Raw genomic sequence first — 107,369 nt, 5'->3', positions numbered from 1 at the left:
ACAATTCATCCATAAATCTTACAGCATTTTATAGAGGAGAGCAAGTACTGAACAACCCAACTCCCCCCTTTATGGAACTCTTTGTGAGCTCATATCTTTGAGTTCCCCATTACCTAAACAGCTTGATTTGCAGACACATTCTATTGAGGGCAATTCCAGGCAGATTGGTTTAGTTTTGACAGAGTTGGGGTGGGTTAGAAGTTTGGTAGGTGAAGGGTGTCAAAATCGGTTACAATGCAAGGGTAGTTTTTCAGCCTAAGTCGAGACGCGAAGCTTTTCTCCAGCATTACTAGGAACAAGAAGAAAGGGAGCAAAGGAACAGTCCGTCTTGGAGTCTCAGGAATGATGTCCTGACAGCAAAACGTATTAGTGAGTGGAACAGTTTCCCTAAGGGAAGCAGTGGAAATCCACAGCATGCATCACTTCAAGACTCCACTGGAGAACAGATGGAATAACTAACCCTTAAGAAGGGTTTCAGAGTAACAGCCGTGTTAGTCTGTATTCGCAAAAAGAAAAGGAGTACTTGTGGCACCTTAGAGACTAACCAATTTATTTGAGCATAAGCTTTCGTGAGCTACAGCTCACTTCATCGGATGCATACTGTGGAAAGTATAGAAGATCTTTTTATACACACAAAGCATGAAAAAATGGGTGTTTACCACCACAAAAGGTTCTCTCTCCCCCCACCCCACTCTCCTGCCGGGGAGAGTGGGGTGGGGGGAGAGAAAACCTTTTGTGGTGGTAAACACCCATTTTTTCATGCTTTGTGTGTATAAAAAGATCTTCTATACTTTCCACAGTATGCATCCGATGAAGTGAGCTGTAGCTCACGAAAGCTTATGCTCAAATAAATTGGTTAGTCTCTAAGGTGCCACAAGTACTCCTTTCCTTAAGAAGGGTGAAGATGATGTTTGGGTTGGAGCTGACTAGCTCCATTTTCTTTCATTTGTTCCTTTCCACAAATCTGAGCTGTTCGTTTGGGATATCAACATCATTGTCTTGTTCTTAAATCAAGGATGTTGAAGGATGGGAGGGATTTTTGATACAAAAAGTTAATCTAGGGCCATTGGAATGGCTGGTTCTCCTACCCCAATCAGCCTTAGTTGCTATCAAATGCTCAATCCTGCAAGCTGCTGAGGTCAGTGCTCATTATGTTTATTTTGTGATAGTGCCTAGGGGCTAATCAAGATTGGGGATCCATTGTGCTAGGCGCCATATAAACAGAGTAGCAGACAATCCCAGCCCCCGAAAGCCTGACATTCTAAAGAGACAAGGGTAACAACTCCCAGCCCAATCTCCGGACATAGCTCTCTCGTCCTTCGGCCTATTATAAAAGGAGAGAAAAGCTTTGTTGTGAGGAAAGTAAATATCCGACAAGTTCCACTTCTCCCACGAGCAACAGACATGGCAACATCCAATGGACTACATTCCCCAGAGTTCCTTGGTCCTATAAGAAGCAGCAGTGGAGAAAGGCAGTGGGAGCAAAGGATTAGTTTGTAAGTAGTGATTTTTTTTTTAATTAAGCCAAGCTATTTATATATGTACAACCCTACCGCCTCCCAAATATTGCACTATTAAAAAGGGAGATCTGACATCTAATCATTTTTTCAACACACCTTCCCTTGTCCGCACTGTAATTTACATAGATTCACAGCAGCTGTCAGACAATTCTTCAGCTAATCCAGATAAAAGAGGTACAACCAAGGCTCCGAGAGAGCAAAGAAATCTGCCATCCATGTATGTCCCAGAGAGGCCTTCCCTTCATGCGCTCCACACCCACCCGCATTCTGGAAACACATCCATGGTAGTTGGATGCTGGTAGCATCCAGTACTGACCCTCTTCAGAGTTGCCCAAAAGGGAGGTCAAAGATTCAAGGCCCTTGGAAACTTTAAAGCAACATGATCTCTTTAGGACTTGGTCAACACAGTTTTTTGGGGGAGTTTCTTCTGCTTCTGGGCTCCGTTTCTTGGGCTCACCCTTGGAAATCATGGAGCGATCCACCTGTGTCCCTATCAAGGCAGAGACATTCCAGTGTCAGCCAACCAGTTTTAGTCAGAACAGTTGTAATCCAAGAGCTGGGGTTTCTGAACCCACGGGAAGCACTCAATAAGCCACGGCCCCAGCATCCCCAGGGCTACTGAAAAGCACGTGCGCTTTGGCATTGATGAAGTAGGTTGCGAGGAGAGAGAGGATCAGAATGGCGATGCCCACGACCAGTGTGATTATCTAGGTGGGGACAAGAAAGGAAACATGTAATGGTGTGGTTACAAATACAGAATGACGGACTCACTTTGTAAAGGCTCCTGGATGCCGAAGCATCTCAGCAGAGACTCAGTATTGTATTGTGGTGACTCCTAGGGGCCTCAAATCAAGGATCCAGACTCCACTGTTCTAGGTGCTAAAGAGTGGGTCTCTGCCCAAGGAGTTTAGAATCTAAAACCAGAGGAACAAAGGAATTGCCAGACTGGACCAGATCCCATGTTCCACCCAGCTTTTTGTACCCTGAGTCTGACAGTGGCCAGCATTATGCTTCAGAGAAAGAGAGAACAGACCTTGCATTAGGTAGACGTGGGATAAACTTCTCCCCACATTAGCTTTTCTTCTAATTCCTAATTGTTAGAGATTGGGTTAAGCTCCGAGCATGAGGTTTAATAGCTCTTCCAAAATGTGTATTTGATTCACTATTTTATCCTCAGACACGTCCAATCCCGCTTTGAACCTTGGCCTCAACTACATCCAGTGGCAGAGAGTTACACAGGCTAAGTGTTGTGTGGGGAAAAAAATTCCTTTTATTGATTCTGAATCTGGTGTATTTTCATTTCATTGAATGTCCCCTTATTCTTGTACCATCAGACAGGAAAAGCAGAAGCTCCCTGTCCACCTTATCTTTACTATTCGTTATTTATACACTTATCTCCTTTCTTATTTGATGCCTTTTTAAGAAAGCAGAGAAATTAACTGGTCAGTTTATTAGTTCTTTATTTCAACGGATAAATACATATAACTGGGCATCAATCCTTTGCCCTTGCAGAGCTTATTATCCATTCCTAAGGTCCTATAATGGGCTGCTCTTCCTGTATAAACACCTACCAGTGGCAAAGCCAGAGTCACTGTGCCTGGTTCTCATTTAAACCAAGGCACCTTTATACTGTCACAGGGTCATAAAGGAACCTTCGTGTAACTGAGCACCCAGCTCGTTAGCTCCTATGTCGCTAGCTAGCTCCCTCGCTAGCTTTGCATTTCTTGTGCTGGATATTTAAGGGTTGAGACATGGCAGGCAGGGAGTTACACTTGCCTGGGGTGGAGTTAAGAGGCACAACACAGACTGACAGGTTTCAGAGTAACAGCCGTGTTAGTCTGTGTTCGCAAAAAGAACAGGAGTACTTGTGGCACCTTAGAGACTAACCAATTTATTTGAGCATAAGCTTTCGTGAGCTACAGCTCACTTCATCGGATGCGATGAAGTGAGCTGTAGCTCACGAAAGCTTATGCTCAAATAAATTGGTTAGTCTCTAAGGTGCCACAAGTCCTCCTTTTCTTTTTGCGAACACAGACTGAGTAACCACCCGCTGAGTAACAACCCAAGAAGCGCAGCAACTGCCCCGACATGCATGCCCAGCCCCTGGGTGACTTATTGCTGTAACACACATGACGATGAGAGTCAGGTCTGTACATTCACAGGGTTTAGAGACGGGGTATGACATCACTAACAGCCTACCAGAGAGCTCCAAAGTAGGCCCACAGTTCAAAAGCCATCTCAAAATTAACCCTTATTTGGCTGGTAGCTAAACATCAATGTAGCCACTGGAAGGTTGCTGAAAGAATTTTGTTGACTGATTCTCTGCTTTTAATTGAAACATCGGATAATGTATTGATTTGTATTTGATCCCTGGATTTTCTTATAAAGGCACCTGAGCCATGGCTGGCTTTCGTACTGGGCAAAATCAAAATAAATTCCATTTCAGAAATACACCAAACACATTAGGATTGCAAAATCAAGCACTCGAAAGACAGGTTGAATTCTGGCTTTTCCTTCTTTTTGCACACACATGATACAGCCTTTATTTATATGATTACATTTAATTAAGGTGGAGTTAATGGTGACATTTAAATTGTAACTATCAGGATTCAAAGTTAACATCCCACTAGGATGTTTCAGCTCCCCCCTCCCCCGGCTATCTACAGATCCAAGAGACGGCACTTCATTCACACTTGCATCATGTCTGGATGGCTTTCCTTCATCATAAGGGCTAGAATTTTTGTTTTTAAAAGGAAGAAGAGCTCATGCAGCACAATTCCACACAGGCAAAATCACTGAGCAATCAGAGCTCTGATTATACATGTTTTAGCAAGACAAATGGTTAATGTACAGAATATTCTTAAATTTATACAGGGCCCTGTCAGCTCAGAGCATCCCAAAGCATTTTACATGCATAATCCAACACACAATATACAGGATGCACCTTCATTTTAAGTTGGGAGGGAGCTCAGAGCAGTTTAAGAGCATGAAGCATCATTATGCAGCTGTTTAGGGGAGAACTGAAGACTAACATGGCCTCTAGTTAAACTACGTTGGGGAACTGAATGGAATTATCCTTGTTGGAATTTCACCAGAAGACTACAGTTAAAGCCTTCAGTCTTGCAAAGTGTCCCAAGTTCTTTAGTCACCAAAAATGGTCAGAACCCCTCTCACCATATTAGGCTGTTGGTTCAGAAATTACTTTGGGGAAAAGCATCCATTTCATCACTGCTGCCACTTTTTGCCACACCCTGGATTTCTGTAGAGGGTCTCCTAAGGGTTGACCAAGCCCAACCCTGCTTAGCTGTTGAGATCTGATAGGAGGATAGCACAAGGTGTCATAAAACCTGGTCACAGCATGTGTTTCAAAGCTTGCCAGGAGACATTAAAATCTATACTCAACATCATCTTCGAGTGTTTGGAGAGACACCAACTCACCTCTAGCTCCTTGCTGGCTACGAGAAATATGCGGGCGCGGATATCCTTCCAGCGGCTCTCTGTCCATGTGGAGTATTCTGTGGATCCCCACTGCTTCAGCTCGAAGGCAGGAGAGGCGGCCTTGGTTAGACGGACAGTTGACTGGACACAGAAGGGAACTCGCGACGTTGAGTTTGCGTCCCTGGAACCCTGCACCCACGTATAAACGTACATCTGCAAAGAGAACGCTGGGGAGTGAGACCCAACAGGGCACTAGCAAAAAACCATCAGGACCCATTTTCCTGGAACCTCACTTGCTCTCTGGGATCATAACAGGCTTTACTGATTGTACTGACTGTATGAGGTTCGCTTCACCCACTGCTGAAAAGTGGCTCTCTCTGAGGTGGAGTGTGGGTTCTGTTTAACTACACACAACAGTGTACAACAGCTGAGGACTGGGAGTGACAGTCCTGTGTCCAGCTGAAACTGCAGGGGAATTTATGTTGGCAGAACGTAATTCACAAGCTAGAGTTTATCCAGGACCTCAGGGCTAACGCCCCATCTCTTGTCGAAGGCATCATGAGATCTTTGATGCCCGGGAGTAGCCAAGGTCTCAGTTTTATGAGTCTCTGTAGAAGTTAGAGAGACTGACTGGCCAAAGAACGAAAGACCCTGACACCAGGACTGGGTAGAGGCCCACTGGTGGTGGATGCTTGCACTGCCAATGCCTGTGTTGACATGAGACTCAATTCCATGGCATAATGGCATAATTCACAGGCAGTATATTGGACATTCAAAGCGCCCTCAGACTTATGCATCTGTGACCCATGCTGCCATCCCAGCTGTACTCACTTTAAAGGAGCACTCCCTCTGAAGCTTCTCCTGCCTCGGGCACTAGGATGCAGCTGGGACCTCTATGAAGGAGGAGGACTTTCCTCATCTCTCCCATGTCTTGTTCAGGACAGAAGGAAATTTTTCCATCCAACTTTCTTCAGAGAGGCGAAAGTGAGACCAATTCATCGCAGGGACGTCAGTGGAGTTCACTAGCCCAGTGTTTCTGTTCCTATCCCCCACCCTCATTCTACTCAGATGGCAACTTACTTCCTTCTCGGGGTTGGGTGTTTTTTCAGGGTTCAGGCACTCCTCCTTGGTGAAATTGACAACCGTGCCCGTGAGATTGGCCAGAACATACTGCACTAGCTGGGTGGTGTTCACCAGTGTGGTAACTGCAATGTAGTGCTGGGGAAGTTCATCACCTGGGAGAGTCAGAGAAAACAGGATTGGCAGGGAGAAAGCCAGATGCCAAAGAGGTTACCACAGAACTTTAGAAAGTTCCCAGGTGACATATCAAGGTTTAAGCTGGCTCTGAATTCTTCCCCAGACCATGCTTACCCAAGAGTCCTTTCAGGTCCTGTTTAATGATGGACTGGAACCAGGAGTTGTTAGTTTTAATCAGAAACCCATAGAGCATTCTGGAGACCTGAAAGTGAGATGGAAATGGGTTCATCCACATTCAACTTTACAAGACAAATCAGGAAGTACACCAGCATAAGGCTTCAGCTGGAGTACTTTGTCCCATTCTGGGCACCACAATTGGAAAAGATGTGGACAAATTAGAGAAAGTCCAGAGGAAAATAACAAAAATGATAAAAGGGCTAGAAAACATCACCTATGAGGAAAGGCTGAAAACACTGGGTCTGTTTAGTTGGGAGAAGAGAAGACTGAGGGGGGACATAACAGTGTTCAAGTACATAAAAGGTTGTTATAAAAAGGAGAGCAACAAATTGTTCTCCTTAACCACTGAGGACAGGACAAGAAGCAATGAGCTTAAATTGCAGCAAGGTAGATTTAGCTTCGACATTAGGAAAACTTCTTAACTGTCAGGGTAGTTAAGCATTGGAACAAAATTACCTAGGGAGGTTGTGGAATCTCTGTCGCTGGGGTATTTTAAGAACAGGTTAGACAAACACTTGTCAGGGATGGTCTAAAGCAGTGCTTCTCGAGCTATCTGATGTGGGGGACCGGCAATTTTTTTTCCCCAATGTGTGCGCAGACCGGCAGCTGATGGCTCGCAGACCGGACCACCACTTTGAGTAGCACTGGTCTAGATAATACTTAGTCCTGCCTCAGCACAGGGGACTGGACAAGATGACCTGTCAAGGTCCCTTCCAGTCCTTCATTTCTACGATCTAGCGGCTAAAAGCACAGGGCTGGGAGCCAGGACTTCTGTGTTCCATTCTCAGTTGTGGGAATGTGATCTAATGGCAGAAGCACAAGGCTGGGGGCCAGGATACCCGGGTTCCATTTGCAGTTCTGGGAGGGCGGATGATCTAGTACCTAAAGTGAAGGGCTGGGAGTTGAGAGTTCTGGGTTTCATCCCCAGCTTTGCCACCAACTGCTTGCATGACCCATCTGTGCATCAGTTCCCCCCACTCCACCCCCAACTCTGCATAACAAGGATAAATATTGTTCTGTTTTGCTGGGGGCTTGTGTAAGACACTGGGATCTGATGGGAGGCACTAGAGAAGGGTAAAGTGCTAGTCATTCAGCTATGGTGGAGAAAGGGAGAGGGAGGCAGGCACATAGGGAGACAGACAGGCCAGCATGCCGTGTAAACACACATAAACAGAGACAGAAGGGAAATACGTGAGAGATCAGCATGGATGCCAGGGACTGGCTCCCATCTGCTCGTACCGTTCTTGGATCTGCCTGAATAGCAGAGGTGTTGCCGGTTCCCCCCGCAAGCTGGTAGAGAGCACGGGCGACTACTGTGGCTACTTCTGCCAGGGACTGCAAGGAAAGAGGGCTCTGTGTTAATCAAGACAGGCAGGCCCAGTAAAACAGGGAAGGAGAGCCAGCCAGTCCCCACACATCCATCAAAGCATTTATAGCACATTCATATCTAAGTGCCTAATGCCACCAGCCCAGTAGAAAGCACCCCAGCAATGGGCAGAGAACCCATCACCCAGATCCCAGCCACCTCCAAGTCTCCACCCCCCTGCAAGCAATGGGCAGAGATAGCGTTTTACAGAAACCTTAGCTGTGTCAGTGACATAGTCCAGGGTCTCCTCAGGGCTAAGCCCCTCAGGATATTTCATCAGGATGTTCTCTGCTGTGTCATACATGCTCTGGTAATATCTGAAAGAGGAAGGGAAACAGGATTGGGGAAGGGGGCGGAAAGAAATCACAGGACACGGAATTCAATTCGGTCCATGCCTGAAGCAGACATTGGGAGGGGTCCCCAGGGAGTGGAGTCGCAGCTTTGCCAGAGCGCTGGCCTCCCACGCACTCCTTAAACCATTTAATGAGGCTTTATAATTATCTTTGGGCCTTGCACCACTTCTCCCATCTGAGGATCTCAACGCAACTGACGAGCAGTGATTAAACCTCAGTTGGGTAGGCGTTACCGCACCCGTTACGTGGATGGAGAAACTGAGGCACAGAGCAGGGAAACTATACACAAGGCCACAAGTTAGCGGTGAAAGTGGGAACAGAACCCAGAAGTGCCGATTCCTAGTTCCTTTCTCCAACCGGACCTATTGACTTCCCTGCACTGAAAGGTCCGAGAGATTCCAAGTTAACTTTGTGACAGTCTAGCATCAAGACATCTGCAGCAGCAGTGCACAGCTGAATCGAGGACTGGGCGAAAAGCCCAGCACAATGGTCTGTGCTTCCAGGTTGGATGGGAACACTGAAAGCAATTTCCCAAGAGTGAAGAAGAGTTGGAAGGACGAGATGCACTACCCTTCTCTCCAAAATTCTTCAGCACTCCCAGAGCTGTGCTGCTCCGGAGTTTGGAAGGTGGCTGCTTCCCCTGGCTGTCTGCAGAGACGGCGTGACAGATCAGAGAAAGGGGTAGGCATGAGGGGAGAGAGGCAACCTGGAATGATGGGCTGGGTACGAGTCACAAGCAATTCCCTCCCCACTTCCATCCCTCCACTCTCCAATGCCCCCCGGGAGAGGATGCTCATGGAACATGCCACGAGGGGGTCAGGTGGGGTAAATGGAAGAGCCTCTTCCACTGCCTGGGGCCCCTGCCACCACAAATAGAAAGATATATTAAAAAAAACAGCAGCTTCTGGAAGAGCAGATGAGGCTCAGACACGCTCAGCTGCCATTTGCTCACCTCTGGCTCCCAGCCAGCTGCGGGGAACGTTTTCTGTACAAAACTGGATTTTTTTCGCTTGTCAGGATAATTATGTTGCGCCTGTTCAATTACATGGCACATGGTTGCTCCCCCCACTCCCCTCTGTCCTCCATCCACCACACTGCTTGTATGGTAGGCAGCGTACCCCCAAGGTGGGATGTTCTGGGAGGCTGAGCTGCCCTCTGCTGGCTACCACTGGAAATGGAGTCTATGTAGCCTTCCGAGCTGGGCACCTCCCTGGAAACGGTTTTGCATCCGTGTTTGCTAAGCTTTGATAGTGCCCCCAACCCCACACAGTGTTGGAGACAGGAGGCTCCAGCCTCATGGGGGCAGATGCTGGCTGCGGTCAGAGTGGACACACCTGAGTTTCTTTACCATGGACTGCAGAGGGAGTCAGGTGTTTGGGTTTCTACTAGAAAATGCAATGCATCCCGGGAATCCTTACGCTACAAAGCGGCATGCCAGGCTGCAGCCACTGGACTGGAGCTAGGAATCCTGGCTCTGCCATTCTCGGTAAGTCACTTTGGCTACCATCATGAGACCTGGTGCTCCAAGTCAAACCACGTCATCTACAATTCTCTGGGTTTCTAGACCCTGGAGAATTTCTGCCCTAATCTGTGTCTCAAACTGCCCCTCCTCTAGTTCACCATGTCAAATTCAGCACGGTCTTGGGATCCGAAGTCTCAGCTGTTTGGGGCCACTTTGACATGAGTTGTGAGGAAGGGAGAGGAAGACACTGAGTCCAGCTCCTAGCAAACAGGTGTCCTCATCACAACGACCCCCTTCTTATCAGTTTCAGCACAGAGGCTAAAGAGCAAAGGAGCCTGAACTTCCCCCTTGTACCTGGTCCAGGTTTTGGCACATGGGTGGTGTGATGTGGGGGAAGCTTTCGTGACTAGCAGCCTTCAGTCTGCAGGGCTGTTAAGCAACACTAAGATTTTATTTTGCTATTAGAGTTTCAACACCAGACAGGAAGACAGTCACATCCCATGTGAAACCACCTGCTCTCCACACACCCCTCATAGACACAACGGAGATAGCATTGCTCCCCATACCTGTTCTGGAAGGAAGTGCGATGATCAGCCAGGACCACCCCAGGGATGCCCCTGGCCTTCAGAAAGCGCTGGAAGGAAGAAGGCGGGAGAGGCTGAGACTGCCTAACCTCCTGTAGAGTCACATTGGCACTCATGCTGCTGTTGATCAGAGCTTCCAGCAGGGTTTTAACCTGAAAAAGGTGAGAGAGGAGTTAGGAATGCTCTATGCTCAGTGTTTGGTCACAGCTAACGCAAATGGCCTGGAGCTGAACCGCTTTGGGCTGGGATCATGTCAGATCTCATCCTAAGCAGGGTCAGGGCAGGGTAGTACTTGGAGGGGAGACTGTCACGAACCCAAGTGCTGCAGAAGCAGCAGTAATTCAGCAGAGGATTCTTTTTGCTGAGTCAATGATGCTAGGGAGCGCAGCAGTACATGAGGTGCAGTCTAAGTAGAAAGATGGAGCAAGGTCCTGACCTCTCGTGATTGTTCAAGGTCTCACGGCACTTTCTGCTAGTCAAGGCAGTGGCCCTATGATTTTACCACATTGTGAAATTTCATTCTGTTTCCTTAAATTCCCTCATGGTATCAGCTGAATATAGAATTTTTCACTATGCCATGAGCTATGTTGTGCTGCTCATTTCATTCCATTCCAGAGATGGTTGCATATCAGGGGTCAGAGAAGTTAAAAAGGCCCAGTGGGCTCCTCTGGGATGAAAGCGGCTGTTAAATATCTAGGAAACTAAAGAGGCTATGGAGAGCGACTCAGAACTAAGAGACCTCCCGCCTCCCTCCCACCACCTCTGACGCTATCAACAGGTCATCGGGGGGGTCAGCAAAATCAATGGAAGGAGTCAGACATGCCTATGCCAATGCCATGCCCTCTTCAAAAAACAGTGGGGCGAGGATCTGGCCCTTTGCCCAGCAATGGGGCCCGGTGTCAGTGGAGAGATGCAACTGCAGAGAAGCCTCTCTGTTCTGATGAAGCTGTGCTCTGGGGATTTTTCCCCTGCAGTGTATAAGTGGCTTTTCCTTTCCATTGCGTGTCTAGGCATCTCCGTGCAGCTGGAAACACAGAGCAAGCACAGGGACTCAGATTGTCCTCTGTGCAGAAGGGAGAGTTTCATTACCTGTGTTTGAATAGATTCATTCCTCTGAGAGACAGGGTCTGTGTGCACCCAAAGAACAGAAGAGTTCCGTAAAGCCACCTGCAAGAGAACAAGCCGCTTGTCAACACACACTGCTGACCCATCTGGATTTTACAATGCTTGCCTTTTTTAGAGCTTGGTGCAGAGGGAAATCACCAAAAACTCCCCCGGAGAGACAAAACAGACTATGGGAGCTAGAGCGACCACCACATGGGTAATCACAAAGAGACCAAAGGGGAGGAACAAGGGCAAGGGCTGGCTGGGAAAAGCCCAACTGAACTGTCACCAAGAGACAGGCAGAAAACTTGTCTCGCACCTGACTCAGCTCCAGGAAGGAATGAATGTTGTCCAGCCGGACGGGAAACTTGTCATTTTCCATGTCATATACCATTCGCGAGCTGCCAATGTAATCAAAGGTCTCCTGTGATGGAACAAGTTCATGCATGAACCATAGGCATTTGGATGGTTAATGAGCTCAATCCTAACCAGCGTTGGAGAGGAGGACGTGGAGAAGAAGAGAGAATCTGGAATTAACTCCTCCCCTTGTGTGTTTCTGAAAATTCTGCCATTTGGTGAAGACTGGGGCATTCCAACCCCTCTTCCTCCAAATTAAAAGGCTCTTTGTTGTCTCCTTATGAGTCAGGGATACAGGCCCTGATGGCAGGAATGGGCCTATAACAACATCCAGAGTGGTTAATGAATTCCACCAAATCCAAGGAAATCTCCACCCCGCATCTCTGTTTCTATGTGAGGACTGAAGGACACTGATCCAGCAGCGGCAGAAAGCAGCATAAACTCTGCCTCTCTGTAACATGCGTGAACAGGCTCTATGGGCCAGACTGACAAGGGTATTTAGGCACCTCAAGATGCAGATAGGTGCCTTGAGCCCACAGAGAGCCATGGGAGCTGGGTGCCTAATCAGCTTAGCCACTTATGCAAATCCCACCAGTCTCCTTTCTGCACCTTTTGGTGCCTAAAAGCCTTTGAAAAGGCTTCTCTACCCATGGAGTTACTGCTGATGATCTAGCCTGGATTCACTCCACACGCAGGTGCTCTTATTCCAAAACCAGGGAGAACGCTATGTGTCGAGAAGCCCTAACTCTGGCCCCACGTGCCTCATGCTCCATTACAGTTAATGGGAGATGCATGGGCGCAAAGCCCCAACAGCCTCTGCACATCATTGTGGTATCTAAATGCCACCTCCCGTATGGATCCGACAGGCCTGCAATGGCTCGCGACAAACCAATGAGTTAGATGTCCTTATTTTCCACTGTTTTGCTCCTCTGAATCACAATGTTAACACTAGTTATTAACCCCAACTACTAGATCATACCATCTCCCGTGAGACTCTGAATACTAGAGCGTGGGCACAAATCAGGGTAGGGCATTCCAACTTCTTTCCACCCCTCTGGGATGGCGGGGGGGGGGGAGGGGGGCCTGCAACAGGAAATCAGGGGATCCTGCCATCTCATAAGGGGAGTGTGCAAGACAGAGATGAACACCCATTTTGAGAGGCAGAAGGTATCCTGGGGGTGTCTATAGGTAAGGGCATTCCTACCATCTCCCCAGGGAACGGCAGGCAGAAATCAGGCTGCCATTAGACAACCCTTTCCCAAAGCTCCTGTACAGTGGAACCTGACAACTCTCCCTACCTCCTCTACATGGTACACAGAGACTGTCCAATCCACCGCTCCAAGCACAACTCTTAGGGAAGGACTGACTATAGATTCCCAAGCTGGGGGTGTCACATGGTCACTCCACAGGACCGTGGGCGCTAGCTTCACAGAGCTACCCAAAGGAGGCCATCCATCGCTGCACATGCCTGGAGGGGAACATCAGCTGCTAACCATTACTCTCCTTCCTGCTCCCAAGAGTTAACCCTGGCTTAACACAGCTGCCAGAGCCACTGCTCCGTGCTCGCACTGCACTGCAGACAGCACATATATTTTTAATCTGGTCTCACCTGATTTCATTTGAAGATTTACACTGGCAAAGTTGTAACTTATCCTGATGGCAGGGTACAGGTCTAAAGAAGCCTGGAAGGTGCGGGTGAGAAATTAGAGATACAAGAGACCCGTTCATTCATTGGGTCCATCACCACGTCAGGATAGGCTACAAATGCCTCGGGGAGAGGTTGCATCGGCTTAAGGGAATATGAATATGAAGAACCAAGGCACCCAGGCTCTAGGTTTGCAAAGAAACTATTTTGCACCAGGATGAAGAGAGAGACTCTCTTTTGCTCCCTCAGCTGCAACAGTTTAGCGGGGACGCCCCTAGAAAGTGCAGGCCCCATTCGTTAGTAGCTTTTGTGCAGTTCCCTCAGAAGGAACTCCATATTCTCTGAACCTCTCCCCTTTGCGGGATAGGGCTTGGGTTGGAGGAGGGATCTCTTGGCTTGGCACAAGGCAGGTGCAGACGCATAGAGGTCTACCAGCATCTGTGGAGCTGCTACTGAAAGGGCAGAGTGGATGGGGAGCAGATTGCTTGCCCAAGACAAGTGAGGAGGAGATGAAGATCTTACCCCTTGGAAGAAGGTGAACATGATGTTCCTTGGTAGCGTCTGAACACCTGGCACTTTATGGAGGGCTTCAGCAGCCGCCAAGTGGGTCACGAAGGAGGCAACAGCACTCTCTGCCCCTGGGGCTACATTCCAGAAGAACGAGTGGCTGTCAATCTGTGAGCACAAGTGGGAGGAATGAGGAACACATGTACACAGACAGAAACTAATACAGGGTGACTGGTAGACGGAAGAACTCGATAAGACACAGCCAGAACCTTCACCCGCAAACTGAATCCACCCTTGAAGCACAAAAGCAACTTGCTCTGCCAGAGAATCTTAACATGCTCCCATAGCTCTACCAGTCCTGGAGCCTCATGTGCAGCTGTGCCAATGCATCTCACTCCTAGCCCGCAGCACATACTCGTATTCCAGGCCTGGATCTCTTGTAAGAGGCACATGCCCACTGTGATGTGCTATTAATGGTTCAACTGATGTTCACTATAGGCTAGACTGTGGCCATTAAACCTGATGACCCAGCGAGTTCTACTCTCTCATCTGCAGGGGTGGAAAAACAGGGTATTCACCAACTGCAGGGCGGTCCAGCGGATAAGGCAGCAGACTGGGAACAAGGAGACCTAGGTTCTATTCCCAGCTCTGTCACTGACTCACTGCAAAACCCTGGACCTATCACCTATATGACTCAGCCCCCCTCCCCACAACACCTGTCAAAATGGGCTAATCGTACTCATCCTATCTTAGTAAAGTGCTTTGAGATCAATGGAAGAAAACCATCATAAGAGTGCCAGGTATTCACTAATCTGGCCTCCCCCATCATTCAGTTATGAAGATCCATAGAACAATATCCATTCTTTAAAGAATAGAGAGTTGATTGGTTTTTTGGACATTACAGTATAACTTGATGATGATTAGATTCGAGTGTATAAATAAATGCCTTCATGGGGAGAAAATCCTGGGTACTAAAGGGCTCTTTAATCTAGCAGCAAAAGGCAGAACAAGAACCAACAGCTGGATGCTAAAGCCAGACAAATTACAATTAGAAATAAGGCTCAGATTTTTAACAGCAAGGGTGATTAACCACTGTAACAAACTACCAAGGGAAGTGGTGGGTTCTTCATCTTCAAATCCAGACTGGATGCCTTTTTGGAAGATATTCTTTAGCCAAGCAAGGTATTGGCCTCAAGCCAGGAGAAATGGGTGAAATTTAATGGCCTGTCTTATACAGGAGGCCAGAGTAGATGATCTGGTGGTTCCTTCTGGCCTTAGACTCTATGAATCAATGAGTAAGAAGGCCTGGAGTACACTAGACCCTTGCATCACAAAGCATTTTGGAAACAATTCAACCTTTGCAATATCTTTGTGAGGTAGGTACATTTATCATCATTTTACGAGAGGAAAACAGAGTGAGTAGCTTGCCCAGAATCATGCAGCAAGTCAGAGGCAGATCCAGAAATAAAACCCAGGAGTTCCAACGTTCTCAGCCCCTACATTAACCAGTAGACACCGCTGGCACCTGAATAATGGCTCCTACCTGCAGAATGATACCAACCACAGCTAGTCAGCAAGATTTAAGGTAGGAGATCTGGATTACAGGAAGGAAGACTTGATGCATATAAGATGGGCAGTCCATAAAGGCACAACTCCCCTAGAAAACCTTCCCTTGCACTGCAGCCCAGAAAAATTAGGCATCACCACCTACTCGAGTAGCAACGATGATGACTTCATCCATAAGGTCTATTTTGCTGGAGGTATTGATGGGTTTCAGCGTGCTCCACACATTATAATCAGACAGAGCGTCGCAGACTTCTTCTAGGAAGCAGAAACAATACGGTTTAAGAGCAGGAACTCTGACAGCAGAAAGAACAAGGAACTGAAGCTGTTCTTTGGCCAGTTTGGGAGGTTCATAGCTTACCAACTGATCCAACACTACCAGGCCCCTTTCTAGTGATCGGGGTGAAATCCTGACCCCACTGAAATCAATGACAAAATTCCCATGGATTTCGTTTTGACCCCAATGTCACCCTGTGTGTTCACTGCTCCTCTACCATTTTGTCTATTCACCCCACCATCCCCAAACAAGTCAATCCCAGTAATATACTTAGCAGGCATTAGGTCCCTTCTCATCCCTTATCTCCCTTTCTCATGGATGTCCTGTGCTGTAGACTATGGACTTCGGGACCCCAGGGTGTCTCATTGCTTTAACTGAAAACTATTTACATTACAGGGAGGAAACTGTAAAAATATGTAATGAAATGCCTTTTGGGTACCACTGCTATTATTAATTGTGCTATAGCGGTGTTATAATAAAAAATAGTTCACAAGAACATAAGAAATATTGCTTCCATATTAGCTCAGCAAAATGAACAATATATACCCTACATCAGTGGTTCTCAAAGCTGGTCCGCTGCTTTGAGGTCACAAAAGCATTTGATTAAGGAAATTAACTGCACATTGTTCTTGTGTTTTGCATATTTAAGTCTCAATAGCCTGGCAGGTTCTTGGGCTATGCACTGGGATGGAGGCTAGTGCCATCACTCCAAACCCATAGCCAAGAAGGAATTCGAGAGACCTTAATTCAACAGAACCACTTTCCTCAACCAAGGGCCAAACGGGCTATTTGCTAGGACCACATGTCCTCTAAATAAATACTCAGACTGCAGCAACAGTCCCCTTTAGCACAGAGGCATGGTCTGTGGTGACTACAGGTCCCAGCAGGCAGTAGTTTGGCTTGGATGCTGCCTTCCTTACAGAACGTGTTGTGACCACAGACCACTCCTCGGACGTTAAAGATCAGAGTGGTTCTGGGCTGTATTGTATAAAGCTATGGGTTGAGTTTCCTCTTTCTAATGCACACACCACGTCCCACTCGAATTCCCACCACCAGTCCCCACCCCATCCTGCTAGGAGTGCACTCACCTGGGTTGAGACTGAAGGCGGTCTGGAGGGAGCTCCGTCTCATGCAGGTAACCGTGTTGGTGACAGCATGCATGTGGGCGAAAAGCTGCATCGCGCACAAAGGGTACTCCGGGACAGAGCCATTCTGCGGGAGGTTATGGTCTTGGTAGCACTGAGACAGAAATATAAATAAATACCTCACTCTTATACGGCAGAGTGGTCTAGCGGATAGGACGCAGCACTGGGACTCAGGAGGCCTGGGTTTTAGTCCCCGTTCTGTAACTGACTAGCTGTGAGACCTTGGGCAAATCATTTCACTTCCCCTCCCTGTGCCTGCTTCCCCTCCCACCCTTTGTCTATCTTGTCTATTTAGATTGTAAGCTCCTTGGGGCAGGGACTGCCACTTACCGTATGTACAATGCCTAGCACAGGTAGGGCGCACTACCACAATATAAATAATAAAATCAGAGAAATAAGTCTTTCCACGTAATACTTTCCCCTTACACAGCATCTTTTACTTGAAGATCTCAAAGCACTTTACACAGTTGGGTAAGTATCAGACCCCTACTCTCCTTTTTACAGATGGGTACACAAGCACAGAATAGATTTTAAACCAAGATTCCCCTATCAAATGAAGACTCTTAACTGGTTCCAAATTTTAACCTTACATACAAATGGCCTGTTTCCCCGAACCCACCTGCAAAATTTTACTAATTTGGGAAGTTGGCAGCTCAGATGAGCATAAGTTAGTGTGGAAGAAACTATTTCCCTACCGAAGTGGCACAGCTAGACTCCCCTCTGCAGGTGTTAAGGCAGGGGTGGGCAAACTACGGCCCGGGGGCCACATCCGGCCCTTCAGACGTATTAATCCGGCCCTTAGGTCCCACCAAGGAGTGGGGTCCAGGGCTTGCCCCACTCCGCACGTGCCGTGGCTCCCGTGGCTCTGCGCGACTCCCGGAAGCAGTAGCATGTCCCCCCTCTGGCTCCTACGCAGCCCCTACCCCATACACTGCCCCTACAGCCCAGCCAATGGGCTGCAGGGGCGGCGCCTGTGGACAGAGCAGTGCACAGAGCTGCCTGGCCACACAGGAGCCAGAGCGGGGACATGCCGTTGCTTCCAGGAGCTGCTTGAGGTAATCACTGCCCAGAGTCTGCACCCCTAGCCCTGATCCCCCTCCTGCCCTCTGAGCCCCTTGGTCCCAGTCCAGAGCACCCTCCTGCACCCCCAATCCCTCATCCCCAGACCCACCTCAGAGCCCTCACCCCCTCCCGCACCCCAACCCCCAATTTGGAGAGCATTCAGGGCCCGCCATACAATTTTCATACCCAGATGTGGCCCTCGGGCCAAAAATTTTGCCCACCCCTGTGTTAAGATATAGTACCTGCTTAATAACTTGAGTCTCGTTGGCATCGTCAAGTAGAAAGATGGGGAAATTGAAATCCTCATAAGCAAGCCCATTCCCGAGAGGATTCCACATAGTCCAGTTGCAATGAGCATACTGAGGGCCGTAATCATTGGAATAGACACCTGCGGGCATGGAGAAACAGGCGGGTCAAATCATTGAGGGAACGGCGCAAAGCGTTGGAAAGGCAGGGACCGCTGAGCAAACTGCAGCAGGAACAGAGAGACCACCACCACAGGCTAAGAAACCAGCCGGAAAAAAAAAAGAGAGAGATGGATTCAGTTGCCACATGCGGGGAAAACAGAAGAGACAGAGCACTGCCATGTGAAGAGAACGATAGATAGGCACATGCAAAGCCATCACATGCCAAGAGGTTGGCAGAAGCACATAATGAGCATTTATCACATGCTGAGAGAGTGGGAGATGCACACAGAGAAATACTGTACTTTGAAAGAGAGACACTCACACCATTTTCCGCGCTCCATCATGTGCTGGAAGCGCCTCGAAGCGTTTATAAAGCGCCAGTCATCGTAACACCTACGTGCTGTGCGAACAGCATGAAGGTGATGGTATGAGAAATGCCAACAGACCAAACTCACCTTGTGTGTTTCTACAGCACCTTTCATTGCAAGGCATCGCAAAGTGCTGTACAATCTATACATAGTATAGCATCACTTCACCCACCACCAACCTGCAGCCACCTCTGAGGTGGAGCACAGCAGTGGGTTAGCAGCACACAGTGGTGTGTTAGGGCAGACAGTGAATACCCAAATGAGCCTGCAGGGGGAACATAGGGAGGTAGAATGGAATTAAGAGGGCTGGAATTTGGCCAGGACACTGGGATTAAAAGTGCAATACTATAAAGAGAGCCACAAGACCTTTTAATGACCACAGGTGGTCAGAATGAGTTTTATCCCTCATCTGAAAGAGGAACTTGCAGAGAGACCAGGTCAGTCTGCATGATGCAAGGAAGAAAACCCTTAGTGAATCACTAACATCACTTTCTAGAGCACCTCAGGTGTTCCTTTGAAGGTCTCCCATTTGCATACTGACCCCAACCCAACCCTTGTGAAATCTGACAAGATTCCAGCACAAACTGGTTACACCTGCAGAATGTTAATGAGCCTAAATTGTAAAGCAATAATTCACACACAATCCCAGAGCAAGCGTAAAGCTCCAGGTTGTCAGTCTTTTGCAAAACACTTCCTACTCTGATCACCCCCTCCTGAGCCAAACTAAGGGCTTAATGTTTCCTTACCAAACCCATCATTTGGGCATTTTAAGCCAGGGGAGAATCCTTGTGCAGGGATGGGTTTGGAGATGGCCACAGCCAACCCAGAAACTCGTGAAGATCCCTTCAGCTGCAGCATCAGCTCCCTGGAACAAAGAGAGAATATGGATGAAACAGCCCCCCAGATTCCCTGGCAATCTTACCACAGGGAAAGATTTAGGCCAGGGGTTCTCAAACTTTATTGCACTGAGACCCCCTTCTGATGAAAAAAAAAATTACTACATGACCCCAGGAGGGGGGACCGAAACCTGAGCCCCACCACCCCAAGGGCTTCAGCCCCAGGAGGGGGGCCTGTAACCTGAGCTTCGCTACCCAGGGCTGATGCCCTCAGGCTTCAGCTTTGGCCCTGGGCAGTGGGGCCTGGGTTTTGACTTCAACCCTGGACTCCAGCAAGTCTAATGACAGCCCTGGTGACCCCATTAAAAAGGGGTCACGACCCACTTTGGGGTCCCAACTCACAGTTTGAGAACCACTGGTTTAGGCCAAGCACCAGTAAAAGTATCACAAACCAAAAACCATTCCATAAGCTGTACCAAACCGCTGTGAGATAGTTATTTGCATTTTATAGATGGGGAAACAGACACAGTCATTAGCAGAGCCAGGAGAGAACCCAGGAATCGTGCTCCAACTACTAAGCTGTCTGTTGAGGCACTGACAGGTACAGGTACCAGTATACATGAAGAACACTCAATCTAGTTTTCCAATTTACTTTTCTAAAAGTAGGCACAAGGGTCTGGTTTTCAGTGGTGTTCTGCAGCCTACAAAGGGTGCTTCAGAGGTACAGCACTGCCAAAAAACCAGGCCTTTCAGAACCAATTCCCAAGCACCCATCTCAAGTGAATTCAGAATTCCAGATTTGGCTGCTCAAACACACACAGGAGCTTGTTCCGAGTGCCCAAATGGCAAATGTGGCCACTGAATTTAGGGCCCCTGTGTTTGCAATTTGGGCTCACGTTGCCTCGGCAGAGAAGAGGCGATTAACCGTAGCTCCTTACCTGGTGAAAAGCCCTCCCTCTAGCAGTACCATGTACGGGGGATGAGGTCCATCAGTAAGCACCCATTTCAGGTCCTGGTCCTTCTCCACCACATGGATTACTCCTGTGTCTCCATTCATGGAAGCTGCAGAGAGAAAGACAGAATGGTCCATGGTTCACCAAAATCCATTTCCCTCACAGCTGTACACTTTCTGTGCACTTCAGAGAAAGAAAGACCAACATATGGGATTAGAGGGAAGGAGCGACTGACTTGTACAGTTCAGCTAAGAGATGACCAACAACTAAAAAACACAGTTGTCTTTTAGATGAATCAGGCTGAAAGAGTTGTTTAAGAGATAATCATAATAATCATTTGCCTTTTTAAAGCAGATTTTATCTAAAGATTTTGAAGTACTTTAGGTATATCAATGAATTAAACATCACCTGCCTCTTGGGGGATGAAGGAGGATGTTGAGTATGAACCTCACTGTATACAGGGGAAATGAGGCACTGAGATGGAAGTACGAGGAGGAAACAGGAGATGCCAGCCACCAGCAAGTGGGGAAGGTCCAGAAGAGAAGGAAAGAAGGGAACATATCAGCTGAGAGTACATCTGGAGAAGCACAGGGAGAAGGGAAGCATGTGCAGTGAGACAGGAGGGGTCCAGCAGCAGAGAAGCCATATGCAGGGGGAGAGCGGAGCAGGACAGATCGGGGCAGGAATCAAATGAGAAGCAAAAGAAAACAGCGTGCTTAACATTTTCCAAAGCACTTATTGCATCAGAGACAGCTAAAAATACACAGAGGTGATCACATTTCCTGGTCAGCAATTGCAGTAGTTGTCACAGGAGTATTATGGGATTGGGAAGGGAGGTGCCCGTAAAACAATCTGTATTAAGAGGTGGCTCACATTGTTATATGAGAAAGTTGGAGCACCTGCTACACTAGAGTAGAAGGCCATGTGCAGTTGTTCTGGCCTTTAACTGCTGCTGACAGGGTCCATGTTGGAACGTGGTTCACTCTGAGGACACACAATGAGACCCAACTACAAATTAACAAAATGCTGACTCACAGGAAACCCTTTCTGCACAGTATCTATAGCAGCGAAGGAATTTTATTAGATCAGTGCTCCTTCTCTGTCATCCCAACAACCCGCAAACCTCAGTAGTACAACAAACCAACAAAATTAAAAACAAACTAAAACCACAGCCCATGGAGAGTTTTAAAACAATACTCTAGACAGAGGAAAGCACGTGAAAGGGAGGATGCTTAATTGATTACACGCACCCTGGAACCAAAGACACGTGACTGGCCAGCCGCATGTTAGGCATGTCGCCTTACCGAAGTAACTAAACATGCTGTGGTTTATTAGTAACTGTATAAAAGTCAAGAAAACTGACACAAAAACGACATTACAGAAAACAATATAAAGAAATTTCACAATGAGAGGCCTACATTATAGAGGGACAGGTCAGTGCACATGGCTCCTTGGTTTTGGGAGGATATTAAGGAAACTTTTGAGCCCTGGTGAAATCTAACTATTTAAATAACAGGAAATCTCCTACTATCCTCTCATGGATATTAAGCTAATTACATATGAATGCGATAGGACTTGGCACCAAGAAAGATCAAAGCAATTTTGGGCAGTGTTGCCAACTCTCACCATTTTATTGCAAGCCTTAATTTCATGATTTTAAAGCAACCTCAGGATTTCTGAAGTGCGTGGGGTTGGGAATACCAGGGAGCAGTGAAGTGATAGCGCATCTCATATGGCTCTGGTGCAGGGGTGGGCAAACTTTTTGGCCCAAGGGCCATATCGCGGCTGCAAAACTGGATGGAGGGCCAGGTAGGGAAGTCTGTGTCTCCCCAAACAGCCTGGCCCCAGCCCCAATCCGCCCCTTCCCCCTCAGAACCTCCAAGCCCCCCTGCTCCTTGTCCCCTGACCACCCTCTCCCGGGGTATCCTCGCCCCTAAATGCCCCCTGGGACCCCACTCTCTATCCAACACCCCCTAGTCCCTGTCCCCTATCCAAACACCCTGACAGCCCCCCACCCCCGGGACTCCCACACCTATCCAACGCCCCCATTCCCCGTCCCCTGATCGCCCCCCCATAACCTCCACCCCATCCAACCGCCCCCCCCGAGAGCCTCTTATCCAATCCCCCCACTCCCTGCCCTCTTATCATGACGCTCAGAGCGGCAGGAGCTTGCAGCCCCGCAGCCATGCTGCCAGGCAGAAGTGGCGGGCCAGAGCACTAGCAGCGTGGCGAGGTGAGGCTTCGGGGTGGGGGGGACAGCAGGGGAGGGGCCGCAGACTAGCCTCCCTGGCCGTGAGCTCAAGGGCTGGGCAGGACGGTCCCACGGGCCAGATGTGGCTCGCGCGCCATAGTTTGCCCACCTCTGCTCTAGTGCGATCACACCTGGAATATACAGCTTTCATTTTTTGGCACTACATTATCAGAAAGACATTGACAAACTAAAAGTAGTTCAGGAAGAAGCCACAAAAATGATGCATGTTCTCTCAGTTAGTGAAAGAGAGGGGATTGTCTCTTCAACTTAAAGTAAAATAAGCGTTCACAACACTTACACTGACAGCCTATTTGATGAGTGGCATTCAAAAGACGAACACACGGGGCAGTCTTGTTTAAGGGGATATAGATTTTCCTCTCTATAGAATTGCCCCAACAGAAACCTGAAGAAAAAGAAACAAAATTCAGGATAAATAAGAGGTCACATTGGGTTCTGTAACAGGAACAAATTCAATTTCATCTAGGTCTCGTTGCCTTCTGGGTGAAAATTAAAGGCACCTGACTAAAGTAATTCCTAGACTCTCTGCTAAATACCAACTGAATAATTCACTTCCCTGTAAATTCCCTTGCAGTTTTAACTGAAGTATTCTTCATTTCCTATCACCCACCGAGGCATACTGTTGATACGCGCTGTTTAAAAAGCTATCACATACCTAACGTGAAGATGCTGCTTTTCAGCTGTGGGTGGAGCTCTGTAAAGTTTGGATGAAAGATGCTATATGCAACATGAACCAATTTAGAAACGCAGCAGAATAAAGAAGTCAATTCTCAGTTCTGTGGTCCGACAATCATCTCTGACCCAACAGTTAAAATGAGGGTAGATTGATCTTCGTGGTCCATACACAGGATCAGGAACGTGTGGGTTCTAATCCCAGCTCTGACACACACTCAATAAGAGACCTCATGCAAGGCCACATCACTTCTGTGTGCCTCGGTCTCCCTGTCTGAAAAACATGTGTAATAGTAACTTTTCTGACAGGGGGGCTGTGAGGAACAATGTTTGCATAATATTTTCGAAGATACTAAGCGCTAAGTATGGACTGTGATTTTTATTATAGCAACAACAATCCTTAGCGTTTACATAGCACTTTCCAAAGGTCAGTATCATTATCCCCATTTTCCTGATGGGGAAACTGAGGTGAGAGGGGCAAAGTGACCTGCTCCAGGCCACCTGCAGGCAAGGGCAGACCCGGGAATAGAATCCCAGTCCAGTAGTCTATCCAGTAAGCATCTCAACACATCTCTGTGGCTTTGCTATTTACTCAATCTTTTATCTGGGTATTCCTAATTCTGAGTAAGTGACAGAACTGATGATCAGCATCACTTTTAGCGGATACATAAATGGTGTATTGTCTTTGCAAATTGCACAAATATTAGAGATTTGGTAATAATGCCACACATAAGCATAGGATACCCTATTTCATTATTTTCTATATACTGCCATATTTCAGAGTGAAATTTAATACGAAACACGCTATTAAAAAAAAACCCCAACATCTCCCCAATTAAATGATATGCAAATTAGGATTATTTCCACAACACTGGAATCTAGCATCTCAAAATAAAATTGATTGACTTTAACGTGCACACTAAGCGAATGCAGCACGTGGAAGGAAGGATGATATGGGATAGAAGCTCCCACAGTCGCTGTTCGTTTTACCCAAACAAAAAGCCAGCCACAAAACACTAGTGCGGGTTCAGCATCGTCGTAGCAGCAAACCGGCAGACAGCTCAGTAATGCCCGTCACCGCACACAGGGTGCCCACCCCGCACCTTTTAGCACCAGGCCTGGGGGAGCTCTCGGCCAGTGGGAAGAAATGCCAGCGCAACTAAGCTGTGCAGCAACACATTCCCAGCCTGCCAGGACAGGAGCATCACCAGCCTGCTGCTGACTTTACCTTCCCCCATCAAGAGAGAAACTTGTTTAGCCGCAGTCCTTCTACAGACGCTATCTGCACCCCCCCCCCCGGCCCCCCAACAGGCCAGCCCTGGGCAGACCCGACTCCGGGCTTGAGCGTCCCACGCCTCGACAGAGACGCCACCATCCCCTGCAAGGGCTGTATCAACCCTCCGCTCCTCTGCCCGCCTGCCGCCGCCCCCCACCTAGCCCATGGGGGAGGGGCCCCGCCGCCCCCCACCTAGCCCATGGGGGAGGGGCCCCGCCCCCCAGGGGGAGGGGCCCCGCCCCCCAGAGCTCCCGGGGAGGGACCCCACCGCCCCGCCTGCCACCCCCCAGGGTGCCCCACCATCCAGCCGCCCCCCCGAGAAGGGGTCCCGCCCCCCCAGCTTCCAGGGAGGGACCCCGCTGTCCAGCCGCCCCCCCAGGAGAAGGGGGTCCAGCCGCCCCCCCAGCTCCCGGGGGAGGGGCCCCACCACCCCGCCTACCATCCCAGGGGGAGGGGGCCCGCCGTCCAGCCACCCCCCCCAGGAGAAGGGGCCCCAGCGCCGCCCCCCCACAGTCCCCCAGGGGGAGGGGCCCCAGCGCCGCCCCCCCACAGTCCCCCAGGAGAAGGGGCCCCAGCGCCGCCCCCCCACAGTCCCCCAGGGGGAGGGGCCCCAGCGCCGCCCCCCCACAGCCCCCCAGGGGGAGGGGCCCCGCCGCCCCCCCACAGCCCCCCAGGGGGAGCGAGTCTCACCGCAGCCCAGCACGCAGAAGAGGAGCCCACGGAACAGGGTCTCCGCCCCCCGGCCCCCTCGCTCCGCGGCTCCCATTCTCCAGCCGGCCCCGGCCGCCATCTTCCCCGCGGCTTCCGCTTCCCGCTCGGGGTGGGCCGGGCCGGGCCGGGCCGGGGCCCTCTGCGCGTGCGCGCGCACACGCCGGGAGCGCCTCTCTGGCCTGCGGAGGCCTCCCGCTCTATGGTTCCCGGGCGGAAGCGGAAGCGGAAGCGGCCGGCGGCAGCGGGGCGGTTCCGGGGCCGACGTGGAGGCTCGCGGCTGAGGGGCGAGTCCGGGCGGCGGGTCGGGGCCGGAGCCGGAGCCGGAGCCGGGGGGCGCGATGCTGACTAAGTTCGAGACCAAGTCGGCCCGGGTGAAAGGTACCGAGGCCCTCCAGCCCCTCCCCCCCCCGATCCGCGTTCACCGCCCCTCCCCCACCTGCCCCCCCCCCGCGGCCCCCACTTCCTGTCCTGCCCCGTGCTCTGCCCCCCCAAACCCTTCACCTGCCCTCCCGCCCTGTGCCCCAGTCTCCCCCTTGGCACCTCCCCTCCCCCCCCCGACCCAGTGTCTAACCCGGGGTTATGGGGCTGTCGACACTGGGACCCCCCCCCAAGTAAATAATCCCCCCCCCCCGTTTTGGGTTGGGAAGAGCCCTCCTCTGAATGCTGGCCTGGGTTATTCTTCTGGCTTGCTGGAGACGCTCCTATTGTCGTCTCTGGCTTTGCGGCTGTTGTCAAAAAGTGCTAATTGCAACCCCCCCCCCACCCCACCCCCCGCAGCTGATGGTCAAATACAAAAGATGCCATGCCGCTGTCAGTTTATTAATACAGGTTTAGACACTTACCGCACCGTTTTTAAAAAAAAAAAAAAAAAAGCCGTGAATTGCGTATGAGTGGAAAGCCGCGTGCTCTGCGCTGGGGGACTGGGGCTAAGGTTTCTGAAAGTGGCCGGTAGTTTTGTGCCTTGCCTGGTGCCAAGTATCAGAGGGGCAGCCGTGTTAGTCTGTATCCACAAAAACAACGAGGAGTCCGGTGGCGCCTTAAAAGACTTCAGGCGCAACTGAAGAAGCGGGTTTGTTTTTTGTTTTCCCGCGAAAGCATATGCCCAAATAAATCTGTTAGTCTTTAAGGTGCTAGTAGTTTTGGGTATCCAACTTCTGGCACCTTAAAAAGCCCTTCTTTTTGGAAAATGCTGACCTCTTTCACTTCCTCGGTGTCTTCAGAGATTGAATTTAACTGAAAACTTGACCACTGTGCTTCTCTGCGTCTCTCTCTTTAGGGCTCAGCTTTCACCCGAAGCGGCCCTGGATCCTAACGAGTTTGCACAATGGAGTGATCCAGCTGTGGGATTACCGGATGTGCACCCTTATTGACAAATTTGATGAGCATGATGGTGAGTAAGTTTGGAGTCTGAAAGAGTCGAAAGCAGAGGGCTCGTTGCAGAAAATGGAGTGTCCTTGAGAGGAGGAAGGATGGATTTTTGGTTGAAGCACTAGATTGAGCCGCAAGAGGTCTGGCTTCAGGTCCTAACAGTGCCACAGACTCCATGTGTGATCATGGGCAAACCGCTTACTTCTTGAACATGCTTTTCCAGCTGTAAAATAGGGGAAATACTTCACAGAGCTGTTACGATAATAACTTCATTATTGTAAAAGAGGTGTCAGATGTTATGGTGCCATAGCTGTCAAGCCTCACAGAAGAGAACTTTTTGTACATTGGCCTGGGGGAAATTTTGTCTCAGAAAGTTGTATTTAACCTCTAAGTGTCACGTTGAGACAATTTATCCGATTAAAATGGAGTATGACGTGATAGAATTGTTCTGCTGTGAATGGAACGGTCTGTTCTGGCTGTCAGTTTGGCTTCATATACAGCTATTAGCTGTCTCCCTGTGTTTCACTTGCCTCTTCCCCCTGCAGGACCAGTCCGAGGTATTGATTTCCACAAACAGCAGCCACTCTTTGTCTCTGGAGGTGATGACTACAAAATAAAGGTAGATCAACTCTTCCTTCCACCTTGCATCCCCCCAAAAAGCGTTGGTGGGCAAAGGAAGATGGGGAATTTGACACAGATGTGTAAGGAATCTGTGTTAATTTAGTTTTTTGTGGTGGGTGCAGAAACAGTGAGTGGATAGAGATGAAAAAGGGAAATGTAGAATTCAGGATTTTGCTCTTTCTGAGGGCGGTAGGAGTAATTAAATGCGGCCTGACAATTTCTGATGAGATCTATGGCTGGCCTCACCCAGAACTGTAATGTACATGGGAGAGACCAGCTTGGGGATGAGTAAAAACCTCATGTGCTAAATGAGATGGCAGAAGAGAGCTGGGCAGAGTTTGGCAGCTCCCTCTCACTGGCCTTCTGTCTCATTCAGGTCTGGAATTACAAGCTGCGCCGCTGTCTCTTCACGCTGCTCGGGCACCTGGATTACATTCGCACCACCTTCTTCCACCATGTGAGTCTCCCTGCTGTGAAACTTCACTGATATGCACCTCATCGCATTGCTTTATAGGAATCTCTGTGGCTTCCCTAAGTAGGACTCTTTCCTGCAGACATACAGTGCACAAAATGGGCTGGGTGCTATACAAACCTAGGAACCCCTGATTTCTTCCCCAAAGATCTTATAATATGAAATCATTCATGGAGACAGTTGGTACCTCCAGTTGCAGAGCTCACTGGAAGCTTTTTTTTCTCCCTCCATTGGCATTTGGAGCACAGATGGGGCTATGCGTCTCCTTCTTTGTGCTGGCTAACTTCTCGCTCTTGCTGTCTGAAATAGTAGAAGTGATACTTTCCCAGAACAATTAGAATAAGTTTTTCAGTGGAAGAGCAGCAGCAACATGCACAAGCACACATCAGTCCTCTGGTGAGGAAGATGCTAGTACACATCTTGACACCCTCAGGAAAACAGCCTTTGAAGGCGGTTTAGTCCATCAACTTTCTTCTCTGTGAGTGATGGGTTACAGTCTTTTCCCTGGTAATCCCCTCTGTTGCCCATCTATGCTGCAGCTCTGTATGTGTGCAAAGCAAGGTGTGGCGGAGCCCTGCAGGACACTTGCAGAAATAATCAGTGCTGTATCGAGTGCACTACATAGGACCAAACATACCATCACTTTCTGTACCCTCTTTTTTCTTATGTGGGAAATGATTCTACAGTAGAGCTGTAATTCTAGCTTGGGACATCTGACCCAATGAACTAGAAATCCTATGGTTATCTCTGGCTGCGTGCAAACCATTTGGAGGGAAACATGAGGGTTGAGACACTTGTTTCAGATATTAATTATTAAATGTTTTTTTAGGAATACCCCTGGATCCTGAGTGCTTCTGATGATCAGACAATCCGGGTTTGGAACTGGCAGTCCAGAACCTGTGTTTGGTAAAAACTACTGGTGCTATAGAAATAATAACTAGGGAAACATGAGTTTTCTTGAACCTTAGACATGAACAGAGGGTTAAAATAGTCTGAACTCTGTGTCTTTCAATAAAACGTTGTTAAAATGTCAAAGAAAAATTTAAAAATTCTTTTTCCAACAATTTTAGAAAAAAATTATTCTTTTTTATTAAACCGACTCTAGAAATGAGGTAGAAATAACTTCTGAAGTCCCATCTAGTTCATTCTTCTTGCCAGTGCAGGGTTATGTCCTCCTCTGTAGTTTCCAATTATGAAATAACCCTAGCAATAGTTTTTCTCCATTCCTTCCTTAGAGAGAGCTCTAGGTAATCTCCAGCAAATGGTGGTTAAAGTGCTGTTTTTAAAAAGCTTAAGTTTCTCTCTTCCCTCTTTATCGGCTTCATTTCAGGAGCTGGGCTATTTTTAAGTAGCATTCCCAAGTAAACAAAAGTTATTTTAGGGTTAAATGTGCTAGAGTGTGGAGCCATGCATGCAAAATCTGAGATAAACAGTTAAGTCCTTCAGTATCCCATGAAAACTCCACTCAAGAGTTTCTCTTAACAGACTCCTCCTCCATATTGAAGGAGGACTTCGAACTTTGGTTGTGTTTACTGCTTGTGTGTTCCAAGAATTAATGTAGGGTTGGTGTGGCTTTCATAAATTGCATTGTACCTGGTTTTGTGTCAGAGGTATGTGGACTGTGTGCAGTGGAAGGGATGAGTTTGACAAGAAGAATTTTAGGAGGGTTTTGGAGGGTTTTTGAAATGGCTTCTCTGCTCGTTTTCTTCCTTTTGTTGGTTCACTTTGGTGGGCTATGCAATCTGGCAAACTAAGCTATCTTCAAAAGATTTAGTGCGGGAATTTCCCTGGTTTTTTTAGTAACTGTGTATCGATGTTGATAGTTATTCATGTGGATAGCTATAGATATCAATATATATTATCCCTTGTATGCTCCCCTACAAAGTGATGTTTCCTATTTATTCCTCCCTCTCTGCCCTGCTGAGTTGCCTTCCTTCTCCATACTCCCCAATATTCTCCTCTCATGGCTTTGCTCCTTACCAACCTCCCCAACTTCCCTACGAGATTCAGCTTTGAAATGTTGGTACAGATCAGATTGTGCATTGCTGCCTCCTTGATTGAAATGGTGTCTTCTGTCCTCTTTCTTGCAGCGTGCTGACAGGACACAACCACTATGTGATGTGCTCCCAGTTCCATCCCTCTGAGGACCTGGTGGTGTCCGCCAGCTTGGATCAGACTGTGCGCGTTTGGGATATTTCTGGTGAGCTGCCCAAGTCGAGGGGGTATCCAGCAACAAGGCCCAGTTCAAAACTGCAATTGTTGAAAGCCAAGTGGGGAAAGAACTAGCCAGTTCAGCTCGGGGGAGGAAAAAAGGCAGCTGTTGGGTCTGAGCCACCCACAAAGAAAAGCCATCCGAGCATAACAGCTGTGTCCACTGATGGTGATTTACACCCCGCAGTCTCACTTGGACGTCCTGTTTGGATTCTCTAGGCTGTGGGAGAGAGGAGTACTGCTTCTGAGGAAGGAACACACTACTGTCACCAGGTCGGCTTTGCCTTTGTCATCAGGAAAGAGAAGCGGCAGGCTCAGTTTTGGGTTCTATGGGACACCTTCATCCCTTGGGAAACATTGTTCCCAGAGTCAGCAATGTTCCGGAGATGAATTGTTCTCTCTCGGACAGCCCTGAAATGGCTTCTGTGTTGACTAAGGAGCAGAGCTGATTTTTTGCTGGCCCAGCTGTTCTTAAGCAGCAAATGGAAGAAGAGATCATTAAGTACAGTGGCTGCTACTCCATCGATATCCCTTTCACAAAGATGGAGTGTGGCCTAGAGGCAAGAGTAGGGAACTGGAAGTCAAGACTCCTGGTTACTATCCTTGGCTCCACTGCTGACTCACCGTGGTCTGCACATACAGTTATATCTGTTCTGCAGGGTGTATTGGGAGGGTTAATTAAGGGCTGTTGGTAAAACACTTGAAGGCCCCCTAGGAAAGGCTACGCTACGTACAGAAGTTGAAGCGAGTGCTAGAGATACAGATAAGTGGCGAACGAAGGGAAGGGAGGGTAGCAGTGTTACTGCATTGTAAGGTGTTCTAGAACTTGAGCTGTGGCCCTTTACCCCATCTGTCACTTCCACCATTGCAGTTTTGACTGGGTGGGTTGCTCTGTTTGTAGTACACGCTCAGACTTGACCAGCTGTGTCAGCAATAGGAGCTGGGGACAGGCTCTCTGAATATTTAAAACCTGTCCCTCCTCTCTATTGCCAGCATGGGGAGCTTAACATCCATTCTCCCTGTAACCTCACTGCTGCATTCAACCCACACACGCTCTCAGCAGAGTTCCTATAGCCAAATGGATTTGGAGAGGGTACAGTTTTTTCCAGCTGATCTGTGATGAGGGGGTTTTAGAGACTCTGCTATGGATGCTGAATTATTGATTTAGTTGCAACTACATTAAATCATCACCTGGCTAAAATGCTAGTGGGAGAACAAACTCAGGGTGGGTGGGATTTTTGCAAGGTCACCCCAAATCTGAGTTCTGACCTTGGTAGCTTGGCTCTAGCACAAAAGGTCTGTTGGGAACAGCCTTGGTTGCATTCAGGCTGCTGTCAGTTGTGGAGATGCACGTTCACCTTGCAAATTAAGGGTCCAGCCTGGATTGAAAGTGACCTAAAAACCAATCCTGAGTGGTGCTGAGTACCTGCAACCCCAATTGACTTTGGTGGGAGTTATGGATTCTCAGCATCTCTAGGGATTAGGGATGTTAGTAGTTTGATTTAAGTGAAATGAATTGGTGGGTCTTGTTCCCTCTCCTAGTGGCAAATTGTCCAGAGACCTAATCATCGCACAGTTTTCACCCTTCTTAGCAGTCTCAGCAAAGAGGCCAAGGAATGTGTGGGCCAAGGAGACTGAACTCTCTCACTCCAGGGCAGTGTGGGGGATGCATTGCTTCTTGTTACCCATGATGTATTTATTCTGTAGATAGAGGCCTTCTGTCTCCATGGCTGTCAATTTAGCATCTTTCTCCAACACAGATTCACAAGTTAAAAATTGAGGGGTCCTTGTTCTGCTGGTCTCCTGAGAGCGAGTGTCAGTGTAACCAGCGTGAGCTGGCTTCTAGTTGCTGTATCAAAATGCATGAAAAGCTGTGACATGACATAATGCCATTGCCATGTACTGTGGAGTGAAGTCTCTTGCTTGTGACACTAACGTTATTACAAAATAACCTCCTGTCTGTTCTGCCTCCCTGTTACCATTAATCCTGATGGAAGATTCTTCTCATTAACCTGCATGGGAAGATGCTTTTTTTTTTTTTTTTTTTTTTGTCCTGTAAAATAAAACAGCTTCCCTTTAACTCTCTTTCCCATCTCAAGAGCTAATGTCTGTTGCTTTCCTGGAATCTTCTTGTGCTTTCAGGGCTTTGTTCAGTAGAGCTGGGTGATTAGTTTCCAAACAGGGAGAGTCAGCCTGAGGGGTTTGGCTGGTAATCCAGCATCCTGCTATTGAGGAGATCTGGAACACAGGTTGTTGGGGGCTGGGAACATCAGAGGTGATGCTAAGAGTCCCAGAAGGGGGCACTGTGGGGCAGACTACATTACTGCAAGGCCCCCTAGTGAGTGTGTAGTGACAGCTGACAGACACTGTCCCATCACCTCCAGTACTGCACTATTTCAACCACAGAGCTAATGCTGTGAGTGCTGATGGATTATAAGGGGAGGAAGGCTCATGAGACCAGAATGAAGAGGTTGGTCAAAACCCAAGAACCTTTTCTTGGTTTCTCCCTTGGGTAGGTGGCAGCCCCTTGATGTGCAGCCTTGATTGGAAGAGTGGAGGAGATCGCAGCCTAGATGCCCTGGGCCCTTGCAGCTAACACGGTCCATTGTTTGAGCTTCCAGTTGGCTACAATGCCTCTGTGTGGCTCTGGCCATTGCATTCTGGAAAAGTGATCCTAGAAACCTCCTGATGCTGCAGGAACTTCCTCTTCCTTCCCCCTTCTCCCACAAGCTGTCAGGTTGTAGTCAGGATCCGGTCCTTTTCACTAGATCTCTTTCCTGAACTGTCAGTGACCCCTCTTAATATCTGCTCTTTTATTTGAATGCTCTTGGGCATGCTGAGTGCAGGCTCCTTTCCCACGCTCTTTCGTAACAGCTATCCTCAGAACGTCTAATATCTATCACGCTGCTCCCAGCCCCTCTTCTCTCCTTCGCCCCCTCCCCAGAGCCGCATAGGAAGCTGGTACATTCTGCAAGTGTCCTGCCTTCCCTCTGGATTTGTGCAGTCAACCCAGAAATTTTTCACCTGTCGTTTCAGTCCATTCCACTGGCCTGTCGAAGGCTCAAGTATCTGTTCTTCGAAATTTCCTCTGTTTCCACTTTCCATAGTTTCTCTGAATTATGCGTCTATCACCCCCCTTCTCTGGGTCTGGCTCCCCGTTGTCATTTGGACCCTCTGTGTGTGCATCTGAGATTCAATATGTGTAATGTTCGCACCTACTCGTGATTCACTGTTTAACAGGCCACTCTCGTTAGACAAATCTTACAGATCTTGTCAAAGGGGCACTGTTAAGATCCCCTTGTCTTAAATCTCCCCTGTGTTACTAACACCTGAGAAGGTCAAAAGTGAGAATTTAAAAAAAAAAAAAAAAGACTTGTCAAACCCAATGTTGTCTGATCCTCTCTTGCTCTTCACCCACCTTGGCCAATGACCCTGCCAACTCAGTCAGTTTCACTTTGTTCCTAGTCAGTTTCAAGTCTGGGTCCCACATTCAAGTATTTTTTGTTTAAAAGTCTGGTATAAAGTTTTGTTTGTAACTCCTTTGTTTAAAAGTCTCAAGCCTTTTTTCTCCTAAGCTTAGGCTTTCATCTGGCAATGCACAATCCAATTTCTCCCTGGTGCAGGTATTTTAGTTTCTGGTGAGGGAGCAGTTAATGTTCCATTTTGTTTGGCATACTGTATAAATGGAAAGTGGTAATGTTCCCTGTGATGGTCACTGTGCCCCTGGAAGGAAAGGTTATACCACTGCACAACACAAAGTACTGTGAGTTTTATATATACTGGTGGTTGTTTCTAAGGTGCCAGTCCCTATAATTGTCACCGCAGAGATTTAGAAATACACTGGTTCTCTTAAGGAACTGGAAAAAGTTATACACCCCATTCACAACCTGCAGGAATCAGTTTAAATTCCACTCTGTTTCCTAGAGTACACTGCTGGGGCCATGTCTGTTTGGTTCTTCAACAAAAACTTACCAGAAGAGTTCCACTTTGAGTCATAACCTTAAAGTGTCTCAGCCTGGTCTCTGGCAGAAACAAATTCCACAGCATAGCCCCTTCCCGGACAGTATCCTACCTGCAACCCCCAACAAGTTGAAAGTTCTGTCAGCCTGGGTTTAGCATGTCGTGGTGGACTATTTTAAAGCTATCTAGAATCTAGGGGCTATTCCCTCATCACATTGTAACCATTTTAAGGTGGGGTTGATCGAATGTTGGGACTGAATTTACTGGAGTGAGTTCAGTAACAACAATCGGAGAAGTTGCCAAAGAATTCTGGCCTGACATTTGGAGATACCACTGAAGACTTGTTAGAGTTGTGGGTTGTCACCACTTCCTAAAAAATTCAAGCGATTCCTCTTTACCTGTGTCCTCCAGATGAGCTGTATTTCTCCCCAATTCCTGGTGCCTTGGAGAATTTGCAGATCCCTGGTCACCTTAAAGACTACTCAAGAGGCCGTATATCAGTTGCAACTGACTCAGATGTCCACACAAATGGCCCAAGTCAACAAGCAAAAGCTGACAGCGAGAGCACCTATCAAACTGGCATAGATGAAAGCCCCCTAAAGGTGCAAGCTGAAACTGGGAATTAAATATTGAGAGAAAGGAATCTGCGTGACAGTGTCCCTCCAATGCAGCAGCTTTGCTTATCAATCCCAGGGAGCTGAGAAATGGCTGCTTGTTGGGAGCATTTTATTGCCAAGTTTGATCTTTGTGCATCTTGTCTGAGCTTGTGCTTTTGGGGAAAGAGGAAGGGAATCCTTGATATTTCTTTCACTTCTCTTCTTTTTCAAAATTCCTTCTTCTCTCCACTTGTGAACAGCACAGGAGGGCACTGACTTACATGTCTCTGAGTTAGTACACTGTCTGGTAACCTTGTGTTTGCTTCCTCCACTCCTGCTTCTCCTTCCCTCTTGAAGGCCTAAGGAAGAAGAATCTGTCTCCTGGAGCTGTGGAGTCGGATGTCAGGGGAATTACTGGAGTGGATTTGTTCGGGACGACAGATGCGGTGGTGAAACATGTTCTTGAGGTACTGTGTGTGTGGCATAGCTCATTCAGCTCTATTTAAGATAGCCCCTGTTGTACAAATTATCCTAAAACAGGTTTGAGAAACAAAGGGAGAAGGAAGCTAGGAGACTTGATATGGCTCTATGAATTCATATGTTCCTTTGGGGATAAGGAATGCCTTATTCTAAAGAGCTTAAAACCTAAAAGGTAGAGTCAATGGTGATCCGTGACTGGGGACCCAGACTCTTCTGCGGTACAAATGGCAATGTTATCAGATCCATTGTGGGTTTTTACCAAGGAGAGCAATTCGGAACAGAATGGAAAGCCAGTCAAGTTGTGTGAAGATGGGATAATGAGATTCCATTGTTGCTACTGGGCCACATTTGTCCTAGCAGATGTTGCCGTAATTGATCACAGTTGCAGCCCCACTGGGGGAAGCGATAAGAGGAGGGGTGGTGTGCTTGGAGCTTGTGCGTCACTTCCTCTTTGTCATCTCACTACCCCTCAAGGGTAGGTAACACACTTGTAAAGCCACCTGAGTCCTATCTTCCGCTTCCACCATTACCGGCATGAGTGGGGAAGTCTATCTGCAGAGTTTACTAGTACAGGGGCAGCCTTGGTCTGTGAGCATCTAGTATGAGCATCATGGCACATCCATGAAGTTCAGTCCACCAGAATGAAAACAACAGGAGCTAGCTGCAGACCCTCATGAGTCATTCTGAAGTCTGCAGGTTGTATCTTATTTGCTGGAGCAATTTTTCTGGCTGCTCCATCTCTGTGTGCTGACCCCATGGAGCCCCAGGCTTGGTGTGAGACCCCTTTCTCCCATCCCACAGGGACACGATCGTGGGGTGAACTGGGCTGCCTTCCACCCCACAATGCCTCTCATCGTGTCTGGTGCTGATGATCGGCAGGTGAAGATCTGGAGGATGAATGGTAAGAAGCAGCCCCCAAAGGAACCTCTTTGGGAGAGAAGAGAGGGAACAGGCTGGGGAGAGTGTGGTGGGAGCCAAGTTTATTTATAAACGTGCCTGTGACGTGAACCTGTGTGTGAATGTGTACACTTGGAAAGTGCTTGAAACAGGCAACATGGAAGTATAAATCCTCTGCCCCCAGGCCCAAAGATTGCACTGGAGGAACAACCTGGGGAAAGCCCAACTCTCCAGCCAACCCTTATAAGGCTTCCCTTGTAGCTCATCTACCCTCAAGCAAAGGCTAGAGTAAAGAGATGAGCCTAGCTTTGTGCCCTGAGGTCTGTCAAACTCAGGCTGAGCGACCAACGAAGGAATTTCATTCCGTAGCCAAAGGTCCTTCTTCAAGAACGAAGCGCCTGCATGCTCAAATCTGGGGACTGTCATCAGAGTTGCCTCAGCTGATCTTTCTTATCCGAGAGATTCAGATGTAACTAAAGTTTAGCAACTTTTGGGTGTTCTAGTCTATGTATCAGTTAGTTGTGCTGCTTCAGTTGCAGTACAGGTCAGAAGCTACAGTAGAGAGATTGGGCTGGAGAAAAGGCGTAAGTCAGAGAAGGATATGGAACATTTGATATCACTACTCATAGCTCAGGAACAGCAAGAGCTTTTAAATGTGACCCTGTCTCATTTTCTTCCACTCTGGTTAGAATCAAAGGCCTGGGAGGTTGACACCTGCCGTGGACACTACAACAATGTCTCCTGTGCTGTCTTTCACCCACGGCAGGAGCTGATCCTCAGCAATTCAGAAGATAAGAGCATCCGTGTCTGGGATATGTCTAAACGGTGAGTGCTCTGCCACTGGCTAGGCTTCTCACGGGCCTGTTATTCCTGTTAAATGTCCTCATTTTATAGGAAAACCCAAAAAAAACCCCAAACCAAATGCAGTCTTTAAACGTCAGTTGCTGTGTTTGCAAAAATAGTCTCAAACACGCATGAACCCACCTTTTCCCTGTGAGACAGCTATTAAGTATAAGGAGGAAAACTAGGTCTGTAAATGATTGGAAACAGTCGTGAGAGGAGCCAGCTTGTTTAGTGACCTCTCTGATGGAAATGATTTGAATGTATGCAATGTATTTATTGGTTTTATATTTGGATGAGTGTCGCTCTCTTGAGAGAGCTACTGAGTAGGCCAAAGCAGTGGTTTATATGTACAATGGGCACACTTAAAAAGTTAATTCTGGTTTTAGAGCTGTTACCAATGAAGCAATATTCCCTGTGTTTAAAATAGGGAATGTTGTTGGAAGCAGAAATACCTCTAAAACTGGAGTGGACTTATTGGGGTGCTACATCTGTAGTCAGTGAATCTTGATGATCACTTGGACAAAAGTCAGTCCTTGACTCTGCTCGTTTACCCTGAAACCTTGACTCCGCTCTGACAGTCTAAAGAGGCTTTAGTGTAAATGAGAATCAGGCCCCATGTCTGCTGTGTCTGAGTCAGTGGTAGAGGTGAGAATGGTACCTGTGCGTCCTGATTCCTCACTCCCCAGAGTAATTCCTAGAACGTCCTTCCTTCCTGAGCAAGGCGGAGAACTCAGAAGTCCCAGCACTCAGTCCCCTGTTCTAACTACTGGACACTACTGCCTCCCTGTAACACTGCTGGGGGCACCCAGAGCTGAGCGCCATTGTTCCCTCTTGCTGAGGCAGACAGGGAGCTTTGCTAGAGATTAGACTGTGTCAGGTCCCTGCCACACTAGTCTGTCTTCCTCACCAGCAAACTCAAGGCTCTCCCAGCCCAAACCTTGCCTAGCAGGTAACAATCAGTGAATTCCAGCCTCCGAGCTCTTCAGAGATGTTTCTCTGCAATTCACTGCGCCTATCACTAATAATTACAGAAGATTTTAAGTTTGCTGATCTGTTAAAGAGTGAGTACGTTACAGCTTATTACTTGAACTGGATGAAATACACCTTTCCCTTCAAACACTGCACTGAGTTGGCTTATAGTGAAAATAAAACAAGTTCATTAACAGAAGAACACTGATTAAGTGATGCCAAGTGAAAGGGATAAAGGCAGAGATACTTACAAGCAAGTAAAAGTGAAAACATTAATCAAAAAGACTAAAACTTTAGCATAGCAAGATACAGTCTTTGTACAAGATGGTTTCTCTCACCTCCAGTTGTCTTTTCAGCTTTTTACTGGCCGACCTGACCAGGACCCATCACAGAGATCCAATCGCTTAGTTTGTTTGTCTCTTAGGGTGGAGGCTAAAGATGGAGTTTTTTTTTCTGTTACTTTACCCCCAAGAGATGTCTTTGTCTTGCAAGTCAGGAAGGCATCCTGGGGATTGTCCCCTGTGTCTGTCTGGGATTCAGGAGCAATGTTAATTCTTTGTCTCTCAAGTTCAGGATCAGGATAAGCACAGCTGGTTTAGCTCCATGGTTTTGTTTAATGCTAATATGTAAAGTGAGGTAAACCCATATTCCTTTGTCCAGGACAGACTGGTTTACCACTTTTCCCTAGGCTAGCCTCTTGGTCTTAAACATATTCTAGTAATATCATCCAGAGGGAATTCATAACTTCACATGTACTGTTAACACATGCATTTTGCAATGATACTAATGACCAGCATGTTATTAGGGTTCAGATACCACCTCACCAGGCATAGTCTGTACAGATATTCCTGCTGTAGTGTGTAGGGTGTGAATACAGGGCTGCCTAGGGTCACGCTCCCCCAGGGAGTGCCACGTACATTCTGGACCTTTAGGCTCCAAGTCTTCTTTTGCAAACTGGTATTTACTGCAAGGCTTCTGCTTCATTTTGCTTCTTGTTCCCCTACCCAGCACGGGCGTCCAGACCTTCCGCCGAGATCACGATCGCTTTTGGGTGTTGGCTGCTCACCCCAACCTCAATCTCTTTGCTGCAGGTAAAAGTAATCCTTCCAGGTTCTGGCAGGTTGTGATGAGGGGAAGGGGTTATGGGGTCCGTTGGCCCATATCAGAGCCCTGTTCGTGGGTTAGATGCTCTTTTATATGGTCTGGTTTACCCTAGAGAAAAAGTACAGGAGGAGCTAAAATGCTTCTGATTGATATTCCCATAGTGCAGTGGTTCTCAACCTGTGGCCCAATCAGCACACAGCTGCAGCCCATGTGACATTCTCAGGGCCATATAGGTAGTATAAATAGTGTGTGGATCCAGCTCACACAACACGGAGAGAGCTGCCTATGCGGCCCACAATGGTAAATAGGTTGAGAACCACGGCCATAGTGTCTAGGTGTCCCAGTCATGGAGCAGGACCCCAGGGTGCTAGGTGGTGTGCACAGAGCAAAGATAGTCCCTGCCCCAGAGAGCTTACAGTGTAAGAGAGACGACAGGAGACGACAAGTGGGTACAGACAGATGGTGGAGTACATGGAAATAATATTGGTTGGCTTGCCAGGCAGTGGTCTCAAAAACCAGCGGACTAACCAACGTTTTTTATAGGTGTCAGGTAAAGGAGAGTTTTAAGGAGGGATGTGAAGGTGTGTCATGAGGGAGTTTTGCATGTGTTTACAGCAAGCTCCTCTCAAGGACAAGGGCAGGCACGTGAGGGAGCACAAAGGTTCTTGTTTGAAAACTTAACAAGTGGGTGATGGAGGTGGGCAGCATGAGCTGATCGGAGGCAGGAGTCAACATTTCAATAGCATATGAGGGATGATAGTCGGATTGGGGATAAGCCATGAAGGGCCTCAAAAGCAAAGTCATGTAGCTTATGTTCCCAGTAGAGAAGGGGGAGCCAGCAGAGGGCTGTGGAGAGAGGGGTGATGTGGTCAAAGCAAGGGGATGGGGAAATGAGCTTTGCACTGACATTCTGAATGGATGTAACTGGGGATATGATTCTAGGCAGAACCGAAGGTTATAAGCTCCTTGGTGTGGAGCTTGTCTCGTACTCTGTGAATGTGATTAGCCCTTAGAACAATGGGGCCCTGATCCCTTACTGAGCCCTCTGGGGACTACTGTAATACAAATAAAATCCACCAGTCTTACCATGCCCCGACCCTTATAGCCACAGGAGATGGAGTCACCTAAACCCCTGTGTCTGGGATCCTATTATGGAGACGTGCCCTGTGCTGAATAGTCCCCAGGGAGGAGGCCAGGGGCCTGGCTTGACTGGTTAATGTAAAGGAAGGAAGATGGGGCCAACCATCTCTTCAAATAGGCACAGCTAGTCCCTGCCCCATCTGGATTGAATTGTGGTGGCCAGCAGTGATTCCTGTCTTTCCTTTCCCAGGCCACGATGGCGGCATGATCGTGTTCAAGCTGGAGCGTGAGCGGCCTGCCTATGCGGTGCATGGGAACATGCTGTATTACGTGAAGGACCGTTTCCTGCGCCAACTCGACTTCAACAGCTCCAAAGACGTTGCTGTCATGCAGCTGAGAAGGTGAGGGGGCCTGGGTGCCGGGGCAGTTCTGGCGCTCAGATAAACGCCGCTGCCCTGAGCTCCCGGTTAATCCATTGCAGATACGCAAGCTGCGCTGTCTTCCTCCTTCCTCTCAGGTTGATTTCAAATTGATTGTTCAGTCAAATGCAAACGTAACCTTTGATACTGGGCTTGGGGAGTAGATAACAGACTATAGAGCCTCGAACTTCTAGGCTGTTCCGAAATTGGTAATGGCCGTTCGGTGACCTCTGTGACGAGAGTGATGGATCTCAGTCCAGTTCCTTGTGGGGTGAGGTGTCCTTCATGTAAATCACTGTCACCATTAATGCTAATTGTCTCTGTCAGCAGAGGCCAATGACTGAGAACTGTGCCATGAGTGTTGTGGGGCTGGGAAACAGGCAGGAATTGACTTGTCTTGGGCCCTTCAGGCATCTGTGCTATCCCAGGAAGATGCAGTCTGGGACATCAGCAACAAACCAAGCACCATCCCACAGGGGCGTGAACCATTGTTCGCTTTCTCTTATCTTTGTGTCTCTTCTTCAGTGGTTCCAAGTTCCCAGTGTTCAACATGTCGTACAACCCAGCTGAGAATGCTGTCCTGCTCTGCACGGTAAGCCAGCCCCGAAAGGGAAGCTGGACCGGCAGGGGTGTGAATGATGTCTTCAGGGTTTGTTAGAACTAACACTAGTTAGCCTCCATCTTACAGAACAGTCCCATCACTGGGAACCTGGGCAGGAGACTGGAGACTGGTTTGTGTGGAGTTTTCCAGCTAAGGATCTCACTGTCTCCCATAAACACAAAAGGGTGCCCATCACCTTGGTATCCTGGACAACATTCAAGGGAGATGACTTCTTCCCACTATTCTTTGCAACTAAATTCTCTCTGTAGAGGGAAGAATGAGTAGACAGTGCATGCGCGCCGTGTGTGTGTGTGTGTATATATATATATATGTGTGTGTGTGTATATATATATCTTTTTCCCTCTATAGAGAGCCAGTAACCTGGAGAACAGCACCTATGACCTGTACAGCATCCCAAAGGACGCAGACTCCCAGAACCCTGATGGTAGGCGTTTAATGTGTTGCATTTTTTTGTTAGTCTCCCTTTCTTCAGTCCTGCTCCCACCTTCTCTATCCCATTGTAAAAAAGCTTCTGTTCTCCAAGTCTTTGTTGCACTCTCTCCCTACGTTTCCTGTAGCTCGTGTAGTGTGCGTCATTTGGCAGGCCTTCCTGCTTACTATATCACGTGGTACATTGACTTGAAAAATTCATGTTCATCCCAAACTTTACAGCTGCAAATATATATTTTATAATTCAATTATTAGGACATTTCCATTTTCTCTTTCGACACAGCAGGCAGCTTCCCTGCCTTGTCAGTGGAGATGGATTTCACCCAGATACGTTGTATTCAAAGTGGGTTTATAGTCTGAAAAGCGGCTGTAAAAGTGACACTGCTGGGGCCCAGTATTCATATTCTCGCTCTGCAAATTCCAGATCAGATTTGCTCAGTTTACAAGTCAAAACATAATTCATTTTTTTTCTTCCACTTGGGATCTGAAACTCCAGCTGGATTCTTCCTGCCTCTGTCGTCATGGCAGTAAAGATTCTAGGATGAGTACTTAGCTGGCAATGTTGGGGGTGATGTATGAGGCAGACTAGAATCCAGCTCACTCATTAGTAACTTTACTGGTTTATGCAGGTCTAATGGAGAGAACTGTCTCTGGCACGAAAGTCAGCTGGTATATCTCAGAGATGGGAAGCAAAGAGGGGTCTTTTTTAGTCCCTTAATATATGTTAACTATATTGAACAGTACAGATTGTACTTCACATATTTCGGTTGAAAGTTTCAAAATTGACTAGTGGGTTTGGGCATGTGACGTTGAGACCCCTTTAAAGAGCTTAATTTTTCAGAGGGCAAATACTCAGTGCTTTCTGAAAACGAAGCCCTTTTAAAGGTGTCTCTAATTGGGCACCCAAAATCCAGAGAAAAGCCAAGTCAATAAATCTGGACTTTTGGGCCAAGGAAGAAAATGAACAGCCACAGAGGAGATCATTACACAACCTTCTATCGTAAAGAAAATATGTAGGGTAATAGGAATGTTTCAAGCACCTTCTATCTGAGCATCTCTATATGATGAACATTAATGAGGGAAGTTCCTCGGACATGAACCAATTAGAGAGGCCAGTAATAATCTGGCTTTAAAGATGTGTAAACTCAGGGAAAGCCATATGACCATCGTTCACACAGAAAAGACCCTGTCTGAGCTGGACATAGTATCCGGGTCTCCAGCCTTGTGTTTTTAACTACAAGAACTTACAGTGTGGAGTACAAGAGACTTGATCCCCTTTTCCCCTCATTGGGGCACTGATCTGTCACAAGCATGATTGGTAAGGTCTCATTGACTCTTGTGACTGTCTGGATCTCCGATATCCTTAGCGCATCTCCCTTAACGCGCAACTGTCATGAGTAGTGGGGTGGTGACGAGGAAAGAGTCTGGGAGCCCAAGAGTAGGACAATCACTTTGTTTTACTGTAACTGCAGCAGGTCTCTCCCGGGCTTATCTATTCCCCCACCCCTTAGCACACATCCACCCGTATTACTGCTGCGGAAGCCTTCGCTACATCTGCAACGGGTCCTGTGGTACAGTTCTCTCCATTCCCGTGTGATACGTGCAGCACTGTGTTCATATTAGCATTTTAAAACCGAGGGAGCAGCTGCACGCTAGGGAAAGTGCATTCATTCTCCTCCAGCTTGTTATGCCGGGTAGCCCCGGCAGGGGGGCTTACGTTGAAGCCGGGACCCTCGCTGCTCTCAGTTTGTTTGGCCAGTGAGGCTCTGCTCGTTAGTTTGATCGAATGTGCTGTCACCCAGGATGGCCCGCTTCTCCGCCAGGCAGTGGTGTTGGCTGTGAAGGCACCCACTTATCTTGGCCCTTGGCTAGAGAGAAGGGCTGGCGCTGGCCATGCTGAGATCTGAAAGGGTGGTGGGGGAGGAAATGAATCTTGTGAATAGCCTCAGGTTAAATTTGAGTTAGTAGGAAGCAGCTGATCCAACTCAGCCAAGATGGAATCAAACAAGACTGACTAATGTGTTGCCGTACGAGCCTGCCAGAGGTTTTATTCGCTGCCTGTGTTTTGCTCTTCCCAGCCCCGGAAGGGAAGCGTTCCTCTGGGCTGACAGCTGTGTGGGTAGCTCGCAACCGCTTTGCAGTCCTGGATCGCATGCATTCGGTAAGGGCCACGCTCATCAGGGTCTGTTTAACTGTGTTTTGTCATTTGAAAGTGTGTGTGCATGGAGTGGGAGAGACAGAAACGGCTAATCAAATTGTTGTCAGTTCAAATGTATTGGGGGGGTGCTGTCAGGAAGATCTGGCTCTGCAGTTTGGTAAAAAAGGAAGCTTAATATAGAAATGAAATTTAAATTAATGAAAATAGTTTTTGTCCTTTCTTTTTTTTTTATGTTCACCAACACCAGCTAGCCACGGTGAAAAATACTTACACTGTCATGCACACCTCTTGCAATTTAAATAAAATAGTTGTATACTATTTAGTTTCTGTTGTGTTTAGTTGTATTATCAAGCTACTTTTGGTGAGTAGACATTGAAAGCTTGCTACATCTCTTAGTTTTGTTCTTCCTTCCTTCCTGGCTTCATTCTCTGATTTCTTTCCTTGGATTGACCTCTTCACTGTCTACTACTTCCTCTCTTCCTCCAACCCTTTATTTCTGTTTCTTTCCCTACACTGAGCTCTCTACTTTTTCTCCACTGTATCTTCTGTACCCATACACCCTCTCACGGACAGTGCTTGGAAATCTTACCAGAAGGTTGAACTTCACTTGCCAAAGAGATATGGAGGGTGTGATGTTTTCTCCCTTCCCCTGGTACGGCACCATGAGAACAGAAAAAACAGCTCCTCTCCACCCTGTCAAAGTGGAGGTTGGGTAGGATCCCTACCAGCATATGGACCATTGTTCATGGTTTGTAGGCTCCGTTTTTCATTGGGCCTCTAGATACTAAGTGTCGATACATTTGAACACTTCCTTTCCCCATTCAACAAACAAACCACTTTGCTGTTGTAACGAAGAAGGATCTCCATTTTTTCCCCCCTGCTCCCACTCCAGACCCTCCTGGCTTCTACTAGGGGAAGAGAAATCTCCTCTGGCCCTCTTCCAGACTTCTTCTGCAAGTGCTAGACAACTCTTCCCCAAATATTCTCTTTTAATATAGTGAAGAGAGAAATTTGGTGTTTAGACTTGATTTTCATTCTGGCAGGGAAATCTTTTGGTTCTTCCTATCTAACTCTCTCTCTTGATTTTTCCCCCTCCCTGCACGACAGATCCTAATCAAGAACCTGAAGAATGAGATTACCAAGAAAGTGCAGGTCCCGAACTGTGATGAGATTTTCTACGCTGGCACTGGGAACCTGTTACTGAGGGATGCAGACTCGATCACCCTCTTTGATGTGCAACAGAAACGGTAAGGTCCCAGCTGCTGGGAGAGATGTCATGTTGTTCCTGCCAGTGTGTGCCTTTTGGGGACAGGCCATGGCTATTAATACGCTCCAAAACCTAGTGTCAGCTGCCAGCTGTGTCAGATTGATCCAAATCACAGCTAACAGCTGTTATAAGGAGCGAAATATAAACGTAGCAATGGTGCAATTTGTTCTGCAGGCATTGTCACCTTTCACAGGAGAAAATGGGCATGTCTCCCCGTCCATCGCTACAACTACAAAATCATAGAGACTGGCAAAGGGAAAGACTCATTGGTGTAGGTCAGGGCCCTGACTCTCTGTTGCCTTGCACCTTGTGACATCATTTACACTAGTTCACCGTGAGCGTGAAATGTTGCCACCTCAGAATGTGGTAGCACTTTGCACTGATCATGCGAGGTAGAGGATAATAGAGACCGAGGCCCTGCATCTGGCCAAATCCCTAATCCAGTGCAGGATTGATCACTACAGTATATTTGTCAGTGCTGCTGCGTCTGGTTCAGTTTTTAAAGGACCCTGCTGATATACAAACTATGCCTTTTAAACATCCTTGCATGCTACCAGTGACTTTAGAATCCCAGATTAATAATACTGAAGCATTTACAAATAGATTTACTTTGCATTTCACTCAGTGTTGTGCTTTAAAACTAGCTTGGTTCGTTTCACTTCCTCGTTCTCGTACACTGTCCCAGGACTGGTGCTTCTGGGTTTGTAGCACCACGAGATGGCTTGTGTCAAGTTGTACTGAAACAAAAGTTGCATGGGAAACTCTTTCCTTGTTCTGTAAAATCTGCCTCTGAAAATAAAACCTGAATTTTGGACTTAAAGTAAGTTGTCACTTTACATATCTCAGCCTGTGTTGCTTTCGGAGGCCTTCTCCTGGCTAGGATAAACTCCAGAGGACCCAATTCTCCGATACGCTATGGCTCCTTCACACTAGTCTGGCAGTGTAAATTTCATTTAGGCTCACTTTAATGCCACTTTACAGTGCCAGAATGGTGTAAAGGGGCCTTCGGGTATCTGACAATCAAGCCCCAGAGTTCTTGGGAGTGGGAGTCAATAGAGATAACATAGCTCTTTTAGTTGGTGAGGAATATGGTGACAGTCTCCCTGCAAGAGGCCCTTACGGTAATCCCGTCTCCCCCCTACAGAACCCAGGCTTCCGTGAAGATCTCCAAGGTGAAGTATGTCATCTGGTCAGCTGACATGTCCCATGTGGCTCTGCTGGCTAAGCATGGTAAGGTACCTTTTTCCTACTTACGCCCATGTAGGGTTCTCAGCAGCTCTGCCTGTCTCCGCTGTGTGCTCTTTAGTACACCAAGCTGCACTCCGGGGCCTAGTGTGCTGTAGCAGTGTCCATGCGGGAGGTTATGGCATCGCCAGCTGGTGCGCGGTAGATTCACACCCTGCTTTGCTGTGCAGTGATTTGCTGTCTAGACAGGCCCTCTGAGGCAGACACAATGAGCAGGAATTTTGTAACCCTTACGGTTTTCTGGACTTCCTCCTCCTCCTCTCCAGCCATCATGATCTGCAACCGGAAGCTAGAGTCCCTGTGTAACATCCATGAGAATATCCGTGTCAAGAGCGGTGCCTGGGATGAGAGTGGTGTCTTCATCTACACCACCAGCAACCACATCAAATACGCTGTCACCACAGGGTGAGTCTACTGCCTGCAGGGCTCAGGAGTCCAGGGGGAGTGTCTTGAATCCGCTCTCTGAAGGACCTGTCCTTGGCGCTACCCCCTCGCCAAATGTGGCTGGGCTTGATTCGAGATTGGGCTGCACCTCAGCTGCTGAACTTCTGAGCCTTGGCAATTTCTGCTCACTCTGGGTATGCGAGCCTTCTCCTCTGCACCTCCTGCTGTCAGGAACAACCACCGGGGGACTCTCCCTCTGTTCTTCCATGCAGCTCCGCAGGGTGGATGCAAGAGCCTGCTCTGCAACCCCCACCATCGAGAACAAGCTACTGGAACCTGGCTCTGCTCACTTTGGGCACCAACAGCTTTCTGTTGGGAACAGCCTCTCCCTCCCACTGCATCAGCTCTCCCTCTCAAAACTGCTGCTAAAAATCTCTCCTCAGTCTCCCCTCTTGTGCTTTTATGGAGGTGGAGTTTATTGAAGCCACCGTGCAAAAGTCAGTTGCCTCGATCATATCCGCTCACGCCCTAGCAGTCGGAACTATCAAATAAGGGCTAGCTCACTACTTCGTTAGCTTGCAGGAGCCCAAATAGCTTTTCAGGCAGAACAGGAATTTGCTCGGTATTTCCTCTCCCCAACACCGGATTCAAAGTCAGTTCTGCGATCTGTAGAGTGAGGCAGTCCTGCAGCGAGGCCTGTGGGTGCTCAGCTGCACCTTTTGATTCTTTCTTGTTGACGCCGGCCTTGTGGTGGCCTGTTCCCTAGACTGGGGCTTGCTGTTATATAACCCACACTAGTGGCAAGGCCATATACAGAGGTATGTGAGTCTGTAGCTTCTCCCAATCTAATGGACCTGGTCAGAGAGGCGCATGATGTTAGAATGAGTCACACTGGGTAACGTACAAATATGTTGTCTCCTGGTGTAGGGATCACGGAATCATCCGCACTCTGGACCTGCCTATCTATGTCACCCGCGTGAAGGGGAACAACGTGTACTGTCTAGACAGGGAATGCCGACCCAGGGTCCTCACCATCGACCCCACGGAGTTCAAGTTCAAGCTGGCGCTGATCAATAGGAAGTATGATGAGGTGAGGGGCCAGGGCATGGCATCTTTCCACGACCTGGTGCCATAGGATAATGCCTTCCATGTGCTATTCTCAATTCCTCTGCCTGGCTGCCTCCCTTCCAGGTGTTGCACATGGTGAGGAACGCCAAGCTGGTGGGCCAGTCCATCATCGCCTACCTGCAGAAGAAAGGCTACCCCGAGGTGGCGCTGCATTTCGTAAAGGATGAGAAGACCCGCTTCAGCCTGGCACTGGAGTGTGGCAATATCGAGGTAAGAGGCCAGTGTGCACTGGGGCAGGGAAGGAGGATATCTGCATGGGTACCTCTCTCTCAAATGCTGCCGGTGCAGATGGCAGGTTGTGTGGTGTGGTCTTGGGGAAAGGCTCATCTGCATTCTGGATAACTTGTGGTGGTGCAGTAAAGGTCCTGCGGTCCAGGCACAGCCTCTGAAATTGTACCCTGAGGCCTCTGCTGGCCCTCATCATTAACACTTAGATGCCAGCCCCAGGGTCTAAAGCTCCCTGCGGGCGATGGCGCATCTTAATCTGAATAGAAGGTTGCTTGGAGCAGTGCGTGATGGGCCCTGTCATTTCCCCAAGCTGCACCTCTATACTAAAGAAGAGTGTTAGAAATCCATTTAATGTGACATAACTGGAGGGCCCCACTCTTGGGCACAAGGTTTGGTGGGCCTGTGGATCCGCAGTGGACTTAGCTAGACGAGGATGTGATTGGAGGCACAGACCATATGGAGTTCCTGAAGAGGAACCAAGATCAGATTGCAACTCAGTTTGGAGCTGTGGTTGAGAGTGATGGTAAAGTCCACGTGTGGGGAGTGGGCCAGGACAGAGATGTGTCTGCTTTATTTCCTTATAATGCAGCTGGATCAGAGCTGTAGGGAAAAGCTGTCACAGGTATCTGAGAGTCTCAGAGTTTGTCCTTAATGTATCCTCATAACACCTTTTGTGAGGTATGGCAGTGCTGTTATTCCTATTGTACAGATGGGAACTGAGGCACAGAGAGACTTGCCCAAGGTCACACACAACATCTTAGGTGGAGCTGGGAGCTGAGCCCAGGTCTCCAGAGTCCCAGGCCAGCATCTGCTGGACCCTCCTTCCATCTGTGCCCATGTCTGCTGCGTTCTCTTAGATCGCTCTGGAGGCAGCCAAGGCTCTGGATGACAAGAATTGTTGGGAGAAGCTGGGGGAGGTGGCCTTGCTGCAGGGAAACCATCAGATCGTGGAGATGTGCTACCAGCGCACCAAGAACTTTGACAGGCTCTCCTTCCTGTACCTCATCACGGGCAACCTGGAGAAGCTCCGCAAGATGATGAAGATAGGTGAGTCCCGGGAGGGGTGTTAGAACGTTAGCCCCTCGAGGCAGTGGCGGTCTTTTTGTTGTGTTCGTACAGCGCCTAGCACAGTGGGATCCTGGTTCATGAGGGGGGGTTCCTAGATGTTGTTGCAATACAAATAAAGAATAATAATTAATAATGGAGCCAAGTTACACCTGAGAGAGGGGAGCAGGGACAGCTTGTAGAGGAGGCTGAGAACTACAGAGGAGTGGTGACTGTTTCTGTCTTGTCCTCTGGTTTAGCTGAGATCCGTAAAGACATGAGTGGCCACTATCAGAATGCCCTGTACCTCGGAGATGTAGCAGAGAGGGTGAGGATCCTGAAGAACTGCGGGCAGAGTGAGTATCGCAGCACCAGCATCTTATGCTGCTGCCCTGTGGGTTGCGGGACAGCAGGAAAGATCCAATAAATGTCAACTCCTGCATCTCTGCTTTGCCTCCCACTTAATTGTCCAGAACCACAGCTAAAGGGAGGCCAGGAAGAGGTTTAGCTGCTGCATCGTGGCTGGGTGTGACCCCACTGTATGGATGCACTTCACCTGTTCGTTTGGGATTGTTGGATCACACTTTCCCCATCTGCTTTTCAGCCAAGTTTCTCAAAGTGTTTTCCAAATGTTAACCCTCGCAGTGCCCCCTGGAGGCAGCTCAGCATTATCACCCTCACTTTTCAGACAGAGAAACTAAGGCACAGAGCCAGGAAGTGCATTATCTAAAGTCTCACAACAATTAGTGACAGAGCTACCAATAGTCCTGGGACTCCTGATCGCCTGCTTTGACCACTAGAAAACAGTCCATCCTTTTTCCTTGATCCCACAACCCCCTCCTGTGCTGCCTATGGGGGCTGAAGGGCCCCTGTATATGCTGCCAGTCTTTCTTTCATCTCAGCAAGGCCTAGAGACCTGGTACAGGAAGTCCCCTGTCCTTCCAAGCAGTGCATGTGTATGGTATATGGAGTGTCTGCCACATTTTGAGTGTCTTGTGTGAATCATGATTTCACAGAGGGCACAGAATCTGTGACCATGCCCCCAAACCGTGGTCTTCTAAAGATGTTTTTCTTGAAATTGACTAAACTTGCTTGTAATATTCATTCTATGCAAACTCTGTGAAATTCAATACTTTACGTTTACACTGTCATGACATTTCTAAAAAAAAGGAAGAAAGACGATTTACGCAGGGCCCTACAGATGATGGATCCATCTGCCATATGTGTTATGTGCCTTTTCAGAGTCCCTGGCCTATCTCACCGCTGCAACCCATGGCTTGGATGAAGAAGCCGAGAGTCTGAAGGAGACGTTTGACCCAGAAAAGGAAACGGTTAGTTGATCATCTATTGCTTCCTGCTTGGTCACAGGCTCCACCCGGAAGAGGAGAGGATAGCAGTGGGAGTTAGCACTGGGGCTGATGGGGTCGAGGCATTAGTTGACACCCTCCCTGAAGGAAGAGCCCCCTCTCCAGCCAGGGCTGAGACCAGCACCTTGCATTACATGGAGGGGAGGCTAAGCCGAGGGTTTTCTTTCCATGGTCTGTAGTTATGGATTTCTCTCTTTTCAGATTCCAGACATTGACCCCAATGCAAAGCTGCTCCAGCCCCCTGCTGCCATCATGCCTCTGGACACTAACTGGCCATTGCTCACTGTCTCCAAGGGATTCTTTGAAGGAACAATTGCTAGCAAAGGTAGCATTGCGTACTTGGGAACTGTTGTATTAATGTAGATGGAATGGGCCCAAATAGTCAAAGGTGTGAACAGGACACAGTCACTGTCCAATAGTAAACAGGGTTAAACAAGGTCTGGGGTTTGCTATACAGTGCCGTGGCAGGCACGTTATTAAAAATTCTTTTAACTTTGTATTAAAGATTCAGAAAAGAAGCAAATGAGTTAAAGCCTTGGAAATGAACAGGCTTGTTCTCTTTCCCCTTAGCTGGAGAGGGGTTTTAGAGAGAAACTCCGTTTGACAGTCTCTGAGATGGTGTTAAAGATGGTAATAAACTGTCCTTTTGGGGAAAAGAGAAGTTGTCCTTGTTGCTGCTGTTAAAGTCTGATCCTGGTTCCTAAAAGACAAGACAAAAACACACACCCGAGGGGGGAGAGTAGAACAGCAAAGATAGAAAATGCAGCATTTATCGCTCGTATTGACATTGACTTGCAGCCTTGCTGCTGGAAGGACATAGGAATTGCACATGGTCTTATTAGTCCCTCTGAGATCCAGCAAACTTGTATCAGCATGGGGCTGTTTAGGCATTGCTTTTAGCGGCTTCTCTGGTCACAAGCTTACAGCAGTGCTGCAAAATATGCAGTCTTGGCCAGCTAAGCCAGATTCTTATCAGACCGAAAGAGAAAGGAGAGAGATGGAAAAGAGAGGAAATAAGGTAGGGAAAGGATGTATTCGTGGAGGGGAAGAGAAAGTTTCCCATCCCAGGTGGTCTTTGGGATTTAGAGGGTGGCAGTGTCATCGGGCTCACTCTCTGGCCTGGTCTGGTCAAGACGTCTCTCAGGATTAGCACAGAGAGGATCCGGGTCCCTCCTTCACCTTCTCTCAGCTTTCAGCCAGCCAGCACTGTGGTAGTAGCTTTCCTCCCAAAGTCGTCTTTTGTCAGGACCCCAGAAGGGAGCAATGGTGGAATAGCCCGTTCCTTCATTATTTTGTCCACCCTTTAGGCCTCGTTTCCGACGCACCAATTTTGATTAATTTCAGGTCTCGCTCTGTTCTTGTTTATCAGGCGTGATCTTAACGCAGCCCAGGAAATCTATCAGGATGCCTTTTTTGTTTGGCCTTCTTCAGTCTGTCTGTCTGGCTATTGCACCATTTCCCATCAACATTTGCTGTGATAGGTTATTGTGACGTCTTACTAACTTTCATCATCAGGGTAAATTTGTAGGCCCAATTAATCACAACAGAACCGACTCTGTGCTGGGCTAGACATGCTTTAATTCCCTCTCGTGACTCCAGCAGCCCAGCTGTTAAACATCCAGCTTCTCACGGGTTTCTGGTGCAGGCTGTTACCCCGTTAAAGATGACATTTAAACCATTCCCAGGAAATCCCCTGGATGCAATTCACCTATGCTTCAAATGACTTTGGCCTTTAACGTGGCACAGATCTGTGACAATAGGAGCTGGGCTGTGATGGGCCACCCTAATGCCTGTTCTTCCCAATATCTGACCCTGTTGAAGGGGGGTGAATGAGTGAATCCTGTCCCTTTCCCTAGGCAAAGGAGGGGCATTGGCTGCTGATATTGATATTGACACGGTTGGCACTGAAGGCTGGGGAGAGGATGCTGAGCTGCAGCTGGATGAAGGTGAGAACACATGAGCAGCCCTTAATGCAGGGGAGTGTGTAGATAGTGTCTCTCCTCTCCAGCACGTTCTGACTCTAGTTCTGTTGCAACGTGCAGATGGCTTTGTGGATGCCGGGGAAGGCTTTGGAGATGAAGCCCTTGGTAAAGGACAGGAGGAAGGAGGCGGATGGGAAGTTGAAGAGGATTTGGACCTTCCCCCTGAACTGGTAGGGAGCTGTGGGATCAGGAGGTGATCTTGGAAGGAGTCAGGAGCCTTACGTAGCCAAGTTGCAGCAGCCCTTAAGAAAGAGGGATGGGCGCTGGGAAAGCAAGGAGAATAATTAGAGGCCGTGCTAACATGATCCGGGTGGGATGTTTCTGCTGAAGTGATCAGCAGGGAAAGGGTTAATGTCAGTGGTTCAATTGTTGTCGTCATTAGCTCTGAAACCCAATGCCCCATTGTGATGTATGGGGCAGCTCACACTCTTGAGCTACTGTGTCAGGCTGCCTATAGCATCACCCCATGGCTTCATGCTTTATTCAGGCTGAGGTCCCCTCCCACCCCTCTCTTCCCCGCCCTAGAAATCCATCTGTTTTAGGTGAAATCCAAGATTCGGTGGCACTGGGCTCTGGTGATTGAGTCCTGATGGCTGTTTGGCCTATGAAATGCGTGGAGGGGTGTCAGACTAGCCCATGCCCCAGCTGTCCCCTTCTTGGCAGTTGCAGCTGAGGCCAAAGATAGAATGGGCCATGGAGGTGACTCTCTCCTCCCCTCTCTCCTGTTAGAAGTCATTCTTGAGGTTAAGGCTGAAGCACATTGGCAGGGCAGCCCAGGGGTGAGCTTTCACCGTGCGGTGCCAGGCTGCAGAGCTGTCAGTCACCAGCACAGCATTGACTAGCTAATAAGTGCCCCGTTTGCTCCCTAGGATGTCCCTGCTGGCCTGGCAGGAGGAGCTGAGGATGGATTCTTTGTGCCACCCACCAAGGGCACCAGCCCAGCTCAGGTAACAGGACCTGCCTCTGAAACCTTCTCTCTCGGGCACCTGCCTTTCCTGGTCTGGTCCCTCCTGCTCACTGTCCTGTGCTGGTTAATTATCAGCGTCAGGAACTGGTGGTGCCTTGTTGGGAGAAGTGGCTGGAGCCCTGCTGCTGGTGTTGAATGGGATGTGAGTGTGCTGGGTAGCATTGGGCAGGCATGACCCCCCAGCAGCTCCTCTTGAAATGCGTTTCCTCCTCTCCCTTAGGTCTGGTGTAACAATTCCCAGCTGCCTGTTGATCACATCCTGGGTGGTTCCTTTGAGACAGCCATGCGGGTAAGTTACTCTGGAGAGTCCTGGAGATCCCCTCTCCCCCTCCTGTTTGTGACCCCTTCCAGCGAGGGGTAGTCGGGCAGAGGGGTGTCAGCTGATAAGGGGTGATCAAGGCAGATTATGCAGTAGTCTCATGCTCCATGCTGTTCAGTCTGAAGGACAGCGTTAGAGGTCCCTTCTCGGGGTGAGATGTTAATCGGGAGATGGGGCCAAATCCCTCCGCAGTGCTCTGGAGCTTCACCCCACTGCCTTCCTGTGGCTGCCTGGCAATACTGAATTAACCTCACTAAGGAAGAGGAGAGTTTCTCAGCTAAAGCTCAGGGCACCTGGGTTCTCTTTCAGTCTCTGTCGCAGACTCACTGTGTCTGCTTGGATAAGTCACTTCTCTTCCCTGTGCTTCAAGTTCCCCAGGTACAAAGGAGAAGTTCTAATAGGCTGGGGGCTAATGTCTGGGCAGGATGAGATCCCAGTCTAGGCTGTGGGCGGGGTTGGAGCTGCACTTATGCCGCGACCAGCCAATGAGTGTGGTGCTTCCCTTCTTTCTCTTCAGCTCCTCCACGACCAGGTGGGAGTGACTAATTTTGGCCCCTACAAGCAGCTCTTCCTGCAGACCTATGCCCGGGGCCGCACCACTTACCAAGCACTGCCCTGCCTCCCCGCCATGTATGGATACCCACATCGCAACTGGTGAGCAGTAGGGCGGAATCCGGCCTCTCCCTTCAGGTCTCTTTACCATTTCCCCTGACTCTTGCCTGGATGCTGCTTGTTGGAGGGGTGGTGCAGGTTAGTGCCCCCAGTGGGTGAGTCATGTTCAGTCACAAAACAGGCCCCGCCCACTCCCTGCCTGGTGTCGCCTTCCCGTTCCCCTGACGTAAACAAGCAAATTTTGAATCGTGTTTTAAACGGCTCAGTGTTAATCAATGGATCTTGAGTGGATGTGGGACCGGCCCCTCTGTTGATAGCCCAAGTTCTAGGGAGAATTCCATCCCGGGGCAGTTTTCTGATGACGGGAAGCACCCAGCTCCTCGTTAGAGCTTAAACAAGGTGAGGCAGGTGGGGTTAGTGCTCCCCTGCCACCTGCTCCTGGTTTCTTCCAGCCGAGCTAGATCTGGAAGTACGTCCTCTGCAGGGGTAGCTGAGGCATTGTGGGCTAGCGACCCAGATTTTCCCAGCATGCACCAGTCAGGCAGCAGGGGAGGCTTGGAGACCCCTCTGTGGTTGCCAGACAGCTGTGATGGTCGAGGAGCTGCAGTGTGGACCTAGTTCAGCCAGGCCAATGTGTCACTGACTGCTTGTAGTGCAGGTGGCCCATCAGGGTAACCTTGTCCTCCCACGTGGTCTGGCTGGTTCTCAGTTTCTCACTGAGGCTCCCACCCTTCCCACACCGCCAGGAAGGATGCCGGGTTGAAGAATGCCCTCCCTGTCGTCGGCCTGAAGCTCAACGACCTGATCCAGCGCCTGCAAGTCTGCTACCAGCTCACCACCGCTGGCAAGTTCGAGGAGGCGGTGGAGAAGTTCCGGTCCATCCTGCTGAGCGTGCCGCTGCTGGTAGTGGATAACAAGCAGGAGATCGCTGAGGTGAGGGGCGCCTCTCTTCCCGGCCCCCATTCCCCTCCTCAGGAGCCACGGGCAAATGGTGCCTGACTCTCTCGCTCTCTCTCTCGCTCTCTCTCCTCCTCACAGGCCCAGCAGCTGATTGCCATCTGCCGAGAGTACATCGTGGGGCTGTCGATGGAGATCGAGAGGAAGAAGCTCCCCAAAGAGACCCTGGAGCAGCAGAAACGCACCTGCGAGGTACAGACGCTGCACTGCACTCCAGTTATCATGGCCAAGACTCCTAGGCTCTGTTCCGGGCTCTGGGAGGGAATGGGCTAGTGGTGATAGGAGACTGGGAATCCTGAATTCAGTGCCCAGACCCTCTCGCAGATTCCCCGGGTGGCCTTGGGCAAGTCACTGGGCCTCAGTTTCCCCATCTGTGAAGCAGGCCTTATACTAACCCACCTCCCATACCATCAACAGCACTGATGGTCAGCCTGTCCCTCTGCAGCTCCACCCCGCCGGGTTTGTCCTGCTCCCTCTAGCAGCCAGAGTGCATTGTGCTAGGGCGGGGTCGCCTCCCACGATGCAACTCCATCTTTGCCTCAAAGCCCCCTCATGACGGTGTTCTCTCCCCTCGGCTTCCCCCAATGCAGATGGCAGCCTACTTCACCCACTCCAACCTGCAGCCCGTCCACATGATCCTTGTGCTGCGCACCGCCCTCAATCTCTTCTTTAAGCTCAAAAACTTCAAGACAGCTGCCACCTTCGCTCGCCGGCTCCTGGAGCTGGGCCCCAAGCCCGAAGTGTCGCAGCAGGTAAGCGTGCAGGGCACAGCGAGGGGGGACTGGGTCTTGGTGTGCTGAGGTTCCTTCACTCCCCATGGGACCAGGCTGGGCGGGGGAGGCCATGGAGTGGGAAGCGATGAGCTTGGGGTTGGGGCAGGTGTCTCCGCTGGGGTGGGGGGAATGTGTGTCTCAGGTAGGGAGGCTGTGCTGGGAGGGAAGGATGTTTCCCAGCCCCAAAGGCTGTGTGGGGTTTCCTGGTGTGTAAAGCAGAGAGATGTGGTCAGGTTGGAGCCGTTCCATCTACGGTGTGCTCCACAGCTCCTGCCCTGCATGCTCTGCAGCTGGCTCTCCATTCCCCGCTAATGCGTCCCCTTCCCTCCCTAGACGCGCAAGATCCTGTCCGCCTGCGAGAAGAACCCCACCGACACCTACCAGCTCAACTACGACATGCACAACCCCTTCGACATCTGCGCCGCCTCCTACCGGCCCATCTACCGCGGCAAGCCGGTGGAGAAGTGCCCGCTCAGCGGTGCCTGCTACTGCCCTGAGTTCCGGGGACAGATCTGCCGAGTCACCACGGTAAGGGCACCGCCTGTGGTGGCAGCCCCTCCTCCCCCGCCTCTGGTCCTTGGCTCCTGGCAAATTCTCCCTGCCTATTGCTCTCTGTAAATGTTTCCCTTGAGTCCAGGCAGGAGGGAACATCTGAGTGGTTCAGGCCTCAGGGTTGAAATATCGAGAGTCCCTGGAACCCCAGGTTCTAATCCTAGCAGGTTCAACTCAGCCCTTCATCCTTCCCAGGGCGGGTGGATCTGAGTTGAGTTGGGGGCTTGGTGAGACCTTTATCACCCAGCTCCCGTTTGCTCTGCAAGGGTTGTAATGGCTGCCTGGCACTTTAAGAGACAGTGTTTTCCCTGGTGTCTGTCCCAAACACGCCATCCCCCCATTCCTCTGCCACTTATACTCCATGCTGCCGGCCCCCTCCACATTGGAGTGGTGCGGTGTGTATAAAGTTGGGGAAGCACTGACAGCTCCTTGGGGATGAGACTGCAGGGTGGCTGGTGCTGCAGTGAAATCCCCTCGCTAAGCGTGAGCCTCCCCTGATTAGGAGGCAAAGACCTGCAGTGTATCCCTGCCACTCGCAGTCTCTGGCTCCTTCAGATCAGGGACAGACACTGAGGATGGGCTGAGCTTGGTCTAGGGGCACCACAGGAGTGTGTGAACACAAGCGCCTGGAGCCGCTGGTGGGAGAGCGCCCGTTTGTCTCTGGGGAGTGACTTGAGCAGCCCAGGGTGTTCATGCCTCTGCCTCAACTCCCAGCTGGGCAGTTCATCTTTCTTTTCATCGAGACACCTTTCTGAATAGCAGCGGCAGCAGCATGTCCTACAAATCAAAGCACAACTGGGTCTGGCCTTCCTCGAGCCCTGCGGGTCGCTCTAGACTGAGCCTCCTGCTCAAGACTTCATTTTAAAACGCTGCTGCTTACTCTAACGCAGCCATCGTGTGGGGTCAGGCCAGGAGAACTGTGCCAGCAGTTCTTTGTAATGCACATAGGGCTGGGTCCTGGTCCCGTTGATGCCATTTGGACTAGGATTCTGGGCTATAGGAGGAGGCTTGGTGTCACAAAGCTGTATGTGGTTGAGATGAGGTTCTCAAGCTGTCTCTGTCCATCCCAGCAGTCGATCCCTGCAGTGTGTACTGGTAGAAGCTATCTGTGTCAGGAACCCCAAGCTTGTGTTGCTCTTAACCATTAACCGCCTCCCTTTTATTCTCCAGGTGACAGAGATCGGCAAAGATGTCATTGGGCTGCGAATCAGCCCACTCCAGTTCCGCTAAGGTCCTGCCCCAGGCTGGAGAGACAGGAACTTCCGGCTTCCCTCTGGCTAGATCTTCAGTCCTGTGACCCTGAAATCTTCATCTTGCTTCTGCTTCTCCCTTCCTCCATTCCAGCTCCTAATCGAACCGCTGGATCCTTTGCACTAGTGCTGTGAACTGGGCTGTTTGTGAGATCTGCTCTTCCCTCCCATGCCACAGTTGGCAAGCCCTGGTGAAAGTCCTGCCCCCTCCCCTGAGCGTGACAAGTAATAACATGGGATCCTGGCACAAGGTGCAGTTCATGTGGCATGCACCCCCTGTTACCTGGAGGCAGCATCGCCCTCATCAGAAGAGAACATGCCCTCTGCCCAAGAGCAGGAAAAGCAGCCTGGTTCAAGTTCAGCATGGCCCTGTGTAGAATCAGGGTCACTGGAGGTGAGTTTGTCCTACGGGCAGTCGAGTCCTGATCCAAGGCGGCTCATGGGCTTTGTGTGCCTTCCCTGGTGGGAGCGGGAAAGTGGCTCGGAATCCCAGCGCTTTGGTTGATTTTTTTTTTTGTCCTTAGCAGCTTTTCTCAACATTGTCTCCTTTTCACGTTAATAAAGTGAATTAACCAACCAGACTCCCCCTTGCACTGGTTCAGCTGTTCGATAGAGACTACAATGAGCTGCTTGTTCCAGCTCACTTTGTGGAGTGCTGCTCTTGAGGCTTTAAAGGGACAGTCACGCTCATAAAGCATTGAGGTTTTGCTTTAGAGAGAGCCGGACTCCTGATTCACTGGGAAATATGAAAGATTTTTCCCACAAGAAATGGCCCCTTGCCTAGTTGCTTCTGGTGTTTGTCCTGGACAGGGTCTAATGACCTGGAGGGATGGGGTAGAGGATACGGCTCAGTGGTGGCCTGGCAGCTTGAAGGCCAAGAGGGGAAAGCATCTGTTAAGTGCCGAGTAGGGTTTATTTAATATGTGTGGAATGAGGCATGGAAAACTTGAGGTTCTAGGTCAGACAAGTTCTGGGCTTGACCCACTGGGTGAGGTTCTCTGTGCTGTGCCGGAGCTCCCATGGTCAGAATGGTGCCTTTCCCATTTAGTGTTTAATATAGATTTTAGGTGTGTCTATACAGGAAAATTAATCCAGAATAAGGGAGGGTGAATTCAAAGCTGATTATTCCTGATGAACTCCAGGGGTGGGTGCTCTTGTTCCAGAATGTATCAGGAATAGCTATTTTGGAATAACTCCCTTTAAGGCCAGAAAGGGAGTGTTATGATAATCTAATGTGACCTCTTCCCAACTGGCCCTGAGAGGCTGCTAACCATGGCCTGGTGCTAAATACTTACATCTCTTCAGAGACAGCAGCTGCTCCCTATCCCAGCCACTGGTGCCCTTGAGAAAGGATGGGCAAAGCACTGTATGGCATGTCCTAGTTACAGTGATAGACTCAAGGAGCTCAATCTACTTAGTTTAACAAAGAGGCGGCGAAGGAGTGCCATGATCACAATCTAGAGGTACCCTCGGGGGGAGCAAATATTTAATAATGGGCTCTTCAGTCTAGAGAGAAAAGGTCTAACATGATCCAATGGCTGGAAGTGGAAGCAAGACAAATTCAGACTGGAAAAAAAGCGTAAATTATTAAGTGTGAGTAACCAGTGGAACAGTTTACCAAGGGTCATGGCAGAGTCGCTATTACTGACCATTTTTAAATCAGGGTTGGATGTTTTTCTAAAAGATCTGCCCTACGGATTATTTGGGGGGGAAGTTCTCTGGCCCGTGGTCACACACTCGGCGATCACAGTGATCGCATCTGGCCTCAGAACATAGGACGTCAGCATGGCCTTGTTCCCAAAACCAAGCTGTGAAATGGGCCAGCACACGCGTGTGGAGTGGGTCGAGTTTCCAGCTTCTGAGCTGTTGTAAGCTCTCTTCAGGACTGTTTGAACAGGAAGTGTAAAGTTTCTAGTGTCACTCCAGAGTCAAGCCTGGAGCATTTCTACCAGTGGGGGGGCGGGTCTCACCCAGGACAATCCCAGCTGATGCCCTAACCCATTTCCATGTGCTTGAGGACACATGACCCTAGTACCATTCACTTCACTCCTGTAGGGGAAGGTGCCCCGAGTTTGTGACTTTACAGCTATGGGGGGATCTCCATGCTGTTGTGGGACTTTCTCTCTCCCCTCTTTCTCTAATCACAGGCATTTCCCGCACCTGAGAAGGGCCTGTATTGTTCAGACCCTCACCCTCGCTTTTCAGCTTTTCTCCCCTTTTAGGGTCCCTGCTCTGTTAACAGCTGTTCTCCCAGCTCAGGGCTGGAGAGAGCCCAAGTCTCAGCATTGCTGATCTGATTTACAGCACCACCAGGGGGCGCTTCACTGGTCCAATCTCAAGAGTTTGTGGACTGTCTCTTATGAGTAGGCAAGTTATGTCCCCAAACTCTTTGCAACCCTAAATGTTAGTTTCCTGACCCTGTAGCTGCTGCATTTTGCACTGATCTATCTCACTCTTTTAAAATTACACAGTTGCCCTCCCCCCAGACCTGCGTATTCCTTTGTTTAAAGAAGTCAGATGCAATGATCATAAAATCCCTAAAAATTCTCATAATTTGGATTTTTATGGTGCTCATTCATCTATAGAGCTCACAGCACTTGACAAAAAGTGGATAATTAGCATTATCCCCCTGCTTTACATGTGGGGAAACTGAGGCAGGGGGGAGACATCACACCCCAAAGAGCAGTGGCACAGCAAGGATAAGACCCAGGAGTCCTGGCGCCCAGTTTGGTGCTCAAACTACTGGAGCTATGCTGGTCCCCTATCATGCCCCCTTCCCCCACCTCCCCCCAACTTTTTGAGATTAAAAAGAATTACTGAGTAGGAATTTTTATACCATTCTTTTACTGATACAAAAGCAATGAGAGCCCCCCACAGACACGCAGGCTGGGGGCAGGTCTGCAGCTGACGGTTGGTCTTGCACAGGGTGCATCGGGAATGTTTGCGGGGCTGTAGGTGTGGGTTGGGCGGGGTCACAGTTTCTTGGTCTGGTGGTGGCCAGGGGGGGCCTGCACACAGAGTGCAATGTGGCAAGCCTGCGCGATGCCCCCAATAAGGTTCAGGAACTCCTGGAAGTCCAGCTGCCCGTCGCAATTCAAGTCAAGCTTCTTCATCATCCGGTCCAGGACTCCTGGGTCCTTCTGGCTCTGCGAAAGGCCAAGGAGGGTTTTTACCAGTATCTCTACTTGCAGTTACGAGACCCATATGGTCATATCTGAGCACCCTTCATGGAATTGTGGATCGAGATTGTACAACAAAATAGAGGGGGCAAACTCCACAACCCCCTGCAGCCAGCGATGCTGGTTCCCTCCACAGGTCAGTGAGGCTGAGCCTAGACAGAGATGCATTTTGCATCCTCATCTGGTGGCAGAGAGTTCCAAAGGCCACAGCTCTTTCCTCCGCCCCCCTGTGCGTTCTGCCTGGGCGAGTGACAGCTGGAGACATGTACTGTAATAGGGGAAAGGAAGCTGCACTTGGGGAAGGCACCAAAGGACAGCCGGTTTCCAAGCCACATCTGCAGGCAAGAACCCCTTTGGAAGCACTTTTCCCGCCAACCCGTGTCCCCGCCAGCGACTCAGCAGAGCTGCTGGGTTCTAACAGTGGCAGTAGCTGGAATCCCCCCGCCCCGCCTGGGCTGGGTGTCCCGAAGGAGGGTGCAAAGTTCACCTTTGTGAAGGAAGCCAGCTCGACGTTCATGAAACTGAGGAACTCCTTCTTGGAGAGCGTGCAGTTGTCGCCTTCGCGCCCGGCGTAGCGCTGGAAGACGGCCAGCAGGGACTCAATGCAACGCTCCGTTTCCGTCGGGCACACGGGGCTCTTCGACTGCAGGGACAAAACCACGTCACTGATGACACCCCCCCCCCACACACACACACACTCTCCCAGCAGCAAACTCCTGGCGCTACCGGTTAGTTGCCCCACACCACACAAACCCCTCCTGGCGCTTGCTGTGAATGCCTTTAAAGGGAGGGGAGAGGAGTCCAGGGGTTAGTCAAGGACAGAGCCAGGATACCGGAGTTCTGATCCCGCTTCTGGTAGCATGGTCTAGTGGTTAGAGCCTGGGAGCTTCTTTCCCAAGCTCTGGGCAGGGACTATGGTCTAGGGGTTAGGCAATCTGGACTCCTGGCTTCTATTCCCTGGGCCCAGAGGGAGGGTGGGGTCTGAGGTTAGAACTAAGTGTTGCTGCTCAGGCTGTATTGGCTACAGCTGCATCATTTCCCCAGGCCGTCTGGTGCAGCCCCTTCCCCGGCTCTCGTTCCTAGGCACAGATGTGGCAAGACAGACCACAGAGGAGATGCAGCTGCCAGCACAGTCCAGGGCCTAACCCCTGCAAGTGCCTCCCTGCCGGGGCCAGGAACCTCCCGGCCGTGGCGGAAAGAGCCCAGCGCAGGGATGGGGGTGAATCATGGGTGGGGTCTGGGTACAGGCCCAGCGAGTCAGGCTCCTCCAAGCCCCAGTACAGCTGCTTCCTGGGAACGGCCGTGTTGCCTTGCAGGGCAGGAGGAGCTGGGTGTGTCTGCGCGGAGGTTGTGCAAGAGAGATTCTTCAGGGTAGACAGTGTCTGGTTTTTTCCACCACCCTCGTTAATATTAATTGGCTTCGGCTACCAAGCCCAGGGAGGGTGGGGGAGAGAAAAATGCATCCCCCCTCCCCAATCCTTGTTTGTCATGGGAGAAATTCTGAGGAGAGAGAAATGGGAATAGGGTGGGATCCTGCAGGGATCTCCTCCCTGCTCCAAACACCGCGGACAGAGGATACATGTGAGACAGGACAGGAAGAGGGTGAAATGCAGGCCTGGCTGGCTTGGGAGGGGGGGAGATGGTGAGTGGGTGATGGGGCCTCTCCCCTCAAGCGGGCCCTGCTCCCTACCTCCTCCCAGGGCAGCGGGCAGGACGGCTGGCTCAGGGGACCAGCAAATGGTATGTGCTACCTTTCCTCTGTAAGAGATGCTGATTCTAGCCTGGCCCCAGAGCAGGGGCCTGGGCTGGGGAATGGGATATGGGGCCTTTCCCAGGGAGGAGACGCTGGTTCTATTCCAGCCCTAGCTCAGGGAGGAATAGCTGGCTCAGGAGGGCAAGGGGAATGGGAAATGGGGGTTCACGTCCAGGGGGCCTCACTTCCAATCCAGCCCCGGGCAAGGGGCCGGCTGGCTGGCTCAGGGGCATCAGAGAATAGCAGCTGGGGCCTCTTTCCTCTGAGGCACCAGTTCCAGTCGGACTTTGGTTACGGTGGCAGCGATGGGCAAACGGGACTGGGGCTCCGAGGAGACGACGCCTCCTGCCTCTAGGGAATGACCGGGCCGTGCAGCCTGCCCTCCCCTCGTGAGCCTGGCTGGGGTCCCTCCAAGGAGGCTGCAGCCGCGGGAAGGGGCCACGCTTCGGGCAGAGGAGGGAGCCGCGCCGCCTGCCCCCTTCTGGCCTCGCCTGGGACTCAGTCACTGCCAGCCCCTCTCCGCTGGGGAGCAGGAGCCGGTTCTGCCTCCAGCCTTTCTGGCGCAGGGTTTGTGCTCTTCCCCAGAGGCCAGGGTGCTGAGGGGAGAGCCGGGACAATCAAAGGCAGCTGGGTGACTCAGGGACAGGAAAGCGCTAAGCAGTGTCTGAGCTATGCGGGAGGAGCCTGGGCGGGGTGGGGTTGGGGGAAGGAAGATCTGCCCCCCTTGGGGAATCACTAGCCCTATCCTCCCTGCTGCTGCATTTACCCTTCTTTGGTTGTGTGGGATAGGAAACGAGTCCCGCCCCTGCAGGCCTCAGCTTCCTTAACCCAAAACCCGGCTGCGTAATATCCTCCTGTGTGGGCCCAGCTCTGCCCGCGGGCCGCAGGGAGCTGGGGCAGGGGGGCAGGGGCTGGCCCCCGGGGCTGTGGGGGCGGGAGCAGCCCAGAAACAGGCTGGAGAGATGAGGAGGGGAAGAGAAAGTCTGGGGATGGGGAGGGAGGCAGCAGGCAGGAGGGGAAGAGAGTGAGATCATAGCGTGGGCGCGGATCAGCTCCAGCTCCTCCTTCTTGCAAGGGACCTGCCAGGAGAAGTCTGGAGCCCTGACCCATCCTGTTAGCTGGGGCCCCACCCAGAGGTGCTGGGCTAGGGGTGCTGCACCCTCTGGCTTGAAGTGGTTTCCATTCAATCCAGATTTTACAGTTTGGTTCAATGGCTCTCAGCCCCCCTGCCCCCACCCTCTCCCCTTTCACCCCATACAGGCCTTTGGTGGGCGGGGGATGAGCTCAGCCCCCCTGCCCCCACCCTCTCCCCTTTTACCCCGTACAGGCCTTGGGGGGGGGGAGGGATGAGCTCAGCCCCCCTGCCCCCACCCTCTCCCCTTTCACCCCGTACAGGCCTTTGGAGGGGGGGGGTGAGCTCAGCCCCCCTGCCCCCACCCTCTCCCCTTTTACCCCGTACAGGCCTTTGGGGGGGGAGGGGTGAGCTCAGCACCCCCCATCTCCCTCCATTGCCAGTCCTGTGTGCAACTCACATGCTAAAAACTCCAGGGGCGCTTCTGTCCCTGGCTCCCCTGGGGCCCAGCCCTGCCCCCCGCCCTCTCCCGAGTCGCCCCCCCCCGGCCCTTCCCAGGGAGAGTTTATATCTCCGCCGGGGGCTGCTCCCCCCGTGCCAAAGGTGGGGGGGGGGGTTCCCCTGCCCGGTCGGAAAACGCCGCCCTGGTTTTCCCCAGCAGTCCCTGTTCTGGGTCGGAGCCGAGCCCCCAAGCCCGGGGGGGCCCGAACCCCCAAACCCGGGGGGACCCCCCCCACTCACCATGGCTGCAGCAGAGGGAGCGGACCGCGGAGCGCTGCGAGGAGCAGACTCTGGGCCAGCCTCTGAGCCGCGCCCAGCCCCGGCCACCGCCCTCGGCAGCCCCGCTGGCCCGGCCCCTCTCGCCTGGTTGGGCGGAGGCTGCGCCCGGCTACCGGCGGGTCCGGACTCGCCCTCGGGCTGCGGGGCGCCCAGGCATGTGCTTTGGGCTGGGGCTCTCCTCTCCTCTCCTTCCTTCGGGCTCCCCCCGCCGCCCCGGCATCTGGCCCCCCGCACCCCCTTTCCCTTCGCTTCCTTTCTCTCCTTCAACTTCTTTTCCTCTCTCTTCCCCTCCTGCCTTTCTCCCTCCTCCGAGTTTCCCCTTCGCCGCCGCCGAGACGCGGTGGGGGGCCCTTTGCTAAGCTGCTGAACGGGTGGGTGCCTCTGTGGCAATAGGGTAAACAAGCCCATAGCCCCTGGGGCCCAGATCCTCAAAGGGGTTTAGGCGTCAAACTGCCATGAATTTCAATCCATAACAATAGTTAGGCTCCTATCTCCCCTGAATTTCAACCCACAAAAGTATGTAAGCTCCTAACTCCCATGCATTTCAATCCACAATGGTATTCAGGCTCCTAACTCCCATTAATTTCAATCCACAAAAGTATGTAAGCTCCCAACTCCCATGCATTTCAATCCACAATGGTATTTAGGCTCCTAACTCCTATGAATTTCAATCCACAAAAGTATGTAAGCTCCCAACTCCCATGCATTTCAATCCACAATGGTATTTAGGCTCCTAACTCCCATGAATTTCAATCCTTGAAAGCATATTGGCTCCCAACTCCCATGCATTTCAATCCATAAAGGGTATTTAGGCTCCTAACTCCCGTTAATTGCAATGGGAGTTGGGAGCCTAAATACCTCTGTGAATCTGGGCCTTAGTCTCCATGCTGCACATTGAGGGCACTTGGAAATTCAGGGCATCAGCAGGGCTAGAATCCAGACCCTCCCGCTCCAAAAGCCCAGGCCTCTGCTATGTTACCTGCAGGTGACTCCCCGTCAGCTGTAGGCAGTGTAAGGTTGCTGACACACAGATGAGCAATAGTGCTTCTAAGCAGCAGAAGGGGGTGGTGCACATGGCCCAGTTCATTACACTACTTACCTGCTGCACCTGAGTCTCGGAAGAGTGAATGACTCAGTGCAGTATAATATTTGCTAAGGCCTACCTAGGCCTGCCGGGGGAGCGGTAAGAAAGTCCTCTAGTGCAGACGGAGCTGTTCCCTGTAGTTGAGCTGTATCTGCCCGAAAACACCCTGGGACCCTGGCACAACCAAGTGCAGCACCTGTGACTTCAGTGGGGTGGCCTGGGTGTAACTGCTGACAGGATGTGGGTCTCGTGTAGGATTTATTATCACTGTAGCACCCACAAGCCACGGCTGAAAGCAGGCCCCCGTTGGGCTGGGCACTGCACAGACAGCCCAAGCCATAAAGAGCTTCCGGCCTAAAGAGATATAGGGTTGGAGGGGAAACTGAGGCACACAGCTGGAAGTGACTTGGCCCAAGGTCACACGGCAGGTCAGTGGAAGAACGGGGATTACAGCCCAGCTCTCCTGAATTCTAATCCACTACCTGAGCTGCTACACCATGGTATGAGCCCTGCTGACCCCATTTCTAGCCGGGGTGGAGGGCAGAGCTGAGCATGAGAACCATACTGCGTCAGACCAATGGGCCATACATTCCAGATTCAGATAGTGACAGTGGCCAGTGCCAGGTGATTCAAAGGGAATGAACAGAACAGGGCAATTACCAAGTGATCCATCCCCTGGCAGTCAGAGGCTTAGGGACACTCAGAGCACGGGGTTGCATCCCTGACCATCTTGGCTAATAGCCATTGATGGACCTGTCCATCAGGAACTTATCTAGTTCTTTTTTTGAACTCAGTTATACTTTTAGCCGTCTCGACATCCCCTGGCAAGGAGTTCTGCAGGTCAACTGCGCGTTGTGTGAAGAAGCATTTCCTGCTGTTTATTTTAAATCTGCGTGGTCAGAGTTGTCACCAGTGTTGGGGCTGTGGTGCTCAGTCGTCTCCCTTGCTGGCTTCCAGAAACGGCCTCGCTGCTCTGTCTTGGATTAGAGGATTTATACCTGCTCCGCAAGCTGCGTCTGCCCGTGCCAGCTCTCCAGCCGCTCCCTGTCCTTGGCACGGAGCTGCTGGCTCGTCTTGCTGACTCCACGCGGCAGCGTCTCACCTTCCAACTTCTCTTTTCCCTCTTTATCTCACTCGGGGGGAAATTAATTCAGCCCTGTGTAGAGGAGCCAGCACGAGGCCCATACACCATTTATCGCCCTCACAGCAGGGCGTAGGAGAGGCCTGGTCTCTCTGCACAAGGGTGAATTTCTGCCCAAACGAGTTCCACTTCTAGCCCTGCAGAAGCTTTAAACAGGTTTCCTGTATCATTTGCTCAAGGGTTCTTGCAAGAATGTACCCCGGCCGTGCCACCGGAACAGCTCCAGCCGCTGCTTTCCAGGGATTGCCCAAACTACGGCCACCCACAGCTGCGTCCATCTCTGTAGCTTCCAAGCAATCAGTCAATCTGCCCCACCTGGTGTTTCTCAGCTGGTATCAAACCAAGCTGGGAGAGGGCAGATCAGGGAATTTCTGCTCATGATACACACACTGGGCCTGATTCTCCACTCTCTTATCCCCGTATCAATCAGCTGTAATTTCCCTGAAGTCAGCGGGGCTACAAGCTTCTCTGCTGGTGTCAGTTGGCTCAATGGAACCATGCTGGGTTACGTCAGCAGAGGATCTGGCCCAGTGGAGTGTCCATTCGTGTAAATGAGAGGCGAATCTGGCCCACTGACTTGGCTGCAGTGCGAACTACCCCAGCCTGTTTGGGTTTAGTTTCCTGGTTCACTGAGCAAACCCAAGAGAAACTCAGATCACTGCGGACAGCTAAGTAATTCTAGCCCGAGTGGAATTCTGTCTGAAAATGGTAAGCGCTGTTATCCAAGTCACTGGGTAAAATGTTACAATGCTAGATCTGATTTCCCGGCCTGTGATCGGTAAATGTCAGAGCAAGAAATTCAGACACTTTATAAGAAACACATTTTATTTGCATCCGGGCAGCTTCTGCACGGTGTGGCAGCTTGTACGTCTGCATTCCTCCACGATGCAAGTCAACGTGGAGGTTTTGATTTCTTTAAACGCAGCGTCTAGGTATTCAGAGCCAGGTTTTCCAGATCCCAGTTAGGCAGCAGAACAAAGGAGCCAGCTTTTGAAAAGCATTTGGCACTCATTGAGAACAAGGTGGGCGTGTGGGTGGAAGGGAGGGTCTGCCATTGTTCTCAATGAGAGCTGTTAGCTGCATGTTTCTCTGGAAAATCTGGCCCTAAAACTCGGCCCAAAGCAGAGCGGGATGAAAATTTTGCATAATTTTTTTGTGTGATGCAAAATGGCTTTTTAACTAAATGGAAATTTCCATGGGTGGGGTGGGGGAGGGGGTGTTTCCATCAAATATTGGGGAATTTTTTCCCCTTCCTGAAGTGTCTGGTTTCATCGATTTTGGAGAGAAAATCCCCCTCATCTTCATTTTCATCAAATTTTGCAGGGAAATTTCTCCCCCAAAATCTTTTTTTTGTCCATCAAATTTTGCCAAAAAAAACTGGAACCTGAAAAATTCTCTGAAAAATGTCAGTGTGTATGAAAACTGAGTGGAAAGCCATGTTCTTTGCGGGAGGTTTTCAAAACCACTCGTCCCTGGGCTCCCAACTCACTTAGGCAGTTTTGAAAATTCAATTTTTTGTGTCCCAACTAAAGGCAAAACCAGAGCTAGCTGCGTTTGGACATTTCTTTTTTCTTTGCTACAAGACCAAATCCCAAGGCAGGAGAGATTCAGGTCTTGTCTTATCTGAAAAAACAGATTTTCAAGGGGATGCTTTACAAATGATTCTGTGTTTGGTCAGCATACTGTGTATGAGGATGTTTCCAGATAGGCCAGCTGTGCGGACATATGTTTACCATCAAGATACACAAGAGTCATATATATGTAACATCATCATCACTTAGTGCATCCCACAGCACGTCAGTATCAGGCAGGAACCTGATAACCCAAGGTTTGTCCTGCTGAATCAGAACACTGCTTCACCAAGTCCCGTATCTTGCCTCTGGGAGGACCAGATACTTTAGAGGAATCATAGAACTGGAAGGGACCCCGAGCGGTCATCCAGTCCAGTCCCCTGCACTCAAGGCAGGACTAAGTATTATCTAGACCATCCCTGACAGGGGTTTGTCCATCCTTCTCTCAAAACTCTCCAATGTTGAGATTCCACAACCTCCCTAGGCAATTTATTCCAGTGCTTCACCACCCTGACAGTTAGGAACTTTTTCCTAATGTCCAACCTAAACTATCCTTACTGCAATTTAAGCCCATTGCTTCTTGTCCTATCCTCAGAGGTTAAGAAGAACAATTTTTCTCCCTCCTTCTTGTAACAACCTTTTATTTACTTGAAAACTATTACTACGTCCCCTCTCAGTCTTCTCTTCTCCAGACTAAACAAACCCAATTTTTTCAATCTTCCCTCACAGGTCATGTTTTCTAGAACTTTAATCATTTTTGTTGTTCTTTTCTGGACTTTCTCCAATTTGTCCACATCTTTCCTGAAATGTGGGGCCCAGAAATGGACAATACTCCAGCTGAGGCCTAATCAGCGCGGAGTAGAGCGGAAGAATTACTTCTTGTGTCTCGCTTACAACACTCCTGCTAATACAGCCCAGAAGGATGTTTGCTTTTTTTTGCAGCAGTGTTACACCGTTGACTCATATTTAGCTTGTGATCCACAATGACCCCCAGATCCCTTTCCGCACTACTCCTTCCTGGGCCATCATTTCCCATTTTGTATGTGTGCAACTGATTGTTCCTTCCTAAGTGGAGTACTTTGCATTTGTCCTTATTGAATTTCATCCTATTTACTTCAGACCATTTCTCCAGTTTGTCCAGATCATTTTGAATTTTAATCCTATCCTCCAGAGCACTTGCAAACCCTCCCAGCTTGGTGGGTGGGTGCCTGTGAGATACATGGGTGGGTGAGCGAGGAGTCCTACATGCCTGGTATGGTAGCCAAGTCACACCCTGAAGTGTGAGATTTGATCATTCCAGATCCGTTGTTCCTACCATGATTTTTCCTGAATGCAGGGGGGGGGCAGGTTCTGACTTGAAAACCTAGATCAAGTTTCAGACAAACTCACAAAGGCAGGGCATGGTGATCCGTCCTTTCCGCTTCCATCATGTTGTTAAGTCACAGCCCCATCTGCTGGCTGAACGGATCATTTCCATCGTAAGTTCACACACACACAAGTATCGGGGGGCAGCCGTGTTAGTCTGTATCCACAAGGAGTCTGGTGGCACCTTAGAGACTAACAGATTTATTTGGGCATAAGCTTTCGTGAGCTAGAACCCACTTCATCGGGGTTCCCACACACACAAACAAACACAAGAAATTTATTGTAGTGGCACCAAAGGAGTCCTAGGGACTGCACCTTGATGGGGTGGGGAGGTTTGTGTGTTCCAATGACCCTGCAAGCTATGCTGGTGGGAGCTTTAACTCCTCATAGGACCACCCAAGGCGGACAGGTCAAAGGGTAGGGACCAAAGGACAAGCAGTCCAGTGGCTCTCCAGGCTGGGGATTGAGTGACAGGCCAGTAACCTATCCTCATACAAAAGTGAAGTTACAGAAACACGAAGTAGCCTCTCTGGGGAGTAGCACTTAGAGAGGGAAAACTTACGGGACTTAACAACTTAGAGGACACGAAAAGAGCAGCCCAGGATAGACAATGCCTGGCTTGTGCCCTAAATGATGCCACCCAGGAGGATTCAGATTCCAGCCGATGCTGGGGGCTGCAGGCTCCTAGCCATTTATATGGCAGTCATCCGAGACTGTAGCAAGGTGGTACCCTGCTCTTCGTTTATAACCCGAGGTGTCAATACCAGGCCATGTGTGGGCTCAAGGAGGTGTCAGGGTGGGAGGAGAAGGGGCTCAAGGAGGGGCAGGCTGGGGAATGGGGGCACCCCCTTGATAACCTGAACCACTCAGCCTTTCTTTTCCTTGACCCTTTGTCCTCCCAGCCAGTCCTTCCTTGAGCCCTGCACCCCCCCCAGACCATCCCCCTCATCTCGTTTTCCCCTTGAGTCTTGTTCTCCCAGCCTGTCCCACTCCCTTTGAGCCCCCATCACCCCAACCCTTTCCCTTTTCTCCCTTGAGCCCCTGTTCATGGGGGGCGGAGGGGGTCAAGGGGGACTCACAGGTTGGTCCCACTTTCCATTTGGCTTAGCTTTGTTCACAGCAGTCGGCTCCCTCGTTTCCTGCAAGGTGTGGCTGGTATAACCGTACCCCATCTCACACTCGAATGTATCACAAACAGCTGATCCCTATGAATGTCAGCTCAAGCACAGGGGAGGAGGGGCAGGGCTGAGCTCTTTTGCTTTGTTAAAAGTGGGGGCATGATGGCAAAGGGCTTGAGAACCCCGCCACGGGGTACCTGGCTGGCCCATCACCCTGCTGCTCTGTTCTCCTGCCCCCCTGAACCTGGGGGAGGGGGGATTAGCTGCCTGCTTCCCCCTACAGGGCCCCTGCATCACATGCTCTAATTGCAATGCCCTCTTTCCGCTCCTGCTGCAGTATCATTGTGCTGACAAATGTGGCCCAGTTTGTCTCATTGGTCTTAGGTTCCTAAGTCACTTAGGGCCAGGTTTTCCAAGGAACATAGCTGCCTGAAGATACAGATAGGCACCTACTGGGATTTTCAAAAGTACGTAGGTGCCTAACTCCCATTGATTTCAATGGGAGTTAGGAGCTTTTGAAACTTACCCTAGGCACCTGTCTGTATCGTTCATCTTCCGGTACCTGCACACCTTAGCCCTTAGGTGCCTTTGAAAGTTTTACCCCAAGTCTTAATAAAAGAGTAGACTCCATCGGGGCGGTCCATGGACCATGTCATTGGCTGTTCTCTGGGGGAGCTAATTAAAAATTAAAGGAGGGCTGGTCTTAAATGATACTTGTGAGCTTCGATGTGGTGACAAAACCTTCCACTGTGTGTTGTCCTTTGGGGCAACAAGAAACAAGGTTGACAGACAAAGCCAGTGAACTCAGTTGTCATTTATTGTGACTTTTCATGCAATACAACAGTGTGAACAAGAGACCCCTCTAGATACCCCAATGCTACTCATCTGCGTCAAGGCTTGTGGGAGAGCAAAGCTGGGATTTTGCTCAGCCAGTGCTTGTGCAGGGCTGTCACTAAATGCTTCCAGAATGGTGGTCTTCCGAGACTTGCATTTCAACCTGCATTTTCCCAACCAAAACGGTCTCCAATCTCCTACAGGACCCAGCAAGTTAGATGGAAAGATACATACAGGTTTTTGTGTTGCATGACAGCAGTTAACAAACAGGATAGTCAGACACAGGACCACAGCGATGAGAGCAGCATAAGCACACTGACAGATAGACAAAAAGACCCAATAGATCCAATAAACACTTAGACCACAGAGGGAGGTAGATATGATTTAGACGCAACTGATGGATGGATGGATAGATGGATGGATGGATGGATGGATGGATGGATGGATGGATGGATGGATGGATGGACAGATGACGGGTGTGTTTGTTGAGAGAGAGATACATATAATGGACACCTAGAGACGGTGGTTAGGTAGATATGCTAGAGTAGATACATTAGAAAGGTGGCTAGATAGAGCCTGGAATACCCTTTATTCTAGTCATGGAGGCATCAAGCTCACTCACTTTTGTTCCTTAGCCTGTGAAGCCCAAGACCTTTGTGAAACCAAGCGAGGACTTCACCCAAGGGCAAAGCACCCGCTAGCCCCTTGTGTTGGACACATCTGTGCCAGTACTTGCTAACATGCTCACATGCACCCAAGCCTATAAGGAACCCTGAAAAGATGAGAAGAAAGAGGTTAGGGACGAGGTGTTGGAAGCTTCACAGGAAAGGCGGATGGACAGAAGCCCACACGTTCCCCCGGAGAAAGTGGGCACCACCATTTATTCCACACTATGGCCGTTTCTGGCACGGCGGTGCTAGGTAAAGCTGCTTCTCCACCGTCTGCTCCAGCAGATAGACACAGAGCGGATTGCAAGGCAGTGAGGCCTTGGCTTCATCTGGATCTGTCTCACCTGGCTCCTTCTCTGCGATTGCAGGCTCAGGATGGCTCTGGCTCCATTCACCTTCTTGGGGCTCCTCTCCCAGCTGTGGCAGAGGCTCCCTGGCCTGATGGCTGCTCCTCTCACTCTCTTCTCGAGGCTCCCTTGGCTGGTGGCGGCTCCCATTGCCCTGGTGAGGTTCAGTGTCTCGTTGGACATGGCTCGCTTCTCCCCCTTGTGGCAGCTGATGGCGGTTCCCTTCCGTTCGTGGTTCCAGGTCATGTGGCTGTTCCTGGCTCCCCGCCTCTTCAAGCGGCTGAGACTCTGGTGTGTGCCTGAGGACCCCATCACCCTCCCTGTGTTCTGGTTCACAGAGCTGAGGCTGGCTGCCGTCATCGTCCCTAGGTTCAGATTCACTTCTCTTCTGGGGGCTGCCCTCATCCCCTGGCAGTGCACTCTCCCTGGGCTGAAGCTGGCTTCCCTCATCTCCAGTGGGTGGAGGCTCATGTGTTGCATGGCATTTCCTGTAATCATCGGTTGATTCAGGATCATTTGGCTCATGCAGGGTCCCCAGATCCTCCCGGGCTTCAGGCTCACTAGATGGAGGCAAATACCCCTCCTCATGTGGTGGCTCAGGTGTCTGTGGCTGAATACTGCACCTCTCACCTTCTCTACGTTCAGGCTCACGCTGCTGACGGCGGCTCCTCTCATCCTCTCTAGGTTCAGGCTCATGTGGCTGATGGCGGCTCCCCTCATCCTCTCTAGATTCAGGCTCACGTGGCTGATGGAGGCTCCTCTCTTCCTCTCTAGATTCAGGCTCACGTGGCTGATGGAGGCTCCTCTCATCCTCTCGTGATTCAGGCTCACGTGGCTGAAGGTGGCTTCCCTCATTCTCTCTAGGTTCAGGCTTACGTGGGTGACAACAGCTTCCCTCATCTTCTCTGGATTCAGGCTCTTGTGGCTGATGGCGGCTCCTCTCTTCCACTCTTGGTTCAGGTTCATGTGGTTGACGGCGGCTCTTCTCATCCTCTCTTGGTTCAGGCTCATGTGGCTGATGGCGCCTCCTCTCTTCCTCTCTAGGTTCAGGCTCATATTGCTGACAGTGGCTCCACTCCTCCCTTGGTTCAGGCTCACGTGGCTGTCGGCGGCTGCTCTCATCCTCTCTTGGTTCAGGCTCACAGGTCTGATGGCAGCTCCTCACATCTTCTCTTGGTTCAGGCTCATGTGGTTGACGGCGGCTCCTCTCCTCTTCTCTCAGTTGAGGTTCACGTGGCTGACGGCGGCTCCCCTCATCCTCTCTAGGTTCTGGCTCATATTGCTGATGGCGGCTCCTCTCCTCCCTTGGTTCGGGCTCACGTGGCTGTCGGCGGCTCCTCTCATCCTCTCTTGGTTCAGGCTCATGTGGTTGACGGCGGCTCCTCTCCTCCTCTCTCAGTTGAGGTTCACGTGGCTGATGGCGGCTCCCCTCATCCTCTCTAGGTTCTGGCTCATATTGCTGACGGCGGTTCCTCTCCACCCTTGGTTCGGGCTCACTTGGCTGTTGGCGGCTTCTCCCATCCTCTCTAAGCGCAGGCTCACATAGCTGATGGCGGCTCCTCTCCTCCTCTCTCAGTTGAGGTTCACGTGGCTGATGGCGGCTCCTCTCATCCTCTCTTGGTTCAGGCTCATGTGGTTGACGGCGGCTCCTCTCCTCCGCTCTCAGTTGAGGTTCACGTGGCTGATGGCGGCTCCCCTCATCCTCTCTAGGTTCTGGCTCATATTGCTGATGGCGGCTCCTCTCCTCCCTTGGTTCGGGCTCACGTGGCTGTCGGTGGTTCCTCTCATCCTCTCTTGGTTCGGGCTCACGTGGCTGTCGGCGTCTCCTCTCATCCTCTCTTGGTTCAGGCTCATGTGGTTGACGGCGGCTCCTCTCCTCCTCTCTCATTTGAGGTTCACATGGCTGTCGGCGGTTCCTCTCATCCTCTCTTGGTTCAGGCTCACGTGGCTGTCGGCGGTTCCTCTCATCCTCTCTTGGTTCAGGCTCATGTGGTTGACGGCGGCTCCTCTCCTCCTCTCTCATTTGAGGTTCACGTGGCTGTTGGCGGTTCCTCTCATCCTCTCTTGGTTCAGGTTCACGTGGCTGTCGGCGGCTCCTCTCATCCTCTCTTGGTTCAGACTCATGTGGTTGACGGCGCCTCCCCTCATCCTCTCTAGTTTCTGGCTCATATTGCTGACGGCGGCTCCTCTCCTCCCTTGGTTCGGGCTCACGTAGCTGATGGCGGCTCCTCTCCTCTTCTCTCGGTTGAGGTTTACATGGCTGTCGACGGTTCCTCTCATCCTCTCTTGGTTCAGGCTCACGGGGCTGACGGCGGCTTCCCTCATCCTCTCTAGGTTCTGGCTCATATTGCTGACGGCGGTTCCTCTCCTCCCTTGGTTCGGGCTCACTTGGCCGTTGGCGGCTTCTCCCATCCTCTCTAAGCTCAGGCTCACGTAGCTGATGGCGGCTCCTCTCCTCCTCTCTCAGCTGAGATTCACGTGGCTGATGGCGGCTCCCCTCATCCTCTTTAGGTTCTGGCTCATATTGCTGATGGCGGCTCCTCTCCTCCCTTGGTTCGGGCTCACGTGGCTGTTGGTGGCTCCTCTCATCCTCTCTTGGTTCAGGCTCATGTGGTTGACGGCGGCTCCTCTCCTCCGCTCTCAGTTGAGGTTCACGTGGCTGATGGCGGCTCCCCTCATCCTCTCTAGGTTCTGGCTCATATTGCTGATGGCGGCTCCTCTCCTCCCTTGGTTCGGGCTCACGTGGCTGTTGGCAGCTCCTCTCCTCTTCTCTTGGTTGAGGTTCACATGGCTGTCGATGGTTCCTCTCCTCCTCTCTCAGTTGAGGTTCACGTGGCTGACGGCGGCTCCCCTCATCCTCTCTAGGTTCTGGCTCATATTGCTGATGGCGGCTCCTCTCCTCCCTTGGTTCTGGCTCATGTGGCTGTCGTCGGCTCCTCTCATCCTCTCTTGGTTCAGGCTCATGTGGTTGACGGCGGCTCCTCTCCTCCGCTCTCAGTTGAGGTTCACGTGGCTGATGGCGGCTCCCCTCATCCTCTCTAGGTTCTGGCTCATATTGCTGACGGCGGCTCCTCTCCTCCCTTGGTTCGGGCTCATGTGGCTGTCGGCGGCTCCTCTCATCCTCTCTTGGTTCAGGCTCACGTGGCTGACGGCAGCTCCACTGTTCCTCTCTTGGTTCAGGCTCACGTGGCCAATGGCGGCTCCTCTTTTCCTCTCTAGGTTCTGGTTCAAATGGCTGATGGCGGCTCCTCTCCTCCCTTGGTTCAGGCTCACGTGGCTGTCGGCGGTTCCTCTCCTCTTCTCTCGGTTGAGGTTCACATGGCTGTCGATGGTTCCTCTCCTCCTCTCTCAGTTGAGGTTCACGTGGCTGACGGCGGCTCCCCTCATCCTCTCTAGGTTCTGGCTCATATTGCTGATGGCGGCTCCTCTCCTCCCTTGGTTCAGGCTCACGTGGCTGTTGGTGGCTTCTCTCATCCTCTCTAAGTTCAGGCTCACGTAGCTGATGGCGGCTCCTCTCCTCTTCTCTCGGTTGAGGTTCACATGGCTGTTGACGGTTCCTCTCATCCTCTCTTGGTTCAGGCTCACGGGGCTGACGGCGGCTCCCCTCATCCTCTCTAGGTTCTGGCTCATATTGCTGACGGCGGTTCCTCTCCTCCCTTGGTTCGGGCTCACGTGGCTGTCGGCGGCTCCTCTCATCCTCTCTTGGTTCAGGCTCATGTGGTTGACGGCGGCTCCTCTCCTCCTCTCTCAGTTGAGGTTCACGTGGCTGATGGCGGCTCCCCTCATCCTTTCTAGGTTCTGGCTCATATTGCTGACGGCGGCTCCTCTCCTCCCTTGGTTCGGGCTCACGTGGCTGTCGGCGGCTCCTCTCATCCTCTCTTGGTTCAGGCTCATGTGGTTGACGGCGGCTCCTCTCCTCCTCTCTCAGTTGAGGTTCACGTGGCTGATGGCGGCTCCCCTCATCCTCTCTAGGTTCTGGCTCATATTGCTGACGGCGGCTCCTCTCCTCTCTTGGTTTAGGCTCACGTGGCTGACGGCAGCTCCACTGTTCCTCTCTTGGTTCAGGCTCACGTGGCCAATGGCGGCTCCTCTTTTCCTCTCTAGGTTCTGGTTCAAATGGCTGATGGCGGCTCCTCTCCTCCCTTGGTTCAGGCTCACGTGGCTGTTGGCGGTTCCTCTCCTCTTCTCTCGGTTGAGGTTCACATGGCTGTCGATGGTTCCTCTCCTCCTCTCTCAGTTGAGGTTCACGTGGCTGACGGCGGCTCCCCTCATCCTCTCTAGGTTCTGGCTCATATTGCTGATGGCGGCTCCTCTCCTCCCTTGGTTCTGGCTCATGTGGCTGTCGTCGGCTCCTCTCATCCTCTCTTGGTTCAGGCTCATGTGGTTGACGGCGGCTCCTCTCCTCCGCTCTCAGTTGAGGTTCACGTGGCTGATGGCGGCTCCCCTCATCCTCTCTAGGTTCTGGCTCATATTGCTGACGGCGGCTCCTCTCCTCCCTTGGTTCGGGCTCACGTGGCTGTCGGTGGTTCCTCTCATCCTCTCTTGGTTCAGGCTCACGTGGCTGTCGGCGGTTCCTCTCATCCTCTCTTGGTTCAGGCTCATGTGGTTGACGGCGGCTCCTCTCCTCCTCTCTCATTTGAGGTTCACGTGGCTGTCGGCGGCTCCTCTCATCCTCTCTTGGTTCAGGCTCATGTGGTTGACGGCGCCTCCCCTCATCCTCTCTAGTTTCTGGCTCATATTGCTGATGGCGGCTCCTCTCCTCCCTTGGTTCGGGCTCACGTAGCTGATGGCGGCTCCTCTCCTCTTCTCTCGGTTGAGGTTTACATGGCTGTCGACGGTTCCTCTCATCCTCTCTTGGTTCAGGCTCACGGGGCTGACGGCGGCTCCCCTCATCCTCTCTAGGTTCTGGCTCATATTGCTGACGGCGGTTCCTCTCCTCCCTTGGTTCGGGCTCACTTGGCCGTTGGCGGCTTCTCCCATCCTCTCTAAGCTCAGGCTCACGTAGCTGATGGCGGCTCCTCTCCTCCTCTCTCAGTTGAGATTCACGTGGCTGATGGCGGCTCCCCTCATCCTCTTTAGGTTCTGGCTCATATTGCTGACGGCGGCTCCTCTCCTCCCTGGGTTCGGGCTCACGTGGCTGTTGGCGGCTCCTCTCATCCTCTCTTGGTTCAGGCTCATGTGGTTGACGGCGGCTCCTCTCCTCCGCTCTCAGTTGAGGTTCACGTGGCTGATGGCGGCTCCCCTCATCCTCTCTAGGTTCTGGCTCATATTGCTGATGGCGGCTCCTCTCCTCCCTTGGTTCGGGCTCACGTGGCTGTTGGCAGCTCCTCTCCTCTTCTCTCGGTTGAGGTTCACATGGCTGTCGACGGTTCCTCTCATCCTCTCTTGGTTCAGGCTCACGGGGCTGACGGCGGCTCCCCTCATCCTCTCTAGGTTCTGGCTCATATTGCTGACGGCGGTTCCTCTCCTCCCTTGGTTCGGGCTCACGTGGCTGTTGGTGGATCCTCTCATTCTCTCTTGGTTCAGGCTCATGTGGTTGACGGCGGCTACTCTCCTCCACTTTCAGTTGAAGTTCACGTGGCTGATGGCGGCTCCCCTCATCCTCTCTAGGTTCTGGGTCATATTGCTGACGGCGGCTCCTCTCCTCCCTTGGTTCGGGCTCACGTGGCTGTCGGCGGTTCCTCTCATCCTCTCTTGGTTCGGGCTCACGTGGCTGTCGGCGTCTCCTCTCATCCTCTCTTGTTTCAGGCTCATGTGGCTGATGGCCTCTCCTCCCTTCCTTTCTAGGTTGAGACTCACGTGGCTGAAGGCGGCTCCTCTCCTCCTCTCTCAGTTGAGATTCACGTGGCTGTCGGCGGTTCCTCTCATCCTCTCTTGGTTCAGGCTCACGTGGCTGTCGGCGGCTCCTCTCATCCTCTCTTGTTTCAGGCTCATGTGGCTGATGGCCTCTCCTCCCTTCCTTTCTAGGTTGAGGCTCACGTAGCTGAAGGCGGCTCCTCTCCTCCCTTGGTTCAGGCTCACGTGGCTGTTGGTGGCTTCTCTCATCCTCTCTAAGTTCAGGCTCACGTAGCTGATGGCGGCTCCTCTCCTCTTCTCTCGGTTGAGGTTCACATGGCTGTTGACGGTTCCTCTCATCCTCTCTTGGTTCAGGCTCACGGGGCTGACGGCGGCTCCCCTCATCCTCTCTAGGTTCTGGCTCATATTGCTGACGGCGGTTCCTCTCCTCCCTTGGTTCGGGCTCACGTGGCTGTCGGCGGCTCCTCTCATCCTCTCTTGGTTCAGGCTCATGTGGTTGACGGCGGCTCCTCTCCTCCTCTCTCAGTTGAGGTTTACGTGGCTGATGGCGGCTCCCCTCATCCTCTCTAGGTTCTGGCTCATATTGCTGACGGCGGCTCCTCTCCTCCCTTGGTTCGGGCTCATGTGGCTGTCGGCGGCTCCTCTCATCCTCTCTTGGTTCAGGCTCACGTGGCTGACGGCAGCTCCACTTTTCCTCTCTTGGTTCAGGCTCACGTGGCCAATGGCGGCTCCTCTTTTCCTCTCTAGGTTCTGGTTCAAATGGCTGATGGCGGCTCCTCTCCTCCCTTGGTTCAGGCTCACGTGGCTGTCGGCGGTTCCTCTCCTCTTCTCTCGGTTGAGGTTCACATGGCTGTCGATGGTTCCTCTCCTCCTCTCTCAGTTGAGGTTCACGTGGCTGACGGCGGCTCCCCTCATCCTCTCTAGGTTCTGGCTCATATTGCTGATGGCGGCTCCTCTCCTCCCTTGGTTCTGGCTCATGTGGCTGTCGTCGGCTCCTCTCATCCTCTCTTGGTTCAGGCTCATGTGGTTGACGGCAGCTCCTCTCCTCCTCTCTCGGTTGAGGTTCACGTGGCTGTCGGCGGTTCCTCTCATCCTTTCTAGGTTCTGGCTCATATTGCTGACGGCGGCTCCTCTCCTCCCTTGGTTCGGGCTCACTTGACTGTTGGCAGCTTCTCTCATCCTCTCTATGTTCAGGCTCACGTAGCTGATGGCGGCTCCTCTCCTCCTCTCTCAGTTGAGGTTCACGTGGCTGACGGCGGCTCCCCTCATCCTCTCTAGGTTCTGGCTCATATTGCTGACGGCGGTTCCTCTCCTCCCTTGGTTTGGGCTCACGTGGCTGTCGGCGGCTCCTCTCATCCTCTCTTGGTTCAGGCTCATGTGGTTGACGGTGGCTCCTCTCCTCCTCTCTCAGTTGAGGTTCACGTGGCTGATGGTGGCTCCCCTCATCCTCTCTAGGTTCTGGCTCATATTGCTGACGGCGGCTCCTCTCCTCCCTTGGTTCGGGCTCACGTGGCTGTCGGCGGTTCCTCTCATCCTCTCTTGGTTCAGGCTCACGTGATTGATGGCGTCTCCTCTCATCCTCTCTTGGTTCAGGCTCATGTGGTTGACAGCGGCTCCTCTCCTCCTCTCTCAGCTGAGGTTCACGTGGCTGACGGCGGCTCCCCTCATCCTCTCTGGGTTCTGGTTCACATGGCTGATGGCGGCTCCTCTCCTCCCTTGGTTCAGGCTCATGTGGCTGTCGGCAGTTCCTCTCATCCTCTCTTGGTTCAGGCTCACGTGGCTGATGGCGGCTCCTCTCTTCCTCTCTACGTTCAGGCTCATATTTCTGATGGCGGCTCCTCTCCTCCCTTTGTTCGGGCTCACGTGGCTGTCGGCGGTTCTTCTCCTCTTCTCTCGGTTGAGGTTCACATGGCTGTCGACGGTTCCTCTCCTCCTCTCTCAGTTGAGGTTCACGTGGCTGACAGCAGCTCCCCTCATCCTCTCTAGGTTCTGGCTCATATTGCTGATGGCGGCTCCTCTCCTCCCTTGGTTCGGGCTCATGTGGCTGTCGTCGGCTCCTCTCATCCTCTCTTGGTTCAGGCTCATGTGGTTGATGGCAGCTCCTCTTCTCCTCTCTCCGTTGAGGTTCACGTGGCTGTCGATGGTTCCTCTCATCCTCTCTTGGTTCAGGCTCTCGTGGCTGACGGCAGCTCCACTGTTCCTCTCTAGGTTGAAGGTCACGTGGCTGAAGGTGGCTTCCCTCATCCTCTCTTGGTTGAGGCTCACATGGCTGATGGCGGCTCCTCTCCTCTTTTCTTGGTTGAGGTTCACGTGGCTGTCGACGGTTCCTCTCATCCTCTCTTGGTTCAGGCTCATGGGGCTGACGGCGGCTCCCCTCATCCTCTCTAGGTTCTGGCTCATATTGCTGACGGCGGCTCCTCTCCTCCCTTGGTTCGGGCTCACTTGACTGTTGGCGGCTTCTCTCATCCTCTCTATGTTCAGGCTCACGTAGCTGATGGTGGCTCCTCTCCTCCTCTCTCAGTTGAGGTTCACGTGGCTGACGGCGGCTCCCCTCATCCTCTCTAGGTTCTGGCTCATATTGCTGACGGCGGTTCCTCTCCTCCCTTGGTTCGGGCTCACTTGGATGTTGGCGGCTTCTCCCATCCTCTCTAAGCTCAGGCTCACGTAGCTGATGGCGGCTCCTCTCCTCCTCTCTCAGTTGAGGTTCACGTGGCTGACGGCGGCTCCCCTCATCCTCTCTAGGTTCTGGCTCATATTGCTGATGGCGGCTCCTCTCCTCCCTTGGTTCGGGCTCACGTGGCTGTCGGCGGCTCCTCTCATCCTCTCTAGGTTCTGGCTCATATTGCTGACGGCGGCTCCTCTGCTCCCTTGGTTCGGGCTCACGTGGCTGTCGGCGGCTCCTCTCATCCTCTCTTGGTTCAAGGTCATGTGATTGATGGCGGCTCCACTGTTCCTCTCTAGGTTGAGGCTCACGTGGGTGACGGCGGCTTCTCTCATCCTCTCTTGGTTCAGGCTCACGTGGCTGACGACTGTTCCTCTCTTCCTGCCTAGCTTCTGGCTCACATGTGTCATAGCGACTTCTCTCATCCCTTTGTGGTTCAGATTCTCTGGGCCAGAAGCGACTTTTCTCATCCTGTCGTGCTTCATGCTCAAGGCATCTCTTCTCACGACTTTGTGGCTCAGGCTCATATGGCTGATGGGAGCTCCTCTCATCCTCTCGTTGTTCATGCTCATGTGGGTGACGTTGGCTCCTGTCTACCTCCCTTGTTTCAAGGTCACGTCTCTCATAGTGGCTCCGCTCATCCCCTTGTGGTTCAGGTTCACGTGACAGACGGTGGCTTCTCTCATTCTCTCTACATTCAGATCTTTGCGTTCCATAGCAACTCCTCTCATCCTGTTGTGGTTTAGGCCCACCTGGTTGTCGGCGGCGTCTCTCTTCCTCTCTTTTTTCAGGCTCATATGTTTCATAGCGGGCTCTCTCATCCCCTTGTGGCTCAGGTTCCCATGACTGCTCAAATGGCTCACGGTGACTCCTCTCATTCCCTCGTGGCTCAGGCTCACGTGGCTGAGGGTGGCGTCTCTCTTCCTCCCTAGGTTCAGGCTCACGTGTTTCATAGCGCCTCCTTTCATCCCCTCGTGGTTCAGGTTCACCTAGTTGATGGCAGCTTCTATTATTCTCTCTAGGTTTAGGCTCACGTATTTCATAGTGACCCCCCTGATCCCCGCGCGGTTCAGGCTCACGTGGCTGACGGCGGCTTCGTTCAATCTCTCTAGTTTCAGACTCACGTGTTTCGTAATATCCTTTCTCCGTCCCTGGTGGTTCAGGCTGATCGCGACTCCCCTCGGCCCTGCCTGCTTCAGGCTCCTGGCGCCGCTCCCCACTCAGTCCTGTCTCTGTTCTTTGCGGGAGATGTTGTTTTGGCTGCAGGTACCAGTAACAAACCTTCGCCACTCTAAACACCAGAAGCAGGAATTCATTGAAATCTACAGCCCCGTCGCCATCACGATCCAGAAGTTGCAATACTGCCTCTATGGTGTGAGCATCATAGGGGTTCTGTAGGAAAACCAGACCCACAGGAAACTGTATTAATCTTGCTGGCCCTTCCCAGTTACACATGCAAAGGCAGATGTGGTTCAACACTCCCTGCATCCATCTCCCTACGACTTTTCCCTTCTGTTCAGCAGCTCCCTCATGCCAGTCCTCTGTGCTCCATCCTGCTGGTCGTTCTCTGCAGGGCAGCTCACCGGCTGGCTGGTTCCCTTCCCTTTGAGAGACACCACATCCTCTCCTGGAGCTTACTGTCCTCCACCTGTCCCTGCTGAAGAATCCCACCTCAACCCCGCTGCTTTCCTCTGCTTGTCTCCTTAACTCCTTCCCATCCCTGGATCACTCCTTCCCATAGTCCATCCCCGAGCCATAGACGCCGACTCTGTGGGTGCTCCAGTGCTGGAATACCCACCGGGGAAAAACGGTGGAAGCTGAGCACTCACCGGTGGCCCCCCTATCAGAACCTCTCCCTCCCCCCAGCGACTCCCTCCTGCTGCAATCAGCTGTTGGGGGGAGGAGAGAGGAGCAAGGATGCAGCATGCTCGTGGGAGGGGGCAGGAAGAGGTGGAGCGTGTGAGGCGCGCGGGGGGGGAACATGCGGGGTGGGGATGGAGTGGGGGGTGGAAAGAGGCGGGGTGGGGTGGGGCCTTGGGGAAGGGATGGAACAGGGGCGGGGCCTCGGGCCTCGGGCACAGCCCGGGGTTGAGCAACCTTGGCACTTTGGAAAGTCCGCACCTGCGTCCCCAGCCTCCTTCAGTATTTGTGTTCAGTATTCATCCAGCCCTGGATAGCCCCTATTCAGCCTTTTTGTGAATCCACAGCTTGTGGATTCATGTCTCCCTTCCAGACTGAATCATTCACGGACTAAGAGTTGCAGGATACATGTTTCGCTCGGTGGGGGTTTGTGTTTGAGTGGGTTTGTGTTGTATTGTTGAAAAGGAACCCCTAGATTCTGAACCCGGCCCTTTTTGCTGCCCACTCTGACTGGCAGAAGGGCTACAGAAATATATGATGTTTGAGATTGGAACTGATAATCCAATTGGTACGACTACGTTTCTTACAACGCTGTGTGGGGAATGTCTATGGTCAATGGTCTATGTTCAAGGACAATCATACCACTTAGCTGAGCGTTAAAGCTGGTTGGTAAATTTTCAACTTTTTTTTGGAGGGTTGGAAAAATGCTAGTAGGTCAAAACCGAAACGTATCAAGTTTTGGTGAAATTTTTGCTGGACGGTTTCTTGGGTCCAGGATGGAATTTCTGTTCAAAACCTGAAAGAGTGACCCACCCTGGAATAGCCAATGAGTCCAAAGTTAGGGCTCATTCCTGGGACCAGGAAGACTCAAGTTCAAGTCCCTGTTCTGATTCTGGTAGAATAGGGATTTAAACCTGGGTGTCCTACGGCAGTTATGGCAGATGGTCTCTCTAACTTATTTTTTCAGCTTTTGTGGGTGCAACTTGCACTGGCAAAATTTGCACCTGACAAATGGCCTCTCAGTGCCACTCAGCGCTCGTTCCCCCTCTTGCCCCTTGTTTGTACCTGCCTTTATGTAATTACAGGTGCAAGTTGCTAGAGTTGCACCCTCAGATCAGTTGCAGGAGCAAACAAATGCAGATGCATATTTTTACATATGCCATTTTTCCCTGCAAAAGGGAGCTGCCCCCCCCCTTTGAAAAGATGACCCAGATAATTTAATTTTACTTGGCATTGCTCAGCCTCCATCATAGCCCCCATGGACAAGGGCCGTCCCATTCTGCTGCCATACTGCTTGCCATGGTCGGTACCGCAGCAGAAAGAAGCGTCTGCAGCTGCCATCCCTGTCTCTGAAGCAACAAGTTCTATACTCAACCCACATCCAGGGCCTCAAAGGCTCCCCCTTCTGGCAGTGCTCACCACTGTGATGTTGTCAAACTCCCTCTGGATGAACCTTTTCACCTCTCTCTTGCTGATGGTGGAGCAGTCCTCGTCTTTCTTCCCATGTTTGTAGAAGACGCTGATGATGGTGGAGATGCTGTCCAGGAGCTGAGGCATCTTCCAGTAGATTCAAGCAAGCCTGAAAGGAAAGATCACTGCTAAGCACAGGTTAAATTTTCCCTGGGTGGCCCTTCCTCGGAGCGTGGACGGATGGGGAGGATTCCCAGTGACTTCAGTGGGATTTGGATCAGGCCCACAATGTGCAATTAAGGGGCACTATTCTCCCAGCGTAACCTGTGGGATTTGACTAGATCCCCTTGACTTCAGTGGCACCTGGTTTGTGAATACACAACATAGGCATTTAAATGCCAACAGTTGCTAGCAGGGACAGGAGGAGGCATCTGAAAGCATCAGCCTCTTCTGATCACTGACATACGGGTCACAATTTAACGTAGCAAGGGTGCATCTATGGACAGTTTACAGAGCGTTAATAAATGATGAACTATTACAAGGCTTGAGCAGTAGGTGTTACAGGGTGTTAGAGATGGTTATAAGCCATGGTTGTAGTCAACCCACTAACCTGTTGGAGTTTATAATAATCTACAGCTATCGATTGACCATTTATGGAAACATCTAGTCATCCTGTAGTCACAGATTCGTAGATTTTAAGGCCAGAAGGAACCATTGGCTCATCTGGTCTGATTTTCATCCAGTTGCTCCTGTACTGAACCCAATCACTTGTGTTTTATCTCTTTGTAAAGTATATCTGTACACGGACCCTTCACGTAAAGTATGACAAGCGTGTTTCTAGTGCAAATGAACCGATCGGGGGGTTGGTTCCCGTGAAATGAGACAGGATCCTGAGGGTACATCTCTTTGTAAAGTATATCTGTACATGGACCCTTCACGTAAAGTATGACAAGCGTGTTTCTAGTGCAAATGAACCGATCGGGGGGTTGGTTCCCGTGAAATGAGACAGGATCCTGAGGGTACATCTCTTTGTAAAGTATATCTGTACATGGACCCTTCACGTAAAGTATGACAAGCGTGTTTCTAGTGCAAATGAACCGATTGGGGGGTTGGTTCCTGTGAAATGAGACAGGATCCTGAGGGTACATCTTCACGGCAATTAAACACCTGCAGCTGCCAGGCTGTGGGGCTGTAGCCCCATAGCCGTTCGGGCTTGGGCTGGGGCAGAGCCTTGGGACCCCATGAGGGGGAAGAGTCCCAGATCCCGGGCTCCAGACCAAGCCTGAAAGTCTACGCTGCAATTTTTCAGCCCTGCAAGCTCCAGGCCAGCTGCGGGTGTTCAACTGCAGTGTAGACAGACCCGTAGTTACTAAACAGGAATGGTAATGAGATTGAGAATCGGGCTTTGCTAGCACTCTTCCTCCGAGGATCCCAACACGCTGCACTTCGCCATGAGGAAGCAAAGTGTTATCAGGATGGTGGGAGACTCAGCGCTTTCCCTTTGCAGGGCTGCTGGGGGCAGAAGACTTCTCCCCCCGGTGGGGTTTCTGCCACTTGCTGCTGCAGCTCTGAGCCGCCCAGAAAATGCCACACAAAATGATGGTGCCGGGTTAGTTTACACCCAAAGTTGGCTCGGGCTTGGAGTTGTAAGAAAACCTGGCCCCAAACCATTCATTGCTAAAGCCGAACACAGCTCCAAATGGTATCCCCATTGTCAGGATGGGGAAACTGAGGCACTGAGCAGGGAAGACTTGTGTAAGGACTCGTACCAAGTCAATAGCACAACTGGGAATTGAACCAAAGAGCCCTGGCGTACAGCCCCTGGATATAACCACCTGATTGGACTTCCTCGCTGCAAAGCCTGGCTGTCCGCTGAGCTTATCTGTATTCTGCCTTAGTAGCAAATTCAAATCTTCATCTCTTTTGCTTGGAGCTCTTTGCATGACATTGGTCCACTGCCCTGTTTATTTTTAATTGTCCGACGTGGAGAGAGAGAGAGAGAGCGAGAGAGAGAGAGCGCAAGAGAGAGCGCTGGACGGAAACGGGAGGAGGGAATGGGAAAGGGACGTCTGGAGGGAAGAATACGAAGGTTGCTATTGAACTAGCAAGGCTCTGTAGAATTTTTTTTTTTTTTTAAATTCCTGGAGCCTTATCCAAAGCCCATTGAAGTCAATAGACGTCCTCTGACTTCAGCGGGTGTTGGGTCAGGCCCTGGGAATGCTACTTTTAAAAGAAAAAGAGAGATGTCCATCCTAGCACCGCAGCCTAAGGGCACCCTAACTGGGTAGGTGAGAGCCACAGTGATGGGGGAAAGCAGAGTGAAGGCAGTTATAGCTTGAGCTAGGGCAAGAAAACCAGATCTTCCCAGGAAGAGCTGACACACCATGTCTCTGGGCAAACTCTTTTTGAGATGTCTTGAGCCCAGCAGGCAGAGAGATTTGGTTACCTATGCTAGACTGGGGCTGGATAGTTTTATAGGGGCAGAAGGGTCTTTTCCCACCGCACTGTTCATACCTTACTGTACAGTAACAACAACGTTATTCTGTGCTTATACAGCCCCTTGCATCAGAGAACCTCCAAGCATGTTACGGAGGTGGATCAATATAGTTATCCCCGTTTTACAGACGGGAAAAAGAAGGCACAGAGAAGGAAAGTGACTTTCTCCCAGAGTGAGTCAATAGCAGAGCTGGGGCTCGAATGCAGGAGTCCAGACTCCAACCAGTGGTTCATACTCTGCTCTGTGCTGATCACTAGAACCTCACCTTAGCCACACACACACCCACCCACATCCACACCCACACACACGCACGCACACTTGTGCTCACTATGGTCCAGATTCTGCTCTATGTGACAGCAGCATACATCTGGAGTAACTTAGTTGTGAATGAGAGCAGAAGCCACCCCGAAAAGATGCACAGAAATCTGTACATCTCCCTCAGAGGATCGTATCTTCGAAAGGCTGCTGTTGTCACAGCTTGCATGTAGATTAGCAATCACAGAAATGTAAGGTCAGATGGGACCTCAAGAGATCATCTAGTGTCCAATACGTTCGCCACTAGCCACATGTGGCTAATAGGTTATTGAATTGTGGCTAATGCATGTGGCTTTTTTATAATGTGGCTAATAAGAAACATTCAACACCACAAGTGTGGCTGGCGGTGTGGTTAGCATCAAATTTCTATTGGACACCGCTGATCTAGTCCATCCCCCTGCGCTAAGGCAAAGCCAAATAAACCTAGACCATCCCTGACAGGAGTTTGTCTAACTTGTTCTTAAAAACCTCCAATGACGGTGATTCCACAGCCTCCCAAGGAACCTATTTCAGTGCTTAATTATCCTTATCGTTAGAAAGTTTTCCCCTAACATCTAACATAAATCTCTCTTGAAAATTAAGCCCTTTACTTCTTGCCCTGTCCTCAGTGGACAGGGAGAACAACTGATCCCCATCCTCTTCAGAACTAACATATTTGAAAACTGTTATCAGGTCTCCCCCTCAGTCTTCTCTTCTCTGGATTAAACATGCCCAGTTCTTTCAACCTTTCCTTGTAGGTCATTGCTTCTGCTCTCCTCTGGTATCTCTCCAATTTATCCACATTTTTCTTAAAGAGCGGTGCCCAGAATGGACGCAAGACTCCAACTGAGACCTCACCATTGCCGGGTAGAGAGGGACAATGATCTCCCGTGTCTTACCTACAACACTCCTGCTAACACATCCCAGAATGGATGGATAGTCTAGAGAATACTTAGTCCTGCCATGAGTGCAGGGGACTGGACTAGATGACCTCTCAAGGTCCCTTCCAGTCCTGTGATTCTACTATTCTGTGACATTTGCCTTTTCTGCATTGTTGACTCATGTTCAAGTTGTGATCTATTAGAACCCCCAGGTCCTTTTCTGCAGTACCCCCCAAAATCTGCAAATCTCTGTCAAACAAATCAACCAGCCCTTCACTAGAGGGCAGCGCTAAAGGCTCCCAGACAGCATGCTGCAAATTATCCCTCAAGACTGCCAGTATCCCCCCAGACTTAATCCCATCCCCACAACATTCACTCTCTGTGCAAGTAACGAGATGGCTGTAAATTCCAACTTACCCAACTCGCTAACGGGAACACTTGAGGTTCAGTGAAGCCGTTGGGAGAACACCGAGAAGCTGAGTTCTTTTATAGGGTTCCTAATTGGGCTAGGGGAAGGAGGTGCCTTCTCTGTATAGAGCCCTGATTCATCTTTAGCCAAGCCCAGCTGCACCTTTATGTCCTCAGATAGGTTGTTTGACTCATTATCCCCTCCACCTATCATTTTACCCCAGAAATAGCAGCTGCAGTGTGAGAATTCTGGTGCCGGTGGGTCCCACCTAATCTGAATTGCAAGGTCATTTTACAGGAGGGCTGTATTTTACATTTTTTTATAATGAAGAATGCATTTCAAGCAGCCAAACTTGGTAGGCGAGGACCGGTGGAACAAAGGGATTTTCTGTATAAAGTTACCGAGGCAGAAAAGGCAGCCGTTCCTAACACAGGATGAAATTCTGCTCCGCATTGCAAGGGTGTGTGTGTGGGGGGGGTTTGAAATAAGGATTGAAGTTGATGGAGTTAATTGAGATCGGAACGGGGACTGTAATAGAACTGTTTGTCTACGGCGCGGGCCCGACACTGCGAAAACGGCAGAGATTGGTGCTTACGCACGTGGTATGTCTCCACGGCCGTCAGAGGTGCGACTGCCGCCAGTGTAGATGTCCCCACGCTAGAGCAGGAGCAGTGAAGTGCTGTCACATGGGTTTCAGCGTGGGCTCAGGACCCTGGGGACTTACTCTGGCAGCTAACCCGTGCTGAAGTCCCTGCTGGGATGGCTTCCCTGCTGGTGGTGCCCTAGCTCGGATATAGGTCTACACATGCTGCAATCACACCTCCCAAGGCAGTGTAGACGTATCCAAGTGTAGTCCCATAGCCCCTCGGCGCTGGAGTCAATGGACTTTGGATTTGGCTTTTCGATACTAAGGGATGAGCACAATACTTGGCCCTGTAGATACACACAATAGCAGGTACTCCTCTTGGGAGTAAGTGTTTGCCGAATGAGGTCCTAATTAATTAGACATTATGGGCTAAATTCTCTGCCGGTATAAACTGACACGGCTTAATGGATCTATGGGAGTTTACACCGGTAGAGAGGTTGGCCTAAGTACTTGAACTCAGAGAGTCATTTCCTGCTCTGGCTCTTACCGGAACAGTCCTACTGAAACCCAAAGAGTGTAACTGAGAGGCGATTTCAGCCCCAAATTTCTTTTTTAGAAGCATCTAACCCATGTAACGTAATGAGGCTTCTCCTCTCCCTTTCCCTAGTGCAAACTAGGAGTAACTCTACCAAAGTCACTGAAGTTAGAGCAGGGTGAATCCAGGAGACGTGAGATCAGAAAGAGGGCCAGTTCGGACCGGGCGAAGAGCAGATTTCTCGGTTCACTAGCAAGTCTGAAAAAAAAATATTTTGGGTTGAACCAAAACCAATTTTTATTTTGAAATTTTTGGTGAACCGAAAAGTAAAAAAAACAAACCCACAGTTCTGGGTCACACAAAACAGTTCACAATGAAATGTTTAAATGTTTGAATGAAATTAAATGTTTAAATTCCAAAACAATTGAAAGTTGTTTTGAATAAACCCCCCAAAACATTCAGATTTGTTCTGTTTTTTTTTTTTCCTACCAGAACAATATGTTGAAAGTGACAAGAATTAGCAAAATATTTCAGTGTTGCCAATTCTACATTTTTTGCCAAAAAAAGTTTCAGACCAAAAGTTTCACCTGGCTCTAAGGCCAGCATGTCGTCCTTCTTTATTCCTATTTCTAGTCAAGCACCATGTTTTCTCAATTATTTACTAGTGGTAGCACCCTCTTCTTAGAAGTTGTATGGCTGCAATCGATCGAAGATGATCATCTTTTGTTTTTGCTTCTGAGTCTGTAACATAGTGAAAGGCATTTGGGTGTATGGGGATTACTGAAGTATTTGGAAAATCATCTGTAACAATCAAAACCAGTAATGATCCTAAAACGCTGGCTGAAGTTTACAACAGTGGGCTCAGACATATGATTGTGTTACTTTCATTTGTGCCAAGAGTTTGAAGACTGATGCTTTAGAAACCATAACAATCTATTTGGATCCTAATTTCTCTTCCTCTATCTGCAATATCTAGCCATATAGAGCATGCCCATCTCCTTGGTATATAAGCACCTTTAATGACCTTTAAGTCTTATACTAGTTATCAAAGAGCGTGAGCTCTGTGTAGCTCAAAAGCTTGTCTCTTTCACCAACAGAAGTTGGTCCTATAAAAGATATTCACTCACCCACCTTGTCCCTCTAATATAAGAAGTGACAGATTTAAAAATGTGAAGAAATAAAATCAATCAGTTCCACATATCAGCTAACAGGTACCATTACCTGTGTTCGATTTTCATTAGTAGAGAGGAAAAAAGTAGAATTAAATTAATTGGCAGCATCAGAAAATACCATCCTAATACTGGGGAATGGATGATTCAATCCAGGGCTAAGATGAACTACAAAATCCATGAGAAGAGTTTTAAAAAACTCATTATGGAAGCAATAAAATTGCGGGAAATCTTCACAAAAGATTCCACCTCCACCAACCTACCCTTTGTACGAAGTAACCACTTGAATGTGTCCTTATTAGAGCTAGTATTTTTGGCAAATAGTTCAAAGAAAATGAAAGTATTGGTATTTCTCATACAACTTTTCAGGTTTTTATTGAAAAAACAACAAACAAACCAACAAGAACCACAACAACAAAATGTTTTTTGGTTGTTGAAAACCAATCCCCCCCCCCCCCCCCCCCGCAGTTTTTGGTTTTTAAGAAAAACCCTGAAAAATGTTGACAAAAATAAATTTTTGTAAGAAAATGTCCATTTAGTCCATTTTTTTGCCAATTTAACTTTCATCCATATGCTACTTTCAGTTTAATTTTGTTTGATCTTTAATTTAACAAAAAATACATCTCTGCAAGGTGAGTGATTTATGCTTGATCCTCAGCTGCTAGTTTAAGGCAGATTTTTCTGTGATTATTTTTGGATTCTTTTGAATTTTTTACATTAAAACAGCAAGAATAGACCAGACTAGAACAGGGCCCAGATCTGTGTCTTTGTTCACCCCGAACTCCTTTGGAAGTCAGTGAAAATTTGGCATTTGCTAGCCATGCTGTCCTTAATATCGTCATAACCGGTGGGATCTCTCTGCTTTGAGAGGAAGTGTAGGGTCTAGGAGCCAGGACTCCTCAATTCCATTTCCAGCTCTGTCACTAATTTGATTTGTGACCTTGGATGAGTCCTGGAATTGGCTCCCTTCTGAGATAAAACTGAGCTAACTGGGTGTTCTGAGGTTTAAGAAATTAGTGTTTGTAAGGCCCTTGGAGATACTCAGGTACATAAATGTGAAGGGTTATTACTTATGATTCTTCATTTTTAACCTGTCTTTTAAGATAAAATTATACATGTGCAAATTATACCCTGCCCAAGGGGTAATGATACCCTTGAGGAACAGTAATTTTATGGTAGATTAGTGTTGTTATTAACATGAGAATATTGTAGAGTAGTCAGAGCACGTAGATTCAGTCTTGCATAACAGAGTTTATAATCCCACCTATGGGAGGGCAAAAGAATACAGACAACCAAGTACTGTTAGGGTGACCAGTCCCCCCTTGCATTGCAACCCACTGAAAGACATGATTTGTTTAATGCATAGTGAAATAATCTTTCTTTCTTACAAATTTCAGGGCACTCATCACAGTATAAGGATAATCCTCAGCGCTGTGTAGTTACAGTGTACAGAACTTTACCTTTTCAAGGCTGCGCTACTTATGTTAGCTAATTAACCCGCACAAACGCCTTTTGAACGGCAGCATTGTTATCCATCTTTTGCAGATGGGGAAATTAAGGCACAGCCGACGTTTTCAGAAGCGGCCACTGATTTTGGTTGCCCTCAGTTTTGAGGAGCTCGACTCGAGATGCAAGAGGCTAGATTTTCAGGAGAGCCCACTGCCCTGGGTACTGAGCTCTTTTGAAGATCTGACTCAAGCTGTCTCAAGTTGGGCATCCAACAATGAGACATCCAAAATTAGAGGCGACATTTGGAAATCTGGTTGCAAGTGCCTTGCCTCTGAGAGTCAGTGTTGTGTTTAGTTTAGTTGGGGTTAGAGCTCAGAAGCTCATGGGTAACTAGGTTACATTGCTTCTCTGTTACAGCACAGCGGCCTGTTGCTGTCAACTCCGATGATCTCTGGAAGAACTCACTGGATTAGCAAATAGTCAACAGATTTAAAATATGTACCCTTCTCTGCACGTCACTCTCAGCCGGTTGCTCACAGCAAGATCTCTCAGGAGCTGAAAGCACCTTGGGTGAAATTTTTAAAAGCAGCAAAATGACTAAGGAGCCTGCATCCCATTTGCAAAAGTGACTTAGGGACCGATTTTTAAAGCTATTTGGGTGCCAGAAGATGCAGATAGGCACTGAAGAGTATTTTCAAAAGTGCCTAAGCAGGTTAGGCACCTAATCTCCACTGAAATCACACACTTTTGAAAATACCCCTCTGGACCTAAAGCCCAGATTCTCAAAGGTATTTTGGTGCTTCAGAATTCTTCTGTCATGTCAGTGCCTTTGAAAATGTTACCCCTTGTGTTTAAGACTCCTTACAATTTGGCTTTTACCTTGTTGTGCTGGAATGGCCACCTGCCTTTATCTAGAGATGCTTCTGCCTCTTTTGCAGGATCTGGTATTGGGGATCTGACAGGGGCTACAGAAAAGAAGAAGGAGGAGAATTTTCATCGGATGGACTTTTGATATTTAAGGGTGAGATTGCTTCTGGTTTTGCCCTGGTGCAGAACTGGTGAGAAGGACCAAAGAATCCCTCAGCTAGGTTGCGTAGCTGCCAAGGGGCAGATAAAATCTTGGCTCTTTTGCTTCTAATCTGCAAGGAGCAGGGCTGTCTAGCTCTGACAACAGCACTGGCTACCCCAGACTGGATAGCAGCGCCCTCTACCCCACGTCCCCCAGTTCTGCACAGGTCAGTGGACCAAGGCCAGGTTGGGGGAATGCACGCTACTGCACTTCAAAGGGTATCACATCTGCCACTCTGCCATGCAGCCCATCATGGCTGCTGGTGCCATTTCAGCTGAGTCATTCAGAAATCCTCCAGTGACTGCTTCTGGGGAGGAGCACAGCCACACCCCTGCCCTCAGCGTGGGCTCCAGTTGTAAAAGCTGCAGTGGGACACTTAAGTTTGTTTTGCAAGGATTTATGACACTGTCGAAACCACTAGCTGTGATAAGGGACACAGCAGACGAAGGATTATTTGTCATTTATTATAGGGCACAATAAAGAGGCAGGTTATTTCACAGTGTGCTAAATCAGAGAACATCCATGCCCTGCACTGGGTGTTTCTCTTTCCGCCCTGTCCAGGCTCACGTGATTTTACGTACGCCCTCATTGCAGCTGTATCATGCAGATTGCACCATAATGTGCCCATTTTAAAAATATGACCCAAATATAACACTTTGGATGGCTCAGATGTCATTATTAGGAGTAAGGGCTGTAATTAGTAAAGATGAGGTTAGAGGCTAATTCAGCTGTATACAGGACATTCTTATTCAGCTGACTTCCACTTACACTCTTTGCTCACAACATAGAAAACCCAGAATATTTTTCTCTCCAACTCAGTGTTAATTTACAACTTTTCTGCATTTTCACATGGCAAAGAATGATGGGTGTCTGAATTGCAGGCTAATTTAGTGGTTATTTTTTTCCTGATGGCATGAGGGGTGATATAAGTTCATGTTCTGACCTTTCCCATGTTAACTAACCACTACGGTCATTTCACAGCTTGTCCTCTGCCATTAAATCCAGTCACCACTGGGTGGCTCATGTACATTGTGCAATGTAGTGATTGTTGCTATATCACTTTGTATAACCCTGGCACCGAATCATACAGGAGACTGTGTCATTCAAATCCACCTGACCAATAAAAGGCTCACCGGGGGTGGGAAAGGGATTTGTAAAGTTTATTTTTGTGAAACCTGCTTAAGGGATCACCCAAGATACTGACAAAGATCCGTTCCATAAAGGAGGTGGAATAGATTTGTATCTGATACGCCTGGGGATGTCTTTGGACTGGTCCCTTAAGACAGCAGGTATCTAACAAGGGGGGGTCGCTTGTACAAGAGACACTGTCTTTGTATTTCGATATAACAATAGGAGTGCAGAGTGGTTCACAGACATAGAAGTCAAGATCCTTGCCAAAAATCTGTATTGAAGTCAGGCAAAACACATGATAAACAATGAAAACAGATGGGGAGGGGGCAGGGAGTGAAAAGACAATGGAAAACAATAGGAGATGGCATTTGCTGATGGGGGAGTGTTGGTTTTGTTATGTTAGATTCTTAAAAGGCCTCTACATGCTAAACAAGAATTTCAGCCAGGGAGCTTAAATTCATAACTTTGCTAGACACTAAAATTCATGGCTTCAATAAAGACACTGGACTTGTGGCTTATTGCAACAATCTGTAACCCACTAAACTCCCTTTTGTGTCCTATGACTGCACAGGTGTTAACAGGTCACTTCACCTCTTACAATATGTGTTAACTGCTTATGCTAAGCAATCCCTTCCACCTTGTATTTAGCTGTGACCCTCGGGTTACTTTTCCCAGCCCCAAAGAAGAGCTCTGTGTAGCTAGGAAGCTTGTCTCTTCCACCAGTACAAGTTGGTCCAATAGTTTGAAGATATGACCTCAGCCACCTCATCTCTCTAGTATCCTGGGACCAACACGGCTACAACCCCGCTGCCAACAAGACTCTATTTGTCATCTGAGGGTATGTCTACACTGTAATTGGGGAGCGTGAATGCAGCATGTGTAGACACCCCTGAGCTTTGATCTAGCATAGGAGGCAGCCATTTGAGTATGGTCCTGGGCAGGTCAGGCTAGTCTGTGCAGCCACAGCTTCACTGCTGTCGTTATGTGAGCTAGATCTGATCTAGCTAGTGCAGAGCTATGTCTACACATGCTGCAATCACACCTGATTCCAACGTGGATATAGCCTGAGGAGCTAAGGTGCCAGGGGGGTGGTGCATGGGGCTGGTGGGAATCTAGAGGGAGAAGTTCCTCACAGGGAATTCTAGGTGGCTGGACAAGGCAGTGGATAGGAGGGTGGTAATAACAGCAGGCGGATGATGTGACTAGGAGGACATTCTCAGGCAGCCAGCAGCTTGGGTAGTGGAGTCCTTCTTACAGTGTGGTCCATGCACCTTCAGTAGTGCATGAAGCCCTTTTTAGTGTAGCCAAGAGCAGACAGAAAACTCCTTGGGGAAGGTTGAAGAGTAGCTGGGCCATCCTGGGACTGCTTGCTTACAAACCCGTCTGCAACTTGAGAGCCCAATGCTCTGAGGTTTTGCGTGCCTTTAACCCCTATTAAATGCAATGGGTGTCCAGTGCAGTTGGTACGTCCCAGGGTCGGGCCCCAGAAGAACGGAAGAACGCTGTGTAACAGTTTGTCAGGGTTTGCCTGAAACTCCTCCCCTTCTCCCCGGGTGTTGGTCCTGTTGGGGAAGGGGTAAGTGGGTTCTGTTGACTCACTAAGGCCAGGAGCTCATTAGCCCACCCAGAGGTGAGGATGCTGGGAGTGGCTATGTGGGGAGAGAGGATCTGTGGTGTGGGCTGAGCAGTCCAGAGAGAGGAGCCCAAAGAGCAGCCGGGTCTGGGGAGCCGGCTGGAGATGGATTTTATGTTAATGTCTTAGTTAATAAAACCCAGGGATGGGGAGATGGGTGAGTTTGGATGTTGCATAATGTGTGGCCTGTGTTTGCAGAGCAGGTTGGGTTGGGGAAGGCTCCCGCTTGCACACTGGGTTGGTTGGCAGAAGGACAATATCAGGGCTGCCCGTGAATGAACAGGGTTGCAGGAAGGAGCCAGGTATTCAGCAAATACACTGGGCTGTATCCCTGTTTCCCACACCTTGCAAATAAGTTGTGGGGGGACAGGACTGGAGTACTCTTTTTCAAATGTGCATTGGCTGGGTTATTAATGTGGGCTCCTTTTCCAAACTCTTTCTGGGAGTTCAGCTACTTTGTCCATTTATATAGTAACTGGGGAGGTGTTTGTCAGCCTGTTTTTGGTTTGATAGGGGAATGGTGGTGGGCAAACCCCCTGGAAAATGTTTCAGTGACTCACAGAGCAAGGAGACAGCATGGTGACCCGAAGCACTGAAAAGACAGAGAACACACGAGTAGCAAGACACCGTTACACTGCACATTGAGTGTTGCATTCAGTTTTATTGCCTCACTTACAAAGACAACTGAGGAAAAGGTGAGGGTGAAAGTATCTATCAAGAATATTCATGCAACCAGTACATAGCCGCAGTGCAAAGCTAAGGGCCAGAGAGGAGCAAGAAGCCATCATTTAGACAAGACATTAGAAATGATAAATGAGAGCTATTGTGTTACTGGATAAAATTCATCCCTGTGTGTCCTTTAAATGTGACTGAGTCCACACTGATGTCAATGTGATTGACTTCAAATGGGCCAGGATTTCACTCTCAGGGCTTAAGCGGAACGTAAGTGGTGTACACACTTTGTGCTCATGCTCTGCCTGTCCTAACAGGAGCCCAGCAGACATGAAAGAAACCTCAAGTTATATTGGGTGTCAAAAGTAAGAGGGTCAAAAATGTACAGCAGCAAACCCCCAGTGTGGCACTGGACCAGGTTTTCCTGTCACTTGCCCTGGCATAAGTGAGAGCTAACTCCAGTCCACGTAAGATCAGTGTGAGCGAGAGGAGAACCAGGCCAGCTGTATCCCAAGTAGTGAAGTCTTAGCAGCATATTGTACAAACCAGTTCATACAGTCTCAGCCTCACATCCAAGCGCAGCACCCAGCTAAGTGTCACACTGAAGTGGGGGGTGGGGGATTCTGGTTCTGATCGGGAGATACAAATTGACAGAACCAGGCGGTAGATAATACAGAAGGAATTGATGCTGTCTGGGCTTAAATTTCACTTCAGAAATAGAAAAGGAGTACTTGTGGCACCTTAGAGACTAACCAATTTATTTGAGCATGAGCTTTCGTGAGCTACAGCTCACTTCATCGGATGCATGCCGTGGAAACTGCAGCAGACTTTATTTATACACAGAGAATATGAAAAAATACCTCCTCCCACCCCACTGTCCTGCTGGTATTTTTTCATATTCTCTGTGTATAAATAAAGTCTGCTGCAGTTTCCACGGCATGCATCCGATGAAGTGAGCTGTAGCTCACGAAAGCTCATGCTCAAATAAATTGGTTAGTCTCTAAGGTGCCACAAGTACTCCTTTTCTTTTTGCGAATACAGACTAACACGGCTGTTACTCTGAAACTTCAGAAATAATCATTCCTTATCCCAGCTCCAGGCTCAAATAAATCACGCAAGGTGAAATTCACTCCTGTGTGACATAAACGTGCCTGGGTCTTGTAAGTGCCCTTGGCCTAGGGGTCAATTTTACCTAACGTCTCCATCCTTATCCCTTAGAAGAACCCATTCCCAAAGCAGACAGAGCCAGATTCTCAGCTGGGTTGAATCAGAAGAGCATCATTCAAGTCAGTGGCATCAACTGCGGGTCTGGGCTAATATCAACTTAGGCCTTGTTAGATAAAGCGCACTCAGGTTGCAATGTTTCACTTTCCTGCCCTTGACAAACCACCACTGTGCTTTCAAAATTCTCCTTGCCCAATTTCCTGCTCTCTGCTTGAGCAAAATTCTCCGACTTGAGTTGTGCTTCATTAAAGAAAATGTCTTTCCCGCCTCACACACTCATACCCGACTAGTGCAGCTCATTGCTTTCAAGAGCCAGTATGAGACAGAAGGTGTAACTCCCTGGTCACAATTTGCAGATGACTTGAAAACGGAGGGAATGGTAAATAACAAAGAGGAGAGGTCACTGATTCAGAGCAATTTGGATCGCTTAGTAAACTGGTTGCAAGCAAAAAAGCATGTATGTTAAAATGGCTAAATGTCAATGCATATATCTAGGAACAAAGGCTGCGGGCCATACTTACAGGATGGGGGACTCCATCAGGGGAAGCGGTGACTCTGAAAAAGTTTGGGGGGTTCTGTATTTGGCCCTGGTGCAAGTACTGTTGGAATCCCATGTCCAGTTCTGGTGTCCACAGTTCAAGAAGGATGTTGATAAATTGGACAGAGTTCAGAGAAGAGCCACGAGAATGAGTAAAAGATTGGAAAACGTGCCTTAGAATGATAGACTCAAGGAGCTCAATTTATTTAGCTTAACAAAGAGAAGGTCAAGGGGTGATTTGGTCACACTCTACAAGTACAGTCATGGGGAACAAATATTTAATAAAGGGCTCTTCAGTCTAACAGAGGAAGGTCTAACATGATCCAACGGGTGGAAGTCAAAGCGAGATAAATTCAGTCTGAAAATAAGATGTACAGTTTGAACAGTGAGAGTAATTAACTGTTGGAACAATTGACCAAGGTTTGTAGTGGATGCTCCATCGCTGACAGTTTTTAAATCAAGATGGGATATTTTTGTAAAAGATCTGCTCTGAGGATTATTTGGGGGCCTTCTCTGAGTTCAGCCTAGCTGATCACAATGGTCCTGTCTGGCTTTGAATCTCTATGCATCTATGAAAGCGTCTGCTCCCCCGCTGTCAAATCAAATGCCAATACATTAGGGGAGCTACACCAGCTGAGAGCTTGTTCCCTAATGTATTTTATAGACAGTAGCAGGAAAACACTGCAGGAGAGGTTTGGAGCCATAGCAAAGAGGCTGTGCAGAGGAAGACCATGCCCTGATCACCAGCAGTAAGTGCGCACTAGGGTTACTTGGATTTGTATTGCATTTTCTGCCTCAGTTACACAAGGAGCCATTTTGGCCCTTACTTCTTTGGTGGCCACCAGTGAGGAAAGGGTAGTGGTTTCTGATAATGCCAGGAGTACAGGCACTGAGATGATTTAGAGGCTTGTCCTGCAGCAGGTTCTCTTGGGTCCTGAACACCTTGGTTTCGCTGCTGTGTTGGTGGAAGTTCTGTCTCGCTATGGCTCAGGTCCTGCTCTGGTATCTGGGGCTCCAGGTCCTGATGGGGGCTTGGGTCCCGCTCTGGTATCTGGGGCTCTGAGGCCTGACGAGGACTTGAGTCCTGCTCTGGCGTTTGAGGCTCCGGGGCCTGATGGAAGCTCAGGTCCTGCTCTTGTGTCTGGGGTTCCAGCACTTGATGGGGGCTTGGGTCTCGCTCTGGTGTCTGGGGCTCCGGCGCCTGACAGGGACTCGAATCCTGCTTTGGTGTTTGAGGCTCGGGGGCCTGATGGGAGCTCGGGTCCTGCTCTGGTTTCTGGGGCTCTGGGCCCTGACGGGGACTTGGGTCCCGCTCTGACATTTGAGGCTCCAGGGCCTGATGGGGACTCGGGTCCTGCTCTGGTGTTTGAGGCTTGGGGGCCTGATGGGGGCTTGGGTCCTGCTCTGAAATCTGGAACTCCGGAGCCTGACGTGGGCTCAGGTCCCTCTCTGGTGTTTGAGGCTCCGGGGTCTGATGGGGACTCGAATCCTGCTTTGGTGTTTGAGGCTCGGGAGCCTGATGGGAGCTCGGGTCCTGCTCCGGTTTCTGGGGCTCTGGGGCCTGACGGGGACTTGGGTCCCACTCTGACGTTTGAGGCTCCAGGGCCTGACGGGGACTCGGGTCCTGCTCTGGGTTCTGGGGTTCCAGCACTTGATGGGGGCTTGGATCCCGCTCCGGCATTTGAGGCTCGGGGGCCTGATGGGGGCTCGGGTCCTGCTCTGGTGTTTGAGGCTCGGGGGCCTGATGGGGGCTCGGGTCCCGTTCTGAAATCTGGAACTCCGGAGCCTGACGTGGGGTCGGGTCCCTCTCTGGTGTTTGAGGCTCCAGGGCCTGACGGGGGCTCAGGTCCTGCTCCGGTTTCTGGGGTTCCAGCACTTGATGGGGGCTTGGGTCCCGCTCCGGCGTTTGAGGCTTCAAGGCCTGATGGGGGCTCGGGTCCTGCTCTGGTGTTTGAGGCTCGGGGGCCTGATGGGGGCTCGGGTCCTGCTCTGGTGTTTGAGGCTCGGGGGCCTGATGGGGGCTCGGGTCCCGTTCTGAAATCTGGAACTCCGGAGCCTGATGTGGGGTTGGGTCTCGCTCTGGTGTCTGAGGCTCCTGTGTATGCTCCCCACGCTTTGCTTCTCCCTGGGATGCTGAGTGTCCACCGTGGCCTGGTCGCTGACCCTGGCTTACTTCCCTGTAACAAGCCTTGGCCACTTGGAACACCAGCACGAGAAACCCGCTGAAGTCAAGTCTGCCATCACTGTCAGTGTCCAGCAGCTGCAGCATCTTGTCTATGGTCTGGAGACCCGGGGGGACCTGCAAGGAAACAACACCCCGACCAAAACCTGTTAACCCTTCATATATTCTCCAGTTAGAAACAACAAGCCAGCTCGGTTGTAATGCCCGGGTGTAATGCCTACACTTATGGCGGGGTGTAGATTACAGACATCCACATCCAGCTAACATGGGTCTAAAGAGCAGTGTCGCCTGTGAGGCCTGTCTTAGGCAAGTAGAATAGAGTGCCCTACACCCCTGAACCCCCACAGCTCTCTCCACACCCACGCTGTGCCTCCCACTGCTATCTCTAGCAGAGTGTCCTGCTGCCCCCCCACTGCTGTGGCCTTTGCCCCTGCTGTGAAAGGCACCGGCGGTGAGGAAAGGCTCCGGCGGTGGGGACACAGTGGGGAAAGACTCTGGCAGCTCCCCGCTGCTGGAGCCTTTCACTGCGGCATGTAGTTACACGGGTAATGCCTCTGCACACCACCTAAGTGCCGGCATAGTCTCAGGGCGAAATGGCCCCACAGTTTGGACTATGGAGCTGTGAATTCCCCAGAAAATCCAAGAGCTGCGCTGTAGCTCCCCTGCATGGATGCTGCAGGCATGTGCAAAAAGGTTCCTAGTTCGCATTAGCGGAATCCACGTCAACGGGAAAGGGAAATGCTGAGAAAAAAATCCCTTCAGAAAATTCTGTTTCAGAGTGAAATTTTCAGTTTGAAATGTATTATATTTTTTTCTTTTTTACATTGGTTTTATGATTTGCACGTTATTTCATGACATGTCAGCAGCCGTTGTGCATAATAACGCATCTCATAGCGTGTCATGTCATCGTATGACATAATGGTCAAAATATTTATGTTATTTTAAAATATGTTCAGGGCAGCTGCTCCTGAGCACAGATTGAAACGTCCCTTCTTTACCAGCTCAGCCTGTCAAACTGTTTCATTACGACAGAAACCGGAGAACAGACTCTTGTGCAGTCTCTTACATCAGTTCCCAAACAAAAACACATGCGTCCTAGAAGAGACACTCGTTGCATAGACCTTCTCCCTCCTCACTCCTGAGCCTAGTAACTAGCACAGGGATCATGGCAGTGCTCACCACGGTCACATCACTAAACTCCTGGCAGATGAGCTGCCTCAGCTCCCCCTTGCTCAACGTGGGGCAGGCGCCATCCTTCTTTGCGGACACGTAGAAAGCATTGATAATGCCTTTGATATTGCTCAGCAGCTGAGTCATCTCCCTACACGTTCTAGTGAGCCTGGAAGAGAGGAACAGACATAATTTTTCCCCAGTGACACTAAACTCAGGTTTAATCTCAGATCCCACTTGGATGTGCATGATGGAAACAACGAAGTGGCTAAACACATGGACTAATGAACAGTCAAAAAGATGGGTAGGTGGAGAGGTGGATGCCTGGATGAGCAGACAAATAGATAATGCCTAGCTGAGCATATGGAGAGCTAGATAGATGGGCAGCCCCATGGATGCATGGCTGGAGAGACAGATAGATAGATGCCTGGACTGGTGGCTGGAGAGCTAGACAGATCAATGGATGGCTGGAGAGGTGGATGGATAAACAATTGGTGAGATGGAAGGATAGTTGGAGGAATAGACAGATGGATAGACAGTTGGTGAGGTGGAAGGATAGTTGGAGGGATAGATGGAGAGATTGACAGTGAGATGAATGGAGCGTTGGAGGGATAGATAAATAGCCCCCTTTCCTCATTTATCTTTTTGCTTCTGACCACAGATTAAATACAGTCGATTGTTATTTCTAATTCATGGTCTGCTACAGTCACTGGTTGGAAAAAACAAATAGAGACATTCCTTTAAGACAGCTCGGCGCTGATACATCCAGGAACCTGTTCCTCACTTATATCGGTCCTGGTTTACTACCACCAATAACATTCAACATCTGTGAAAATAACAAGATCCCCGGTATCCAGACTTACCTGGTCCAGTAACAAGAAAAGTGCAGTAGAATAGTTTGGAGTGGAGCAGAGATCTTATATAGGGTTCTTAATCATACCCTGTGTATCTGCCAAAGGCGACACCCTCGACGTGCAATGGCCTGATTCATTTCTAAGCAGTTCAGCTTTCCCCCTCTGCGGCTTTATTTATCTCTCACTTCTGTTGTCCTGATTTGCTGCACCAGCGACTGCAGAATATGTCCAACGCCAGCCCCACCCTGGACGCCTTGCCAAGGCATTTTACAGAAAGGCTACTTTTAATTTTGCTTTAGGTGTCACCCAGAAATGTCTCTGAATTTCTGTGGGGCAAACCTGTTTTGCAAGGATCAGCTTCTCAAAGTGATGGGCTTTAGGTGGAGAAGCAGGGGAAGAAGCCACACACGACATAAAGGAATATGCTGTAAAATATATTCCTTAGGGGACGTTCTCTGGCCTATGTTACACTGGAGGTCAGACAAGATGATCACCAGGGTCCCTTCTGGCTTTGGAATCTGTGGAATATTTTTTGAAAAGCGATTGTGATATTAAAGTGACGGGAATCGTTTTTTTATGAGCGGGTTAAACCCAACTACTCTCCTCCCACTGCTATTGTGCTTTCGGTCTCTGAGCGCAAAATATGACAGCGTTAGCTCATGTAAACTCTGCCTGTGGCTGTAGGTGCCTTGTTGTTAGGACCACACAGCTGTGTGCGTGCCGTGGAGGGGAAATGTTGTCAGTGACACTCTTCTGCATAAGCGTCTGTGTGTGTTGGGGGGTAAGTATCCTTTGGATCAGTCTTCTGAGTGCGTGTGCGTAGAGGGGTAGGTGTTAACACCCTATCTGTGCTTGTTGAGGGCGGTTAGTCTGGTTAAAAATGCTCCTCTGGGTGTGTGGTGAGTATCATTTAAAAGATTTCTTATTTGGGCTAACTTTGAACCTGCCTGAACATTGTAGATTTAAAAATTTGATGCTGACACATTGAAGAAGGAGCAGAAAGGGGCAGAATTAAAGACAAACACAGAACCACCCCCATCCTGGTAACGATATTCATTTGAAATTGACACGGCACCTCTCCCCCCCAGGCACTTTTAAGAGAAGCCGAAATGTCAGAGTTAAGTCCCCTACTTGCTCCCTTCTGTTCTGTGAGGTCAGGTCTTCACTGAGGGCCCACTCCTGTAATGGGTTACTCAGAGTAGCAAACGCTGCTCCTGGCAGTAAGTGTTTTCAGGATCAGGCGCTCTACACTTGGATCTGTGCAGGTCGACCAATGCACCTGCACATGTGAGAATGCAGGATCAGGTCCTTTGAGTGCAAGCTGTTTGGAATAGGGCCATGCCGTTTGATGGCTGGGAAGTGCCTAAGGCACTAAATAAATAAATGACAATGATAGTAATTAATATTACAGAGGAACGGGGGTGGGGGTGAGAGAAAATGTCTATTGAAGAACTCAATACAATCTATAGATTCCACCACATATAGGGCAGCCACTTAACATGTAGGGAAAAATCGATCCCTCATTTACAGCACTTGCCATAGCAGGCAATGCGGCCTAGTGAATCAGACCCTTGCCTAAGAGATATGAGATCTGGCTTCTAGTCCTAGCTCTGCCATTACCTAATATACAATCCTCTGTAAATCTCTTGCCTTCTGGTTCCTCTCCCATCCTTTGTCTATTTAGATTGCAATCGCTTTAAGGCAGGGACTGTCTCTTGCCAGGTTTTTTTTACAGCTCCAAGCCCAATGGGCCTATGATCTCGGGTGGTTACTTTAGGCACTGCTGTAATAGAAACAATAATTACAATGTCAATCAGAAGGCAGCAGAGGTATCTGAGGGCGGAATTTGGCCAGTGGTATAGAGAAGAATTGTTTTTGGTTTAGCATTGGAGAAATAAGGGGATTATTTCACTATGCACTAGGGTTGATTGTGGAAGGATGCATCTTTCTGTCTTTGCCCTGGGAGCAGGTTATATGGTCATCCTATATTTCATGTCCCTTCCTGCACAGGTGTTTTGGGATTAGCTACATATGGCTAAAATACTTGTTCCAGTGTCATTGAATTGTTCTCATTGTAACTGTCATGAAAACTTAACATTCAAAATTACCGTCTCCCAAGGATATCATTAGCATCAAGGTGGGGTGTAATTAACACTCTGTGGGCAATTGGACTCATGTAGGTGTGTTCAAACAGTGTTATTCACCTGGCTTCTTCCCATGGGGCCTGTGGAGTATTCTGTGGTTTTACATCTTCCTTGTGCTGCATCTTCCTTGTGCCAGGACAGTCATTCTGAGCAAGGACTGTTGATCGAATAGGTGGTTAAAGTAAAGTAAAGTAAAGTAACCACCCGAGATCATAGGCCCATTGGGCTTGGAGCTGTAAAAACACCCGGCAAGAGACAGTCCCTGCCCTAAAGCAATTGCAGTCGAAATGGACAAAGAATTTTGTACTGTATCTGGTTCCAGACCCTAACACTGAGCTCCGACCAACTACGAGGCAAATGTCACTGCAGGCCGTGGGTCAGAGTCTCCAGCTGGATTCTCTGATGTGTTCTGTAGGCATTTATATCATGCCCTTTAAGGTGCTGGGTTCATAGTGCTGGAGAACAAAGCCCTCTGTATAGCCACGAAGCCCTCTGCACAGCCTGGGTAGAGGGAGAGTCAACTTCCCGGACCACCGATGGGGGCAGAGAGCAACAGAATCAGAACTGAGGCCTGTCCGCTGCAAACTACAGAGGCCTGTGCACAGGCAGGGAAACACAACTGTGGCTCCGTTATTCACACTGCCCTGACGCCAGGAGTCGTTCAACTGAAGTCAACGGGCGTCTTTGTGGAATACGGTCCTGCTGCGTGGGAATGAGGGGCTGGCCTTTTGGTAGGAGAGGGCTAAGACTGTAAGGTCTTTGGGGCAGAGTCTGCCTTTATGTTCTGCGTTTGTCCAGCACCTCACACAGTGGGGCCCTGGTCTATGAGTGGAGTTCCTAGGATAGCCCCTAGGAACACAAATAAATAAATAATGATAATATAATACATTTAATGGCTTTAGCAGAGAACAGTGATACACGTGTTGAAAAGCAAGTTAACAGAGCCCTTTTCCCTCAGGCTCAATGCTGGGAATCTGGTGTCCAGTGGGTTCAAGGAAACAACCATAGTCCAGGCCATAAGAATAAGGGGGTTAGTGTGACTGGGTGTCTCACCTCTGCTCTCTGCTGGAGAGAATCAGAACTGCTTAACTATCCATCATAGGCCCCGGTCTGCTAGCACATAGCCAAAATGCTCCTTTAGCTCAAGTACCACGGGACTGTGGCCCGGATCCACAGATGTATGTAGGTGCTTAACTTCCACTTGAAAAGCTTGGTGGATCTTGGTGGCCTGTGCCTTTAGAGCAGAAGAGGTTGGCGAGCTATCCCGGAGACTCCAAGGGGCTGTGGGACGTAGCGAGAACCACGAAGGCCTAGATACCCATGGGTTTGTTATAATAAAACATTTGATTACTTCTGGGCCTCGCTAGCAAAGCATCCTAAGCATGTTCCAATGAAACAAACACTAATCAAACTGTGAGGATTTTAAGCCTTTTACCACACGTATTACTGAATGACGAGCATAAGGCACACCCCTTTGCTTAGCGTATCTGAAGCCAATGGTGGGGTGCAAATTATAACCTCTCTTTCTGGTGCACAGTGTGGCTGGCCATAATTCAAGCGTCTTCCTGGACAGACTTAAAGGCGGCTTTTCAAAGATTGCCACCAGCTGGGAGTTTCGATATATAGCAGCCAGGACTTTCAGCAGCCTGGCACACCTCAATGAGATCAGCTAAAGGCGGAGTGACAGCTGCCGACAGTGAAAAGAAATGAGGATAATAATAATGCTTAGCTCTTCCCACTCATAGATCCTGGAGGGCTGTTCAAAGAAAGGTTAGTATAATTATTACAGGTGGGGAAACTGAGGCACATAGCAGGGAAGTGACTTACTCTCTCCATCAACAGCTCTGTTGTACTGTAGAGACATGGAATACGCTGGATCAAGCCTCCAAGAGCCAGCGTCAGCTGAAGCAAGCCCACTGTGCCCACAACGCAGACAGCAAAGACCGTGGCAATGTATCTCTTCTCCGAGCTGTTCCCTGTCCATTTGCTACCACTCTGCCCAGGCAGAACTCCTTCTAGGAGCAAGCAGAGAATTCATTCTCAATGGATATCAGTCTTCTGCCTTTCCACTTGGACTGTCCATACGGTTGCTACTGGCTTTTATAATGTGTCCATTTGTTCGCTGGGACCTGGAGTGAGTCCCAGCAAACTTATCTCACTGGGTCAAGAAGTTAAGTTTTAATAACTCCCTAAATATCTTTATTAGAAGCTGTTACAAACTAAGTGCAATTTAAAAGTTTACTATTCGGCATTTTAGGGCAAGATCCTCACAGTAGGACCCCCCATTTTAGGCTCCTATTTTTGAGCATCTTTGCTTTAGCCAACAAATGGCTAATTAGAGAGTTTTATTTTAAACACTGCAGAAATACTTACAATTTTTAAGTACACATTTTTGTTTGAGGGGGTAAAAGGAATAATAATAATGATATGTATCAATAGATCTTTACAAAGGAAGCCACTGTCTTTAGTCCCATTTTTGAGATGGGAAAACTGAGGAAAGATTTGCCCTCGCTCAGGAAGACAGCCAAGGAGAGAATTCCTATCTCCTAGTCTAGGGTGCTACCCACTAGCCCAAATCACCTAAGGAAATTCAGCTCCAGAATCTATATTAGAAACAGCATTAGGATCAAAATGCCCCTCCAGCAACATAAAGGGTTAAATGGTTTCAGTGGGGTGGTT

The 107,369-nt window shown here is 49.9% G+C and overlaps 3 protein-coding genes across 5 annotated transcripts; 1 reads left to right on the top strand and 2 right to left on the bottom strand.

Annotated features, from left to right (window-relative positions):
- Window positions 1-1,489: 1,489 nt before the first annotated feature.
- On the bottom strand, window positions 1,490-25,454 carry NCSTN (nicastrin). 3 transcript variants are annotated; one of them, XM_073322494.2, is made up of 18 exons: window positions 25,289-25,454; window positions 23,306-23,344; window positions 22,931-23,035; window positions 20,367-20,490; window positions 19,339-19,457; window positions 18,060-18,205; window positions 16,699-16,849; window positions 15,482-15,591; window positions 13,786-13,938; window positions 11,581-11,685; window positions 11,247-11,324; window positions 10,140-10,309; window positions 7,973-8,075; window positions 7,632-7,727; window positions 6,330-6,417; window positions 6,039-6,193; window positions 4,959-5,171; window positions 1,490-2,227 (listed from the first exon to the last, which is right to left on the bottom strand). In XM_073322494.2, the coding sequence occupies exons 1-18, from the start codon at window positions 25,386-25,388 to the stop codon at window positions 2,105-2,107; spliced, it is 2,178 nt and encodes a 725-aa protein (XP_073178595.1). In that variant the 5' UTR covers window positions 25,389-25,454; the 3' UTR covers window positions 1,490-2,104. The 3 variants fall into 3 exon arrangements, with proteins under 3 accessions (XP_073178595.1, XP_073178593.1, XP_073178594.1); XM_073322492.2 differs by lacking the exon at window positions 23,306-23,344 and having other exon boundaries at window positions 25,289-25,453; XM_073322493.2 differs by lacking the exon at window positions 23,306-23,344 and having other exon boundaries at window positions 15,482-15,588; window positions 25,289-25,453.
- A 79-nt stretch (window positions 25,455-25,533) lies between these two features.
- COPA (coat protein complex I subunit alpha) lies at window positions 25,534-58,194 on the top strand. Its single transcript, XM_073323416.2, has 33 exons — window positions 25,534-25,687; window positions 26,586-26,699; window positions 27,223-27,296; window positions 27,675-27,755; window positions 28,600-28,676; window positions 29,861-29,970; window positions 34,895-35,004; window positions 35,819-35,918; window positions 36,604-36,739; window positions 38,735-38,817; window positions 40,161-40,311; window positions 40,855-40,921; window positions 41,300-41,375; window positions 43,459-43,541; window positions 44,646-44,785; window positions 45,950-46,035; window positions 46,317-46,455; window positions 47,362-47,524; window positions 47,626-47,772; window positions 48,648-48,837; window positions 49,095-49,190; window positions 50,077-50,165; window positions 50,403-50,526; window positions 52,058-52,147; window positions 52,244-52,353; window positions 53,053-53,130; window positions 53,371-53,439; window positions 53,987-54,123; window positions 54,828-55,014; window positions 55,120-55,230; window positions 55,629-55,790; window positions 56,145-56,339; window positions 57,534-58,194. The coding sequence occupies exons 1-33, from the start codon at window positions 25,648-25,650 to the stop codon at window positions 57,591-57,593; spliced, it is 3,675 nt and encodes a 1,224-aa protein (XP_073179517.1). The 5' UTR covers window positions 25,534-25,647; the 3' UTR covers window positions 57,594-58,194.
- Window positions 58,195-60,437: 2,243 nt separating this feature from the next.
- On the bottom strand, window positions 60,438-64,492 carry S100A11 (S100 calcium binding protein A11). The gene is made up of 3 exons (XM_073323417.1): window positions 64,359-64,492; window positions 61,280-61,435; window positions 60,438-60,759 (listed from the first exon to the last, which is right to left on the bottom strand). Exons 1-3 carry the CDS (start codon window positions 64,359-64,361, stop codon window positions 60,586-60,588), a joined length of 333 nt encoding a protein of 110 aa, XP_073179518.1. The 5' UTR covers window positions 64,362-64,492; the 3' UTR covers window positions 60,438-60,585.
- Window positions 64,493-107,369: the final 42,877 nt, after the last annotated feature.

Source organism: Lepidochelys kempii, chromosome 24, assembly GCF_965140285.1.
Source record: "Lepidochelys kempii isolate rLepKem1 chromosome 24, rLepKem1.hap1, whole genome shotgun sequence".
Lineage (NCBI taxonomy): Eukaryota > Metazoa > Chordata > Testudines > Cheloniidae > Lepidochelys > Lepidochelys kempii.
Note: the sequence above shows the minus strand (reverse complement) of the source record. Positions and strands in the feature narration are given on the sequence as shown.

Coding starts and splice junctions, on each gene's coding strand:
- NCSTN (XM_073322494.2), bottom strand. CDS start 25,388: ATGGCGGCCGGGGCCGGCTGGAGAATGGGAGCCGCGGAGCGAGGGGGC. Junction 23,036..23,305: donor AAGCAGCATCTTCACGTTAG/GTATGTGATAGC, acceptor CTTTTTCTTCAG/GTTTCTGTTGGGGCAATTCT. Junction 11,325..11,580: donor CCTTCCTGGAGCTGAGTCAG/GTGCGAGACAAG, acceptor GTTCTCTTGCAG/GTGGCTTTACGGAACTCTTC.
- COPA (XM_073323416.2), top strand. CDS start 25,648: ATGCTGACTAAGTTCGAGACCAAGTCGGCCCGGGTGAAAG. Junction 27,297..27,674: donor GTGATGACTACAAAATAAAG/GTAGATCAACTC, acceptor TGTCTCATTCAG/GTCTGGAATTACAAGCTGCG. Junction 52,354..53,052: donor TGGACCTTCCCCCTGAACTG/GTAGGGAGCTGT, acceptor TTTGCTCCCTAG/GATGTCCCTGCTGGCCTGGC.
- S100A11 (XM_073323417.1), bottom strand. Junction 60,760..61,279: donor AGCTGGCTTCCTTCACAAAG/GTGAACTTTGCA, acceptor GGCCTTTCGCAG/AGCCAGAAGGACCCAGGAGT.